General features: G+C 32.6%; 3 protein-coding genes, 3 long non-coding RNA genes and 1 pseudogene across 9 annotated transcripts; 2 read left to right on the top strand and 5 right to left on the bottom strand.

Moving 5' to 3' along the window:
- Positions 1 to 2,266: 2,266 nt before the first annotated feature.
- On the bottom strand, positions 2,267 to 17,971 carry LOC143069352 (uncharacterized). 3 transcript variants are annotated; one of them, XM_076243938.1, is made up of 18 exons: positions 17,882 to 17,971; positions 16,256 to 16,321; positions 15,653 to 15,837; positions 15,460 to 15,502; positions 14,920 to 15,104; positions 13,528 to 13,570; positions 12,682 to 12,866; positions 12,207 to 12,243; positions 11,603 to 11,787; positions 10,708 to 10,753; positions 10,186 to 10,370; positions 8,882 to 8,918; positions 7,485 to 7,669; positions 6,656 to 6,692; positions 5,492 to 5,676; positions 4,255 to 4,291; positions 3,320 to 3,504; positions 2,267 to 2,338 (listed from the first exon to the last, which is right to left on the bottom strand). In XM_076243938.1, exons 2-18 carry the CDS (start codon positions 16,318 to 16,320, stop codon positions 2,304 to 2,306), a joined length of 1,860 nt encoding a protein of 619 aa, XP_076100053.1. In that variant the 5' UTR covers position 16,321; positions 17,882 to 17,971; the 3' UTR covers positions 2,267 to 2,303. The 3 variants fall into 3 exon arrangements, with proteins under 3 accessions (XP_076100053.1, XP_076100055.1, XP_076100054.1); XM_076243940.1 differs by lacking the exons at positions 5,492 to 5,676; positions 6,656 to 6,692; XM_076243939.1 differs by lacking the exons at positions 6,656 to 6,692; positions 7,485 to 7,669.
- Positions 17,972 to 27,219: 9,248 nt separating this feature from the next.
- LOC143069351 (LITAF domain-containing protein-like) lies at positions 27,220 to 33,841 on the bottom strand. The gene is made up of 4 exons (XM_076243937.1): positions 33,705 to 33,841; positions 30,949 to 31,024; positions 29,549 to 29,711; positions 27,220 to 28,877 (listed from the first exon to the last, which is right to left on the bottom strand). Exons 2-4 carry the CDS (start codon positions 30,983 to 30,985, stop codon positions 28,769 to 28,771), a joined length of 309 nt encoding a protein of 102 aa, XP_076100052.1. The 5' UTR covers positions 30,986 to 31,024; positions 33,705 to 33,841; the 3' UTR covers positions 27,220 to 28,768.
- Positions 33,842 to 36,790: 2,949 nt separating this feature from the next.
- Positions 36,791 to 45,755, bottom strand: LOC143069333 (uncharacterized). Its single transcript, XR_012976365.1, has 3 exons — positions 45,578 to 45,755; positions 40,830 to 41,199; positions 36,791 to 37,868 (listed from the first exon to the last, which is right to left on the bottom strand). It is a non-coding gene; the product is annotated as an uncharacterized LOC143069333 (long non-coding RNA).
- A 6,321-nt stretch (positions 45,756 to 52,076) lies between these two features.
- Positions 52,077 to 59,585, bottom strand: LOC143066627 (uncharacterized). Of its 2 annotated transcripts, none has more exons than XR_012975707.1 (3): positions 59,500 to 59,585; positions 57,525 to 57,960; positions 52,077 to 52,544 (listed from the first exon to the last, which is right to left on the bottom strand). It is a non-coding gene; the product is annotated as an uncharacterized LOC143066627 (long non-coding RNA). The 2 variants fall into 2 exon arrangements; XR_012975708.1 differs by having other exon boundaries at positions 59,488 to 59,546.
- Positions 59,586 to 62,601: 3,016 nt separating this feature from the next.
- Positions 62,602 to 89,632, bottom strand: LOC143069350 (uncharacterized). Its single transcript, XR_012976369.1, has 3 exons — positions 89,549 to 89,632; positions 87,926 to 88,012; positions 62,602 to 62,774 (listed from the first exon to the last, which is right to left on the bottom strand). It is a non-coding gene; the product is annotated as an uncharacterized LOC143069350 (long non-coding RNA).
- Positions 79,034 to 81,200, top strand: LOC143069349 (interleukin-1 receptor-associated kinase 4-like; annotated as a pseudogene).
- On the top strand, positions 80,089 to 81,200 carry LOC143069832 (interleukin-1 receptor-associated kinase 4-like; the record flags this gene model as incomplete). The annotated part of the gene is given in 1 exon segment (XM_076244637.1): positions 80,089 to 81,200. A coding segment is annotated over 1 exon segment (1,047 nt), but the record flags the coding sequence as incomplete, so codon positions are not given.
- Positions 89,633 to 103,650: the final 14,018 nt, after the last annotated feature.

Here is a 103,650-nt window from a genome sequence, read left to right as displayed (position 1 = left end):
TTGCACTTCAAGAAAGAAAAGACATTTTGCTGTAATATCTATGACTATTTTTTCTTTGTCGTCTAGATTTTTCTTACAAATGTGAAATAAGTTCTGGACAATGTTTTAAAGAATACCATATATTCTACAACAACAATGATGGAAATATACATAAAAAATGTTTATACATTTTTGTACCATATTTATTGATTTTTTTTGTAAATAAAGAAAATAATAAATGTAACTTGGTTACTATTCTCATTGGTATCCCCCCCTCCATTTGCACACATTATTAATAAAGCAAGTAAATTAATAGGAAACCATAAATTTTGAAAGTAATTACTATTTATATGAACCACTTTCTACTATGATACCTGCAAATTCTTCCACCATACTGTATCAGATATTCCAGTGCCAATGTCATGAGACATGACTTCAATACATTTGTATCTCTATCTTCTAGTTCATTGTATTATTTCTGACCTGATGTTTTAGTGGATGTTCTTCTTTGTACATTTGTTATTTCAAAGAAGGAACCATAAATTGGTTTAACCTGCTACATGTTTTAATATACCTAGCCCAAATCTGAAATCTAACTAGTGGTTTGTTCTTATATATTTTGCTGTGTAAATACGTTATGTGTGGATGTCAGTTCATTGGTGTGCCCTATTCAAGTATTCAACACATTTTCCATACTCTTTGCTGTTTAGAGCCTAATGTATGGTATATACATAGGTCTACTGTAGATGGCATTATGTTATTCCCTAGATGTATTTTTTGTTTGCTCATGTTGCTCTCTTATTAACCTCAACATTTCTTATATTTATTGATAAAACTTGTTTTTATGTCCCACTATTATTTTCAAATCTCAGAAGCCTTCACAAAGATATCTATTAGTCTATTTTTTTTTCATTCAAAGGTTTATCATTTGTGGGTGATATTTACTGTTAAATTTTGTTTATTGATTGCTGTTTTTTATTTAATTATCTGCAATGTAAGTCGAAGAATTTGAGACATAGGGAATACAATCTGGTGGCATTGCATACCATATGTATTAAGCTTTATATTTCAGAGTGAAGAAGACTTTAGGCTTCATACCTTGTATACACATGCCTATGTTGAAAGTCATTGGCCTTATTTTTATGAGTAATAGATCGTTGATCAAGATTAAAGTTGAAAGTCATTGGCCTTATTTTTATGAGTAATAGATCGTTGACCAAGATTAAAGTTTCATTATTAGGTCAACTATATGGTACATGTTCATGATTTATTGGTCAATGTTAAGGTCTGGTATTTTTTTTCTGCTTTTTATACCATGAGCAATTATATGTCAACTTTATTTGATGCATGGAATGATTGTAAAGTGTACATGTACATGTTTCATTTATCCTTGACCTTATTTTCATTGTTTATTAGTTAATGTTAAGTTTCAGTAGTTTGGTCTTCTTCTTAAATACGAAAGTCCGCTATGAACGTTTTGAATGTTTGCAAGGTGATCATGTATGTCTGGTAGGGTTCATCTGACCTTGACCTCATTTGTATGGTTCATTGGTCAATATGAAATTTTCGTGGTTTGGTCTGTTTCTTGTTCACTAGATATTTATATAAGCAAAATATTCATTATATGTGGTGTCTGGAATGATTGTCAGAAGTCATGTGACTTGTCTATCTGTCAGGTATCATTTATTTTCATTATTCATTAGGCAATTTCAAATTTTTAGTGGTGATATTTTGTATTTATATGATTTAAATATGATTTTTATGCCAGATCGTACAATTAGCTAAGATGTCAGTGCTTTGACACTGACATGCTTTTATAACATACCTTTCTTAATTATCTGTTGGTATATTTCGAAAGAAGAGAGAAACTATTTTCTAACTTTCTTTTTCCTGTAGACCAAGTTTGAGTTCCTTTTTATGAATGAGATACACTGGGTAACTCGAGATCAGTCTGCGAAAATTATGCCATTTAACAATAAGCTCTTACTATGTCAATAACAAAATTGTTGAAATCTCATTGCATGGAAAAATGTAGGAATGTGAAATTCGTCTAAAGTTGCAGTACTGTATTAACATTTAGAGGAAGAATCAATTTATAGGCAATGCTTACTTGATTGAAAGCATAAAAGTTACAATTTATATTTTTTTAAAGCAATTCAATTTTTGAATAAATCATATAAGGAAAAGACTCCTCTATTCCTTAACGAGGAAAAGAGATTTCTCTTCCTTGACTCAGTGTAAGTTAATAAGTGAAATATTTTGATATGCGAAAAAAAAGCAAAATAAGTACTTTTATTGCATAATTTTAATTTGTTTGTATCTGTCTATCCATCTGTTTTCTGCAAGTTTGTTAGTAGATCTGCAATGAATATAATCAATTAGAATTTAAAAAAATATGAAACATATAAGTTGTCTTGCAAATACGAACAATATACAAAATATGTTAAATATAATTGACTTTAACCATCTGATTCTCTTTATTAGTTCTTATGTTGCCATCCCGAATTACCTGAGCGAGAAAGGTTCTCATTTTTTTTTTAAAGTTTTACTTGTTCTTAGATCAATTATGTTCCCTTATGCCAATATAGTACCATCAATACCGTTTATTTCATTTGCTTATCTTTGATACTACTGGAGATCACCTTTGAATCGAAACGAGTGATGCATGCCCGGCTGAAGAGTAATTCTTGTATGATTGATGAGTGATACATGTTTAGCGGATGTATCTGTAAGAAGTCTAATATGGTCAAATTGGTCTAATTGTGTGCCCCCTGGTGTACAATTCATGCAAGATGTTTATCAAACGGATATCTAAGGTTTATATCAGCATAAGGGACATTTATGAAAGATTTGTTTTTATTTCACTGCATGGTTTTTAAAATGAAAACGGTCATTTTTTATATTCCGATTGACACACTATAACAAAAAAAGATAGAGCCATCACTTTGCAAAATTTGATTTCAGTTTTTTTTTATAATTATTAATTGATTTAACATTTTTTCTAAGTCAGCCGTGGTTTCAGTTAGTTAAGTTATTCAGTGATTTAACATTACTTCTTAAGTCAGCCAATTAGATACAAGAAAAGTTACACTGCGGATTTTTGCTGTTGACCAGTCGGCAATTAGAAGGACATTGAATGGTGGTACGTTTGGTTTTATTATGTTCAATGATTTTCAATTTTGATAAGTATAAAAAACGCTAATAGGCGTTTACGTTAAAATTGATTCAAAATAAAGACAATAGTAGTGTACCGATGATCGAAATTCATAAATCGATTGAAAAAATAAAAATTCGGATAAGAAAATTTATATTGGCCTCTGATAATGGAGCTTAATCTTACTTGTTGCTCCGCTGACTGCCAACTGTGTTCCTTGTTGCAGGGCTTGGTTAAGTAGATCTGTTCCTTGTTGTGCAGCAGCTTGTCCAACCTGTTTAAAAGTTTCTCCAAAGGTTTCACCCAAAGCATGGAGTTGCACCTTCAGTTGATCCAAGACACCTTGGAATGTATCTTTTAAGAACCTTTTTCTGTAAATTTGTAAGTTTTATCTTTAGACGACATTGGAAAAAAGAATATTTTCTTAACAAAAATGTACGATATAGATTAATGTTTGCAATGAAAAAAACTTTTCAAGTTTAAACTTCACCGGATACTGTAAACAAAGATTGGATTGGGAATTAAGAAAATAAAATTCATTGTTCAGATTACAAAAACCAACTTAGAAGGCTACCCCATATGTGACACCTAGGGTCCCTTATGTGTTTACTACGATGACATGATAATTTGAAGTCAATGATAGGGATTCATACCAAAGTACGGATTTGCAATTGTTTGTCTATTATATATATCCTATATCCAAAGTCTTGTGAAGATAATGCTCCTTATACATTCGATACAAATACAAAATAAGGATATGTAATTTTATTGTTTTATTGCCAATGAGACAACTATTCATCAGACCAAACAAAGAAGTTGCATGTTTAAAAAAAAAACACAACCTTTAAAATTTAGTCTTCGTTCATTTTAAGGTATATTCATGTTGGCCAAAACGAACAAATGCATTGTTCATATTCCCAATGTAGTCCTTAATCATTAGTTGAAATATACTTACTTCCTATTTCAAATTCTGTGGTTAAACCTGAAATTCTTGGATAGAATGCTTATACCTAGTTGAAAATTTAAGTGGAAACGATAATACCCCAATTAGTATTAAAGTTTACACAAAAATAGTCAGCATAAGCCCTGATATAATTTTTATAAAAACATTAATATTTTACCTTGTTCCATCGGGGTTTTGGAGATTCGTTAAAAGACCTAAAATAAAAACAATTCGTGATAACATTTGCAACATTTTTTGTAACATAATATATTAAAGCGGAGCTTAAGGTTAGTAAGATTATATGTGTTCCCTTGTAATTTTAATGAATTAAAACAATTGTTCCACAAACGATCATTTTTATGTACTACAGATGTTGCAAGTCAATTCTTGTTTTCTGTTTTAAGCGATTTATATACATATTTTTTTCTGCACACCATTCCCATATTCTATTATAATGGCTATCGACATGACAGTGCAATATATAGGTAATACAAATAAAAATAGATTAAACACAATTGTAAAATTCATTATATTGAAATGGCAATACAAAACACGAACAAAATACATGCTGTCACTATAGCAAACACAAAGAGTTTAGAAACGGTATCGTGACACGGATCCTATTTTATCAATTAAAGGATGTGGTTCACTTTTCGCATCGTTTTGATACGTAACTATGATAGATGACTTTTCAATACTACACCATTAACGGAAGTCTATAATTCTATCTGCAGGGAGACTATCACTTCAATCTCTACGACACAATCTACCTAGTTTGTGAAGTTTTAATTACATTTCGTTTTTGCGCGAACTAAAATCATATTAATGGATAAAAGAGGGACGAAAGATACCAAAGGGACAGTCAAACTCATAAATCTAAAACAAACTGACAACGCCATGGTTAAAAATGAAAAAGACAAACAGAAAAACAATAGTACACATGTCACAACATAGAAAACTAAAGAATAAACAACACGAACCCCACCAAAAACTAGGGGTAATCTCAGGTGCTCCGGAAGGGTAAGCAAATCCTGCTCCACATGTGGCACCCGTCGTGTTGCTTATTTGATTACAAATCCGGTAAATGGTCTAATTCGGTAGGTCACATTCATGAAAGGGATAAGTTGACACTACAATTTCATATTAAACCGCAGCAGCTGAGATATTGAAATACTCCCAATTCAAACCAGAAACAGTATTATATTGTTAGCTTGCAACAAAATTTGCATTTTTCTTCGAGTAATGAAACACTCTGATTTGAACATTATACCACCAAACATCCTTATTTTTTTTATAATTCTTTACAACAAATTTATAGATGTAGATATAATTATGCTACATGAATATTTAAACATTTTCTTATGTTGTCAACTGTATGAGTTATTGTCATGACAAAGTTTAATGCTGACTCTTACTTGTTGCTCCATTAGCAGCTACTTGTGCTCCTTGTTGTAAAGCTTGGTTTAAAAGATCTGTTCCCTGTTGAGCAGCAGCTTGTCCTACTTGTTTGAATGTTTCTTTAAAGGTTGCCCCGAGAGCATTCAGCTGTTCATTAAGTTTATCAAGAACTCCTTGAAATGTGTCCTTCAAGAATCTTTTCCTTTAGTAAGAAAAAAAGAAACTTTTATGTTTAACTATCTATTTCTCACAAAGACCCATGCCTAACCGGATTGAGAAAATATAATCCGCTTAGATCCGAGTGCACCATAAGTTATATAACATAAAATTAAAGCTTATAGTAATTTCAAATCGAAACCCAGATTCTGCGTTCAAAACCAGAATATTGCGGCTATAACAAACAGACCAGAATTGTCACATTTGTTCAAGGAACCTTTTCTGGCTAGAACAGTTTATGATAAATCTGTCAAAGACATTAGATTCTTTGAAAATTCTGGAAACATATATTCTGTATTGTACCATGATTATAATTTAGTACGCCAGACGCGCGTTTCGTCTACATAAGACTCATCAGTGACACTCATATCAAAAAATTTATAAAGCCAAACAAGTACAAAGTTGAAGAGCAATGTGGATCCAAAATTTCAAAAAGTTGTGCCAAATACGGCTAAGTAATATATGCCTGGGATAAGAAAATCCTTGGTTGTACGTACGTCTGATATCTAAACTTTCTAATCGAGTTTAATCCTTAAAATTATACATTTGTAATATTATCTTTTTATGTATTTCTCTGTGCTGAGTGTCCCTGTGATTGTTTGTACTGTATTCTTGTCGTGTAGTGTTGTCATTTAAGCTGCATATTTAACATAAAGGAGATTTGACTAGCCATAAAACCAGGTTTAACCCACTATTTTTCCTACAAATGTCATAAACCCATCCCGGAATATGGCAGATGTTTTCTAAGGTCCGTTTCTCTATATGTTGGCATTTGCTTTTTGTTGTAGTTCAGTGTTTCTGTTGTTCCGTTGCTTTCCTCTTACAAATGATGGGTTTCCCTTGGTTTTAGTTTGTTACCCAGATTTATTTGCTTAATCAAATTGTGACTATTGAACAGCGGTAAACTACTGTAAACTTGATTTACTGCGTGTATTTTATGACGATATTTGATTTTTTATTTTTACCTTGCTCCATCAGTATGTTGAAGATTTGTTAATAGATCTGAAATAATAAAAGGTGCCGATTCAATATTCGAATACTTTTTCCTAAAGGGTAACGGGAACTGGAGGACAGTCAGATTGTTATGTGTTTTCGAACATATTTAACCACCTAATACCATTTCCAAAAAAGTTTAGCAAATATTAAAGGACATTTGAATATTAGGTCACACCTTATTCGAGTCAATGTGCTAACTTTTTCTTCAAATTTGTCTATCTCCCCAAAAGTGATGTATTTTTTGTTAAGGTACCTTTCTGATTTTGTTTGACTTGAACATATTACAATGTTATCTTACTTCATGGTGTGACACAATGTTTGATGATTTTATAATACACATTTTATACAAACACAAATCTTCGACTCCAATAATGCAAACACTGTTTAACATGTTGAATTTTTTATATTCCTTGTTCGTAAGATATTTTTAGAAAAATGGGTTTTTTCTCACAGAAATATTTGTTTTTATCCTATTTCGATTATAAGATTCGCACAAGTACATGTATGATAAAAATACCGAACTACAAGTAGGTAAATCAAGGAAGTTGTTAATTGTTTTTTTGTTTATTTTTTTTTCTTCTAAATAATTAATCTTTTTGAATTATAAGATTCTTACATTGTCACGGAGGTGGTTAATCTTTTTAAAATCGGTAAATTCATAAATAAAATCATTTAATAGAAGAGTGTACCTGAGCTTATTTGCATTTTATTTCAAGGGGTAAACTTTTGATAAAAGACCACCAATATCTTTTTTTTTATATTATACTGTAGTATTACAAAATATTGACAGATTCTTACTTGTTGCTCCATTAGCAGCTACTTGTGCTCCTTGTTGTAAAGCTTGGTTCAAAAGATCTGTGCCTTGTTGAGCAGCAACTTGTCCTACTTGTTTAAAGGTTTCTGAAAATGTGTTCCCGAGAGCTTTGAGCTGTTCATTAAGTTTATCAAGAACTCCTTGAAATGTGTCCTTTAAAAATCTTTTCCTGCAGTTATGAAATGAATATTTATATTATAGTAGATATTAGTAGACATGTGTAACGGACGAAAATATACTGCATTTATTGATAAGGATCTTAGACATTATCAGCCGAATAATGCAGTAAAAAATAAAAAATAAAAATATAGAGAGTCTATCATTTTATCCCCCCCCCAAAAAAAAATAGGAGAAAAGAATGGAGCAGAAAATTATGTAATACAGTGACGGTACAACAATTTATAGTAATAAAGTTTTCATTGATAAGTCACCTAATTTCCATCTACTCCCAGCACTTGAAGAAGTAGTGCCTGTACAACGTATCGAATTATCTAAACAGGTTAGGTCAGAATACATCATATTGTAATTTGACAAAAGTTGCTTACAAATATAACTTTTCTAGAAAATAGTCTCTGTATATGTTAACAATATTTTAACTATTTATTATTAAGCATTTAATTCATACTATTATCTTCAGGCAATGTCAGCAGCTTGTGATGTTTTCAGAATTCACGAGCTTTGAAAAGGGTTTATATATATAAAAAAAAATCAATATTTGCACTAGATATTCAATTTTGTATGTTTATTCTACTGACTTAACGTTACTATGCTTGTCTTACTATGTTTTATGTGAACGAATCAACCCTGGTTCGAGCCATTATGATATATTAAAATATATTTTATTTCGTATTATAGTAACAAAACGATTTTAAGTATAAAAACAACAAAAGAAGACTAATAAATAGTACAGACAGCAACCAACGACCACTACGGAATTTCATGCTCTAGGCTTATTAAACGCTATAACAAATTTGGCGTAACTGCACAACACAAGAACAAACCAAAAAAAATCATTAAAACCCTTTACCAAATAGATTGGAACTACACACAAAAATAATCCATGACAAATTAACGGAAAAAACCACAGCGCACCGATCTAAGGGTACTCATAGATGTTGAAACTTACTCACAGCTAATGATTTAATTACTATGTACGTAATTGCAAAACCCAATATGTTATCTTTTGTACGTACATATAATGCATCTTTCTAATAAAAGACAGCTAGCCTTTATGATAAAAGACGATCAGTCACATGACCATGTGTAAAATGATGCGAATCAATAATATTAAAAAGTCACCTTCCTTTACTTGTTCACAATGCCAGATATTAATATCCTTCCTAACAAAATCTATACAATACTGACAAAAATTAATTTTTACCTTGTTCCATCAGGATTTTGGAGATTTGTAAGGAGATCTGAAAAAAAAACAATTTGAGCTAATTAAACGCTCTTAAAAGTAGCTCACAAGAAAGCTATTTAACCAAGAACTCCAAATGGCGAAGTTGAAATCATCCCTTCGTAAATTTTTACGGGCGTCATCACGAACTGGTTGACCGTTATGGAATAACTGTTTCAAAGCTGATATCGGACATGTTCCTTATGTTCCTCATGTCGGAACTACAACCTACTTCCCCTTTCACCATGAATATGACCTACTGAATAAGACTAATTTCCGAGTTTGTAAAAATACGAACAACACGACGGGTGGCACATGTGGAGCAAAATCTTTTTACCCTTCCAGAGCACCTGAGATTCCTCCAGTTTTTGGTGGGGTTCGTGTTGCTTAGTATTTAGTTTTCTATGTTGTATCTTGTATACTTTTATTTGTCTGTTTGTCTTTTTATTTTTTTAGCCATGGCGTTGTCAGTTTATTTTCGATCTATGAGTTTGACTGTCGTTCTTGTATCTTTCGCCCCTCTTTTAGGTAACTTGTTTCGTTGAAAGTGTGAACGGCGATGGAGGATTAGTAAATTTCTATTAGGAAATCTACGGTGTTGATTTTTGTGTACTTTTTTGTGTACTTTTTTAATTGTAAATATGATCAAATGTAACAATTTATAATTTAATTAATTGGTTTTTCTTACTTTTGAAAATTTAATAAACAAATTAATTAAACGAACAATAATAATAAAATGTTTCCTGCAGAACATTTCTACCAGTTAAGTTAAACAAAGCGGAGAAAATAGGCCCACTTTCATATTGTAAAATGCAACTTGAATTAAATAACATTATCAATCAAGCATTCCTACTAAGTTGTTTAGGTTTAAAGTGTTAGATGTTAGAAGCTGCATGGAATTTCTCATCAATGCCATAGAAAAGCTATGTTTTCTTAAAGATAATATCATTGAACAATATGCTTCTGCTTATTGCCCAGGGCATAGAATGAAATTCAAAACAGTGTGGCTGTGGCCATTGATTGACACATTAAATTCATCCATTGACTGGGACAATTTAGGTGAACGTTTGTCTGTAACGAGCCACACTGTTTTGAATTTCATTCTATGTTTCAAGCATCAAAATACGTTTATGAAAAATATTACAACAGATATTTGAACAACTTATTATAGGGTTATATGTTATCCTAATCATAACGATTGTATGAAACATCACAATATCAGAAGTTGTTATTAGAGCCTAAATATTTCTCTGGTATTTAACTTCTGATAAAAATAAGATATTTACTTGTAGCTCCATTAGCTGCAAGCTGTGCTCCTTGTTGTAAAGCTTGGTTTAACAGATCGGTTCCTGATTGTGCAGCAACTTGTCCAACTTGTTTAAATGTTTCTTTAAATGTTTGTCCAAGAGCATTTAGTTGTTCATTAAGCTTGTCTAAAACGCCTTGGAATGTGTCTTTTAAAAATCTTTTGCTGTTGAGAAAATACAAATGTTCTTATAGCCATGATTAACATCTGTATCGGCGAACAATGTTGCATTTGAGCGTGAATATATAGCCAACCAATAAGCAGTTATATCAATGGAGATACTCTTTCAATTAAAAGAATGTAAAAAATCATCCATGACAGTCTACCCATTCAAAATGTTTTTAAAAGACTGGCTGTGTAATTGACTTGACCCTTTCTTTCAATGTAATCTCTGCAGCAATTTAAAAAAAATAATTTGCTTGACAATTGACAAAATGATGAACTGTTTTATTTAGCGACTTTATTGTATACATAGTGAACTATTTTGTGACGTAAGAACTACCTTGTTTCGTCCGTGACTGCTGCATGTTGAAGGTTAGTAAGAAGATCTGTAAGAAGTAAATTAAAAAAATTAAAGCTGCAGCTTCATCTGATTATGTTCATGATGTGAACAAGCCCTATGCATCCATCTTATAAAATCTTATAAATGCTTTTTCAAGTAAAAAAGGTATGTGAATATCATTAAGACAAAAACATAATATTTGTAATATTCAGCAAGGGATCATAAAACGGACGCAACAAATTTGTTCAGTCCTGTGAATTAATGTTAATTTTGAATGCAGGAAATTTTCGTTCGTTTCACGTGATGTTTTTGTTTTCTTTATAGATGTTCATCTTTATTTTGTGAGTTGAGTTTCAATTAGCATGATGCATTGAACTTTTATTTGTTTATTTTATCAAAAATATACTTTAAAGGATTTCAATGTCCGGACAAATCAATCTCGAAGATGTCTAATTGTACCAAGTCAAAACTATGACAGTTGTTCAAGTTGTCCATTCGTTTGATATGTTTGAGCTTTTGATTTTGCCATTAGATTAGGGACTTTCCGTTTCGAATTTTCTTCGGATTATATGTTTTAAGAACTGAACGTTATAACAGAAACTATGAATACTTTTTTAAGTACTAAGATATAAGAACGTCTTATTTTAAGTAAATTTTATCATTATGAAAAAGCTGGTATTTGATGTAGACAAAACCTTGTAGAAAATATCGACATAATTGATGTAGCTAGAGAGTTATCTGATTATGAACTTTTTTTTTTTATCATTTGTATCTTAATGTGCTGATTTACGACACATTGCAAACTTCAATGTATTATATGATTGTATAACTTTTGTTTGCTTCTGTGAAAATTGCATTATATTTAATCCTTTGTATATTTGAGAATAAGTTTTACTTGTTGCTCCATTTGCTGCTAACTGTGTTCCTTGTTGCAGAGCTTGGTTCAGTAGATCTGTTCCTTGTTGTGCAGCAGCCTGTCCAACCTGCTTGAAAGTTTCTCCAAAGGTTTCACCTAAAGCATGGAGTTGTACCTTCAGTTGATCCAGGACACCTTGAAATGTATCTTTCAAGAACCTTTTTCTGTAATTTTTTTTTAAATAATTAATCTTAAGAAGACATTTGCAAAACAATACTGTACAATATAGATTTGTGTGTGCACTTCCCATATTTCTGGTTTTAAAAATCAGAATGGGAAAATAAACATCATTCGAGATAACAAAAACCAAAAGTTGGTTGCTACTCCACGAGTGACACCCATTACGTGTTTCCTACAGTAAAATAAGATACGTTAAAGCCAATTATAAGGATTCATACCACAGCGCAGAATAAGAATTGTTTGTCTATTATAAATCTGATATCAAAACCCTCATTAAGAAAATGCCTCTAATGCATTCAAAACAATATGAAATGAGGACATATGTTTTGATAACCATTTAAGAAGATGTACGTTTCAAAAATGAAGAAATAGACATAATCTTGTTCCGTGAAATATACATTACCTTGTTCCGTCGGGATGTTGAAGGTTAGTCAGAAGATCTAAATGGCGAAAAAAGAAATTGGTAATTACATCTTTTAAAATATTTTATATTGCCATTTTTATATCGGATTCATAATGTAAGTAAATATTATAAACTATTATTAAAATTTATTTGAAATGCTTTGGGTAAAAAACTTTACAACGTCATAGATCGAAATTAAGCAAGACTTTTTATATTGACCGTCAGAGTACATTTTTAAAAATAGAAACATGTAGCGTCAATATACTTCAAAATAAAACAAGGCTTTGGATACATTTAATAAACTTTGAAACATGTGATCGTAATGACCAAAGAAAAAAGTAGAATGCTACACCATATGTAATATTGTTTCATATCATTTCATTTTTTTAGTTATGTTATATGAATGTTTAAACATTTTCTTATGATGTCAACTGTATGAGTCATTTTGATAACACAATTTAATGCTGACGCTTACTTGTTGCCCCATTAGCGGCTACTTGTGCTCCTTGTTGTAAAGCTTGGTTCAACAGATCTGTTCCTTGTTGGGCAGCAACTTGTCCTACTTGTTTGAATGTTTCTTTGAATGTTTGTCCAAGAGCAGTGAGTTGTTCATTAAGCTTGTCCAAAACGCCTTGGAATGTGTCTTTCAAGAATCTTTTGCTGAAAAAAGTAATCCATAATCTTTAGTGTATAGCATATTAAATGAAATACCAAGTAGCATCATTGGATAGAAAACGATACAAAGGACAATATAAAAGTATAGATCAATTCAACAAATTCGTTTATAATAACTGTTTTTATCCGTGATATGTTTAATTTGTTATCTGGAATAAAAATTATGTTCTTGAAGATCCTAAATGAACTACCATAGATGTTTAAAGCTTTAAATTACCTCATTTTCCGAACAAAATAATTACAATTCACGTTTGCGTAATGATATCTTAAGTTTATTCTATAATATGAAAATAAGGAGATGTGGTTTGATTGCAAATGAGACAATTGCCCACCACAGTTCAAATGTAAGCAATCATATCCAACCGTACGGCCTTCATTGATAAGAAAAACGTCTTTCTTATAATTTCATGTGATTAAACCCTAATTTGATTCCTGTCATATTTTAAAACATTGAAAAAAGTTTCCCGTATATCAAATAAGTCACACTTATAAAACATTGAGAAACCAAACAATCTGTTTTAAAATAAGTCTTTTCATGAAAAACACAGAGACGGCCTTATATAATTTAGATTTTTTTAAAAGTTACTACATTATGCTGCCATAAAGGCGAAATATACTAGTATTGAGGATAAAAGGAGAGTATTACCTTGCCTTTGTGCCATCAGGGTGGGCAAGATTAGTCAACAAATCTGAAAAAGAATATACGTCTGCATAATACTGAATAGTTCTGCTAATAGAAATATGTAATGGCCTTAATGAATAAAAAAAAATAACATTTCAATAATACGTAATAAAAAAAATGCACAAGCTAACCAGCAAGAAAAGGAAACACAAAACAATAAACTGGAACACGATTACAAAATTACAACATGGTACACACTTTCGAGTAAAAATATAAATATATATGTTTTATACTAAACATAAATTTCAACTTATGTGACAATCAATCATTGTTAAGTTGGAATAACAGAGCATATAAGGTCTGTCGAAACGATTCCAATGATAATGCTCAAATGAAAATGGGATATACAATACACTAATAGACGAACTTAAGTTTTGGTTCCGTTCACCCAAAGTAGATTCAAAACAAAACAGGTTCTTTTTTTTAAGAAATAAAGTAGCGGTCGCTCTAGGAATATGTTCCTTGTGGAGCAGCAAGTTGTCCTACTTGTTTCTTCTTTTTTCAGTGTACCGTCAAATTTTCAAACGTTTTTGTATTTCACTATGTTCAGCAGTTATAGTTTCTATTTCAAGCATTTTTAGATTTAAAATAATTTGTCCGAAGATTTGTATAATTGCCATCTTGGTTTCTTTATTTCGTCGCACGTGAACTATGGAACAACAAATTCGAAAATATATTTTTTGGCCTTTTTATGTTTAGTTCATGTCTAAGAGAACGTTAATCTCACATCTCTTTTTACTCATGTCTATAACTAAAGAGAGTAAATTATTAACAGTGTTTCAAAATGATTTCTTTTTCATAAAATAACCACGGTAATGTCAGGATATTGCAGAAAAAGAATGATTTTCTTCATAGCATTATTTTGTAAAAGAAAATTGTGTTCTTTGGCTACAAGAGAGATAATATAAGATATCCTGTAGTCGAAGTTCTTTCCTAGATTTAACTTCATGAAATCAGGCAATGCACTTCACATAACATACGCCCTTTTCTTGGCGGAAAAATCTTTAAATATTTGTTCACGTTATTTGTTCTCGTTATTTGTTTTAAATACTCATCTCAACCTACAAACATATGTGGTATGCAATAAAACCAGATTTCTTTGTTGTTTCAGAACACATGATCAACTCAACTCGATCTCTGCTTACTGATCATTGCATTCGTTTTTAAAGTTGTATGAATTTTAAATAGGCATTTGGAAATTTAATGACAAAGTAATAGATTGTGAGTTGCAATAAAGTTCACTGCTTTCTGTAACTCAGAAACCTTATTCGTACGGATTGGATCGTAAAAATAGACAATTTGTTTATATTTAAACATGCGAACAATGAAAAACCAAACGTTATCAAACACACATACTAAAAGCTCCTTTCACTGCAAGATTTGTTCCTTGTTGTAAAGCTTGGTGTAACAAATCTGTTCCTTGCTGTGCAGCAGCTTGTCCAACTTGTTTGAAGGTTTCATTGAATGTTCCACCTAATGCATTCAACTGAAGTTTCAATTGTGCCAATATGTGCTGTACGTCATCCTTCAGAAATCTCTTGCTAAAGAACATAGTTTCAGATTAAGTATAAACAACTTCTTTCGACAATATAGATACAACAATATTCAAAGTTGCATGTCTGACCATTAATGTTAATTTGTTAATTTTATCTATGAAAAGATTTACCGAGATAATTGGCAACAAATGTCGTTTTACTTTTGCTTTGGAATAACCAAATATGATAAAGCAGTATTTTTCAAGAAAAAAGAAACAAAGGATTCAAAACCAATATCTAATAAATAGGCCTTTGAAACATTTGTTTACCAAACATTAAAACGTTAATGCAAAATATTGCTATTAAATGATAGCATGAACAAAATGAAACAGTAGAAAATCTAAAACACATTGTTTATTACCTTGGATCTGGTTCTGAGGTGTGTTGAAGATTTGTTAGAAGATCTGAAAAAACGAAATGTGTTTAAAAAATATATTATTGCAAGGCGTCAATGCATTAATCTATGCAAATAAGTCATTTCCAAGGACACAGATAAAAAGCACCGATATAGAAAAACCAACAATATTGGCACTGGCTTTGTTTTAATCACTTACTTGTAGCCCCAGCTGCAGCAAGTTGTGTTGCTTGTTGTAAAGCCTGACTCAGTAAATCTGATCCAGACTGTGCAGCAGCTTGTCCAACTTGTTTAAATGTATCTGTAAATGTGCCTCCCAAGGCATGGAGTTGAACCTTCAGTTGATCTAATACACCCTGGAGTGTGTCTTTCAGGAATCTCTCCCTGAATAAGAATTACAGGTAAGGTAAATCTGTTAATTCATGACATGAAATGGAAAGGGTTGTTGGAGAAGATAGTAGATTAATTAAAAACAAATCTGAATGGAAAGAATAAAATAAGTTAACAACGTTTTGGGGGATCTTCAACGTCATCGGTTTTTCACAATCTTCCAAAGTAAATAGCCGCGTTAAAGAATGTCTTTATCTATTATCTATTCTTATGTATTGATTTTGATAGTCCTTGCATGGATTTGGGCCGAGTTAAAGCATTACACTTTGCATAGATACTAATATAGTCTTGACGATTGTTGAAGATCGTATCCAGACCTCGAGATGTCTTTTGGTTTTAAATTTAATTATGATAAATAACGCAAATGTCTTATGAACAAAAGAAGAATGTATATATTGTTGTAAACACTTACTCCTTTGTCGGTCTGGCATCAGCTGCCACCAGAAGGCAAGCCGTTAACAAGACTAGGATCTTCATTCTATAGTTAAAACATAAAGTCAGTACATTACTATACAGTCAATATGTGTGAAAACATTTGACTTTAGCTATTTATGATAGTTTTTTTAAATGATTTCTCCTTTGATAATGATTAATAGATTTTAGATAAAAGACAATTGCGAAGAACTACATAATCTTGTCTACTTTATGGGTTATTCTTTGTGTGTTTTTCCTTCCTGACTTGCTCGTAGGTATTTGAAATTTGAATTGTCCCAAAACAACTGACAAATCCAGAAGAGGTAACATGTATAAAGAGATATAAGGTGGTTTGATTACCAATAATAAAACAGAAACCAAGTGACGTTGAGTGAAGAAACTATAATATATCATCGTACAGCATAAAAAAAGCTTGAAACCCATTTCGTATAGTAAACTTTTTAAGATCCCGAAATGACAAAATGTAAAACAATTCAAAAGAGAAACCAACAACCTTATTCATGTAAACAACAATAAACGAAAAACAAAGATAATACTCAACGACCTACAACAATCACTGAATTACAGGCTGCTGACGTGAGACATATAATCATAATGCTTATATGTCTCACGTCCGGGCCGCATGCAAACAATCCCATTAACCTGGGACACTGGTTCAACAGCGCAAAATACTAGTAAGAACAAACGTAATCGTGATTCAACCATTTTCCAAACTTGTGTGCTTGTTCTTGTTACGCGTTTACCTAACAACATCAACTCACATCATTTGGTAAAGTTCAACTCACAACATTTGGTAAAGTAATATGTTTATACGAGTCTAAATTGAAAAGTACGTTCAAACCTATGATTGTGTTGGATAAAAACCGCGATTTTTATACGTGTGCATGTAAAACAAATTTCGTCTAAAAACAGCACAAACAACATTTTCCAAAAGACCAAAAAGGTGAAAAAGTATATTTAAACAAAACGCATTTGACTAACAGGTCGAACAACTGATGTTCTTTAACCCTGCTGACTGCCATTGGCGATTGCCAAATAATATTGATCACAAGCTGTAACAAAATGGATCTTAATATAAATTTAATACTAAACAGAAAAAAAAATTAACTTGTGGCCACGATGTTATGCCACAAACATACGGTGTCAATATTTTTTTAGTACACTGGATCCGGATTTTAAACATGTTTATGAGATCTCAACCCTTCCCCTATGACTCTAACCATTTCTGCCATATGAAAGTTTCACCAACTGGCAATGGTGGACCATATATAAATTCTTTGAACATTTATTTGTAAGCGATTTTGACAACGAATGCAAAGGGAATGGATTGTTTATCTCCAGAAATAGGTAATTTTACGATTGATGACTTGACAACATGTATCTTCTTCATGACAGAAAATAAAACCATGCACTCAATTAAGCAGGGCCATAGTCTGGTAGTCTATATTAAGTTTCAAATTCTTAATATCCAAATAACATATCTTGAAATTCTGTATGCTTGTTATTTGTTTCACAATATCTTTTTATTAGTTTTATATAAAGATTTGCATTGAAATGATACAAAGTGCATTATTTGTGAAAACGTAATCTTCTCTGTACTTACCTTCTTTGCAGTAGTTAGCGAAGAAATGAAATGACATGAATGTTAGGTATATCAGAAATGTCGTGAGAACTTCACAGATGTGCATTACTAACATCACGCCGTTCCAGTATAAGGATTATGTATGTCGAAGTGTAGAACGTTATAACGTGTCTAATGTTCTGATGCTTCCTGATCATGGTATGATATTAGGGACCTTTCAGTTAGACCTTAGACATCAGTACATGTCTACCTTACATTACAAAAAGCATTTTTTTCTTTCTGTTGTTGTATTTAATTACAAGGACTCTGCGTACAGATGAATGCAGAAGTTTTGTAACTTAATTGTCACTTACTTTGTTGGCTATCATTTATTTGCCGAGGACATATAAATACAAAATTTCAATCTTTCTGTTGGATAGAAAACAACAATAAATTACCTACAATATTTTAAAACGCATTGGGAAATTGGAACAATACTGGGTTTTTCTCTCGTACAAAACGTGTTGTATATCAAAATTATAGAATTCTACATATAGATCTATGTGCTAATTTTTGGTATTGGCTGTTTTTTGTTGTTGTAGGTGTTTTTATTTATTTATTCATTTTATTTTTATTTATGTATTTACTTTTTTGGAGGCGGGAGGAGAGCGGCAGGTGGGTGGTAATTTGTTTTAGATATATGCAATTGAAAACCTAAGACAAGAAAATAGATCTATCGAAAATGGACATAAAATAATAATAATCAGAAATTATTTGTGAATTTTACTAGTAAAAATATAAGGCGGTTTGTATGCAGCATGTTTTAATTACTTGGTCATCTGAAAAAGCCGAAATATAAGAAGCAAACCTCAGAGAGAAATGTTTGTTTTAAACGTTGTTATATTCGTTCGACAGCACCTAAGTTGCACCTAGTCAGAACTTCCTAAATCATCTCTGATTGAAACCAAGTACCTTTCGTTTAATTACAGAGGGTTTTTTTTATAACCTGAATATTTACAACCAAACGCAAGTAACTACCAAACCATTACTAAATCCTTTTATACAAAATGTTCTGAACATAGAAATATTGATAACAAAAAGTACAAACACGCTGACACATGGCCCCTAACACTGTTTCGTGTTCACAATTTGTTAGGTCTGTTTAGGTAAAGGGGTTCTGTGAGGTATTTCCATTTCAGGGAAAATTTTAATGTAGATTTTGCAGTAATTTTTTTCTTATGTTTTATTTTTATAATGTAACCTTTCGCAGATTTTGTATTATTCAATTCACCCAGTGATCACGAATTACAGTCGGAATGCAAGTACAAAGATTTCAGAAGACTTCGGTAAACATAGGAATTTCTCGGAAACCTTCGAAAAAGGCATGTAATTGGTACATATCAGCAAGGATTTGTATGTTGATACTATAAAAATCATTGATATCAGCAATTAAACTTTGTATTCATCAGATTGGTTTAGTCAGGAACATATATATGAATGTTAGAGTAAAGTTATTAGGATGTCCTGATTAGATACTGTTAGTAGTAAAGTTATTAGGATGTCCTGATTAGATACTGTTAGTAGTAAAGTTATTAGGATGTTCTGATTAGATACTGTTAGTAGTAAAGTTATTAGAATGTCCTGATTAGACATTGTTAGTAGTAAAGTTAGTAGGATGTCCTGATTAGATACTGTTAGTAGTAAAGTTATTAGGATGTCCTGATTAGACATTGTTAGTAGTAAAGTTAGTAGGATGTCCTGATTAGACACTGTTAGTAGTAAAGTTAGTAGGAGATCCTGATTAGGTACTGTTAGTAGTAAAGTTAGTAGGATGTCCTGATTAGACACTGTTAGTAGTAAAGTTAGTAGGAGATCCTGATTAGATCAATTTGAAATTTAGGCTTCATTGTATTTTTATTATATTTTAACGACATTTCTTGTCATCTTGGTATCTTCCTAAGAAAAGTATCACTTCCTTGGTTCGTGCAATATATGTTATACATTAAAGATTGAACTGGTAGTGAAAGTTTCTTAATCTTACAGGAATGCGGAATACACAGGTAACACGAATCACGACAAATGATTTTCTGATACATTTGTAATTGATCAGATAACACCACTGAAATAAAAGGAACACAATAATGGCATGTTAAAACGAAGATTCTATAATTCCCTGAAGGAATTCCTGAACCAAGTAAGAAACGTGACAAGTTAACTGACTATAGTTTTCTGTTTCCAGGCGTACATATTGTAGGCTTTATTGTTAATACTGAAGGTCATACTTTTCCGAGACTGTTTGTTACGTATCTATAAAGCCGTTGGATGTGTACTGATCTTTAGTCTAGACTAGTAGGATTTGTTCATGAGTCGACATTTGTTTTGAAGGTGCTTTCAAATAACTGTGTGTTCTCTTTCTGATCTGAACTTTGTGTCTTTTGTCTTTTTGTTAGTTTATTTCGTGATCCGTGTCGATCTCACGCTGATGAGTCGAGCCCTTTCCAACTGTTCACTTTTCCAGTTTGTATGTATATTGTGCTGTTACAACACTGTTTATTTTTTTCTGTACAATCCGATAAATTTCATAGACTGTTTACTCTAGCATGAAACATAGGTAACGTTGTTTGGTTGAAATATCCAAGTACAACTACTCTTTTTTTGTTCCTTCCATGTTCTGTCGGAGTTCATACGTCTGCTTGTATAGTGATTCTCTCAATTCTGTCGGTACTCTTTCCAAAAGAATTTCCTTCTTTGGAGATCATTTAAAAACGAATGGACTTCTTAGTAGAATTGCATTAATTGTGAACTTCAATTCCCCGTATTTTCACACAGGATCCTTATTTGGATTTCTAATTTCTAATTTCAAAAACAAAATTTCATCGACAAACGGCGTGCACCATTCATAAGAAAGTATTGTAAAAAAAAAAAAAAAAAAAAAAAGAATAAAAAGCTCAGTCTGTTATGCACGAGAACAAATATAAATAAATCTTGCAAACGCTTACAGATCATTTAAAATGTATTTAAATAAGAAGAAAACGGGAGTAAGAAGACAAAACAATGTCAAATAATGTATTTCATCAAGTCCCTCGCCATTCTGTATCTATTCGAAGTTACTATCAATTTATTTTATGAAAATGCCACTGCTTGTGGACGTTTCGTCCCCGAGGGTATGACCAGCCCAGTATTCAGGGGCCTGGTTTTCGAAAGTATCTTATGACTAAGACATGTCTTATGATGGTCTTATGACATGTCATAGTCGTAAGGTATGTTTTCGAAAGTGTCCCAAGTTACGATTTGTCATAACTTTTGTCGTAAAATTAAGATCCCTCGCGACATGACTTATGATGGTCTTATGATTGTCAACTAAAATTTTAATCACTTTTCATGTATAATTTCATGTTAATTGCAATACAAATATTTGTTGTGTTTCTCAGTATGCTAAATAGTAAAGATTTTATTTTCTCAACTACTTGAATTAAAATTTGAATCTCCTGCGACATAAAATTTGGAATTCTTTTTTTAACTCCTGGTTTTGTATAATGAATATACATATTATTTCGTTCCTAGTATATTTGACAGTTACTGTACTTTATTAACGGTTCACGGGCATTTCGTTAAGCGGGTACTCGATGTACCGAATCTAAAAAGTATTCACAGTTAAATAACAATGCATGTATGATAATACACGAATGCGAAGTTCAAGATTTATTAGATATTACAAACTAAATTTAAACAAATTATCAACTCATATTTCAATTCCTTTTTGCATAAAATTTCATGTTCATTATAATGAAAAAAAAAATAATTCGTAAATATTTAGAATTGTAATAATTAATATGCTCATACTTTTCATTTTCATTTTTTATTCATCACTTTCTAATCATTATTTAAAATAATAGAAAATAATGTTCCTTTATGACAGTCATAAGAGCATCATAGCTATGACTCTCTTAAGACAGCTTTGATTTACATCCTATGACATATCATATGATAGTCATAAGATCATCATAAAATATGTCCTAAGATATATCTTATGACATATCTTATGATACTTTCGAAAACCAGGCCCCAGCACTTTAGTGTTGACATGGATATCAATTATATCGTCCTTTTTATATAAACTAACTGTTTTCAAAAGAATGAATTATTCGAAATACTAAGGAGTTTTTAATCCCAAGCATAGATTACCCTATTAATCGTATTTGGTACAACTTTTTGGAATTTTGGGTCCTTAACGCTCTTCAACTTTATAAATGTATGGCTCTATAGCTATTTTTGATCTGAGCGTCACTGATAAATCCTATGTAGACGAAACGCGCTTCTGGCGTATCAAATTATAAACCTGGTACCTTTGATAACTATTTACACTACTGGGTCGATGTTACTGCTGGTGGACGTTTCGTCCCCGAGGGTATCACCAGCCCAGTTGTCAGCACGACATGGATATCAATTGTATGGTCCTTTTTATAAATCAACTGTTTACAAAAGTATGAATTATTCGAAATACTAAGTTTTTTCTTATCCAAAGCATAGACTACCTGTTCTTAGCCGTATTTGGCACAACTTTTTTGAACTTTGGGTCCTCAACGCTCTTCAACTTTATACTTGTTTGACTTTATAGCTATATTTGATCTGAGCATCACTGATGAGTCTTATGTAGACGAAAACGCGCGTCTGGCGTATCAAATTATAAACCTGGTACCTTTGATAACTATCAGTTTAGTCATTAAAACCACGTATTTACCTAATCAACAGATGACAGTAAGTGTGTAGTAATACCGAATGACACGTATATTGTATTTTTGTTAAGCATATGCGATATATCTGTCGTAAAGTGTATTTGTGAACACGTTTGACTCAAATTGAAATTTTCGTAGGTGTGTTTCCTGGTTCGTCAAATATATTACGTAGCAAACATTCTGTTTCAAATTGACTAGTTACATTACAATAATTTAAACAAATATATGTATTCCGTATTTTTTTCATGACGTATAAAAAACTTTTTAAATATTAACCTGTAAGCTTCTCATATTATTTTCGAATAAGAATGTCCTTCCTAGACCTTGCATTGTTTAATAGCTATTCTGAATATTCATAATTTGAAACAATGTATCAAAGTTGTTGCTTTGATGTCTGTTTTCTGTGTTATATGTTGTGGACAGTTGCTTCCCTGAAGAGACTGTGCATCTGGTGCAGAACAATTGATACTGTTAATGTTATTGCTTTTCTGTTTTGTATTTTCATGGTTCTTGACTGTCCAATTTCTTTAATATGTGTTTTTTTCCAAAACTCTTGAAGGTTATGAGATTTATTTTGATAGAAAAGTGTGCTTTTCACTTGATGTCCGAACGATAAGTTTAAATTCAGATTTATATTCAATGTTTATTGTCAAATAAATTTTAAACAATATTAAATTTATGACAATTATAGAAAGTCAAAATTTTATGATCCTTTGGAAAAAAACCACAAAGGAGTGTTTGGTCAAGATTCTCAATGGTCGTAAAAATAACGCGTATTTTAAAAAACAAAGTGTTTAAAATTTATTAAATCATTCCGCTTAAACCAGCGCTAATGGCTGGTTTAAACTTGTAATTCCGTGTAGAAGGGTTTTGACTTCGAGATCTAGAAAAGAAACATAGAAGCGTTACAAAATAACATAAAAGCTATGTTTCCTTACATTTGTTTGAGTTTGGTTTCTTGATGATCTTTTGTCATGAAAGGCAAAATCGTGTACACGAGAGAAGCCTCCTTTAAATATACCAGGAAAGCGTTACAAAATATTATAGTATCCTCCTTTAAATGTAGTAGTTCCATATTTTGAACCCAGATTTTTCTACACTGGGTCAAACGTAATTTTTAAATATATAACAAGGTAGTAAAGGTATATTTAAATTATGACAGATAAATCAAGTCGTGCGGTAATTGGCCTTTTAAAAACCCTATAAAGGAAAAGGAAATTACAAGTAAAGAAAAAAATAATGAAAATTTTCAACTATATTATTATGAACTATAAAAAATACAACACTTCCTTTATATTATTTAATATATTCATGTTAAATTGTTTTTTTCTTTAAAAACACTAATAAGGGGAAATAAAGAAAATATAAAACTACACTTTTCGGTCAATCACATTCTAGATTGTTCAAATAAAAATTATTTTAATGGAAGTATATATGTATATACGTAGTTAATAGTGAATAAAACGTTTGTGTATTCTATGTATTTATTTCTCAATTATTACAGGATTGCTTCCTAAATATATTGTACAAGATATACTATAAACTGTGTCACGTCCTTGAAATGAAAACGAGAAAAACATAATATCTTAAATACATGTAATGTTAATAATCGTGTGATATTCATTAATACCAAAATTCTTTTTTAAAGTTCCTCTTTGGTTTTTTCGGAGAATAATAATAAATTCGTCGAATTATTCCTTATTGAGAAAAAAACATCTGATTAAGGAAGGACATTTAATTTATAAATAAATGTTGAAAATACTTCATAAAGCATTGGGTAAGTGTAGTTAACTAAAAGGCAAAAGTTAGTTATCAATTTTATGTTGACAGTTATATCATTTCACATCATAATCTGTTGTTTCGTGGGAAGAAAAGGTTACTAGTAATTGAATTATTTAGAAGTTGTAAAAAACGTTAAATTTTAATTTGAGTGACCAAATTAAAAAGAGATATCATTGTAAGATCAAAGATAAAATTCGATAAGTTGAATATAATTATATGATAATATCATTTAAAATGAAAAAAATATATACATTAAGGACAGTATTAAACCATTAAACCAACGATAGAGAGAAAAAGAATAAAAATAAACTCAAAACGGTCATGACAATAAAACAATGTTTGCTCAAATACCAGACGGTTTGTATTTAAAAGAAATCTGTATATTCTAATGACCTAAAAATGTTCAGAGTGTTTTTTGATATTTTGTTTGAGAAAAAAAGGAGATGTATTTCCTTTTACACTTGTATTGTTTAAGTTGAAAAGATTTCAAGTAAAGACGGATTTCTTTTATCAACATTTTCCAAGAAATCAGGTATATGATAAAAAATAGCTGTACATGTAGTCATGCTTACAACATTCAAAAAGTAGAGCACAAGATGAAATTCTGAATGATGTCTAACTAATTAACAATTTCAGTCTTTTTAAAGCAGGTATTCTGAGTAGAATGTTGAAATGGGAAATTGTTTAAAATGCCATCTAGTTCGTGACTATTCAGAAGCCAGTTTTCCGACTGAAAACATGCGTTCGGAACTGTTCTTATCGGAGGGAAGTTTGGTGAGCTGTGATTCAAATTGTTCCCAGAGTACTTTAAATGAACCATCAATGTTTTCTTTTAAAAGTGGGACAAAGACCAATAATGTGTACTTCGAAAATGACGTATGTATCATTTGTTTAGAAACATACGATGACCAAGTACACAATCCATTGCTTTTGCCTTGTGGACACATGTTCTGTGCAGTGTGTATTAGAATGATGGCTAAGAAAAGAAGATTCAAATCGATCAGATGTCCAGTGGATAGAGAGAAACATCATATTACTAAAGATGTTTCTTGCGCAGGTATATAAAAAATGATTTAAAATGAAAAATTTTGACGAAAAAATAAAATGTTTTATCCATAAATGTAAATGAAAACCTTGTTAAGGACTCTTTTCGTTAGTGAATTTTAAGTTACATGTTTTGATGTTGATTATGTTTTCGGTAATTAGCGATGATTTAAGCACTTCTTTCCTGAACTCCAAAGATCCCTTTCTAAAGAGCGGCAATTGTTTGACAGTTCAGAATGTATAAATACCTTAACAATTCTTCTTTAAAGTAGTTTAGTTTTATACCTTGACATATTGTGTGGGCTCCTGTCTAAAGAGCGTCAATTGTTTGACAGTTCAGAATGTATAAATACCTTAACAATTCTTCTTTAAAGTAGTTTAGTTTTATACCTTGACATATTGTGTGGGCTCCTGTTGTTGAAGACTCTGTGTTGCCATCTTAATGTCTTTCAGTTATCTGTTTGTGTAGGGTTGCAGTTTCATTGAATTGTACTACACATTTTATTTTATCAATTTGAAATATTTGCCACTGGGTGTTTAACAATCAATAAAACTGAATGTAAATACCAAAATCTATGAAATCGAAACTTCTGAGAAAAATAACGTCTCTTTGCGTTAAAGAATTGTAAAGATTGTGTGTCACTTTTATAATTTCAGACAACTCTTTGCGGACTTTCGATACAGAAGCACAAACATTACAAATGAGTGACATCCTTTCATTGAGTGATATTGGTCCATCTTTAAATGACCAGCAAATACAATGGAACCAACATACAATAGAAAACTTGGATTCATGGTATGCGCATGGCTTACAACAATCACTAGAACTATCATCATGGGAACCAAATGCGCCCCATTTTCTGCATAGTTTTTGGACAAGATGAAAACGCTGAACAACTAGAATATTAGCATATATGTGTAGGATTGGTGTGATTTAGTTATCCAAGAACACTTTCAGTGCTTAAAACAAAACACACAAAAATAGTCATTTTACTTATATCTACCTCTATTTTCATGATATTTCCATCATTGTATGAACATGCTTTTTGAGTTGAAAAGAATATATTTTTTTTCTATGCCTCATTTACCTCCGAATATCATAGAATAATCCATGTAATATTTTCTATTTATTCTGAGCGACTTTTGTACTTCAGATATGACTTAACTCGATTGAGAATGAACCTGCATTCCTTTTCCAAGCGATATCCAACGAGTTGCTAAACCTAAATTTTCAGGTGTGGGAGGGAGAGATGATTTCGGTAAAGAATATTCTATCTTGCTAAACTCTAAAACAAAATTACTTTGCCCAAAATTCCGTGTTCTCCAAATCTTTTTCCCCAGGTGGTCCCCAAAGAACATCTGCAGTTCTCATTATAATTTTTACTGCAAAAAACAAAAAAAAATGTGCTGGTCTATTGTTTAATTTGGTGGGGAAAATCTCCGATCAAACACTTTTCAAGAACTCTGCCAAAACATTATGAACATGTATGTTTAATGTTGCACGCCAAAATGCAGGGAATATGTGTGTAAAAAAGAGAGTCTTGCAAAAAGATGAAAACGAATATTCAGTCAGACAAAAACTCCGCCTGTCCCCATTTTTCGTGTCACTTATTCTGATAGTCAGTTATAGGAGGCTTTAGTGTGCTTTCTCATATTCATAATCTCAGTAATCCCTCCTAACCGTACAGGCTTAGAAATCAATTGCAAACTGGGGTTTTTGTTATCTCATAGGGACCTGAGACTACTATAACACTGTGTTATAGTAGTCTCAGTAGGGACCGATTAAGTTAAAAAAAAATGTGTGTTGTAGGATGAAAATAAAACAATAAATTTTATTTTATTATTGTGTCGCATATTGATTACATACATTATACAATAACATAATAAAAAAATACATTAAGACAATCAATATTCAGCCATTGAGTTGGCTTATGAGACAAATATTTACAAAACAATTCAGATTTATATGTAATAACATGTCCTTATATATAATATATGTAGATTTATTTTCAAATATGGATGAAAACAAATACGAAACAGTAAAGGAGAACAAAGAAGCAACACTATATAAAATCAAAATGGGAGAATTCTTGTTTTGAATTCTCCTTTTCAGCAACAAAAATCTTAAGTCAGTTTTAATACTTTGGTACGATTTATTTTTAAAATCTTGTTGAAAGTTAAATTATCATTTGTTTTGTTCCACTCTGATATTTAGGGTTGTACCTCTGCTTTGCTACAGTAACTATTTGACCCTTTTGGTATGCTTCCCAAACGTATTTAACAATGTTGTTTTCCTATATTATATGTCTCTAATTTATGTCTTATCTTACGTACTTGTATGTAATGTCATGAAAGCTCTTTATAGGGCCCTTTAATTGGAAATAAAATATTCTTATTCATATTCTTATTCGAAAATAGACTTTCTTAACAAATGCAGATCTATCTGATATTTAGGGTTGTACTTCTGCTTCGCTACATTAACTATTTGACCCTTTTGGTATGCTTCCCAAGCCTTTCTTACCAAATGCAGATCTATGTTGGCTGTATACATTTTACAATCCAAGTCAAATTCTACTTTATAAAATGTTATTGAATACAACACACTAAGTTGAAGAATATTATGTTTATATTTCTTTCAAAATCAACTGACATATGCATACTAAGAACCACATTTTACTGGAAGGCATAGTCACAATGATAAGGATACCTCCACTTACTGTTTTAAGTGCATATCATATATGGTAAACAAGTCTGAGATCAGGAATTTTAAGAAGATATTAATGTTAAAAGATTAATAAAAAATAGAAGTCGGTTATCTTTTGCGGTCAGACAATAAGATGACCCGAGTTCGAAAATTTCAAATTTTGCATTTGATACAGTTTTTCGTATTGTTTTGTACGTGAAGCTTACATTATGCAAAAAGTGAGTTGTGATTTCGCTTGTTTCTTATGAATGGATTTTCAAGATAATCTTATTGAAAATGACTAAGAAAATTGAGTGGTTAAAGTTTTTTTTATTTTTTATAAATTATGCTTTATAATTCTGTTGGTGGATGTGGCACTTGATCTATTAAATTGAAGTTCACCAAAAATGTGTGTGCGCACAAATACAGTCACCTAGATATCAAATGTAAATTTACAAAATCATTCAAGACCAAACTGAACGTTAAAAACAAATTGTGTAGAAAACATTTATCGCATGAACATGCTTTAAATAATTTGAACTCTAAAATCTTCTAAACAGTTTAGAAAAAATTATGAAATATCCAATGAACTGACTTGTAGGATTAAGACGACATTTAAGCACCATTGTTCGCTTCAAATATCATAATGGGTGTCATGATTTCTAGATATGATCTTTTAATATATCAAAATCTGCTGTGTCTACCTATTTCACAATTACAGTTCGGACAAACATGTACAACATCCTTGGCACTTTTAATACAAAACGGAACGGCGCAGCATCCTAAGAAAAATCTGAAATATAATAAAATGAAAATAAAAATTAGAATCGGTACAATTGACGATGGTACAACTGTCAACCAGAATCAAACGACGTGTAAGTAAGCAATTATAATTCACCATATGACCTTCAACAACGAGAAAGCCCAGACCGTATAGTCTGGTCCACAGAATGTCAAATCGTCGTCCTTTTTCATATCGAATGCTGGAGGTCATGAGTCAAATATTGGCCAAGTAAAAAATAAAAAGACTTGAACATTGGTATTTGCTGCTTCTCCACTAAGCACCCAATATTTAGCAAAGACTAGTTGGCACGGGTTCAGAATAATGTGTTCGGATAGGGCAACGTGTCTTTCTGTATACTAGAAGACAAAAAGATGTGGCATGAGTGCTAATGAGACAACTCTCCATGTATAAAAAGTTAACAATTACAGGTCAAAGTACGGCCTTCCAAACGGAGCCTTGGATCACACCGAACAGCAAGCTATAAAGGGCCCCAAATGACTATGTGAAACAATTCAAACAGGGAAGCTAACGGTCTAGTTTATTTTAAAAAGGAGAAACACCTATGAACCACAAACGACAACTACTGAACAACAGGCTTCTAACTATAGACAGGTGCATACAAATGTACATACTTTTTTAGCAAGGTTAACATAAAATAAATTATTTCCGATGTATCTTACCCAAAAGACGCAAGCATGATACAAGCAACCCATGTAAATGGACCAGCTTTATGTTCTGTGTTGGTTACTACTTTCGTGTGACATTCTGGACAATCTGTTGCAAATGGTATCTCACTTTCTGCGGCATATTCTGGTGGGTATCCTTTATTTGTTGGTTGATTACCTGCAACAATATAGTTAACAAATGTATGTATTTGCCAATAACATTTTACAGGTTCACTCGCCTCGTTATAGTATTTTGTAGGCGGTTGAACGCAAACACCAATCAATCAATCATTTTACAGGTTTTTTTTCAAAGTTATTTTATGCTTCTTGGATAAGACGTAACAGGACAATGAATTGCATGAAATACACAAATTTCCTAAACATTGTAGATTTTCTTTTTACTTCCTGCTGATTTCTAAGAACATTTTAAAAGGTAGAGAAAACATCACAATATGCTTCCGATTCAGATTATCTCAATGGCAGTAATGTATAACACAAATTGAAAAGTCGATCATATGTGAAAGAAAGTATAATAAGGCCACCATTATTGGCACTTTCGACACGAAAATTAAAAATTTCTTTATTCATATTTTAAAAAACTAGCAAACACCAGCGACATCGCGGATTCATGACTAAATTGAAGTACCTACGACTTATTTTAATGCTGAAATTTTAGTACGCGAAAGCGTATAAGACACGGATCGATAAACGTCTCCAAATTTTGATATTTTCTCAAACATTTGCGTTTTCTGTGGCAAAATATTGTTTTAAAGAAGTACATTTATACGTCATTTCGCAAATATTTCCGACTTTGTATGGTTACAGAGGAGTAGCGACTCAATGAATATCAAATATTATATATATTTCGTTTGTTGTTTTGTACATAATTCGTTTCTCTAGTTTTTCTTGTTTGAACTGCTGTTTGAACCAGTTATAATTCTTGTATGATTTGCATATTAGAGAATACGTTGATAGGATTGGTCGAGAGAACTTCCGGTAGTTGATCTTGACATTGGTTATTTTTCGATTCCTTTAAAAAGGCGTATTGTCCTATAATAAATATAGCCTAATCGGTGAGCATAAAAACCCGATTTTTTTCATTACGTGAATGACCCAACAAATCTCTCCGTCTTAGCTGTTTTGGGTTTTTATTTGTGTTTGTTGTTATTGGTGTTATCACACTCATGCTATCAGCAGATCAGATACAATAGGTAACACATATACACGATGTCCAAAACAACGTTTCAAACGGCAATCAGGAACACGAATCCTACATAGTACCTGCCGTACCGACAGCAGATTCTAGGGGTGTTTATTGTTCGAAATAGTGATATGTCAAAACTGCATATCCATCTTACACAAAAATATAACTAAAATCATAAATATATTTGAATTTATGTAAATATAAAGCTTACTCAATCCAGTTGATTGTGGTGGTACATTTGAAGCCATGTTGTAATCGTTACATAGTTCCAAGAAATATAGCAGCACCTGAAAAAAAGTGTGTTCATTTATTAGACTGCACAATAAATACATACGAATACTTTATTGAACCAATTATTGGCCCAAATAGAGCATGTAACATATAAAGATCACAAATCCATGTAGACATATGTAAAAATACAAAAAAAAAACAAAATCGATAAAAAAAATACTTACGATAATATGGATTTAGCTATAGCATATATTTTCTTATTGTAAAACATTTATATATGTTATAAAAATGATAATTTTATATTTATAAATACCTATACCAGTATATGATCTGAAAGAAAATGTGGTTTTAATTTTATTGTCATTTAACATTCCGGATGAAATTATTTTTCCTGGAATTGAAATTTACTTACCACGATTTTCAAAATTAGGACTTGACCATGATCAATGTGGTAAATTGTGTTACTTTTGTTTGTCGTATGCAATTGAATAGAACCACAATTCATTTCGTTGTTTACCTGAATACAAAGATCGTTAATTTGTTCCTTTATATATTTTTTGAAGATCCTGTTTTATTTGTAATTATTTATCTTTAACTTTACAAACTTTGGTTTCAAGTGGTCTTCATGAAATATAAACGATCACATCAATGAGACAACTGAACTACCCACAAAGACATAAGTATAAAGATGTGAACAAATACCGGTCACCATCAACAATGAAAAGACCCCATATCGAAGGCTATAATAGACTCCGTTATGGCACAATGTAAAACAATTCAATTGTGAAAAGCAAAGAATTTGTAATGAAGGAAGTTTGGCGGATCCAGAACTTTTTGTAAGGGAGGGGGCACTGACTGACCTAAAAGGGGTCACTCCAGTCAGTCAAGTCCAGTGATTCCCAGTATAATCAACCACACCTTTCCCACAAAAGGGAGGGGTCGACCCCCAGGGCCCCCTGGATCCGCCTGTAGAAAAACAAATGGCTATCAGCAACCAATGAAGACCACTAGATTTTGGGACAGACATTTAAAAAACGAGACAGACAAGCGCTTATCCTACTCTAATATTAGACCGTTCGTCTTAAAAATGGAGTAAAAATTTTAACGGTTTAATTTTCGAAGAACACGAAAGTATCAAATCTTGACATTTCATATTTACTCATATAGACAGATTGTTGTAATCGTTTACTATATAACATTATCATAAAATATCAGATTCAGCTGTGAACTCGGTGGATGGTCATAGGACTTTTTCAATTTATCCACAAATACTAGTATGTAGTAAACATAAAGCACCATTGTGTTCTTCCTCTTATGGTACATGTTATACATTTCATGAAATATTAGTATAAAACGCTAATCAACTTGTTTGCGAATTCTACCGTTCTGAACGAATAGTACGACTTGATTATTTCGGTGAAATTTTTAAAAAAGTTTAATTATAGGGGTACGAATGAATATTGCGACAGGAATTAACTAATTTTAAACTATGCTGACTGATGGAAATTAAATGAGATTTTAAGTAAATGTAAATAAGACAGCAATCCAGCAACACCAACAATTGTTTAAAGAGACATAATGACATTTAGTGATCTTCGATAATAGTTAAATATGCTAGTGATCATCTTGACTTTTGCGGGTGATGTAAAACTTGTATGTTTTGCTTGAAGACTTGCTTGTGTAAGACAGTATTACAAACACCAAAGAGAATAATCAGTCTTTAAAGTATAATACAAATATCAAATACAATCAAAATATATGCATATTTCATAAGGGACTATACCATATTCGAATACAACTTTTTGACTGAGCTTTTTCGACCTTGAGACATTTTATAAACACTGGTCTATTGTTGAAGACCTGGGACCGGTTTCACGAAGCTATCATAAGACCTGTCATAAGATATGTCTTAGCAAAGATATCCTAAACCTGTCGCAAGTTCTTTAACTTATCAAATGGATTTTATGGATAAACATGGATTTACGGAAAAATTAATGTAAATGTAGTATTCCATAAATTACTAAACGATTAATATAATTAGAGTAATTTGCAAAATTATTATAAAAAATAAGAGTAATTTATATAAATAATCTAAAAATAATACACCAATATGCAACGGAAACTTTAAATACAAAATTGAAAAAAAGAATAAGATGATGACATTTTTTTGTTCAACGGTGAGTTGAATTTTTTGTCAAAGGTAAAAGTATAAAATCGTGCATTTTTTATATCAATACATCGAATGTTCTTTGTTGACATATCATGATAATCCGTCAAACTTTAAATATTTAGGAATAACCATGAAAAGGAGAATAGATATTTAAAAATAAGATAATTTGCAAAATTTAAATAAAAATGAGTGTAATTTGTATAAATAAACTTATAATTATACTAAGACCATCATAAGACACCTCTCGTGTTTTCCTAACTTTAACACCAACTTTAAGAGATGTTAGGACCACTTTGTGGAACCCACTCAGGACTAAGATATGTCGTAAGACCCTCCTAAGACATGTCTTAGTCCTAAGACAGCTTCGTGAAACTGGCCCCTGCATTGGATTGCTATTTCATTGACATGTATCTTACATTTTCTTTCTTATCCTAACCAATAACTGTTCAATCGTTGTATTTAAATCAAATATCTATTTCAAATTCATATCTATCTCTCTGTCCCTCTAAAATAGGGTTTTTATATTGTTTGAAATGGGTTTTGGTAAGAAATAAATAAAAACTTACTCTGTGGCATCAAAACAGTCTACACATTTAACTTCCTTGACGACATGTATAAAGTTAAATATCTAAATCAATCAGCTGTGAATTTAAAGTTTTTTGTAACTGTTTAAACCTGTTATCAAATTAGATAACGGTGTTCAATGAAAGAATGCACATGCTTTCAAATATGCAAACAAAGATATAGTATATAGTTATGTGAGCACCTGACCCCGTTCACACTAGGACATTAGACTTTAACTAGATCGGTTCACCTTAGATCGATTAAGGGCTAATGTAAACGCTTTTAATTGATCTTCAAAGGAACTAAAACACCAAAGAGGTAGTTAAGTTTGAATTGGTGATACGGTGCTTTTTTCCGATAATTTTGCTTTTTGTCCGACACTTTCGTTTAATTTTTGTCTGTTGCTTTTTTTCAGTTTTGCTTTTTATCCGATAATTTTGCTTTTTGTCCGACACTTTTGCTTTTTGTCCGATAACTTTTGCTTTTTGTCCGTTGCTTTTGTTCGTTTTGCTTTTTTAGTTCACCTGAACTACATGTTTAAGGTAAAAGTCCGCTTTTTCCCGCCATTTTTTTGTTTTTATCTCGAACGGAGATATGCATAACCATTCAATATGTTAGCGTATTTTGTTCCTAATCAAATGATCTTCAGACTAAGTATCAATTTTAAATTCTAGATTTTTTTAATTTCACAAACGTACATCCTTAAATTGACATCATCAATAAATAAAGAAAAGATTGGCCACTGCAAGCTATATCTAATATACTAGTCAACCAAAGAAAGGATTCGATGTCACAGAAGTAAAGGTACGAATCCCTCTGAAGATGAATTTTCCGATCTACCATTGTTTGGTTAAACTAGAGAAAACATGTATACATGTATAAACAATAATAGTGCATTGACTTGACATATCGTAGATATGTCAAGTTAATGCACTATTATTGTCTTTATACTGCAATCTAAAAAAAAAAATTTCAATTGTTGTCTAATGCGTTAAGGTTATTCATTTGATTTTTAAATATTGGGGGAAATCCCCTTTAAAAAGGCTTCATATCATGCTCGCGGAGAAATATACAACACGTTAAAATGCCATATTTTGATTGGCTAAGACAAGGGTGTCAATTTACTCTATCACATGGCTGAGCGGGTGACAATTTTTTTTAATGTTACCCTCTCGTCTAGACCAATCAGAAATCGATAATTTAAAGAACAGTGAATTGAATTTAAATCAAGGAATTAAATACAATGCTTAAGTTCTACATTTTGGCTCACATCTTATTATAGACTGTTAAAATAAATAAAATAAAACATCTTGCTTGACTTTTGTTGTTTTATTCTAATGCCCGTAACGTTGTTGTGAACGTGACGTCATAGAAAAAAACTTTTGAAATAAAAGTAATCTGTAAAAGCCAATAATAATAGGACATTAAGTATAATAAATTAAATAACACATAGCTGAGAGGGTGATAGAGCAGATTGGAACCCCTCGAAAAGGCATTGTCAACCTTGGCTTCGCCGCGGTTGACAATGTTTTCTCGAGGTACCAATCTGCTCTATCACCCTCTCAGCTATGTGTTATTTATATAGTGAAGTATAATAAAATGAAATGTACATTTACCTGTTGATACCCACACTCGAACGAAATCGTTTGAGTATGGACTAAAATATCAACCATCAGCATAAAACATAATGATTTATAGGTTGCAAACAAAAAACATTAACACATGCAATATGTTTTTCCAATAAATTCAAAATAAACAAGGTTAAGTCGTTCCACGCATCGTTGTATGCATTGGAAACAAAAACAGGTTGAAGAGGTCGTATGAATAATTAAATATTATTTCGGCAACTTCTATTTAAATATTCATGAGAAAAAGTGATATCGGGTCAGTGACTGTACATATGACAAAGAAATATACAGTCAACGCATTTTGACTGCTCAAATAGTACGAGTGCAGTATAAATATGTATATTACGGTGGTAGGCCTGTATAATCACGACGGAGAATTTCTGTCGTAAAGTTGTTACATGTTTAGATCTGTATGATAAAGTATAATTTAATGTGAAGATATGGTTATCATTGACTCAAAATTTCATTTTCTTAGACATTTCTATCCTTTAGACAGACATACATAACTGTTGAGTTTCAAAAGATAGACACAAGCGGCTCTTTGTAAAAACATTTGGAAAATCTTCTCAACATAAATATTCTCTAAAATTTATTTTCTGAAATAATCTGTTTGTCAAATTTTAATGATTTCAGAAAAAAATCGGCATTATTTATAATTCTTATTAAGAGAGAATCATGTTGCGGCAGTCGGGTGTCACGGTAACATGTCAATATTTGCATTAGAATATCGACGATTTATTAACGGGCGTACACCATTTCATTATTAAAAAAACACATTACGGAATGGTAAATAGTAATTTAAGTTTTATTTCAAATGTAAATACGATATAAGTAGTACAATGAGTAGATTGGTCGATATTTCATACATGGTATACGGCTGAAATCATTGTTTTAATTGCTGACATTCAAGGTTTTGTTTTATTTAATTCGAATTGTTTGGTATTTATTCTACACATTTTTTTTCAATTGTTCAAATAAACTCATCATAGAAACTAGGATCACAATTTTATATTTACGTCAGACGCGCGTTTCGTCTACAAAAGACTCATCGGTGACGCTCGAATAAAAAGCAGGTTTAAAAGGACAAATAAAGTACGAAGTTGAAGAGCATTGGAGGACCAAAAATTTCTTAAAAGTTTTGCAAAATACAGCTATATATGAACATATCAATGATATAACTAAAGTCAACACAGACGTGCTGACTACTGCCTTTTGTTCGCAAACAGTTCCTAAATCAGTATTTTCTAAAAATTCTTCAGGTTTAAAGATTAACCTGTACAATGTGCTAAACTCTATCAAAATTTCTTCTACGTAGAGCAATAAATGAATCAAGAATCCATTTTATTTTCCAAAATAATGATTATGATGGCTCTATGAGTGACTATACCACTTTTCTGCTTCAAGCGTTTATCCCATCCATTCAAAGCTCTTTGTTGTTTAAAGAATAACAAAACTTTACAAATACATGAGCATTTATTTATAAAATAATGAGTATATCTTATGTAAAACTTGAATGCTTCACTTTGTGGTTTTATTCGGCGTTCAAACGATGATATAACGGAACACTTGTATGAAGCTCGTCGCTTCATTATTAAAATGCACGCAACACTTTCACAACCCTATAAAACTACAATGGATCTTGCGGTTAAAGAAAACAAAATACAACATGATAAAAATGGCATGATTTATATTCTCTGTCAAAATGATACAATCCAAATGGAATATCCGTGTTAACAATTCGTCTCCTCTAAATCCACTTCGAAAACGATATGTTGTTTTGTTCACCATTGCCTTCAGGATCTTATTATTGAACATTCAATTTACTAGTCAACATATTGAAACATATAACCTAAACTAATACAAGATGCATACAAGTTAACACCAATAATCTCGCAATGAGTCTATAAGACAAATACCCATGAAGGAGTATTTGGATGAAGTGGTTCTCTTCGTGGAGTATATTTTAAAAAGTGGTAAAGAATTACGATCGACATTCAGTATAGATCGGACTTCTTGCCCTGCGTTTGCCTATTTGATGTTTCAAATGTCAGCCAGGTCCTATTTAATGTTCCAAATTTCAACCAGGAACACGAAAGTTTACACATTTTCGAAATGAAGCCATTTAAGCCGGAAAACATGATCATATGGTACATGGGAAATAATATACGACTCTAATTACAGCTACTGAAGTATACGTACACATGAAATGATCTCTCTTGTGAACTTCTTTTTATGTGTATGAAATAACGCCACTGATTTATATTACTCTATGGTAGTTCCATAAAATTTCTAAAAAAGTATCATTTGTAATCATTTCAGGATATGAAAATGTTCATCGCCTACGTCTTCTCCGATCATCATAAACATGAAGATGATCAACGCCTACGTCTTCTCCTCCTTCGACCACCACCAGAGGCATGCACTCTATTTTGTTGTTGTCGGACAAATCTACCACACTCAGCTTTACAACTCGGACAAGTGTGAACCACGTCCTTTGCCATATTCATAAAGAAAGCCAACCAGCAGCATAAGATAAGTCTACAAAAAATAAGTTAAAAAAGGTTAGAAGAAGAATTTAACAAAATGAAACAAGAATCAATTCTTTATTGAGTAACTTTGGTCTTCGTTTTCTTACTCTTTTTTCTCTGTCGTGTTCTAACGTTTAAATAGATTGTCGAGTGTTTTACAAATACAGTCAACGCATCGTAAGTATATATATAATGTCAATGAATAATAAACAGCTGCGCCATGAGCGCATGATACGCCCGACGTCTTATGTGGAAGTCTTATGCAATAATCATAAATAGTTTATGAGAAAGTTTTGAGAAATAACCATATATTGTTTTAGAGACACGGCGGGACATGTGAAACCCCCCACCCTGTTTTTTTTTACAAAAACTAAATATTACCAAAATAAAATTTTGAATCAAAACCAAAAAGTATACAGATCTTAAGATTAATATATCAAAAAAGTGTGTAAAGTTTTAAGCAATAATCATAACTTGTTTTTGAGATACGGCACGACATGTAAAAAACCCTCCCCTCTTTTACAAAATACTCAATAACTCAAAAATAAAATTTTGAATAATCACCAAAAAGTATACAGATCTTTAGATTAATAGAAAAAAGAAGTGTGTAAAGTTTTAAGCAATAATCATAAATCGTTTTTGAGATATGGCACAACATGTAAAAAAAAACCTCCCCCTTTTTTAAAAAATACTAATAACTCAAAAACGAAATATTGAATCATCACCAAAAAGTATACAGATATTGAGATTAATATAACAAAGACATGTGTAAAGTTTTAAGCAATAATCATAAATAGTTTTTGAGATATGGCGCGACATGTAAAAAAACCCTCCCCCTTTTTTACAAAATACTCAATAACTCAAAAATGAAATTTTGAATCATCACCAAAAAGTATACAGATATTGAGATTAATATAACTAAGAAGTGTTTAAAGTTTTAAGTCATAATCAAGAATCGTTTTTGAGATACAGTGCGACATGTGAAAAAAACACACCCCTGTTTTAGTCATAAAGTGCTGTAACTCAAAAAGTTTAAATCTTATTTTCACCAAAAAGTATACAGATCATTTGACCATCATAAGAAACAACTATATTAAGTTTCATGAAATTTGGATAAGTCGTTCTCAAGTTACGGTGCGACATGTTTACGCCGGACAGACGGACAGACGGACAGACGGACGGACGGACGGACAGACAGACGGACGGACACCGGACATTTGTATACCATAATACGTCCCGTCAAAATTTTGACGGGCGTATAAAAATGCGATATGAGGAATACTACAATTGGACAAAAACATAAAAAAAAAAGACATCTAGCTATAAACGCATCTGTTTTGTATATGCAGGTTTCCTTTTTGTATTGTGTGTGTTTGCGTGTTTGGTGAGAGGATTGAATGACAGATGGATAGATTAAACACTTTTGAACCTGACATGAAAACTGTGAAACAATCCCATTGAGAAAAGTTACGACAGAATTAATAACACAACAATTTAGTAAAAAAAAACAAATATGACAGACATGAACCAATGACAACCACTGAACTAAATGCTCCTGACTTGGGACGGGCATTTATAGAATGTGACAGGGTTTAACAGGTTTGAAGGCACCAAATCTCCTTTACATTGGACAATAAAGTAACAATAACAAATATAAGAACAAACTATAACAATCAGTGTAAACGAGTTTAAACTCATAAACCATAAAAAAAACCATAAAAAAATACACAGACTGGACGTGTTACGGTATTTATACATCTCTCTCAACAAAAAAGACACAAAGTATAGATAAGTCAAATAAGTTAACTAATAAAAATCATATATCTGACACTAAAATATCAATCACTACACATCCAACATCCAATGGGTATCATGTAAAGACGCCATTAACAGTCGGAGAAAAATATTACCTTCTGCAAAGTAAAGATATAGGTGTTAGCAGATTGTAGAACCGGGAATGTGGTTATATGTATATGTCTTTTAAAACTGATTATACGGTATGGGTTTTACTCATTGTTGAAGCCCGTACATTGAAATACAATTGCATTAGGACTTTGGTGGGTAGAAACTGGTGTCTCAATGTCAAGCATTCTTCATCTCCTTATCATAGTTTTCTATTGAGTTAATTTTTTTCAGCTTGTGTTTAATTTTATGTTAAAATTTTCATTTTATATTTATATCTCAAATTTAATCACCAATTTGCTAACAACTGCTAAACAATGCTGTTTCGCATTAAACAAGCGTGTGTTTTAATCTGTTTTTGTGTTTGCAGTTTTCGTTTTGACCTCCAATGCTAAGACTGAAGTCGGTGAGCAATAAATTTGGTGCGCTTCATTTATTAAACATTTGCAAGCTACAAAAATTATGCTGTACATAAGTCCGGCATTTTCAACACATATGTAATTATTTCAAGCTTGTAAATTATAACGTTTTGATAACGTAAATGTTGTTATAAACTTGATAATGAGTATCACTTATTTATAGATTGTAAACTAAATCTATTTAAATCGATCTTTTGGATACAAACCAAAAAAATATTGTATAGCTTAAACAAATTCTAAATCCTGAGTTTGATTTTATTTTTGCCAAAAGTTGGTGATTTTTTAAACAATCATCTTTAGAGTTGCAAAAATGATGTTCATTAAAAGTTACATTTTATGAATATTTTGTTTTAGTGTTTGTTTTTGTAATCGTTGATTTTCGTGTATGTTTGACCCAAATGGGTGTATTGATTTGTAAATGAAGATCAACTATGTTATAAACTCTTTCACTGATATTTTTTTTACTGTTCAGGGAAGGCGATCCACTGATCTTCTGCTTGCATTTACTTTAGTTAGCCGATTACATACTATCAAATACGATATTTACAAAGACTGTGTAATTAAGTAAACAGTACACGAACCTTCTATATGAGGTTAAAAAAGCTTACTTTCACAGGTTTTGGCTAATCGTTATTGTATTTGATTCTTACCCACTTAAAAAGATCAGAATACAGCAGAGATAGGTACAACTACCGACGATGTATGTAGTTTCTGTTGTTACTTCTTGGTGGCATGACGGACATTTCATGCGAACCGGATGTTCATTTCTAGCTGGATTATTGGGATCTAACATTTGAGCCATATTAGCAACCAATGCCGCATGAGCTGGGTCGACTTGCATGGTTATAGTCTGGTTATTCACCGTTAAAGTTTGCATCGGCATCTGTCCATGCATTGGTTGTCCCATTACTGGAGGAGGATAAGCTGGAGGAGGATAACTTGCAGGTCCAGGGGGAGGATAACTTGCTTGGGGTCCTGGTTGCATTGCTGGTCCAAAGGCTGATCCATACTGTGACGGATCTGCAAATATTCATTATTATAAATATGAATTACACTACTATAAAAGGATAAAGAAATGGTACTCATAGGCATTTTACATTTACTTGTTTATCAGTCTATGGAAGAAGCGATTCGATAAAAGCTTTTCTTATATCAACGAGCGATATTGCCTTATATCAACGAGTTGCATTGTGGGAAATTTCAGACGTAATGTTAGCATTTGTACGAAGAAAGGCAGATTTCTCGGTATAAAGTAATGACTCTTTTCTAAAAACAGGGTGACATTTAACATGACATACGTCTGGTCTATCATTTTCATGAGTTATTTTATGTAATAACAAGCAAGGTGTATTTAAACGAGAAAATTGAATTATTAAATAAATGAAACATAAATGCACGATTTATCATTTGTAGATGTACACATTCTATAAATATCATGTAGCAAATTCAGTGGAATGCAATTGAGATGAATTCAATTGTTTGCTACGCCAAAATCACCTATAAGTCAACGATACTGCTATATTTTAAAATATCAATGCGATATTTGTCTTATATCATAGCGATGATTTTTTAATATCAAAAATTTATGAATGCGATACTTTTCTAATATAACTGCTATAGTTTTCTAATATAGAATTAATACGATGACACGTCACAATGCATGTCAAGAAAACTGCAAACATAATTCACAAACTTAGATCATGACCAGTTCAATGTTTTAGGATCAACATCACTAAAATTTCGTAACTGTAACACAATTAACGCTTACATGAACTTATCATTCCGAAAATGTTGCTTGACCTTATTGATAGTTGAGAGTGTTAACAACCTGTTCAGTCTATTGTTTTCAATCACATGGTTTAACCAACTAACTAACATGTTTAACCCCGCCACATTATTTATGTATGTGCCTTTCCCAAGTCAGGAGCCTGTAATTCAGTGGTTGTCGTGTGGTTATGTGTTACATATTTGTTTTTCGTTCATTTTTCTTTTATATAATAAGGCCGTTATTTTCTCGTTTAAATTGTTTTACATTGTCTTATCGGGACCTTTTATAGCTGACTATGCGGTATGGGCTTTGCTCATTGTTGAAGGCCGTACGGCGACCTATAATTGTTAATGTCTGCGTTATTTTGGTCTCTTGTGGACAGTTGTCTCATTGGCAATCTTACCACATCTTCTTTTTTATAATTCTATTTGAAGTGATGATGCAATGGCGATATTTAAAAGCGGTTGCAAATACGTCTACCGACCTATTAGATTCTAATTTACTGGTCACACTGCTATAGTCTACCCACCTTGATAATATCGAAATAGACAAAAATAGAAACATTCATTCAAACAATCCAATCCAATACAGCTCCAAATTACAATGAATATTCAAATGGTAAAATCAATACTCCAAACAAATTAAAATGTACAAATGCTGATGTCCCGCTCTTTAAAGATACCAACTGAGTAGCCTCAGACTATAAATATTGGACAACTTCAGATACAACGAAAATATAAAATCTTGTCAAACAGAAAATATATTTATTATTAACATAGCAAAAGATATTGAGAAGGAAGAGTTCTTTTTGGATATCGAAGACTTTTCCCCGTTGGTAAATCGATATCTCTATGAACATAATCAGCTCGCCGCGTGGACGCTCTTTTACATCGCGATGTCCGTGAGGGTATTCCGATGTATTGTTGCCACAGAGATTTGACTTTCGTTTTTCGCTAGTAACCGATCGTATAAATACGCGAACTTTTCTTAGTGCAAAATAACTTGTTATAAATTCATTTCTTCAATGAGTACTAAAAAAAATGATTAGAACACAAATAAATAAGATGTAAATGTCTTTTGACGTTAGAAATGTGTATATTCGTTCATTCGTTCATTGTGTATTAATTTACGTTTTTGATTGAGTTAAGTCTGCCAATTGATATTTTATCGTGTGTTTTTCTATGTTGTGATGTTATGCTATTGTTTCAGAAAAAGGGAGGAGGTTTGGATCCATTAAAACGTTTAATCCCGCTGCAAATGTTTGCACCTGTCCAAAGTCAGGAATCTGATGTACAGTAGCTGTCGTTTGTTTATGTAATATATACGTGTTTCTCGTTTCTCGTTTTTTTTTATGTATATATATATATATATATATATATATATATATATATATATATATATACGCTATATAGGAACAAGAACATTGCTAGAGTTAAACCATTCAAACAGGAAAACCAACGGTCTAATTTAAAAAAAAAAAAGGAGATTCAAAAGTACAGGTCAATCATTTTGATACTTAGCTATTTGATTATTTGATTACGGCATTGTTTGTTAAACTCTTATTTGATTAGATTTGCTTCCAAAACCAATTGAGAAATGTGTAAGATGTTACCAAAAACAATTTGAATTTAAGCAATGGTCTTAAAACTGCTTATTTACATACAATACTACTAAGAAGTAAAATTTAGAAAAATACTGAACTCCGAGGAAAATTCAAATCAGAAAGTCCCTTATCAAATGGTATAATCAAATGATAAAACACACCAAACGAATGGATAACAACTGTCATATTTCTGACTCGGTACTGGCATTTTCAAATTTTGAAAATGGTGGATTGAACCTGGTTTTATAGCACTTCATCTCTCACGTGTATGACAGTCTCATCAAATTCTGTCATATTTACAACGATGCGTGAACAAAACAGACATAATAGGTAAAATTGTCAAAATATGGGTACAACAGTCTAAATATTAATACTAATCGGTACTAATATTGATATAACAAAAACACCGCTATGATATTTTAAAAGTATCGCATTGTTTATTTATGTATAAAAGAAAAACACAGCACTTCAAATTTTACACTGACATAAACTTAAGCTTCTAACTAACTTCTGCATGTATATTTAGACTCAATTGTTGTTTATATTTGAACAATAAGTTTTAAAATTAGTATTTTCTTAATTTTTCGTTGCCGAAAACAACATTTTCCGCATGGAATGTCTGCATATTTACAATTGATATTAGACAATATCGCTATGTGATTTAAGAAAAGTTTTTATCGATACGCTTCTTCCATAGACTGTTTATAATCCTTTTAAATACTTCAATCAGTAGTTGATTTTTTTTTAACAATATGATCGATTAAAATAATAAACATGGAAGTACATTTTTATTTGATAATCAACATTATAAAAATGAAGTGTAGTATATCAAGTTGTCAATATCTGGATCTATTATTGATTGAATTTCTAAACTATAGTAAGCCTAAGGTAGTAAAATATATATCATAGTCAGCTTACAGGACATTGGGTTTAATTACAAGTATTTGCAAATCGTAAAACACTACAGCTATTAAATGGACCCTGTTCTGGTTAGATAGAAGTTATGATACAATCATTTAGGGCATCAAGCATTAATTCTGTCCAGCACAGAACTACCAGGTTATATATGACTGTTGGCAAACATTTCACCAATAGATGCAGATGTGGGTTGGAGACCTCCAACGGTGGCAAGCAGTAAACTTGTAGTTTAGACTTAATTATAGAATATTCAAGTCTTGTCGAAAAATAGTATTGAGAAATTGCATCGTGTTATAGAATGAAGACAATTAAAGTGTGAAATTAAATTATGCACAAATAGAAATATTGCCACAAAATGTTGGTAGAAAGTTACGCACGTATTTTTACTTTTTTTATACAAAAAATTATCCCATTATAAGCGATTTGGCAAATTTAGCTACAAAGTAGCTACATGGAAGGCGTTATGAAAATAAAGAAGTTAATGAAAAAGTATGATTTTTTTGTAAAGAAAGAGGACAAAAAAAACATGATCTAATATGTTATACTAGTATGTATTGGCCTGTAACCACACACACACAATTAACAAAACAACGAGTCTGCACCGACTCCGACAAATGCATGGGGACAAACTCTTGCAACGAATGGCTACTGTAGATATATAATTGTTGGAGGGCTCAGAATACTAACTCCAACTTGCCATAGTTTTTATAACAAAAGAATAATTTAAAATCATAATAGACTTGCCAAATAATTCTCTAAAATGAGTGACAAATTCAATTTACGGATTATAGAAAAATTAGCACATATATATAACTAATAATTAAATATTTGTATACATTGAACTTAACTTGAAGACTTATGTATCGAAGCAAAAAGATACAATAATACAATTTACATGTAAGATGGGAGTAAATGTTATTTCTAAGCAGTTGCGGATTCAATAGGGGTGGGGGTTACGTTTTTTTTTCAGTCAAATTAACTAGATCTTCCAAAAAGTATAAAGTATTAACATTCACACAATGTAAATGTGTAAGAAAAATATACACGCATAAACACATTTAAACAGGTATTTAAAATAAGATATTAAGAGACGTTGTTTACAAACATACCTGAATATCCGGCGGGAAAGGCAGACATCTTAAATAAATCACACTTGCTTTAATGGCCTGATTGCGTTTCTTCCATTTCTGGCTATATACAGTATAATGACCTATAAAAAGTTGACGGCATGGTTACAAATTAACATTACATATTTTGACCTATATTTTGTATTTCAAAATGACTACTATATTTAAATGTCTACGAAAAGTTAATGTAAAGATTAACAGAATTTTTTATAAGGTTTTTAAATTGATATTAATCAATATTGATGTTGGGGATCGCTTGGTCTAAATCGAACCACAGTCATGACCTATTTGTTCGATCCAAAATACAACAAATGACGTCAGAGTTGACCATCGTCATTCCATATCCACATTATATTACGATCATATCACTATATCTAACAAACACAGAAACATATATGTTGCTTTCTAAATGGCAGAACTTTAGGAATTAAAATTTACCGTAAAACAATGAAATAAAATCTTAAGACGGTGACATACTATTATAAAGATTAGCAGAAAACATTCGTGATGTATGTTTAAATTATTTTCCGTAATAAAATTTAAATTGTTTGGTAGTTTGATTTTGTACGTTACCGTCGTGTAACATAATGTCCGACTGTTTCTTCCAACTGTTTATAATACCGTCGTGTAACATAATGTCCGACTGTTTCTTCCAACTGTTTATAATACCGTCGTGTAACATAATGTCCGACTGTTTCTTCCAACTGTTTATAGAATGGGTTCTATTTGTTCTCTGTGTTTCTAGAGAGAAAGCAAAAGCCGAACCATACCTTATAAATGAGCTAACAGGAAACTTTGTTGGGTTATTACTTGGCGTTACCAAAAGCAGGTCAACAGTGGTCACTATTTCTGAAATAGGTGGAATCCCTCTGCATTTTGATATTGCAAAGTATATGATCAGATACTGGCACAAGCTTGAAAATGTGGGATAATCTTTTCCCCTTCTAAAGGCGGCATATTTAGAATCAAAACTACTACATGAGCAAAAAATTCCTTCATGGTACGGATTCTTAAACTTTTTTCTAATGAATATTGAAGGACTTAATTGACAGTTACGCTTTTGCAAGTAATTACAGCTTTATTTTTTTTTATACAAACACATTATGTACCAGTACTATGGGGATCAGTGGAGACTCCAAAGGCACAACTGTTCTGATGGAAAGCTCTGTAACTATAACCTTTTCAAGACAAATTTTGGTCTTGAAAGATATCTTATTTCATTGAGACCCAACCCCCCTTGAGCGGAGGAGAAGTTTTACTCGATTGAGAATTTCCTCACATAAACCTGAATTTGAACAAGGTAGATATCATGGTTTTTTCTCGACAAAACAAACTATGTCATATGCCTCAAACGAAATTGATGAAAATATAAACTTTTTTGTACTCGGCGCAAAACTGAGGTAGAACCTCGCACTTCCAAGTTTCTCAGCCTCGTACAAAAAAGTTTATATTTACCTGACATTGACCTTATATAGACAATAAACTGTTTTATAGTGTCTTTAAATATCAGCTGTATTTGTACGATGCTAGGAAACAAGGTGTATGCGAGCTTTTAACGAGCTACTACACCTGTTTCGAGCCGAGTACAAATACTGCAATTAATTCTGTATATTATTTGTGTTTTTAAAGACGCAAAAACACATGTTTTGCATTTATTTTTGATTTGAAATCCCTTGAGGCCCGTGTCGTAATACGATTGATACGGTGCTTTTTGTCCGCAATTCGCTTTTTGTCCGCTTTTGCTTTTTGTCCGATAATTTTGCTTTTTGTCCGAAACTTTTGCTTTTTGTCCGTTGCTTTTTGTCCGTTTTGCCTTTTGTCCGATTATTTTGCTTTTTGTCCGAAACTTTTGCTTTTTGTCCGTTGCTTTTTGTCCGTTTTTGCCTTTTGTCCGATTATTTTGCTTTTTGTCCGAAACTTTTGCTTTTTGTCCGTTGCTTTTTGTCCTTTTTGCTTTTTGTCCGATAATTTTGCTTTATGTCCGATATAAAATGTGTATATTTTTGGCAGGTTTCATTTTGAACTTCAAAATACCATGTCCTTTTAGGAGTTAAATACAGACCATACTCACATTATAAATGATTTGTACATGAAATTTCATGTCTTTTACAATATATCGCATTACCTCTAAAATGGCTCGAAGCACTAATATCCTAGACCCGTAGGTGTTGGTCAACAGAGGGCAAGGGGAATACTCTTGTATATCCCTAAGTCTAAAAAACAACTATTGAAAGCTGGCTAAACTAAGACATACTCCAGGTAGGCCATTATACCAGAAGAAGAGGTAGTCAAACCCTTATAAATGGCTTATAGCACTTATGTCCTGGATCTACACGAGTTTATCAGCAACGAATTAAAAGGGGCATGAGTTTCGCCGGTATATCACGAAGTAAAAATAAACCTCATTATTGCCAGCTCTTCAAACTAAGAGATTCTCCACGTTGGCCATTATACCAGAGGTATAGGTAGGCAGTGCCTCTTAAATGGTCCATGGTCCATGGCACTTATGTCCTCGACCCGTACGAGTTGGTCAGAAGAGGGTAAGGGGAATACTCTAGTATATCACACAGTCCACCAAAAATAGTGACGGCTGCCCAAACTAAGACATTTTTAGGTGCGCCCTTATACTAGATGTTGGAGTAGTCATTCTCTTAAAAATGGCTCATAGCACTTATGCTATAGACCCGAAGGAGTTTGTCAACAATGAGTTAAAAGGGGGATGAATTAGCCCGGTATATAACGAAGTTGAAATAAACTGTTGCCCGCTAGCTAAACTAAGAAATTATCCACGCGGGCCATAATATGAGAGGTAGAGGAAGGGATTGCCTCTATAAAATGACCATGAGCACGTATGACCTAGACCCGTACGAGTTAGTCAGCAAAGTGTAAGGTTGGTACCCTAGTATATAATAAAGTCGAACTAAACTATTGCTGGATGGCTAAGAGATTCTCCGCGTGGGCCATGATACCAGAGGTAGAGGTTGTCATTGCCTCTAAAATGGCCTAAATCACTTATTCCCTAGAGAAGTACGCGGTATCATCAAAGGGTTTAAAAGGGAGTTGGAACCTCTGTTAACAAAGAAGTCGAAATAAATTATTGCCGGCTTGCTTAAGTACGAGATTCTCCAAGTTGGCCATTAATCCTAGGTTAAATAAATCGCGGACAAAAAGCACCGTATCATACGATACAGAAATCACACATTCAGCTGAAGACGGGTTCGCAAAAAAAGAATCTCGAATGGTCAACAATAATACATCGCTCAAGGTGAATAATTATCTATTTCAACTGAACATTAATTTCAACAGTAAAAACAAATAAGAAAACATTGTCCAATTTGAAACAGGAGTGTACGAGTTGTCCTACGCTTCAGACTCTACATGCACTAAACATGCATGCTGAAATTGACATGGTTGTTTTTGTTACACAATCATACACATTCAAGTTTTGAAATCGAAAGACTGTTGTTCATGTGTGTATTATCAGGAAATTGGTGTGATTCTTATTGCTCTAAAGAAATGTTTGAAAACAAACAAACTGAGAACGTATAAAAGTAATCGATAATTCGCAATTGATACGTCATTGGAATGCGAGTGCAATACACATTCTGAGGTCACGCAGGTTCATACAATACTCAGTCCGGCAGTGGGCAGAGCTTTATAGCGATATCTGTAGGGCTGTCTGTATCTGTATAGTAGAACACCCAATTGCAGGATAAATATAAATATATGTTTGTGATCTGATTAATGAAGGCAAAATATAAATCAGCTTCTTTGCATCAGACACGAGGGTTGCATGGTGGTTACCTAGACTCACCAATGATATAATGTACTGTCATGTATTTATTTTATCATTGACAATCAGAACCATTCCAATTTATTTAAGAATTGAATGCTCTTTTTTTGTAAATTTATTGGGGTGTAAAAGCGTTGACCGAAGTTCATTTTTTATGAAGCGCGGAAGCGCTTCATGCTAAAAATGTGCGCACGGTCAACGCTTTTACAACACTATAAAGTTACAAAAAAAGCATTTAATACTTATAATTACATTTTTACCTATAGGATCATGAAAACACGCCTTTTATCAAGTTTTTATTTCATTTACCTGTGCACTTTATTGTGGGACCTCGTGTCATCATAAATGAAAAGTTGCATTGTGTAATGCAATTGATTAAGGAATATCACGAGATTGCTAGTTAACCAATCAGAATAACGTATTATAATGAAACATACATCTAATGTTATTATAAAACATTTAAGTTTTTATCTATTTCGTAATATTAAAACCTTAGCATGTCATTTAGCATCGCCGGGTCATCTTACAATATATACCTTCTGCATCAGGCACGAGGATGGGAAACCTGGTTTGTTCATCTGCTCATAATATCATAACCAAATTACCTATTTATATCCGCGTATACCATGTTCATCTCCCACCTTGCCATCCCTTGGTGGCTTTTGCAGTTAACTGTCAAACGTACATTTTTAAACATTGCATGAGTGTAGTTTATGATGTTCAAACTACTTTTTCCTTTCTTTATATGTGTACTAGACTGTCTAGTACACATCTAACGATTGTTGTTCCTTTTTTTTTAATGTCTTTTAAATATAATGTCTTATTATATTGTACTATGCTCCTTTTGAACCCATTAAATGGAAGTTCAACATCTTCTTCCCTCTGAATATTTTTTAACATAAAAAAGGTCATAAAATATATACTTTAATGCATTATAGGAAGAAGATGTTGAAATTACAAAGGCTTAATTTGTATTTAGTGATTAGTGTGGATAGTTTTGGTTATTGTACTTTAGATAGCCACTCGAAATATTGTCGCATTGGACTCGGTGGCCGAGAGGTCGAAGTTGTTCAACTACTGTATCACTAGTATATCAATACTGAGGATATGATTTCGAACACCCTCGTGGCAGGGAGTATGACAGGTGTGCTCATGTGCAAGGATTGTCAGTTTTGTTTGTCGAATGTCGTTTGTTGTCTCCGTGCATTCCGGCTTCTTCCACAAATATATTATTGGTTATCAAAGAAATTAATAATGCGCACCCGTAAACAATACGTGTTCTGCTGATTAATATATAAAATAAGAAGATGGGATTGCCAATATGACAACTATCCACCAGTGATCACATTGCGTAGATGTAAGCCATTTCATGTTTCATGTACAATTTGTTTTGGTATATTTTTGTCATTAAACACATTTTCTTCTCTCGAAACACAATAACTGTCTTTTGTTTCGGTAAATATGGGGTTTAATTGACTTTTGAAAAAACTGATATTCACTTCGGCCGTCGGCCTCAGTGAATATCAGTTTTTCAAAAGTCAATAAAACCGCATATTTACCTCATCAAAAGACAGTAATTGTATAATATTGACCTGAAAGAAGTATATTGACTGAGGACGAAGTCCGAGGTCGATATACTTCTTTGGGTCGATATATCCTGTATTGACCTCATACAAAGGCTATATTTGTTATATTATTAATTTCCGACCATTTTTGTATCAAAATCGTCATTTAGGTTTGTTGGAACTTTATAGATATTACATTGTCTCCTTGACAATAACAACATATTAGTTGTTATTTCATTTACTTTTTTTTTTTTGGACATCTTATGTATTTGAAGATTTTTTTTCGTCAAATAATCGATCACAGATATCATTTGTTTCAAAACGTTCAACAATATCCTGAAATTCATTACATGACGTCACAAAGTATATCGGTTTTATGATATTCTAAAAATAACCGTGCAATATGCTTTTTGCCGGTCAATATGCTTTTTGCTATCCGCCGTTTTCTCTATACCTTCGAAAATATAGTTTAACATGTGACTATCCCTAAACGAATCAAATTTGTTAAAATATACAAATTAATAATATTATACAAATATAGCCTTTGTATGAGGTCGATACAAGGATATATTGACCTGAAAGAAGTATATTGACTGAAGACGAAGTCCGAGGTCGATATACTTCTTTGGGTCGATATATCCTGTATTGACCTCATACAAAGGCTATACTTGTTATATTATTAATTTCCGACCATGTTTGTATCAAAATCGTCATTTAGGTTTGTTGGAACTTAATAGATATTACATTGTCTCCTTGACAATAACAACATATAATTAGTTGTTATTTTATTTTATTTTTTTTGGACATCTTATGTATTTGAAGAATTGTTTTCGTCAAATAATCGATCACAGATATCATTTGTTTCAAAACGTTAAACAATATCCTGAAATTCATTACATGACGTCACAAAGTATATTGGTTTTTAGATATTCTAAAAATAACCGTGCAATATGCTTTTTGCAGGTCAATATGCTTTTTGCTATCCGCCGTTTTCTCTCTACCTTCGAAAATATAGTTTAACATGTGACTATCCCTAAACGAATCAAATTTGTTAAAATATACGAATTAATAATATTAACTTTTATAAATGGCAACGATAATGAATAAAAAGAAAAACCAAAAATACTTTCTTGTTTTAAATACACAATGATAATGTGAAAGTTTTAATAAAATCGATGGTTTAAAATAGATAATCTTATCATAGGTTTCAAATAATGGGGTGATACTGATATCAGTTCCTTGTCCCTTTTGAAAGTATGGAAAAGTCCAAGTTTTACGATAAATAAAATAGGAAGTATGTAATTGCAAGTAAGCTTTTCTGACTGAAACTTTCATGACGGAGGAATAGCAATATACAATACTATACAAATTCACTCAACGAGGATATACTAGGTACACAATACAATTATCATCTAGTTTTTTTTATTGTCTTGAACATCCAATATTGCTTCATAGTCACATCACCTTCATTGCATGTACTCTGTTATCGTAATGTCCATATCGACCGCATACTGCTTCGCAATTTGGACAAGAATGAATAACGTTCTTACAACATTTGCATACTAATGGCATCCAAAACAGACATATACATCTACAACAGAAACAACATTGGAGTATGAAAATGTATACAGAATAAATAAATAAATAAATATATATATATATATATATATATATATATATATATATATATATATATATATATATATATATATATATATATATATATATATATATATATATGGATAAATCTGTTGTAGAGTTGTCACTGACTCAGACGTACTTATAAATATAATTATTTTCTGTGACTGTATCTTGCATTACTTTGTAGGATCCTTTACTATAGATAATTGAGCTGGACTGGGTTGCTCAAAACGTTGGATAGTGTTAACCAGTGGTTAAACGTCTTATCCACTGGCTAACGTTTAACCAATGGATAACTTATATTGCTTAAAAGTTATCCAGTGGCCAACACGTTCTATCCGCTGGATAAATATAGCCGGTCCTTTTTGACTGGTTAAGTTTTAGCCATTGGATAAAAATGGCTTTGCGATTGATTTACAATGTTGGCAGACGACATGAAAAAGAGCGAGTGTATCGACATATGGAACCAGAATATGATGATAAAGAGTTTAAGGACAGATTTAGATTTTCTAAGAATAGTTTGCAGTTTATTACTGATTTAATTGAACCAAACTTATGCAGACCAACCTTGAGATCACATGCTATACCAGCTTTCACTCAAGTAGATATTTTGCTAGTGGAAGCCCAATGAGGGTAATAGGAGACACAATGGGGTACCACATATCCAGTGTATCAAGAGCTGTAAGGGACGTATCCAGTGCATTATGTAATGTATCACAAGATTTCATTCAGTGGCCAGAAACGCAACAACAAAAGAACAAATTTAGAGATGGTTTCTACGATGTAGCACACTTCCCTGGTGTTGTTGGGACAATTGACGGAACACGTCAGGATACAGTCCCCTTCTGGAGATAATGAGTACACGTTTGTGAATAGAAAAGGTTTCCACTCTATCAACGTGCAAGGAGTGTGCGATCACACTGGTAATTTTAGTATTCACATTATTAGTATATACATGATATAGGGGGGGGGGGGGGGAATATATTACCAGGACAAAATATCAATACATTCTTTAAAAACAAAATCCTCTAAAACAGTAATTTTAATCTATTTTTTTTTTTCATTATCATTCTTCATTTATCATGGAATTTTAATCTATCCTTTATATATTTTGACTCAATAATTTCTATATGTAAATATATTCTTTATATTTTAGCACCCATTATTCTCTTTTCTTTATTTTTTGGGTCCATATGGTTCTCTTTTCTCTAAACCCTCAAATAATGTTTTATCCCATACTTTACACCCAGCTTTTAAAATAATAGTCTTTTAAATTCAAATTACTGTCTCTGTTTTTTTCACAAGAAATGTACAGAATTTAAAAGTAGGAAAAAGGAACTGTTACCTGAAAAGAAATATTCAAATTAACGTTAGCTGGATATGATCTGTAACAATAACATCTCCATGCCTTATATATCATGTACTGTAGTACGCCGCTAGATTAAAACTGACGAGGAAAGGTACACACGGCCACCGAAAGCTTTATTTTTATGAAGCCCAGGTGGTCGTGTGGTCTAGCGGGACGGCTGCAGTGCAGGCGATATGGTGTCACGATATCTCAGTAGCATGGGTTCAAATCCCGGCGAGGTAAGAACAAAAAATTTGCGAAGGCAAATTTACAGATCTAACATTGTTGGGTTGATGTTTAGACGAGTTGTATGTATATATATTTATATATATACAACTCGTCTATATATTTATATATATATTCACAAAAATAAAGCTTTCGGTGGCCGTTTGTTACCTTTCACGGCCACCGAAAGCTTTATTTTTGTGAAGCTCAGGTGGTCGTGTGGTCTAGCGGGACGGCTGCAGTGCAGGCGATTTGGTGTCACGATATCTCAGTAGCATGGGTTCGAATCCCGGCGAGGGAAGAACAAAAAATTTTCGAACGCAAATTTACAGATCTAACATTGTTGGGTTGATGTTTAGACGAGTTGTATATACATTATGTACACAGCCATGTATCACCGTCATTGCTGGTGGTCCGATGGATAAATCTGTTGTAAAGTTGTCACTGACTCAGACGTACTTATATATATATATATATATATATATTGGAACTCAGTGATAAAACGAAACAACTAAGAAATTAATCTTCTTTTCACCTATCCTGAAATCTTCAAGATATATTATGGTGGGTTTTATCTTTTCTTCATGATGAGGACTTCACTAGAATTTTTAATTTGTCGAAATAAACCTGAAACCTTTAAGAAGCCGTGCATTTTTCGAAATATTTTCCAAAAGACTTATTTACAAAATATAAAAATCAACACTTATAAAGATCGTGCGTCCGATGCGCTTTTTATTGATTTATCTTTATTAGTAAGTAAGTAAGTAAGTAATATTTATTGGTTTGGAATCCAAAATTACAGGATTGATACCAAGACAATACAAAACATACAAACATATATATCATACCAAATTCATAAACATTGTATATTTATATAAGGAGGTATGAACGCTCAGTACCGAAGTGATGACTACTAAGCTGATGATAACCTCGGGAATTGATAGTCCACTAGCAGCAGTATCCACCCAGTGTTACGAGGTTTACGTTCCATAATCATTACGAATGCGTATGAAACATATATAACTTAACAAACCATATTCTGCATTCATTATGCGCACCCGTAAACATTGCAATATACCACATCAGGTGTAGTATTACATGTTGTAATATAAATTCCATTTTTTCTTTCGATGTTTTAATGCAATAATTTGCTTTAAAGGTTTGATAAGAGTAAACCATGGTATATTATCTGCAATTTGGTGTTGTACCATACTTTGGTCATTAGATATGCAGCTCAACTAGAATCCAGAGGGAAAAGGCGGAGCTTAGCTATGGTACAACATAATCATTTTCATGTTATTCCACGGCTGAAGCTCCATCCCATTTCTAAAAGATGTTCGCATCAGAAATATTTAAGAAACTGAATAACGTAAAAGGTCATGAACATTTATTTGTTATCCAAGGCATAGATTACCTTAGCCGTATTTGTCCCAACCTTTTTGGAATTTTGATCCTCAATGCTCTTCAACTTTGTACTTGCTTGGCTTTATAAATATTTTGATTTGAGCGTCACTGATGAGTCTTATGTAGACGAAACGCGCGTCTGGCGTACTAAATTATATAGATCCTGGTACCTTTGATCAGTCAGGATTCTTCTTCGTCAAAATTATCTCCCCATTACGCCAGTTCATTTTCACAAAAATGGAAGCCATTGTAGGGATGACGCGCTGCCAATTTTGCTCTTGGAAACCGATAAATTTATCCACATTGCACCATTACGATCCTTATATGTCAGTTGTATTTTAAAAGACAACTGTATCTACTAGCTAATGAACATCAGTTAATGATCTTGTCTGCATTGATTCAACTTAAAACTATTGTCTGATAGGTTGTCAGGTGAAATTTTCGAAAATTCATAAACATTTAAAAAAATTCATAAACATAAAAAAAAATCTAATTAAATATTTCGTTGAATGGCAGACTAGATTTTTTTAGTGGTTGAAGACTATAAACCCTAGTTATCTCACACAAAAAAATATAATTTTTCGAAGATATTCATTTTCATCATCCAACATGAACTTGAAAGACTGTCGTCACAAGTACTTTCAGTCAAAAAATAGCTATTCGAACACACCTACTGTGTTTTTGTGATTCATTAGATAGGTATTTCACTTGACCCATATATTTCATCTTTTAGTACTGTGATTTTTTTATGTTATAAAGTCAACCTGAAGAGAGACGATGTATGAAATATTCTTGCTTTGTACGATATCAAGACAAAATATTCAACTCAAACACGCCCTTGCACTAGATTTTCTCTTTTCGATACAATAGTTACCCATTTTGGGGATTTTTTTCTTGAGTCACATAATGGAAGGGCAGACACGAAAATTACTGAACTTATAGATTGATATGTTTTCCGTCCGTGGTAAATTTTTTTTTTTTTAAATCGGAGGTTATGCGTTTTCTACATCCAACTTGAAAGATACCCATGTCGTCGACTTGATATCAAATTGTTCTGCTTAACTATATACTAGATAAATTGAAAACTTATGCAAAAAGTGTTTTTAAAATAAAACACTTTGTAATTGAGAAGAAAATTGTAATTTTGTTTGTTTCTATTAACTTTTAAAATTTTTGTCACTATAGTAAACATTACAGTAAGCATTTATCGCCTTCTCTACCAAAGAGCTTCGATTCTTTTCTCCTATTTCAACCGGGTTTCCGACTTTGATAACTACTATTTGTTTTTCAATTTATGAGAAAAAGCAATTAATCGTTTGTACCATATCTCAAAAAATATTTTTAAAATTAAATAGACATTTTAAGATCCCTTTAGTTTGGAAAAAATGTTAAAAGTTTCTTCTTCCAGTTCTAAATAAAATGAAGAAAAATATTCAGTGGATGTAAGCAACTATATATCGGCACTCATACGGCCTTCGATACTGAGAAAACTCCCATACTCCATCTTCTAATTTTTATATTGTTGATTTAGCAAAGACCGAAAGAGTACGAACCCAAAACAAATTGCTCTTATTACAGTTCATCAAAATGATTCGGGACCTTCTGTCGTTATATTAAACCATATGAGCTAGACTAAGTATAGAAAAATATATGTTGCTATTGGAGTTTGGTTGAAGTATTTGCTACTTTTAGAACAACGAATTGACCAAAAATATATTGTGCAGATATCAATTTCATATCGATTTCTTAAAAATTGTGTTCAATTGAATTTTCATTTTCTATTGCTCAAAAGTTTTCACTTTCAATATCATAAGGCCATTCATATAATGAAAATGGAAGAAAATATTACCGAATAGTCTGAAAATCATGGCTCTTATGTAACGATAGCAATTCAATATGCACAGTACCTGTAAAATACGTCTATTATAGAAAAACATACTCTGAAACACTTACCCCACTAACAATAAAACAATGGCCTTTATGTACGAGTCACAGTCAGTAACATATTTAGTCACCGTTGTTATATCTTCTCCGCAAGCCGGACATTTCATCCGGACAGGATATTTACTGTTTGATGGATTATTTGGGTCCCTCATATTAACCATCACACCTGATGTTACTGGGTGATGCTGGAAAGTAGCTTGTCCATGAGAATATGGCGGTTGATTGTGGATTTGCGACTGTGGCGGTTGATTGTGTATTTGAGGTGGTGTCGGCTGTCTATAAGGAGATAGTTGTGGCGGATCATTGTATATTGCTGGTTGTGGCACCTGTGAGTAGGAAATTGGAGATTTGTCCCGTATTTGCTCTGTTGTGTACATTGCACTTCACTGAACCAGCTTTATGGATTACAAGTACATTAAAGCGGATCTTTCTCTCTCTTTCTGATCTAAAATATATATCCAAAAAGTATTTACATTCATGAAGTGAAATTAGGCAAATTAAAGCCGATCGTACAGCCTTCAGCAATTAGATACACCCATACGGTATAGTCGGCGCTAAAAGGCCTCGCCATGAAAAATATGAAAGAATTAAAAAGAGAAAAGTAAAGGCCTAATGTATAACAAAACAATTAACGAAAATTAAATATGACAGAAATGAACCAACAACTACCACTGAACTACAGGCTTCTGACTTGGGACAGGCACATAAAAAATATGGGATAGTGGTAAAACAGCACAACATAAGAAGAAGCTATATACAAAGATCGAGTTGTCAAACTGACAGCAAACCGGATTTTCCAGTATAAAACTGATATATGCAAAACTGGAGCCATAAAAACAGGATCACATGCAAAAATAAAAGTCCAAAATCAATTCAATGTAAGTATCACTTTTCACTACTTCAAGGTAAAATCTAAAATCGTGAAATCCTTAGTTTAGTCATAGGAAGTTAAATTTCTTTTACAAGAATTCGTTTAATTAATTTTTTGGACTTCGGCGATAAACAATCTATTTTTTGGGCGACAAATCGAAAACATTTTCTTTTCTGTCAATTTTACCATTACATATAGTAGCAGCTGGGGTTGAAACACACAATTTTTTCTTCTCGGGGTCAAAAACAAATTATTTTTTTTTCTTCAAAAACTGCAAACAAACTTTTTTTCCAAAAAAATCCATAGCGCCTCCTCTAGAAAATCAAATGGTTGCTGCCCAAGGATCGTTCTTCACTACTTTTAAAAAGGTATACAACCCAATAATGATAACAGCTTAAATAGTAACTTGACTTTCATCAAGTGACAGGAGACGACACATATAAATTTCAAAAGGGTTCATCAAAGCGTTTTCAAGTAATTTCATTACAGAGACAACGCTCTATAAGTATATAATTTTTCACTGCCCAAAAGGTCTACAACTCATCAACGGTAAAAGATAAAATCTTGAAAATCATGAAAATTGAACTTGACCAGGCTTTTTTTTTATAGTCGCCCCCAAGAAACAACATATCTAAATTTGACACTGTTTGACAGCCGCATGCCCGACGTATATCACCAAACCAATAACCAGTAACAAATTTTTCTTTCGAATATCCGGTGAAAAATCAATTGAAAAAGGCTCAACTTATTAACGGAGATGTGCACGTTCACTCATAATTTTATAGATTCGGAACAATTTTAAGATTTGGACACATTGAATAGTAATATCACAAAAATACTGAACTCCAGGAAAATTCAAAACGAAAAGTTCCAAATCAAATGGCAAAAGCAAAAGCTCAGACGAATGGATAACAACAGTCTCATGATATTCCTGACTAGGTACAGGCATTTTCTTCAGTAGAAAATGGTGGGTTAAACCTGGGGTCATAGCTAGCCAACTGACCTCTCAATTGCACGAGACAGTCGCACAGGGACATTGCAGACTGTATGTTGTCCTTTAGATGTGTGTTGAGGGTAGGCTGTTGAAACTTGTTGATTTACCTTTACAATTACTTTTACAGTTCCTTTTCTCTGAACGTCTTTCCAGTGTTCTGGTCAGGTCATTAATGTAAAATGACGTCATATACACTTTCATGACGTCATTTACGGGAACCTTTGTGATGTTCAGTGATGGACACATAGCGATAATGTGTATTGTTTTTTACCCAAACTATGAAACAGTAGTGACATCTAGGTACGCTTCTTTGTAGTGAAAGGGAAAGTATGACCCGAACGATATTATGCTGTACCCTCCATAAAATGTTCCGTATGCTTTCTACTCTCGATTTAGTGGGTTTTACCTGATACATTTTATTTGGAAAAGTTTAAATTTAAAGAGAATAACCAGAAAACGTATCCTTTTCCTAAAAAAGTTAAACGGAAGGTACCAAGATCTTGTTCCTTAATATTCCGTATCAACTTCACAATAATAAACGATGGTTTTGAAGTATAGATTATGTGCACTGACGTTGTTTATCATCTTCATAACGTGTTATATATTCTTTTATTTGTCTTTTTGAATATTCTGTTTGTACTGTTTATAGGTATAGAAAGATGTGGTGTGAGTGCCAATGAGACAACTCTCCATCCAAATAACACTTTATAAAAGTAAACCATTATAGGCCAATGTACGGCCTTCAACACGGAGTCTTGGCTCACACCGAACAAAAAGCTATAAAAGGCCCCAAAATTACTAGTGTAAAACCATTCAAACTGGAAAACCAACGGTCTAATCTATATAAAATTAGTCTTTTTTGTGATATCCATTTGACTTGGCTCGGTACTTATTTATCCCGTCATTGTGTTAATTAACGAAGGAATGACTGTAATATGTTTTCTGTCTAAATCATGTAAAAAAGTTGAAGTCACGGTCACTTGACAAAATTACGTCTATGAGCTGATAGACAAAACACTCAGCCAATCAGACGACGAGCTACATCCAAAATGAAATTATTATGCTAAGGAAATTACTGTTCAGAACAAGTTCCATTTTAAGAAAATTTTACAGTTTTGATGTGCGTATTCATCTTAAATATTATTATAGAAAAAAAAAGTAAAGTGTAAATGGCAGAATTGTTTAGCAAAGTAAATTCAACAAATAAGTCAAATGCCTTAAACTGAAATTACAGGTGAACGATATCAGAATCTCATGAGCCACTTGTTACCTATCATGTCTTTTATTTTGTTCACACATTGTTGTCAATATAATGGAATTTTATGTGACCAGCACATAAGTGAGATGTTTAGCTAGCATTTCCAAATATTTCTGATACAGAAAAACGTGTAGTCCTGCTAATGATAAAATGTATTCGTTTAACGTATGTTTACTTGTTTTTGTCTATTCATTGTATGTCTTTTTGAAAGAGTTAAGCTATTTCAATTGATATTTTATAGTGTGTATTTTATGTTGTAATGCTACACTTCTGTGTCATGTAAAGCTGAATAATTGTGCCTGTTAAAACGTTTACCCCAGGCCGCTCTTTTTATCATTGAGATATTCAGTGGTTGTCGTTTGTTGATGTGGTTCATAAATAAACGCAACAGTTTTATACCGCTGTTCAAAACTTGTAAATCTATGGACAAAAAACAAAATCGGGGTAACAAACTAAAACTGAGGGAAACGCATTAAATAAAAGAGGAGAGCAATGACACAACTTTAAAATGTAACACACACAGAAACGGACTGAGCATTAGACTAAATCCGATGAGAATAACAAATATAACATGAAAACCAAATACATTAATTTGGGATAGAAAAGTACCGTGACACGTCTTATAGTAATGTGAATTCACACTCAAATATAAGAGAAAACAAACGACACAACGGAAACACAACGTTAAAATGTAACACACACAGAAACGAACTATGATATAACAATGGCCATTTTCCTGACTTGATACAGGACATTTTTAAAGAAAAAAATGGTGGGTTGAACCATAAGTGTTTCTTATGGTGGCCGGATGCGGCCATTTCGCCTTTTCACGTTTTCGTGTTTTCTTCCTTCACTTTGCAAACGCGAAATCGGGAAATTGGGAAATCGAGAAAGCGAAATCGAGAAATTGAGAAATCGGGAAATAGGCAAATCGAGAAATAGGGAAATCGAGAAATAGGGAAATCGGGAAATCGATAAAACTAGACAGCAAAAACGCGAAAACACGAAAGCGAAAACGCGAAATGAATTTCTCAATTTCGCGTTTTTGCTTTCTCGATTTCCCGATTTCCCAATTTCCCAATTTCTCGATTTCTCAATTTCTCGATTTCCCGATTTCTCAATTTCTCGATTTCGCTTTCTCGCTTTCTCGATTTCCCGATTTCCCGATTTCTCGATTTCTCGATTTCGCGTGAAAGTGAAAGGAGAAAAGGCGAAAACGCGAAAAGGCGAAATGGCTGCATCCGGCCACCATAGTTTCTCGTTTTTTATATAGATAATACCGTTGTTTTTCCTGTTTGAATTGTATTACACTAGTCATTTCGGGGCCCCTTGTAGTTGGCTGGTTGGTGTGAGCCAAAGCTCCGTGTTAAAGACCGCACTCTGACCCATAATTGTTTACTTTTTACATGTGCTGTATATTGGATAAAGAGTTGTCTTATTGCACTCATACTACATCTTCTTATTTCTGTATATGCTGTTCCCGGTGTGTCAATAATATGGATAGAATGTTTGATTGACCTTAGAGTGCATTTCTTTCTTACCAAAGTTTTTATAAACTTTGTTTGCCGTTTGTTATAGTTTTTTTAAACTAGAGTTGTCTTTTATATAAAGCGTTTCATTTGATTTTTTTTTCATGCATAGTTAAAAATTTATTTGATATATAGTTTAACTTATGTTTTTCCGTCGTATTTTATTTTGATAATCTTATTGTTATACATCTTAGCATCATGAATACAACCGTTTTTAGTAAATGCAATATATATTAACAAAATCTTCTTGTGTTTTAGGTTGATATTTTTCAACTAAACATACTTTTTCCCTGGTTTTGGAATTATAGACATATAAGTAAAGGATGGTGTGGGGTAAACATTAAGAGAATTCCAACAATAGAAAATATTGTCCTGCTTGCCTGTTCACTAAAGCATGCTTATTAATCCCTATATTTTATAATAATTAAAAAAAATTCAAGGCTGAAATTGAATTCATTAAACCATAAGTTTTCCATGTAACTTCAAGCAATGTTCTCCTGTTTGTCCAAAGATCTTCCTTTGTAAAAATCTCCTAATAAATGAAGAAGGTCTGGATAAGTATATTCCATCGGTGCAACTGTACTCTTTTCGTGGACAGGATATCCTTCTGAAACAATGAAGATAAATGGAAATTATCAAGAAGGTTTTTTTTAATGACTGTTCACTTTGCCAGTTTGAGGACAAACTGCTGACAACAATGATTTAAAAAAAGAATACAAGATGTTAAAATATATTTGAATACCATTGCAAAACTGTTTTTCCTTTTCGCTTCGTTTATAAAATTAAAGCAGAGAAATCACGTCAAATATATTTGGTAAGGAGGGCTATTTTAGAATTGTTTACGAATATCTTTTATAAGATTAGAATTAAACGGTTCTCATAAAGTTTAAATTTTGTATAAAACCATCTAATAAATTCAATTGCAATTATAACTGTTATATATATAATTAAATGTAATATTAGTGCCAAGATATCCGTACCGTGTCTATTGTCTGAACGAATAAAATATAAACACGTTACATGCTATACAACAAACGTGTTTAGTTGCCCGAATATTTGGGATATTAAATAAAGGTTATACTCGTTCTTCAAGACATAGCTTAACAGAGAAAATTAGTGTCTGAGTTGACAAGTCAATTGACCAATGAAAACCTATTAACCGACTTTTTCAAACAAAATAGCACAAATAATCGTCTACAAAATCGATATGCACCATACATATACTTTCACCTCTACTAGAGAAATTAATGTAAAATAACAAAAAATATACCAAATTCCAAGGAAAATTCAAAACGGAAAGACCCTCCATAGATGGCAAAATCAAAATCTCATACACCAAACGAATGGAAAACAACTGTTGACCATATTCCCGACTTGGTACATGCGTTTCCTTCGTAGAAACTGATTGTAATAATCTCGTTTTTAAAGCTAGCATAACCTCCCACTTATATGACAGTCGCATACAATTCCATTATATTGACAACAATGTACCGTCAGGAACATTATAGTAAAGTGGATGAAGATATGTATACATTATTGTTTAGGATTCCAGTTGAAGCCCGCCTCTGGATGCGGAATTTTCTCGCTGCGCAGAGGAGCAATTGGTGGATTGTGCTGTTTTTTATCGGACTGTTGTCTCTTTGACATGTTTTTTTTTTGCTCCATTCCAAACTCCCCATTTGTAATTTAGCGTTGTAAAATCTAATTTCACAATAAGGATAGTACAACACAACGATAAAACAAGACCGTTACATATAAATAAATCGGTGTTCAACGGGGATAAGGGTAAACATTATTCTAAAAAATAATTAATGTTCCTAGTCTGAGACTGAATTATCAATCAGTACATGACTTACAAGTATTTTTCTCGTAAGATTTTTTTGTGAAATGAGTCGCAAGAGCATGAGTGTTAAAACTGGATATTGATATTTGTTTAGTTCTGTATTAAAGTTTGAAAATAATTCAATGTAGGTATCGATAAAGACAATATTAAAAGATCTTACTACAATGTTAAATGGATAACCTTTAACATGTTGTTTCAGAATAAGTTTATTCAAAATATATCAAGCTAGGAGTAAGATAGTACATAACCACCGATCTTTTAGACTAAAAGAAATCTAGCATATATTTAAGCAAAAATAGTTATGATCATGACTGTGCATGATTACTACAGGTAAAATCTAGCAAAATAAAATTGAGGTCATGCGATTTATTCACCAAACCAATTATTTAAAATATGTCATGTATAGATATAAGAAGATGTGGTATGAGCGCCAATGAGACAACTCTCCATTAATATATGTATTTACTAAAATGCTGACATCAGCAACCAGAGTTCAATCGAAAAAACACAATTTTCATTTTCAACACCGTTGGTCAAATAATAATTTTGAAATACATTTCGCTTATATCACATTGAAAAATTTCAAATTATATGTTACTAGCACTAAATAAAGTAATAATGTGTGTTTGTGTGCGCCTAGTCAACACTAACCTGGACGGTCTCTTTCCGTAAACCCTACATTATCTGCTGAAGTATTGCATGAAAAATATAAGTTTATAGTAAAGGAGGTAAAACAAAATGTAAGCCCTAAGCAGAATTATGTATAAACAAAGTAAGTTTGAAATTGCATTGTCAATAATTAGTTTGTAATCTTCAGATACCTAAAAAAGACGTCCAACAGAGTTCCATGCACTGGTAATTATAGTACTGCAACCAGAGTTCATTTTTTAAAACTTTAATGGTCCGGAAGAACACACACCTAAATTATATATAGATGTAAAGAGGAAAACGTGTACAAAAAGAAAAGTTGGGTCGTAAAAATCCAGAGTGGTCACAATTTTGTGAAATTGAGGTCAAAGGTCAGACCTAAAAATATCAATATTACAACCGCAAAGGACAAAAAGGAGAAATATTCTGATGTTTATTCAATAGAATGCTACAAAAACGATTCAATCATAAGCATATGCTATAAACGATGTTAAAACGACAAATTTGACTACTTATATGAAGAGCTGCCATTACAAAATGGCGTTGATTGATTTTTTCCATTTAAGACATAGCAAAAGAAGAAGTGGCCTTGAACTTTTCACATCCATAAACTTTCATATTGTGTATAGTATTTCACTATAATATATAACAGAATTATTTTCTAAAGTATAAAACACCAGTTTATCAAATTATTTCAATATTTTTTCTATCGTTGAAAAAAACAAAATTCAGGCGCTGAAACATTGTTTTTAATTTTGCATCTTAAAGGTTATGTATTTTGTGAAAATCAGTATCTAGTTATAGATAAATACACATTGTGTATTTCAAGCAAAGTCTGGACAGAGCAATTATAACACATAATATACTATGGTCACCCGAGGCGAATGCGAGGTTTAAAAAAGAAATCGGGAGTGAAAACCAAAGTCAGTTTGGTGTATGAACATTTTTTAGTGCGATAATCCTGGTAAAAAAGTTAACTCATTAATTTTTTTAAAGGGAAGGATGAAAAATTATACAATACAATGCCAATTTTCTAATGTTGTAATTCAAAATCAGTCATGATCCTTATATAACTTTTAACAGCGACGCACAATAGCTCAATTATTCATTAAATAGGGACATGAATTAACCTCTTAGTCATCATATGCGGATTCAGTACGCGTATTAGCATTACAAGACACTTCCCTTTTTGATAAATACAAGTTCGGCGCAGGACAGAGTTTGTTCAAAGCAAACACAGTTTTTGAGTACAAATGCTATCTGGAGCGTAAATACCGTCATGATTCGGTAAAACTCGTCAGATATAGTCTTACCTTTGGAAAAGGAAACACAAAAGAAATGTGAGTACACTGAAAGTTTCGATCATTGTACGTGACCCATATTGCCATATGCATATGCATGATGTATCTGCCTGCCAATCCCAAATGTAATAGGGCGAATGTTGCTACAGAAACGATTGATTTTGTAATAGCCATACATTTACGAATTTTTGTTATCTTTATGAACATTATACGGTTCAGAAGTGCCTTTGAGTTATTTTTCTTCAATTAACTAACAAATGAACTTTTGAGCCTAGGCTCCGTGTTGGAGACCGGACAGTTACCTGTAATGGTTTACTTTTATAAATTGTGACTTTGATGGTGTGTTGTATCATTGGCACTCATACCACATCTTCCTATATCTATTAACAAGCTTTACGGACATAATTTCCATAGTAATACCAAAACGAGGACATAGCTCATGAGAGCACTGGTGGCAGGGTGAAGTAATTGTTCTTCTTTTAATGTATCCTTGATATTTTCAGACACACCTTGGTGTAATTCTGAAAGTCTTAACATAGACTTCAATTTTCCTGCAGCAGATATGGCATCCCCTAAATTGAGTTCAAAGCTAAACTCTATATTTCATATCCCTTGGCCCCACTGTGTCTGAATTGTAAGGTGTCACAATATCTAGTTAGTTCTGGAGTTTGGCAGTTTGGTAAGCACCAGAGACAATTAATCTTGGGTAAAAGCGATCGCACTGAAAAAATACACTAGTCAAACTGACTAGCTTACCGAGTCAAATTGACTGTCCACAGGATGACTATGTCAAAAGTCAAAGTGACTTTTAAAAAAGTCAATTGACTTATTATTTTTGTATATTAACTAGCTTTGCTAGTCATTCTGACTTTGTTAAAATAGTTTTTTTGTACTAGACCAATAGTCAAGTCTACTTATCATCCTAGTCAAGTTATCTCTTGCTGCGAACGCAGCCTGACTAGCCTGTCCCCAAGATAATGCATGTTCCACATGCATTTCCTCATTCTCAAGAGCGTTCAGTGAAGAGAGAAAAGGATTTGACTGCAAAATCTAAACATAGGCTTAACGAAATCAATCAGAAATAAACTTCAGGAAACGACTGACAATAAACCCCATTAAAGAAAACATGTCCTCGGTTGATAATTGTCTCATTTATATTATACCAAATTTCTCAATTATGTACTTCTTGTTGATTTTATAAACCTGTTAACATTTGTGTATTTTTTTGTTTTCTTGTGTTATCTATTTTAGAACACTAACATTAAGAATAGTAAATAAAAATACTCTAAACAAAGCAAAACATTTAATATCATTTATTTTGATAATTCTGGTCCGAACTTGGTCATCAATTGTTCTTGGTCCTACCAATACTTCTTGGAATGTTTGGAATTCATCCCTGTTTCCTGGTTCTACCTCCCAGATCTGCAAAATACAGAGATAGAATGGAAGATGTGAATAGAATTGAATAACCGATAGTGAAGTGTTTAATGAAACTTTAGTTTCACGGACTCATTTTTTTTTATGTCATCCAGGTACAACATAATGATGTACTCCTGAATAGTGATTATTTCATTATGCCATATACACGCCAATTCCTGTTTCTGACCTAATATTTTTTAAATATTCAACTTTTTGGTTGTTTCTTTCAAAATACATGTACATGAGCAGCAATGAATTACAGACAACAAATAATTATTATGCATTTTTATGAAATATACAACACAAGTTCACTTCTCAGCAGAAGAACTGGCTCAAGACAGCAGATGCATCTTTTCAATCCTAAAGGAACGAAGATTCCTTGTGTCGTAAAAATATAAGTTGTTTCAGTTTGAATTTTGAATTTAAAAAAGTAAAGGTTAACTGAATTCATTTTTCGGTTTTTTATTTTCAAATGTACAAATGTCCATTTAATTTTACTTCAGTTTTATTTTCAATATTTTCTGTTCTTTGACCATACACTTTTTTCTTCATTTTTTTCATTAATAAGGCCGTTAGTTTTCTCATTGAATTGTTTTACATTTGTCATTTCGAGGCCTTTTAGCTGACTATGTGGTATGGGCTTTGCTCGTTGTTAAAGGCTGTATGGTGACCTATAGTTGTTAATTTCTGTGTCATTTGGTCTCTTGTGGAGAGTTGTCTCATTGGCAATTATACCACATCTTCTTTCTCATATAATTATTTAAAATAGTAATACATTTTTGTACACTTACCAAAATTTTGCCATATCAATCTGTTTCTTTCTATTTTAAGTAACTGATATTCTTGAAATCTTATGTACAATGGATCATTGATATAGGTCAACTTTGTCTCCAGGTCCGGTTTTTCAATTTTTTTGTTTACTGGTTTAACTGTACGGTCTGTTTCTGAAGACGAACTCAGAGCAAAGCAGCAGGATCACTTGCACATAAACAATAGCTTGAAATATTCACAGATTCCTTTTTCTTATGTCGATGTTGTTATCTCTTGTTTCTTTTGTATTTTCGCTTTGGATTTTAGGAAGGTCTACCCATATAATTGCTGTAAATAAAATAATATAATTGTTTAAGTATATATAACCCTTAAATTGTAACTGCTTCAAATTTTCTTAATGTACCCAACACATGGAGACTTTATTATAGTTTATATAGCAACTGTTAGCATTAGGAAAATAGATCTATGTTGGTTATAAGTAGTTAACATTCTGAAATTTCATTTGCCTTTATCTGTTTATATATGTTTATCTATATGTATATGAGACATTTCATGTTTCGTGTTATACTGCAACATGTTTGATTTTTTTGTACATGTATTGGTTAACACATACATGTAAGGGTGTTCTTTACGCACCCCTTTCTTTATACTTCTGAACAAACTGACAACATACTGTTATTAACATTAAAGTCAAATGACAAAAGCCATCCAAAAGCAAGTTGTACTTTATTTAGAAAAAATACATTTTACCTATGTTTCTGCTAATATGATGAAAAAAAAATAGGGTTGTAGGTGTAAAGCAAATACAAGGACAAGAAAAGAGATATATATTGTATGCAGCTTAAAATATTTGCAACACGGAAAAAAATTATTTTCAAGTCCTGTCAATCTTGAAGCCCCTACAAGCTTTTACACCCAAACCAAGCGACTTTAAAGAAGCGAACAAATAGGTGCAGCTGGTAGAATCAATATAGCCATATGGTAACCCAAAAACAAATCATTAATCAGTGGCAGATCAAGAACTTTATGTAAAGGGGGCTCACTTACTGACCTAAAAGGGGGGGGGGTTACAGTTTGTTCAGTGATTCCCTATATATAAGTAACCAATATTCCCACAAAAGCATACTTGTCGGATATTGGAAGAAAAATAGACTATAATAGTATCAAATTGGAAATATTCATAACAGAAACAGAGACAATTTAAGTTTGTGTATCCTCATTGTAGCCGTTTACCAGCTATGTTGTCTTAGTTATATTTGCGATTTCTTAAAAAAAAAAAAAAAATAGGGGCTTTAACAATATTACATTAAAAAATGACAAACTTTGCAGAACATAAAAAATATTTACCTTTTTTCTGAGGAAACGATGTGAACTTCTTGTCCCTTTTCTTTGTTATGAAAGCACGTGTTGAGGCGCGAGAAGATGTGCGTCGGCTATCCAGATGTTTAAGATAAGACGTCATAGCGGGCAGCATCAAATTTCACTATTCATGCTGAGTAAAGGTACTAGGTTAAACAGTAGCGATTTGATCTACTAGACATCTAACTGAGATTACTAGACAGACTAGTCATTGTGACTAGGTATTTTTTTCAGGATGTGCTACATGAGAAAGGCTTTTTCTTATGGAAGAACAAATCACATCACTAACAATCGTTATTAATGAACTGACAGCAAGTTCAAATTCTAATTTTTCAGTAACTGTTTTACTTTTAAATTGCACAGGTGTTGACTTCAATAAGTACTTGCATGCATGCATGGTTATGCATGGATAAATGATTACTCACATTAATAAGCACAACTTATAAGACTGTCAACACGTTTAGAGGACTAAGTTTTGAGTAGTTTCTGTTTGTTTTTTTTTTGTTTTTTTTTAGAGATGTTTCTTTTACACAAAAACCCTGTTTTCATATCCAAACTACAAGGAAAAAACTGAGTGCGAGATCGTATAGAAGTGTCAGGTTGTGAGGATACATGTCGATCAGTTAGATCACATATATGGATTTCTTTTGTTTCTAATTTAGAGTTCCCCAAGGGTGACTGGGGAAACGAAATATGGTCACTTGGTCTTTTTCCGACCGGCAGTAAAACGAAGTGGGGCGTCCGTTTGGCTGTGCGGGACGTATCAAATTCGCAGTCACGTCCGGTCATAATGGGGACGTTAAATCCGATGCCTCGTGTAAAGGGAGTGTCACGTTCTTTGCACGTTAAAAACCCTTGCATCAAATCTTTGAGAGGTCCGTAGGTGGCATGTTGCAATGGAAAATTTCTGTCTAAATCGAATATACCATCATTTTCCAGTGGCAGTCTAAATTTTTCCGATCATCATCCCGAGTGGCCTCTATTATGACAAAACCTACCTATTGTTTTTATTGTTGACTTGTTCTCGTCCTGAACATGCATAAATATTTGCCATTGGACGTTAAGCAAGCAACAATCAATCAATCTAATTTAAAGACGCACCAATTTTGTCTTCTGGTGCAAGTCTCATAACATCACTTATGATTCGCCCACGGAAAGCAGAATATCAAGAGAAGTTGGTTTTAGCATCACCTTGTCTCACACCAAATCTCTGCGAAACTTCAATTGTACTTTTCCCCCGACCACTTGCATGCATATTAATTGCTCTGAGGTTAAGCATTGACATACAATGTATTTTCACACAATGTCAACTATAGTCATTATCCGGAAAAACCTCTTATCCGAAGGGTTTGGTTAACTTTTATATAAAGTCAAAATTTTATTAACCAAAATATAACTTATTTACAGAAAATACACGAAAGAACTACTATATATATTCAAATCACTCAAAAATAAATTAACTTCTCCTACAAAATCTAAATAATCACATCGAAACTATCAAATTGATTGTGAAGGAAAAAATAAATGGTGGAGCTGATTGACGGATAGGAAATTTCCGTAATACTCTAGTTCAGGGAAAACTTGTTCGCGACCTAGAATTCTGAGTGGGTCAAGCGTTTAATTAAAATTCATGCGAGAATATGCGAGATTTGGATGAACTAGGGGCAAAGTCATATATGGTACACATCAATATTCGGTGTTTAATAGGCGTTTATGAGAACGCCTGCTGCTTTCCCGTTTACCTGTGTTCAAAGTCGTTGAGTGTCATCTGTTTTTTGATTGTTTATGTTTATGTGTAATAAAGTAAAATAAATAATATTTTGAAAAATTTCGGGACATAGTGTTTAAAAATTACGAGAGAAAATTGGAAAAGAAATTTGAAATTACTGCTTGCAAATAGCCAAAACGAAATGTTTGATAAAGAAGAAACGAGGTCCTTCAAGTCCCTGGAAGCTGTTAAGAACTTTGAAGAAGTTTATGTCAGTGGCGTAGCTTGCATGTATGCTCAGATGCTCAAGCATCCACATCATTTTGGCAAAATGATTTTTTTTAATAAATATATGATTGCATGTGTTCACAGCAGATACAAACGGAGGTATCCGAATGTTACAAGGGTGAGGATTTGAAAATATCGTCCAATCATTTACGAAGCCGTATGCGTGGTCTTTCCTATAGGATCATTTAGTGTATGTAAACAAGATGGATAAATCGAAAAAAAAATGTTCTCTACTTTTTCTTGAAAAGTCTACGTGCGACAAGCATAGAGGGTGGTTATAACAAGTCCGTATGTTTAGTCTGAAATTGAGCAAGTTGACAATTCAACCATCATATCCTGATAACGTTTCCTGTGACGCGAAAGACAAAGTGATAAAAACTGTATTTGTATAATGGAGTGTTATCATTTCTTTGCTAATAAATACCTTCTCCATCTAGTTACAAATATTTTAATTTTATTTTCAAGAAAAGAGTACCTATGTCCAAGCATTACACTTATCTTATTTATCGAAGATACAAAATATCTGGAGAGAAATTACAGCTTCAGAACAAATGCAATTGGATTTCAGTTATAATTTATATTTCCAATGGGTTCAAAATAGATGATCAGGACTTATTTTCGCAATTGTCAAAGACATTGCTGATGATACAAGTTTCACAAAAAGCTGGCAGGAATTGTATACATGACAGTGCTAACAAGACCAGACGGACGCAGGCCGCCCGGTATTTTCCATGTCCACTGCAACGATTTAAGACAATTAATCAAAAAACCCATTGTGAGGCTTATATTCCGAGAAAGGGGATCACTTCGGTTCCTATGAACAGAGGTGCCGCTGTACTTGTTATATTTTTGTGATGTCAAGTGTGACTCTTTAACATTAAATATTTCTAAATTGAATGAAGGTACTTTCGAGAAAACAATAAAATTCTGTTGGAAAATGAATATATATTGGTTGGTATTTTGAAATTAAACAAAAATCTAACTAGTGTCGATTTCTAGGGGAATACTCATGCCTAAATGGGAAAATGTCCAAAAAATATAATTTTCTGCATACTATGGTCCCAAATTTTTTTCACCTCGCTCCGCTCGGCGACAATTTCGCACCCACATCGTTTCAACCCTGGCTACGCCACTGTATGTGCAGAAATATAATTTTTTATGTCGATTGAGAATAATTTCCAGAAACATGCTGACGTAATGGCATTCTGAATTGACAAAACAGTATATCATACGATGGTGACACTACATAATTTAATCTCTTTAGCTTTTTTCCGGGAGAATATAGATAAACAACCTAAACCATATAATTGTCATGTAAGACGGAGCTTTTTGAAAAGTTGTTGCTGGTCATAACACATAGTCGTAATGAATGATATCATGCGATGTATTCATTAAAAAATAAACATCATGGCTTCATAAATGTTATGTTTTCAATATTGTATAAATAATCTGACCGTTAAACCTTGGTACAGTATATATACGTTCCTTGTTCAAACCATAATAAAATAAGTTCCCATAAAATCAAACAGCTACAGATCCTCATATGGAATTAAAATCTTAGGGAGCTACCATATGATTTTTATGGGGGGGCTAGGATGAAATTTGAAAAAAATAGGCAGGACAGGAATTTTGAGTTAAAAAAAAAAGGCAGGATGAGACACTTGCACAAAAAAAAGTCAGGATGACAATTTAGGTAAAAAAAAGTCAGGATAAACTAAAAAAAAAAAAAGCAGGACCGAATAGAGTGAAAAATAAAAAGGCAGGACAGAGATAACAACTTAAAAAAACGCCCCCCCCCCCCCCCCCATGAAAATCAAATGGTAGCTCCCTTAGCAAAAAAGCCGCCCCCACTTATAAGATATGTACAATGTCTTTATTCTGACTGTTGCATTTTGAACAAACGAGTGAAAGTCCAGCGCAATGTAGAACAAAATAGTTTCAACATTCATATACAATGTATCATTATCAGGATCTTGACCTGCATGGATATGCATTTAACTTGCAACTGGACGATTCAACAAAACGGTTATTGATGACTGCACGAAAACCTCAAACAAAACATGAAATTAACTGTTCAGGAAAAACGAAGTCCATCTAGTAGTAAAATACGGAAAAATGAAAATAAATATTTGCAAAATTTTCCCCTGGATACTGTATTTTGGACATAAAGAAGTTCCCAATTTCCCGAAATTCCATTATGTTTGACAACGATTTTGATGTAATACAAAACTTTAACCACAGACTGAACCTAAATGCTGAATTAGTCGGCGTGAATGCTGACGACGGAACCTAGCATCGCTAAGTATCGCTTTCGCGAAACTTGTAAAAAAGAAGGATGTATGTCAAAAGATCCAAGTAGGCAGCTATTTCACTCATAAATCTTAAAGATCTCCTTGCTTTCGACAAGACGACAATAATTGTTTTCTTTTTGTCTAGTGGGGGGGGGGGGGGGGGTCTTTTTTGTATAGTAATTGTAGTATAACAAAAAAAAATCGCATTTAGTATCATTTTTCTACCTACTAACGTGAATTTGAAAATTTATTTTCTGTAGATACAACAAAAAAATATAAAGATTTTTTTTTCTGTTTAGATCTTAATAAATCTCATTGAAATTAACTAGATATTCTGTATACAATATTATGTATGCTTCACAATAAATCAAAATAAAATGCTGAACGACCCAGATCCCCCTCCTTTCAAAAATTGTCAATATCCGATGCATTTGAATTAAACACACAAAAAAATATGTAAATACACGCATGCAATCATGAAGGGCTAGCATTTTGAATATATATTTTAATGGTACCTAACTGTCAGAACATGATTACGATTATTAGGGGAATATTAATTGTCTCTAAAAGAGGGACGAAAGATACCAAAGGGACAGTCAAACTCATAAATCTAAAACAAACTGACAACGCCATGGCTAAAAATGAAAAAAGCAAACAGAAAAACAATAGTACACACGACACAACAGAGAAAACTAAAGAATAAACAACACGAACCCCACCAAAAAACTAGGGGTGATCTCAGGTGCTCCGGAAGGGTAAGCAGATCCTGCTCCACATGTGGCACCCGTCGTGTTGCTTATGTGATTACAAACCCGGTAAATAACTGTCGCCTGGTGAGATTAATAGTTTAAGGTGAAACTTTATGATACCATATGGCCTAGGTGTTGATTGACTTTTATTTTCATGACCTAAGATCAATTCCTCAGATATGGTAATGAAATAGCATCCGTACCTTCTTGAATATACAAACGATCTGCTAAGTGAACATCACAGCATGAATCTGTCCATTTTTGCGTGAAGGTAACACTCACAGTCAGGTGACATATCAAACCGTTCCTTTTGTAATTAAAGTCATATGAAACCTCAAATTAAAAAAAATATGCATATGTTTTTTTAAAACTAAATGGATAGTTTTCATTATACAACTTATGTACATATACTTTTTTCTGAGGAAAATTCTTTAATTTGTCCACATTTTTTAATTTGTCCACATTAAGAAGAAGTTTACTTATTGCCAGGAAGCAATTCGCTGACATATTTTCCGTATGCATAGTGACCTAAGCGTGACCCTCCTCGTAAAAATCCGGTGATAGCAATACGCATGAATCTGTCATTAAAATAAACAATTACCACAGTGTACAAGCGGACAGTGACACAAAACGGAAGTTGCTGATCTGTCCGACGGCGATCGGCTCGTTGTTTTTCAAAAAAATATAGAATATCAACACAAAGTGTCCCATAATGGATTGTTCAGCAGCTCAAGGTAAGTGAATAACTACAATGATGTATTTTTGACCATTTAAAGCTTATTTTATGCTTTTAGCATCAACCGTCTTTTAAAAATAACTCCTGATCATGAAGAGGGGTCAAAATTTGGCGATTTTTCGAGTCATAAATCTTAACAAAACTCCGAAAATTCAAACATTTTCAAGATTTTTAATCGATACATAGTTGAATAATCATATTCCGCATACACACACAAAAGTTTGGTTCATTTTTTTTTATTATATTATCACAATTGAATCTTTTCTATTCAAAGTGTACTGTCCGCCTCGTTGCCACCGTATGTTTTCATACTGTCCGATTCGTTGGTCATATTCATGATCGATATCTTAAGCAAAAGTAAGATTGAAACATGCAATTTATCCACATTTAAACTTAATTCAACACAGATACTGTCTATGATTATATATGGAAAATATTTATAGATTATATATTCAGCTTGGATCTCGTGTCAATTAAAGGGGGACATTGGTCACTCTTCCAGAACCTTTACTCATGTCTGCTGCTCGTATTCATCGTTTGCGGACCTTGTTGTTAGATTCTAACTAGGGTTCCCAACCCCGGACCCCCGACCGCCTGGATCCGCAACTGCCTAAGCGATTACAAATACATGTATTAAGTAACGTGAATGTATTCATATTAATTTATTTAATCGATGATTTGTACATATAAGAATTGAATAATAACTCATACAGAATAAATGCAAGTTATGATAAAAAATTTAACAAGAAAGGCTTCACCGCATACTTCATGTTAAATGTGTGTATATAAGTATTCTTACCTCTACTAAGGCAATAGGAAAACAAACTCATGGACCATTCAAGTACACCGTAACTTTTCAATTGATTCTTTTTGACTTGAATTCCAAGCCATGAGATTTGTTTGATTATTGGTGAAATAAGACGCAAACTGGGTGTAAGAAACTATTGTTTTGATTTTCTGTGTCAAACGTTTATAAATATAAAAAAGAAGATTTGGTGTAATTGCCAATGAGACAACTCTAAACAAGAGAACAAATTAAATGACACAGAAATGAACAACTATAGGTCACCGTACGGCCTTCAACAATGAGCAAAGCCCATACCGCATAGTCAGCTATAAAAGGCCTAGAAATAACTTTTGTTGCATGGTTGTATTTTTCATGAAAAGTTATTACCCCTATTTATGTTTTTGAGTGATAAAAATAACAATGTTCCACATGAATGTATGAATAAATATACCATAAAAATCACCTACGTGCCCCATTTTCCTAAAACAAACTAGAGAAACGTATATTAAATTTTCATGTGCATGCATTAACAATGCTTTTTATATGTAATAATCAGTAACATTTTATAAATGTTGATATTTCCTAGGAAATCGGTCATGAATGTGGATAAATTGCATGTTTCAATCTTACTTTTGCTTAAGATATCGATCATGAATATGACCAACGAATCGGACAGTATGAAAACATACGGTGGCAACGAGGCGGACAGTACACTTTGAATAGAAAAGATTCAATTGTGACAATATAATAAAAAAAAATGAACCAAACTTTTGTGTGTGTATGCGGAATATGATTATTCAACTATGTATCGATTAAAAATCTTGAAAATGTTTGAATTTTCGGAGTTTTGTTAAGATTTATGACTCGAAAAATCGCCAAATTTTGACCCCTCTTCATGATCAGGAGTTATTTTAAAAAGACGGTTGATGCTAAAAGCATAAAATAAGCTTTAAATGGTCAAAAATACATCATTGTAGTTATTCACTTACCTTGAGCTGCTGAACAATCCATTATGGGACACTTTGTGTTGATATTCTATATTTTTTTGAAAAACAACGAGCCGATCGCCGTCGGACAGATCAGCAACTTCCGTTTTGTGTCACTGTCCGCTTGTACACTGTGATTACCTGATTGTATATTATGTTATACACGTGCTAAATACCCATGCTTTTTGTTGATTATTTACTATAAGGTGACAATCGGTAAACCACGGCATTTAATTAGTAGCCATATTTGTTAAATCATAACAGACAGAGAGAAGAAAAAAAAGACGATTATACGATATAATTGCGTAAAAAATGATAAAATCGTGCACAGAGGACTAAGGCCGTGTTCACACCAAATTCCATGTACAGTAAACTTGTTTACAATTAGTTTAATGAACTGGACATTGGTTTCACATTAAATTTGTTCACATCTATACACCTTGTTTAATTACCTGTACATAAGATTTGTTCACATTTGTAAACTCTATGTCATTTAAATGTTCATTTCGTAGAATCGAATGAAACATTTTCGGACAACTTTTCTAGCAGTAAGGGAACGACCATTTGACTCTAAATAGGGGGAATGGAAATATTCCGAACCCCAATTGGATAAAGAAAACAATTCTGGTTCTACAGATGATAAAAAATATTCTGAATCAAGAGTTTCCCCATACATTAAAGTGTTAAATGCTATAAACAGGGCCATACCAAGAAGAATGTTTTTTTTCGTACAACTTTATGGAAGTGTGAGTCCCAGATATTACTTAAGATACATCTTCAACCTCAATGTCAACAATTCTTTTAAGGGCATACGATACAGTTACAGGGAAGGTAATGACGTTGCTAACGTAAAATGTTATTTTCGCGACGTCAAACTGTGACATATCGCAATGATATCGGTAAAAGATGCATTTTTCGACTGATTTTTATCATTCAAACTGATTTAATTTGAAAACGAGTGCATAGACCCCTATTTTTTAAAACGACATTTAGTTTCATTTTGCAGGGAGATTATATGGACTAAACTTTCAAAAACTGTAAATAGTGCAATTTTTTTAATTTTGATAAATATACAGCAAAAAATGACTTTTTTCTCTCAATTCATGACCATTTGATAAATGAGTTATTTCTGAACAAAAAATGCATACATTTTTAGAATACTTATAAAATACAGAAATTACAAATTATTTAACAAAAAACAATTTGTGTTTATCTTTTAAAACAATAACGTTGTGTCTTTCTTTCAAAAAGGAAAATACGGCCGCAAGTCCGTATTTTGAGCAAATATACAAAATTTCGACCTCATTTACCTCAAAAAGTAGCACACGAAGGTATAATTTTTATTATATATTTGATTTAATCAGGTAAAAAATAGCCTATAGTCTATGCAAATTTTCATCAACTTGTAAATACGGGATCAAAACTGTATCGTATGCCCTTAAATGAACACTAGACTACATTGTCATTTACCATCGACTCGTATTGTATAGTTCAGAAACATGTTATATGTGTATTATTTATATGTCTCTGTATAGTCAATGTACAAAATATCATTCTATTTTCAAAATTATTTCGAAGAATTTGGTTGTGTAATGCATATCTGATGTGTTGTCATTTCTATGCAAATTTATTTAGCTGTCGTCTTCGTGATTTTAATTTTCAAAGAAAAAAATTTCATCCATGCTTTGGGTTCACAAGTTCTTTTTTACTATATTTATAGCATGACCGGCATTTTATGGTTTTTTCTGTAATGTACAATATTGATCTAGAGACATAATATAATTATATTATACACTGAATTTCTCTGTGATATCCAATAATTAGTATTCGAATCGTCTACTTTACAAATCCTTGCTATACCTTTTTTTTTGTCGAAGTCTTTCATCTTAATTCGGAATTTGTAACTTAGCATAACCTGAAATGTTGTCCGAATATTATTAAATCTGTCTAAATTTAGACATCATTTCATTGGACAAAGTATGCTCTGACGTACTTCTGGAAAATCCCGTTTACTTCCGTGTTGTTGACTAAAGCGAACAAAAGCTGTTGAAACAGAAAATGTCCGTAAACAGTCGTGAAAAAAAGATAGATTATGACACTTATATCAGGGATTTACCTTTCTCAACGCAAAGATATCTAAGTTCGCTCTTGGATCCAGATCAACTATGGAAAAAGTTCGTAATCCACGTCCCCAAAAAAGTGGATTCTCCAAATTTTCAAGAAAAATATTCATCAATGCAAGTAAAATTGTTTGAAGAAAGGGGCAATGAAAATAATGGCAGTTCAACAAAATGCATTATTGATGACTGGGGAACACAAAATTCGCGAGTTAAACACTTATTAAAGGCATTAACTGAAGCAGAACTTTATGCGGCTGCTGATTATTTGTCTGTGAAGATTTTGCGCCAAGATCCTGTGCAAAGGAAAAGAAGTGCTACATCATTTTCATCTCATTGATTCGGATAGTCTACCATACCCTCCGTCATTCTCGCCAACACAAAACATTGACAGTGTAGATGAGAAGAAATTTAATAAGGATAAGGATATATCAGAGTTAACTGGACAAAGTCTACCCCAAAGCTCTGTAGATGATGTTGTGTATCACCGAATTCAGTCATGGGCCTTTTTCAAAAAATGTGGATTTTCTTGACAAAAAGCGTTATGTAGTTGACAATGCTGAATTAAATTCACTTTAAAATATGTTTCTAAAAAGTGTTATTTTAACCATGTTAACTGTTTTGAAAAAAGTGTGATGATTTTTATGGAAATATATATCAAGCAAAATGTAAATATTATTAAAAAAAAATTAGGGACCGAAACTAGATCCGTTATGTAGTTGACATATGTCCCATACTTGTTTCTATGTTATTTTTTAAAATATTTTTGTAGTAGCATTTAAGATTGCATATTTTTATTTCAGGTTGTATTGTTGTTAAACTATTCAATTTCATGTATTAAAGTTGAAAATTGAATATTTTTTTGTATTGTTATTTCACAACTGAAATATCCACATTTTTTGAAAATGACCCTCATAATATGATGTCTATCCATCAAATGATGCAATGGCTGAATTATCGCCAAATTTAACAATCAAACATAAAAATACAGATAATTATACAAAAGAAAATGAAGACAATTTACCAGTAATCCAGCCACAAACTTAAACACAAGAATTCTCTTATAAAGCATTGTGTCTTATAACAAATGATTTTGATGGCCGCAATTTAGAAGAAGGTGGGAGAGTTATTGGATCTGGTGGGTTTGGAAAAGTCTATTTAGGACTTCCTGCAAACGATTACAAGGTTGCCATAAAAACATTGAAGTTTGACGAAGATGCTAAACCTGATGCACAATATGAAGCCATGATGACCAAACAGTTCCAGACAGAGTTGGAAACTCTTTGTGAGTATCGTCATGAGAACATAGTTCCTTTCTTGGGTTTCTCAGTTGATGGTTATCAAAAATGTCTTGTTTATCAATACATGCCTAATGGATCACTAGAAGACCGCTTATATTGCTTACACAATACAGATCCCCTTTTATGGCAGCAGCGTGTGAAGATAAGTCGTGGAACAGCAGAAGGAATAGTGTATTTGAATACAAACAAGCTGGTTCATCGGAATATTAAAAGTGCAAATATACTGTTAGATAAGAACTTTTCACCTAAAGTGGGTGATTTTGCTACAGTTAGACTTGCACCATCGAGCACTGGATTTTCTTCGGCAGTTAGTACGAAGCTTGTAATAGGTACGTCAGCCTACATGGCACCTGAAGCCCCCAGGTTTGACATTTCTGCTAAGCTCGACTCATTCGCATTTGGAGTTGTATTACTGGAACTGTTAACAGGACTTCCACCTTTAGATGAACAGCGATCAGAATGTGACCTGTTAAGTTATATTTTAGAGAACTGTGATGATACTGACTTTACTAAATATTTAGATATGAAAGCAGGATCCTGGGATATAGACATTGCGAATTCTATGTATGAAGTGTCAAGACAATGCTATGAAAATAAGAAAAAGGACAGGGTTTTGGTCAGTGAAATTTTACCAGTTCTTCAAAAGCTTGTAAATAAAATTTAGACTTTTTTCTACATGTATGTAAAAACATTTGAGTTGTAAACTTGTAATTAAATTAGACAAAATTTTCTTATTGTTTATTGTTTTATGTACACTTGCTGCTGAGGCTTTGAGGGTCTGAGAACAAACCAGAAATATTTTATAGCAATTTTGACAACAATTTCTGAATTAAGACAGTAGGATTTTAAAGGGAACATTCTAATTTATTCTTAAAATGCAAATACCATGAATACTTGGTAAGGTCATGCAACCTAAATATTTATTTAATTAAAAACATATTGAACACAAATAAAACATGTATGATGGTTGCACAAAAAAAATGTACATATATATATATGGTCATGATGGTAGTCTTTTTAAAAATAACAAATAATAATTCGTTTATTGCTTCATATAAAAAAGAAGATGTGGTATGATCGCCAATGAGACAACTACATGCATTTTAAATGTAATGATGATAATTGAACTTTTGAAAATATATATATTTATACACATGTACATTTTTGAATGTATTTACTTTCTTTGTTTGGTATTTTTTGGTTCACTTTTACAGCTTTACTTTTATGGTATTAAAAAAAAGGTGAAACAGGCCACTCATAAATTAGTTCAGAGGATTGAAGTTATTAAGTTAGGCTTCCAGAAACAGTTCTTATTCACTTTGACAAATTGCTGAGGAAATCACATGTACATCTACAATGTATACATACAAGAATGGAATACAAATGAATATTGAATTGATAAGCATAAAGAGCATTATTTTTTTCTCATGAAGAAAAAACATGAACAGGTATGATCTCAATCACAAGGGATATAAATTTGAAAATGTGGTATAATTTCCAATAAGACAACTCTCTATCCAAGTGACAATGTACAAAAAGTAAACAATTATTGGTGAGCTTAAATAAAGCTCATACCCTAAAAAGTTATCACTGCATCTGTACCACATAACTCTAGTCTAGTCTGTGATAGAACAGTTATCAAAGGTACTGGGATTATAATTAATACGCCAAACGCTCGTTTTGTCTTCATAAAACTCATCAGTGACGCTCAGATCTAAATAGTTATAAAGCCAAACAAGTACAAAGTTGAAGAGCATTGAACACCCAAAATTCCAAAAAAGGTGTGCCAAATATGGCTAAGGTAATCTATAGAAAGCTGACTCAATGATGTATATTCAGAATTGATCATGCAATATTGATTGAAGATAGTCAATGGTTCAATCGCTGCCTAATCCAAAGCAAAAACTTAAAAATTGGTAAACGCTGATTCTATTCTCACAGCAAAAGTTTTGTATAATGTGAACGTGTCCAGGTTAATGTTCAGCTAGCATACTTAAAACTACATTGAGCATACCACAATGGATTAAGCAAAGTTTATTCATATCATCATCCTGACATGCATGAAATATTTGCCACTGGACTTAGTTTATCTTCCAATTAAAATTACATACAGTCTGCTGTTAAAGTTTTTAAAACATTATAAGATTCATAAACTATCCTGGATTTTTACCAAACTTGGACAGAAGCTTCTTACAATCAAAAGAGAGTATCGAGAGGAATATTTTTATTGATTTTTTCCTCATTTTTGTTGAGTGTGCGATTAACAGCAAAAGTAGGCGAGACACTGGGTTCCGCGGAACCCTTACACATTTTTTAGTTTGAATGCGTGTTATATCATTATGAGCTAGGCTTGGTAATTACCCTTTGGTAGAGCAGGTGAGTTTGTCAATCGTGCAAGTTTGTCAATCATAGAAGTTTGATCAAATACATCACTGGTCAGATTCTTCTCTTAGAGGCTTAGATTATCATGTATCAATATAAAAGAATTCAAGTTACTTGCACATGCTATTTTGTCTTTTTTAATTGCAATTTTTAAAACAATAAAATCGACAAAGCGTATGCAATTAGGGTCTAATACATGTGGATTTACGTGGGAGGTATATTAAAACATCCATTATTATGTATATCTCCGAGTCTGCGCTAAGTATAAATATATCAAGAATTTTATGACGGTGTTGGTTACAAAGCGACAGAAAGCACGGCATATTAGAATATGTTCAGTGTATAAGTTCAAAGTTCAAAGTTCTTTATTTCCAATTAAGGGCCCCTGACGGGACATATAATGACAACAATAAACAATACATTCTGATTCTTAACACATAAACATATAATGAAGATAAAATTAAAATTTCAATTCACATGAAGAGTAAGAATATATATATATCATATAAAATGTCACAACATAAAACAATTGTTATTGTTATTTGTTCTTTCAAAGTTTCATATCTTTGATTTTTTTTTTTTTTTTTTTATTTATTTCTGCGATGCTAGAGTGCCAGCAAAAATAGTTTAATGATTTATTAATTCACCATATTAAATGGAGAATGGAAATAGTTTGCTAACAGAGGTCCACCTCGTCTCTTATCCATAAAAATAAGTTGAAGGAATAAATAATACAAGTCACTAAAATGGAAAAGAGACCAAGGGCAAATGCACTTGGACATGTTAGAAAGTGGAATTTTAGATACCGTCTTAACCTCCTCGTGACTAGTGCACAAAAGTAAAAAAATATTGTTCACTTTAATGCAGAATTCACCAAGGAATGATACTAAAAGGTTTTGGCATCCAAAATCTTATTTAATTATATTTACAAATGCATATATATACATATTCAACACTCTAGTATAGCATTAGCAGGTGCAAGTGAAGTGACAAGGTCCCACTACTCTTTAATTAGTATGTTCATGTTTGGCTATAAGACAACAAATTTTACATAAAATTTCATGATCTTCGTTACTCATCATCCAAATAAATTTTTCAGGATTTTGTAATTGGGTAAAATTAGGACATTTCAAACAAATAGCATTAATAAGATCATAACGTTCACCTCTATACTTTGTACATGTTAGTAAAAAATGGTTCTCATCTTCTACCTCGCCAGATGAGCAATGAATACACAATCTATTTTGCCTGATAATACCTTTATATCTTCCTAACTCTATTTGAAGTCTATGAGCTGATATTCTGAATCTGGTAAAAATTCTCCTCTGCCCAAAATCTTTTATAATATTTAAATAATTTTCAAATCCAAAGTTTTGTTTAAACTTGAAGTACGTACACAGTTTGCCATCTGATAATAATGTTTTTTGTTTTTGCCAAAGATTAATATAATGAATTTTCATATATTTTTTACATGTCTTCTTAAAACTATTTGTTTTCATTGACTTTAAGCCTGTTAAGTCAGTATGGTTATCAAAAATTCGTTTTTTCTGTATATAAAGACTTAAATGTTGAAGAAAAAAAAATTGATTACCAGCATCGAAAAAAAAACCGGAATAAAACGTTTGCGCGGCAAAATTCTGACTCAAATAAATAAACAAAATACCCCCCCCCCCCCCCCACTTTTTTTTTGAAGTTAAGTGGTTGCTTCTTTATGAAAGCCATTTTGATGATTTGCAGTAGTTTAAAGATACTAAAGATGTCTCGATTAAGCATTAGAAAACGTAGGCTGCAACAGCGTGCTTACAGACGAAGAAGAAGGATTGATATATTAGGGATCACTATATTTCTGTCTTTTCTGTTTGTTCAAATGGTATTTCTCCTCCAAGAAGTATTTGGCAAAGGGAGTGGGTAATGTTTTTTTTTCTTTTTAAGTGTAATTTCACGGATCCGAGATACTAGACAAACAATACATTTACCTCACACTTTTTAAGTAATTTTATGAGTGAATCGTTGTTTGAGTAAAGACCAGTGGCAAATATTTCTGTGTAAGTTAAGTCAATTCGGAAAGACTTTAATTTTCAAATGAATTATGTGTTCAGCAATGATGCTGCTTTGGGTCTTGATAAGGGCTTAATAAAGCTACGTTAAGTTTTATTTCTAAACAAAACAAATAAATATATCAAGTTGAGACAAATATTTCTGTAAAGAACTTCATAAATAATTGCTATAAATATCAATTTTATTAAAAAATCGTTTCTTCCTTAAATATGCACGGTGAAACTAATGTTTTAAATGCCTAGTTTTGTGTACACTTAATCTACACAAGGCCTACATCGAGTATCGACTGCATGTAGACAAACCATGATTTACACTACATGTAAACATTGAGTTTTATCAATGGGAACGTAATTTTGTTTAGTTTACGTGTGAGTTGCACTTACACAACACCGAGTTTAGGTCAATGTGAACACGGCCTAAGTTTATGATATATACATGCATTGGTTCAAGAATTGGATAAACATTATTTTTCACCAGTCACTCGTTCCTTATGACTTTAAGATTAATTAACATATAACGGTCAAAATAGTCTGTTTTAATATGTCAGTGGAATCTTCAGCTTTAGAAGAATGTAACAAACTTTGAATTTATAAACGATATAAAGTAGTATTTGGTTTTGAAAGATACTTAGATTTTCATTGTAATGTATCTATATTAACAAAATTGCGTAGCGGCACATTAATAAGATTAAATGCTGAAGTTGGTCGTTATCTGAATACTCAAAGAGAAAATAGAATTTGTATATGTTGCAATATGAATGTTTTGGAGGACGAATATCATTTTGTTTTATCATGTCCGACGTATGTATAGATCTGTGCGTATAGAATTTTATATTTATTCTACTATTCTTGGCCAAATACACAAGTTAGATAATTTATTCTAAATCTATGACAGTAAAACTATGCATTTATTCAAATACAGCCGCTTTGAAAATTAGATCACATATAATGTCATAATAATTATTATTGTATACTCTGTAACTTCTGTTCTCTGCTGCCTTTTGTTTGTCATATGTTTTATATATTTTCGTTTGCCATAGCATGTGAAAATAAAGTATGCATTAATCTGACTACAGTAATAACGATGCCGATCTGATAAATCAATAAACTGATAATGCCCCTAGTTTATCAAATCTCGTATCTAATTAGTCGATAACGCAAAATCACGATCGATCTTGCACATGCGCATTGTTTCCCTGAACTAGAGTATTAAAAAAGGTACAATGATGTTTTTATTTTTGAGTTTTTGACAAATTTGTTTGGAATTTAGCCAACAAAATTTGCATACAGTATCGCAATAATATGTTTTGTCCTCTCAAATGTCAAATACTGTTTTTGAATCATATGTTTTCTCGTTTTTAAAGAAAAACGCGTTAAATTTCTATCTAAAAAACAAGTCTGAAAGTTTTACTTGGAGATGGTATTATATTTATGTCTTCATCATTCCGATGATCCTTGATGATATTGTGCATAGAAAATATTTACAAAAATAGCGGGAAATTTAACCAAAAAATATATTTTTGGATTTTAAGGTAACTACCAAAAACCGTAAATTGAGGGATACCCTATTAAAGGGATAAAATACGAAAATGTGACCATAGAAACTTTTTACGACCCGACGGAAATTAAAACATAGATATTATTCTATCATTTAAACAATTTGCAGCCGTGTGTTATTCCGGAACATTAAACTCGTTAACTAATTAGCGTATTTTTCGATGTCAGTTGCAGTACTATTATGCCTTTAGACTTGCTACATGTCCCTTCCTAATTATGGTTTTTTCTTCTTTTTTTTCAATTTTGCCCCATTAATAATTTTACTGCTATAACTAGGAGATTACAATTATACTGACATATGCAGGAAGCAATCAGTAGGCTGGCACTTATCAGTAAACATATCAATTAGTAAGAGTGAAATAATAGAAAGGGAATTGTAGCAAGTCTATTATACCTTGTGATTCCATTAATACATGACCTATATAGATTCAATATTTTATTTTTTTTATTGAAGTCTCACCACTTGTATAACATTATACATTCCAATAAACATATAAAACATTGCGTATAACATGAAATATTGGATAACATTTATAAAACATAATTATTGTATATAAAAACTAACAGTAAAATATCATTAGCTTAAATACTAAAACATATACAAGTGCCATTCTATTAAGAATTATGAGAGACTAATACATATATATATGTAACAACTAGTGATTGAAAGGAATTTCAAAAGAATTTAGGAATCAAAGTTCTAAAAAAAATACGTTTTGAGATGGCTAAAATAACCGTTATCTGCATCGTGGCACTAAAATGCTTTTGGTCTTTTGTGAAAAGTTGTCTTATTGGCAATTATACTCAACTTTCTTTTTTTACATTTTAAAACAGAAGACAATCATACAAATTCAATACTGTCAAATATGCTGTATATATGCAAATAGTATTTCATTTTAATGAATATATTTTATCTGAGGAAAAAAAAAAACATTTACAGAATGCTGAATATACGTATTACAGCATAGTCTATTGGTAGTAATTCAGCAAGATTAATTGATGATCGTAGAAACAATTATGTCATTTAAGAGAACTAATTCTGATGATATGCTAATTGATGTATCGTTTCTAGGTAGATAGAAAAGCTAAATATTTAAAAACAAAAATTAAAGTTATGAAAAAGCAAACGCTATAAAGATTACTACTCCAAAGCAAGCAATACCATACTGGATTTATAGATCGAAGTAAACGAGACGGAATAAAACTTAATGGGAAAATTATAGTGGAACTGGTTTGCACTTAGATATGAGACAGCGCTTTAACAGTCAATCTAAAATTATTTTGATACTGTTTTTGCTTACTTAATACATCAATAGGTGAATAAACATTGTTTTGACTTCAAGTATTTACACATTTCTAAAAGAAATGTCTAACATCGAAACGCGGACTTTGTTGAAGTATAGTCCATGGGTTCCGTTTTAGATAGATAGTAACATATTTCTTGTACATGAAGCCTACCTTCGATGGCAATTTTCTGTGTGCTATTTACTGCAATGCAACACGCAATTAATACCCACCAAGTACAGTCCTTCATCTTTAATCAGCCTGAAATTCAGTTCAGTTTTGTTTTAGCAAAGATGTTTACAGAAAATGTGTTTTCCTTTGTACGTGTGCATTATTTTATCTATATATTTAGCAACGGAGGACACGAAAATATTCCTAGTACAGTTTAATATTTTTGTACTTAATCTTTGTTTAAACTGAAACAAACTAAGCATACATCTAAAGATGTTTTCGTTAGAAGAAAAAAAAAATCAAAATGTCGGACATTTACGAAAACTTAAAATACATCTCTTGAAAACATCCAGAAAATAAAGGAACCCTACTTTTGGAGAAAATTACGGTATACAACTAACATTTGTTCCATATTTTTCATTTTTTACATTTTGGATGAAAGGATAGTTTTTCTTTAGTTTAAAAAATAATTCATCACTTTAAAACTTATGGTTGTTTTATTGTTGCTGAGAATTGATATCTAAGACTTATTATCTATATTATCACTAGACTGGACGAACGCAATGTGTATCATGATAACAGAAGCAATATATACTGCATTCAAAGCACAACAGGAATTTATGAACACATTGGACAACACAAAAGACCACACCAACCATGAAAAACAACCTCCTTCAAACAAATACATGCGTGATAAGACAAAAACACATGGTCTAGATAGCCTAGCTTCATAATTGTATTTACCCGAGTTTCGTTAAAGTATAAAGAAAAAATATTGTATTGACGGGTACGGGTCGTATGGATATATGATAGTATCACTTCTTTAGTGACCATGCAATGAGTGTACTTTCTGGAAATAAAGTATAGGGTCACTTTCTAGCTGCCGTGCAACGAGTTAACACTCAACTTGGACGCAGAAATTCGATCCGAAATACCAAAATGAAGTTCAAGCTGTTTTTCAGAACTCGCTTACAACATAGTTGAATAGCATGACCATGATTTAAGACAACCGCCTAGAGTGTTTCAACAAGAATATCCAATATACTCAGAAGGGGCTAGCAGAGTCCCAAATGGCAAAACTAGACGATACATTGTCAGATAACTATACGTTCAAGAAAAGGGGACAAGAGAGACAACACAAACATAACAGTAAAGTTTTGGTGAAGAGTGAGCTAATTTAGGATAATCTCACAAAGAATAATATCGAGAAAAAAAAAGAATGTATAAACTCCAAAGTAGAGCGGAAGCGAAGAGTATGTATCAATTAATAACACTAAATCCATAGAATTACTAGTCAAAACACGAAGAAAAATTTCTCAGCATTAAAAAAAAACCACAAGTTCTCAGCTCATTATATGTGTTCAAGTCGGCAGGTGACTCGCTTTAAGCAGAATTCTATCCTACTGACATTTCCTTAGTCATTGTTAGTGTATAACGATTTAAGATAATATTTGGTCTGCACGTTGAAGACAAAGGAGTGCATATTAGTATTCAACTTTGACAAATCTTTGTTTCAGTCCTCTTGGTTGTTACAAGCTTAATTATTTAGCTTTACAGTCTACGACCTTTATGTTGGTATTTTTAAATAACTTCTGATTTTTTTGTTGTTCCATAATTTGTACTCACTTTTAAAAGCTATATATATAAAGTCCTTTTGTAAACACCATTTATCACTAAAGGCACATACAAGCTTCGTGTTAAGATAAGAAATCTTAATGTAAGATTACACAAGTCACATTTTACAACTAAGCAAAGTAACCATATTTTTTACCCGAAGAAACATTGAATTCTGTGTAGACTCGTTATCAGCTGGATACTGATTTGCATTGAGCTTTAGCAGTTCATCTGGCGAATTCTCCTTTCTTGCTTATTTTCACGACTTTTTTAAAAACAAAATGTAAATCAAATCGTTTGATAACACCAGTATTTACACTTCTACGGTATTTGGTCTCCGGTGGAATATTGTCTCTTCGGCAATCATACCATATTTTCTTATTTGTGTACTATATGAACCATTTCCCTCTATGTATTTGAGTATACATTTGATATATTCTCGAAGATCACAGTCAATTCTTTTCAGAAAACAATGATTTTTATCATTAAGATAAATTAATCAGGTGCACTATTTGTATATGATCCGGACCATATGAGTATTTGGACCATACGCGTATGATCATGACCATATGCGTATACTCATATGGTCCGTCCCAGGAACATATATACTGGGTTTTTTTTATTTTGTTGTTTATTGTTTGTTTATACTTGTGTTGTCACAAGCATTGTAAATGTTAAATGACAATAAAATTGAATGATATAAACACTATTTGATATAAGAGTTACTTTATTTCAACTCTATCTTGTTGTTTAACTCACTTGACTGCATGCAGGTCACAGAAAGTCTGAAGATCTGTTAAACTACAACACATACATCAGAGCCGATGAGAAAGCTACATTGTCTCTCCTTTCTGATAAAATGTTTGTGCAGCTTTTATGTAATCAAAAGTCAAACAAACCGTAATTGTATTAATAAAATTGAGAATGGAAATGGGAATGTGTCAAAGAGACAACAGCCGAATGCCCCCAATGGGTCTTCAATGCAACGAGAAAATCCCGCACCCAAAGACGTGCTTCAGCTGGCCCCTATCAAAAATGTAGACTAGTTCAGTGATAATGGATATCATACTAGACTCCGAAATATTTAAAAGAAACTAAAAATAAAAATCATACAAGAATAACAAAGACCAGAGGCTCCAGATCCCCCTATACCTCTAGCCAAAGTAGAAAAAACAAACTAAAACATATATATGAACTAAAAATATAAAAGACTAACAAAATCCAGAGACTCCTGACTGAAGACAGACGTAAAAATACGGCTGGGTCAAACTGGTTTTAGGAGATCTCAACCTTCCCCCTATACCTCTAGTCAAAGTACAAAAAACACACAGCAATACGGTATATAACTCAGTTTAAAAGAAAGAAGTCCAAGTCCGCTGTCAGAATTCATTGTTTAGTTTTTAATCTTTTACAAAAATCTTCTCCTCTGAAACTACTGGGCCAAATTAATCCAAACTTGGCCACAATCATCTATGGAGTATCTAGTTTAAAAAATGTGTCCGGTGACCCGGCCATCAAACCAAGATGGCTGCCATGGCTAAAAATAGAACATAGGGGTAAAATGCAGTTTTTGGCTTATAACTCAAAAACCAAAGCATTTAGAGCAAATCTGACATCGGGAAAAATTGTTTATCAGGTTATAATCTATCGCCCTGAAATTTTCAGATGAATTGGACAACCCGTTGTTGCGTTGCTGCCCCTAAATTGGTAATTTTAAGGAAATTTTACTGTTTTGGGTTATTATCTTGAATATTATTATAGATAGAGATAAACTTTAAACAGCAATAATGTACAGCAAAGTAAGATTTACAAATAAGTCAACATGACTGAAATGGTCAATTGACCCACTAAGGAGTTATTGTCCTTTATAGTCAATTTTTAACAATTTTTATAAAATTTGTAAATTTTTACTAACATTTTCCACTGAAACTACTGGGCCAAGTTCATTATAGATAGAGATAACTGTAAGCAACAATAATGTTCAGTAAAGTAAGACGTACAAACACATCACCATCACCAAAACACAATTTTTTCATGAATCCATCTGCTTCCTTTGTTTAATATTCACATAGACCAAGGTGAGCGACACAGGCTCTTTAGAGCCTCTAGTTTAATATATTTCATATTTATTTTTCTTAAATTGTTTTGTTATTGATTAGGCCGTTAGATTTCTCAATTGAATTGTTTCATATTTTTCATGTCGGTGCCTTTTATAGCCAACTATACGTTACAGTATGGGATTTACTCATCACTGAAGGCCGTACGGTTGCCTATCATTTGAAAATTTATGGATATTTGTCTCATTGTACCAAAGTTCCTTTTATTATATTGACTCATCAGATCGACACTAAAAACATAAGAACATTTTAAAAAACGTGTTCAGTATATTAACAATACGTGTAAATTTCATCATCCCCATTTGACTTTTTGTAATATAATCTGTTTGTATTGTCCCCGGCAAACACAGATTTATATTTTTACATAATTAATACATCATCTTTGATAAGAGCATATGATTCTGGACTGTTGTATTGTTTTTTAAATCTATTTTGGCAAATGTTCGCGTTTATTTCATATCGCTTGAGAATAAGCTTCTCTTGTTGGATAAAAAGGGACCACATGACATTTATTATTCTTCAGTAATAAATTGCATCGGTCATTAACAGAACGAAACGGACCAGAAAAGCGGTCGTTAACGGATTTTCACATGATAATGACCGATGGGCGTGGTTTCTGTCTGTTAATGACCGTTGGGGCGTGGTTTCCATCTGTTAATGACCGCTGGGGCGTTGATTCTCTGTTTAGAGAGATGTCCCTTCAATAAAACATTTTCCTGTTTTCAATATTTTCAAAAATTTAAGTTGTTGAATTGTTTACCATATGTTTTGGTAAATTATAAAATTATAGAGAACTTGATTTAGTATTCATATACTGAAAAATTGCACTAAAATGAATAGCATTATTGCTACGACTGGTTTTAACTCTTTGACATAGAAATCGTACAACTACTCGAGTTTACTTTGGACATTTTGAATCTATGAGAATTTTCTGAAACATGGTTCCTCAATGAAATAAACATAATAGTTTTTGAATAACTGGTCATTATCGTGATATATGGACTGCCCGTAATATAGTGGTATTGACTGTGACAGCCATAATGACCTCGCCTTCGGCTCAGTCATTATCACTATCTTAGTCAATACCACTGTCCTGTGGGCAGTCCATATATAACGATAATGACCAGTTATTCAAGAACATTAATATAAATTATTGCACGCTAATTTGTGCCTGTACTGCGCTGTGCAAACGGATCATAATGATTATTCAGGTGGATTTAGGTTTTAATGCTAATAAAAAAGTCATATTAATGTTCGTATCACTTCATAATCATGTTTTTTCGGTAACCAAAATTAAACTATAGATCATAAATTTGAATCTAATTTATACTAATATACTGGTATCCTTTTTATGTACTACAAGAGATTTAGCTAGGTTATAGAAGATATGTAGTCGTGCTTTGTAGATCATTGATGGAGTAGTGGCTCATTGTGTTAAGACCTAGCTCGTTCCGATCTATGGTTACAGAGCAGTAGTCATGGTTTGGACAGAAATCAAGCTCTGAATTCGAGTTACACTTGTATGAGAGTAAGGAAAATTGGAGATTAAACAGAAAGACACAGATAAAAAAAACAAGAAGTACTTCTTAAGAGTCACACCTAAGAATATATATATCTTATATTTATTATTACTATCAAATTATTTGTAAACAATTCAATGTCCAGTTTGATAAGAATAATATATGTGAATACTTTACCCAAATATAACAGTCGTGTTTACAAATAATCATACATAAGTTATCATAGGTTTATTTATGTAAATGATATAAACTGAATAAAGTGCAAAGTCGTTATCTTCGAACTGAAGGGATGGATTATGGCAAGGTGAGTTTTAAAAAATAATTATATTGTAGCACGGTAGTATGTGTATTTCTTTTCATCACCTCTTATTTGGAGTCCATAGGAATATATTTTCAGCTGTTTCTATTTGGAATGGTATTGCCAATCGTTTGTCCTGACAAATTGTTTTATATTCAAATAAAAAATAACGATCGTAATTACGGGTAAGAGAATAACGAACTAAGACATTTGGGCAAGAAAACGGGTAAGAAAATTAACATACAATGACATTCCGTCATGAATACGAGTTAGAAAATTAATGAACTTCAACAAACTATAACATTCGGTCCTAGAGAAATGACAAACTGTTCAGTGCAGTCAGTCGCGAATAATGGGTTACAGAATGCTACGTAGTATATCAATGTCAAACCTGTAGTTGAAATTACACACCGATTATTACTATTTTACCAAGGGGTAACTACTTGAGTATGCATTTCTTACCCCTCCTGAGCGCATGACTTCATTCACCTTCTTACTTTTTTGACAAATAATTTCCACAATTTTCCCAAAAGCGTTTTTAAAGAGCTATCTTCTAATATTTAATTAAAATTCTATCTTTTTTTATTTTCTTTCTGTTCACATAGTAATGTCATTACAATAAATGTCATTTTTTACAACCTTTAGCTTGCAAACAAATTTTATCATATTTTTTTTAAATAACACAATGTAAACTACCTTTTGACAAATTACGAAAAAACATTTTTTTGATGTGTAAACATATCCCATACCATTAACACTACATTTTGTGATCGTTATGCATATTTTACGGAAGCAATACTATATCAGCTATTTTCAATTTCGTTATCTTCTTACACAAATACTTAGTTTCTAACTTTCCTGTTATATATTTATGAACGGCTCTTAAAGATGATATTGATATGAAGATGCCTATGTGAGAGACAACAATAAACACAAGTGAAAATGTCGGCGACGCCTATGTCTAAACCATTACCACCAGCAAAAACCACCACACCATCAACTGTATATACAACCCTTAACACAACAGCTTCTATAACGCCAAAGCCAGCAGGTGTGTATGCATGTATTTTTAGTTGAATGATAGTTTAGCAACACAATTTAACTTTACTTAAAAGTCAGAGATACTAGTTTATAAGGATATTATATGAGCCATTGCGAAAACATACCAAACGCGTTTTTAACAGATAAATTCTCATTATTTTTTATCAATTGGAAGTAAAGTCAAGTTCAACTTGTGACAAGTAGGCTGTTATACAATTTACATAGACAATAACTGTTTAGTGTCTTTAAATATCAGCTGTATTTGTACGAGGCTAGGAAACAAGGTGTATGCGAGCTTTTAGCGAGCTACTACACCTGTTTCTCGCCGAGTACAAATACAGCTGATATTTAAAGACACTAAACAGTTATTGTCTTTATCCTGCAATTAATTCTGTATATTGTTTGTGTTTTGAAAGACACCAAAAACTAACATATTTAACATTTATTTTCGATTTATATCCTGCAATTGGGTGTCCTACTTTACAGATACAGCCCTACAGATATCGCTATGCTGTATCTGTACATACTATACAGATATCGCTTTAAAGCTCCACCCACTGCCGGACAGAGTATTGTTTGAAACTGTGTGACCTCAGAATGTGTATTCCAGTTGCATTCCAATGACGATGACAATTGTCGATTTCAAAACTTGAATGTGTATGATTGTGTTACAAAATCAACCATGTCAATTTCAGCATGCATGTTTAGTGAATGTCAAGTCTGAAGCGTAGGACAACTCGTACACTTCTGTTTCAAATTTGACAATGTTTTGTTATTTGTTTTTACTGTTGAAATTAGTTGTTATGTTAAAATAGATAATTATTCACCTTGAGCGATGTATAATTGTTGACCATTCGAGATTCTTTTTTGCGAACTAGCTCGTCTTCAGCGTAATGTGTGTGATTTTGATATTACTACGCGGGCCTCAAGGGATTACATAGACAATAACTGTTTAGTGTCTTTAAATATCAAATTTGCATACAAAAGTCAATTTTGTATGCAAATTTGTTTAGTTTGGATTCTGTGAACTAATTTGCATACAAAATCGACTTTTGTGAGACAAAATTGAGTTTGTCTTTGTCTCACAAAAGTCAATTCTGTGAACTACAAAATGACATTTGTGAGACAAAATTGACTTTTGTGAGACAAAACTCAATTTTGTGTGAATTTTTCAATTTTGTCTCACAAAAGTCAATTTTGTGTCACAAAAGTCGATTTTGTATACAAATTAGTTCACAGAATTCAAACTATCAAATTTGCATACAAAATTGACTTTTGTGAGACAAAACTCAATTTTGTCAGTTTTGTCTCACAAAAGTCAATTTTGTCTCACAAATGTCAATTTTGTCTCACAAAAGTCAATTTTGTCTCACAAAACTCACTTTTGTCTCACAAAAGTCAATTTTGTGTCACAAAAGTCGATTTTGTATGCAGATTAGTTCACAGAATCCAAACTAAACAAATTTGCATACAAAATTGACTTTTGTCGCTCAATTTTCAAATTAGGTAACAAAAGTAAAGTCTGTGTTACAAAAATGAATTTTGTCATGACAAAAGTAACTTTTGTCCACTGAAATATAATTTTGTATGACAAAATTTTAAATTTGTAGTATGCTACACATTTTGTTAAACTGAACTCATTTTTGTTGAATAAAACTCACTTTTGTCCGTACAAAATTGAATTTCGAGTACAAAATCACAAGAGTTCCATTCGACGTCCCGTAGAACATGCTATGCGATATTTAAAAATGTGAAGTGTTTTCTACCCTTTTCGCCTAGAACTTTGAGCATTTTATTATGGATAACGTATTCTAAAAATCATTTCTTAAGTTTTTATCATTGCCAAACTTTATCTTGTAGATCCAGAATTAAGTAAGAGCACAGTCATTGGTGCTATTATTTGTGTAGTGATTGTTACCAGTGCCGTCATTATTTTACTTTATTATTTTACCAAATATAGGTATGTATATTTACAAAATGAATCATTATTTTTATATGTTTGTGCTGTATTTAGACCCTTCTACAACAAAAATTGTTTTACATGCACACGTATAAAAATTGCGCTTTTTATCCAACGCAATCATAGGTTTGAACGTTGTTTTCAATTTAGACTTGTTTATATTTTTTCGTTTGGACTTGTATTATATTTTCCCTCCGGTTTATATAAGCCGTTCATCCTATCTCGACTCTTTAAAATTCAAGAGTCTATCCTGAATTAAGGTAAATTATATGGCCTTCCAAATACGGTTTTGATTATGGACGTCAAGTTGGTTACCTATTCCCTATTCCCTATTCGTTACCTATTCCCTATTCCCTATTCGTTACCTATTCGTTACCTATTCCTTATTCCCTATTCGTTACCTTTTCGTTACCTATTCCCTATTCCCTATTCGTTACCTATACGTTACCTATTCCCTATTCCCTATTCGTTACCTATTCGTTACCTATTCCCTATTCCCTATTCCCTATTCCCTATTCGTTACCTATTCGTTACCTATCCGTTACCTATTCCCTATTCCCTATTCGTTACCTATTCCCTATTCCCTATTCGTTACCTATTCGTTACTTATTCCCTATTCCCTATCGTTACCTATTCGTTACTTATTCGATTTTTAATATCCTTCCCCCTTTTTAATTAATTATTATTCTTCTTCTTCCTCTTCTTCCTCTTCTTCTTCCGCCACTTTAAAAATGAACTTGTCCGCAGCATTTCTCCAAAACTACTTGTCAGATTTACTTAGGGTTTCATAAAATGTTAGACTAATATGTCTAGGTGAGCCATCAATCGCTCATTTGTGCATTGGGGTCTATTAAGGGGTATTTTGGGGGGCAGAAAGAAGGGAGGGGTTTACTATAGAACCCTATGGGATTTTATTTTCTAAAATTTTCAAATGAATATAAATTGAAAACTGTAAGTGATAGATACATGCAGTCTTCAGAAATGATTAAAGGACAATAAAACAAATCACATGAAATATAGGGGAGTCCCTGGGGGTCATCCCTACCCCCTTCAATTCGAGAATATGCTTTTAACTTGTAAACGGTCCAGATCCCCACCCATAAACCATATATGTTCTTGAATAGGACGATAAAACAAATCAAATGAAATTAAATGGAAGTCCCCGGGGGTCATCCCCACCCCGTTCAATTTTAAAATGTGCTATTATCTTGTAAACGGTCCAGATCCCCACCCCTAAACCATATATATTCTTGTAGGGGACAATAAAACAAATCAAATGAAATTAAATGGAATTTCCTGGGGGTCACCCCCACCCCGTTCAATTTGAGAATGTACTATTATCTTGTAAATGGTCCAGATCCCCACCCCTAAACCATATATTTTCTTGTAGGGGACAATAAAACAAATGAAATGAAATAAAAGGAAAGTCTCTAGGGGGTCACCCCACCCCCTCTTGTTTGAAAACTTATAAACGGTCAACATCCCCACCCCTCAACTATATATATTCTTGTAAGGGACAATAAAACTAATCAAATGAAATTAAATGGAAGTTCCTGGGGGTCACCCCCACCCCGTTCAATTTGAGAATGTACTATTATCTTGTAAACGGTCCAGATCCCCACCCCTAAACCATATATATTCTTGTAGGGGACAATAAAACAAATGAAATGAAATAAAAGGAAAGTCCCTAGGGGGTCAGCCCACCCCCTCTTGTTTGAAAACTTGTAAACGGTCAACATCTCCACCCCTAAACTATATATATTCTTGTAAGAGACAATAAAACTAATCAAATGAAATTAAATGGAAGTTCCTTAAGGTCACCCCCACCCCGTTCAATTTGAGAATGTACTATTATCTTGTATATGGTCCAGATCCCCACCCCTAAACCATATATGTTCTTGTAGGGGACAATAAAACAAATAAAATGAGATAAAAGGGAAGTCCTGAGGGGGTCATCCCACCCCCTCTTGTTTGAAAACTTGTAAACGGTCAACATCCCCACCCCTAAACCATATATATTCTTGTAGGGGACAATAAAACAAATAAAATGAAATGTAGGTAAAGTCCCTGGGGGTCACCACCACCCCCTCCTGTTTGAATACTTGTAAATGGTGGAGATCCCCACCAGTAAGCCATATATATTCTTGTATGGGACAAAAAATCAAATCAAATGAACATGGGACCATATGAATTGCGAGTTATGGGAGCTTTGTTTGGGAGACTTCGTAACAGCATCCTGTTACAATTACTTCTTGTTGTTTATACTCTTATATCTGGTACTAGTTCTAAATTTGTTGAGGTAAAATGATCTTTTTATGACCTATTTATATGTGTTTGTGCTCAACCGATCCTTTTACTTTATGTTCGATACTCATTTGTTCCTTATTTGATTTTTATACGTTCTACCTTTTAACTGCTTTATGTCCGTATGTTTGAAGATGGATCTTGGTTCGAAGGGATGAAATCACCGTGTTAGCGCTTGCATAAAAAAAAAAGATGTGGTATAATTGCCAATGAGACAACAACCCACAATAGACCAAAATGACACAGAAACTATCAACTGTAGGTCAATGTACGGCCTTCAACAATGAGCATAGCCCAAACCGTGTAGTCACCTATAAAAGGCCCAGATATGACAATTTCAAACAATTCAAACAACAAAACTAACGGCCGTATTTCATATACAAAAACATAACGGAAAACAAATATGTAACACAAAAACAAACGATAACTACTTAATTTCAAGCTCTTGTCTAGGGACAGGCACATACTAACATAATGTGGTGGGGTTAAACATGTTAGCAGGGTGTACATCGTTTCGGAGCATGCTATTACCTTGTTTAATTCGTTCCATCACTCGCTTATAATTCGCTTATAATACGTGTATCATACGTTGCACCTTTTAAAACATGATTTTCAATTGTTTTGTTGTCTCTGGTGGTAGATTTGGGTTCTTAGAGGTGATATAACTCTATAAGCGCATATGTACCCGTTCCAGCGCTCGGATAATACCCTGTTACTTATTCGTTCCTTATTCGCTTTTAATGCGCGGGGTAAGTATACGTTGCACCTTGAAATAAATCGTTTTTTAATTGTGTTCATGTCTCTGGTGGTAACAATGTGTTCTAAGAGAAGAAATGACCCTATTAGAGCGCATGTAACCGTTCCAGCGCTCGGTTAATACCCTGTTACCTATTCGTTACCTATTCGTTACCTATTCACTTATAATAAGTTTGTTGTACGTTGCACCTTTTAGAAAAGGATTTTCACTTGTGTTCATGTCTCTGGTGGTAACAATGTGTAATTAGAGATGAAATGACCCTATTAGCGCGAATGTACCCGTTCCAGCACTCGGTTAATACCCTGTTACTGTTCATTACCTATTCGTTACCTATTCACTTATAATACATTTGTTGTACGTTGCACCTTTTAGAAAAGGATTTCCACTTGTGTTCATGTCTCTGGAGGTAACAATGTGTAATTAAAGATGAAATGACCCTATTAGCGTGCATGTACCCGTTCCAGCGCTCGGATAATACCCTGTTACTTATTCGTTCCTTATTCGCTTTTAATGCGCGGGGTAAGTATACGTTGCACCTTGAAATAAATCGTTTTTTTAATTTTGTTCATGTCTCTGGTGGTAACAATGTGTTCTTAGAGAAGAAATGACTCTATTAGAGCGCATGTACCCGTTCCAGCGCTCGGTTAATACCCTGTTACCTATTCGTTACCTATTCACATATAATACGTTTGTTGTACGTTGCACCTTTTAGAAAAGGATTTTCACTTGTGTTCATGTTTCTGGTGGTAACAATGTGTAATTAGAGATGAAATGACCCTATTAGCGTGCATGTACCCGTTCCAGCGCTCGGTTATTACCCTGTTACCTATTCGTTACCTATTCACTTATAATACGTTTGTTGTACGTTGCACCTTTTAGAAAAGGATTTTCAATTGTGTCCATGTCTCTGGTGGTAACAATGTGTTTTTAGAGATGAAATGACACCATTAGCGTGCATGTACCCATTCCAGCGCTCGGTTATTACCCTGTTACCTATTCGTTACCTATTCACTTATAATACGTTTGTTGTACGTTGCACCTTTTAGAAAAGGATTTTCAATTGTGTCCATGTCTCTGGTGGTAACAATGTGTTCTTAGAGATGAAATGACACTATTAGCGAGCATGTACCCGTTCCACCGCTCGGTTAATACCCTGTGACCTATTCGTTACCTATTCGTTACCTATTCACTTATAATACGTTTGTTGTACGTTGCACCTTTTAGAAAAGGATTTTCAATTGTGTTCATGTCTCTGGTGGTAACAATGTGTTTTTAGAGGCAACACTCGCACCCGAAAAGTGGAAAGGGGCAAATATAAGTTGCAAAACTTGTTTCCCAATCCACTATAAATAAATATATTTAAATTAAAAAATAAAACGTGTGTTATGCGTTGCTCTTTAAAAAAAGAAATATGTTTGTGTCTTTGGTGGTAACTGTTGGTTTTTAGAGGTGAAATAACCCTAATTGAACATATGTACCCGTTTCAGCGTTCGACTGATACCCTGTTACTTATTCGTTCCTTATTCGCTTTAAATACGCGTGGTATACGTTGCACCTTGAAATAAATCGATTATCGATTGCTTTCACGTCTCTGGTGGTAATTATGTGTTCTGTGATCTGAGTTGAAAAAACCCTATTAGCGCATATGTACCCATTTCACCGCTCAGTGATACCCTGTTACTTATTCGTTCCTTATTCGCTTTTAAAACCTGTGTAATGCGTTGCACTTTAAAAGAAATATTTTTGTGTCTGTGGTGGTAATTGTCGGTTCTTAGAGGTGAAATTACCTTAATCGAACATATGTACCCGTTTCAGCGCTCGACTAATACCCTGTTACTTATTCGTTCCTTATTCGCTTTAAATACGCGTGCTATGCGTTGCACCTTGAAATAAGAAGTAACAAATAGGTAACAAGGTATTAGCCGAGCGCTGGAACGGGTACATACGCGCTAAAAGGGTTATTTCATCTCTAAGAACACATTGTTACCACCAGAGACATGAACACAAATGAAAATCTTTTTCTAAAAGGTGCAACGAACAACAAACGTATTATAAGCGAATAAGTAAAGAAAAGGTAACGAATAGGTAACAGGGTATTAACCGAGCGCTGGAACGGGTACATGCGGGCTAATAGGGTCGTTTCATCTTTAAGAACACATTGTTACCACCAGAGACATGAACACAATTAAAAAACAATTTATTTCAAGGTGCAACGTATCCCCTGCGCATTAAAAGCGAATAAGTAACGAATAAGTAACCGGGTATTATCCCAGCGCTGGAACGGGTACATACGCGCTAATAGGGGTATTTTATCTATAAGAACACATTATTACCACCAGAGACATGAAAACAATTGAAAATCCTTTTCTGAAAGGTACAACGTACAACAAACTTATTATAAGTGAATAGGTAACGAATAGGTAACAGGGTATTAACTGACCGCTGGAACGGGTACATGCACGCTAATAGGGTCATTTCATCTCTAATTACACATTGTTACCACCAGAGACATGGACACAATTGAAAATCCTTTTCTAAAAGGTGCAACGTACAACAAACGTATTATAAGTAAATTGGTAACGAATAGGTAACGAATAGGTAACAGGTATTAACCGAGCACTGGAACGGGTACATGCGCTCTAATAGGGCCATTTCTTCTCTAAGAACACATTGTTACCACCAGAGACATGAACACAATTAAAAAACGATTTATTTCAAGGTGCAACGTATACTTACCCCGCGCATTAAAAGCGAATAAGGAACGAATAAGTAACAGGGTATTATCCGAGCCCTGGAACGGGTACATATGCACTTATAGAGTTATATCATCTCTAAGAACCCAAATCTACCACCAGAGACAACAAAACAATTGAAAATCATGTTTTAAAAGGTGCAACGTATGATACACGTATTATAAGCGAATTATAAGCGAGTGATGGAACGAATTAAACAAGGTAATAGCATGCTCCGAAACGATGTACACCCTGCTAACATGTTTAACCCCACCACATAATGTTAGTATGTGCCTGTCCCTAGACAAGAGCCTGAAATTAAGTATTTATCGTTTGTTTTTGTGTTACATATTTGTTTTCCGTTATTTTTTTGTATATGAAATACGGCTGTTAGTTTTGTTGTTTGAATTGTTTGAAATTGTCATATCTGGGCCTTTTATAGGTGACTACACGGTTTGGGCTATGCTCATTGTTGAAGGCCGTACATTGACCTATAGTTGATAGTTTCTGTGTCATTTTGGTCTATTGTGGGTTGTTGTCTCATTGGCAATTATACCACATCTTTTTTTTATGCAAGCGCTAACACGGTGATTTCATCCCTTCGAACCAAGATCCATCTTCAAACATACGGACATAAAGCAGTTAAAAGGTAGAACGTATAAAAATCAAATAAGGAACAAATGAGTATCGAACATAAAGTAAAAGGATCGGTTGAGCACAAACACATATAAATAGGTCATAAAAAGAACATTTTACCTCAACAAATTTAGAACTAGTACCAGATATAAGAGTATAAACAACAAGAAGTAATTGTAACAGGATGCTGTTACGAAGTCTCCCAAACAAAGCTCCCATAACTCGCAATTCATATGGTCCCATGTTCATTTGATTTGATTTTTTGTCCCATACAAGAATATATATGGCTTACTGGTGGGGATCTCCACCATTTACAAGTATTCAAACAGGAGGGGGTGGTGGTGACCCCCAGGAACTTTACCTACATTTCATTTTATTTGTTTTATTGTCCCCTACAAGAATATATATGGTTTAGGGGTGGGGATGTTGACCGTTTACAAGTTTTCAAACAAGAGGGGGTGGGATGACCCCCTCAGGACTTCCCTTTTATCTCATTTTATTTGTTTTATTGTCCCCTACAAGAACATATATGGATAAGGGGTGGGGATCTGGACCATTTACAAGATAATACTACATTCTCAAATTGAACGGGGTGGGGGTGACCCCAAGGAACTTCCATTTTATTGCATTTGATTAGTTTTATTGTCTCTTATAAGAATATATATAGTTTAGGGGTGGGGATGTTGACCGTTTACAAGTTTTCAAACAAGAGGGGGTGGGCTGACCCCCTAGGGACTTTCCTTTTATTT

Source organism: Mytilus galloprovincialis, chromosome 3, assembly GCF_965363235.1.
Source record: "Mytilus galloprovincialis chromosome 3, xbMytGall1.hap1.1, whole genome shotgun sequence".
NCBI lineage: Eukaryota > Metazoa > Mollusca > Bivalvia > Mytilida > Mytilidae > Mytilus > Mytilus galloprovincialis.
Note: the sequence above shows the minus strand (reverse complement) of the source record. Positions and strands in the feature narration are given on the sequence as shown.

Coding starts and splice junctions, on each gene's coding strand:
- LOC143069352 (XM_076243938.1), bottom strand. CDS start 16,320: ATGAAGATCCTAGTCTTGTTAACGGCTTGCCTTCTGGTGGCAGCTGAT. Junction 10,754..11,602: donor AGCAGCAAATGGAGCAACAA/GTAAAACTTATT, acceptor TACTTCTTACAG/ATCTTCTTACTAACCTTCAA. Junction 4,292..5,491: donor AGCTGCTAATGGAGCAACAA/GTAAGAGTCAGC, acceptor TTTTTATTTTAG/GTCTTTTAACGAATCTCCAA.
- LOC143069351 (XM_076243937.1), bottom strand. CDS start 30,985: ATGGCTTCAAATGTACCACCACAATCAACTGGATTGA. Junction 29,712..30,948: donor ACCACAATCAACTGGATTGA/GTAAGCTTTATA, acceptor ATATTGTTGCAG/GTAATCAACCAACAAATAAA. Junction 28,878..29,548: donor ATCATGCTTGCGTCTTTTGG/GTAAGATACATC, acceptor ATTATATTTCAG/ATTTTTCTTAGGATGCTGCG.